We start from the raw sequence: 122,149 nt of genomic DNA, 5'->3' as shown, positions 1-122,149 counted from the left end.
TTTTCCTTAAGTAATTCCTTTATATAATAAGAAGGACAACAATAAAAATATTTTAAGAAGTTCTAGTCTAATGAGATCCTGCTGAAACAGGATTTTTTTTTTTCACAGATTTGATTTTATTAAAGCCAAATCTGGCTCTCAATTAGGAATTAAGAATTCTAGTTTCTAATGAGGGTTTCAACTCTTTACCAACTAGTATTTTTAAAATGACATTTGGGCTAAAATTACGCATTAATATTGTACAAATATTTAAAATTCTGTTGCCCTAATTTTTGAAAGCTGAATTGTTAAAAAAAAAAAGGTTGATTATACTTGTAATTGACTATGAGCTACTTATAATTACTAAAGCATCTTAAAAATTCAATATATTTTAAAATAGAATAACATTTGAAAATAATAGCTTTAATACTCATGAATTTTTTGAAGCTATTCTTGGTGTCTGATTGTCAGCCAAGAAATAAAGCTCCTTAGTTTTGTTTCATTGGAAGAGGTAAGTGTTTCTGGTTTTTGGCCAAATGGTCACAAATTTGGTAATAGTTTGGTACAGCACTAAAATAACTCATATGACTGTGGCAATTGAAATTTAGTATTGCAAATGAAATAACAAACATAATTTTTTAAATATTATAAATGGGGTTCAAAAGGCTAATAACTTATGTTAGGTAAATAGTAAAACTCTTGCAGGGTAGAAATCATTTCCTGCAACTCACTGTGTTCTTCAAGAACTATATTCTGTAAAACAATTTCTAATCAGCTTTCATTTTCCTCTTTCTCAATTTCTCTTACCTTTTCCCAGAAAAATGACAGTGTTTTGTCCCCGTGGAACTGAAAGGGTGGCTTGAAAAGAGTGCCACTACATGGGATTGGTGGTGGAGCACTGGGATGCAGGTTCGATCCCAGCCCAGCACAGTGGGTTAAGGATCTGGTGTAGCAGCAAATGATCTGATCCCAGGCCAGGGGCCAAAAAAGAGAAAAAACAAAACAAAAACAATAACCAAAACTCTGCTGAGGAGAACTGGCTGGCCCGTGGGGCCCAAGGAAGTCTGTGTTTATTTATTATAATATAATAAAAAGGAAAACAGCTCTGGTAATTTCCTTATCCTGAATCCTCTACTATCATTCTACAGCAGCAGCTGCGGGTTTCCCGCTCTAGGCTTTATCGTTTTAACTGACGTGGTGGTGTTTGGGCCAGGAGTCCGAGAAGCGCACCCTTGCTTTAGCTCCCGTAGAGGCTGTCCTGGGCCTGTGAGGGCCTCCCCTTCCTCGTCCTCTCCCTGTTTCCTGTTCTCCGTCTCATCTCGGTCCCTTCGCTTCCTTTCCTTCTTTCCTAACGTGACAGTTCTAGGCCTGCTGGGTCTGAAAACTCATCCTCACTTGGGTGGAGTGTCCCAAAAGGATGGGCTTCACAGTCGAACTTTCTTTTGTCCAAAGGGCAGGTGATGGCAACACGGACGATGCTGGAAGAGGCCGAAGTCCGGGACCTAGGGCAGCTGAGGACATTTGTGTCTGAATCCCACGCCTGAACACTGCGCTGTGCCCTTGCACCACATGGAGTGGTTTCTTTGGGCAGCACTGTTTTGTTTGTTTAGGGGTTTCGGTGATTATCCTGTCAAGATGTTGCCTTGAAATTATGTTATGGCTCAGAGACGCTGTAGAATTTCCATGTTAACTCTATCTTATCAGGTTTTTTGTTTTTGTTTTTGTTTTGGGGACGCACCTGAGGCATATGTAAGTTCCTGGGCTAGGAGTCGAATCAGAGCTGCAGCCAGCGGCCTGCACCACAGCCACAGCAACACCGAGCCACATCTGCCACCTATGCCGAAGCTCACAGCAACGCCAGATGCTTAACCCACTGAGCAAGGCCAGGGATCATACCCAAATTCTCACGGAGACTATGTTGGGTTCTGAGCCTGCTGAGCCGCAATAGGAACTCCTAATATATCAGTTTTAAATCAATAGTAAAAGGATTTTTTCTGGGGGAAAAAGACCTGTGTGGCCACGGCCAGCATCACAAGAGACGTTGTACAGCACATCACTAGCTCTGAAAAGGATCCAAATTCAAAATTGCAAGTATGGTTTCTACTGAATGTACATCACTTTTGCACCATCATAAAGTGAAGAGTCAAAGCAACGTAAGTCAGGGACCTTCTGTACCAGCAACCATGTTTATATTAAAAAGTTATAAAGAAGGCTTAAGAATATAATACACTTTATTAAAGGAAAATTATACACATAGATATGGGGTATCTTTTATCAAGTATTTTAACACCATAGCAATGCTAAATTGTGTTTAATTTCTTCATGTATAAAAGATGCATGCCTCATTAGTTTTTACTGTATTGGATATGGCTATAGGTGACATCCTTCTATATAAAAACAAACTGCACAGCATCACATGTAGAGGACAAACATCTTAAGTTCATTCACACAGTTGTTTCTCTAAATTCCTTTGCTCAGTTCTAAAATTCAACAAAATGCTTGAGTTTCTCAGGAAATAAAAATAACAAATTTGTTTCCCTAGAACTAGCCATCTATTTGTTAATGTTTATCTCTGACCCAAATTAAGTCCTTTACTAAAGAAACAACCTACATTAGGTTCAGTCTAAAAATAAAGTGTTCTAGAGGGGTTTCAAGTATTTTAAAAGATTTGCCACTTGTAAAAAAAATATTATGTAAATAGGAACATCACCTATATGTTCCTCTCAGTAGAGTAATTTCTAGAATGTGTACAATCTCAGCATTGAACAATGATGGAAATAATATGCTGTTAAAACCCTACAGATTTAAAGATGCTAAGCTAGATGCTGGTTTTCTGTAAAGATGAATTTGTGCCAAACTCCTTTATGCTCTGGGAATACATAAGCCTGGCATTAGCTGTCTGCACATTATCATGTTTTAGAGCATTAAATAAATAATGAAAAAACTGGCTCACTCAACTGGACAGAAGAACTGCTGATACTTAAACATGTGGTTTTTTACAAAAGCTGTACCGCGAAATCCATTTGACGTTGCGCTTTTCAATTTGAACGCAGTTTTTTTCTTCCATCAACACGTAGTAATGTTGAAAACCAGTGACTACATAAATGAGTTGCCATGTTCTGGTCCATCAAGCAGTGTTGAGCAGACGTAAGAACTAACCATCCTCTTTGCTCATTTTGCCCTCAGCTAAGTTTCTCTTAAAATTTTTGACCTGCCACGGTTCTCTGCGTCCACCTTGATTTCCTGTTTTACTTCCTAACCGTGTTAGGGCTATTTGTAATCCAAAGTCTTGAGTTTTCCCCCCAGAGTTAAGCCGAAAGAAGCAGCCACCCATGTGGCATGACATCAGAGGCGCTGGAAAGAACCCACATTCACCTCCTCTGCGGCCTCACTGACCTGTTCATTACGGTTACAAGTTAGATATTCCTGCCGTGTTATCCATAACATCTCATTGAAGGTTACCAACTCACTTGAGATCCATCCTCAGAAACAGGTTTTAAAGGAAAGAGAAGAAAAGAGGGCACTGGAAGCTTAAAGTGAGGGACAGGAGGGCCACCAGACAAGGGACGCGGTGCTTAACGTGGCCCAGGGTGGCGGGGGCCTGTGGCTGGCTTCTAGAAAGTAAGGAGTTAACACTGCCATTCGCAGGCCATTTCTTGAGACTCTTGAGTTTTCTGCCTTGGCTGATTACAGATTTCTATTTTTAGGGACAGCTTACATAAATCAGAATTAATTTGTAAAAGTCTTTAATCATATGAACTCCTCTATAGATATCAAAATACTTCACATAACTTCCCAAGGAAGGTCAATAAACAAAAACAAGGGTTTAGGAAATTCTCAGAATCTTCAGGGTTTTCAGTAGTTTTCTTAGCCCAGTTAAAAACAGAAGTTGTAAATACCAGAACCCAATATATGTATAAATTATAAGTGACACATGTCCTTGCCTTCAGCTATTTAAACTACACTTATTATAGATACATCCCATTTATGAGGTAGTCAGATTCCTCAGATGTAATGGGACGAGCTTTCTTAAGTTTCTGTTTCACCAGTCGTAGTCGACAAGCAACCATGAGAAGCAGCAAAGCTGTGATTGCCAAACCCAGGGCCAGGGGTAGCACTGCACCTGCGCAAAGGTCAGAAAGGGTCAGGTCAGTGATTAATAAGAGTAACAGCCATAACTCATGAGAAGCACTTTGCATGCACTATTTAATCTGAACAACTCAAGTAGGTATTTGTATTGTTCCATTTTGCAGATTAACTGAGGTGCAGAAAGATTACATAACTGGCCCAAGAGCACATGGCTTGTAAATTACAGGTCTCAAGCCCAGACTTCTTTAAAACCAAATTCTGTACCAGGATCCTATAAAATTTGATATAATATATGCCATCAGTGGGTACTAGTGTTGCAGCAGATCACCCTTACAGTCAAATGAATAACATTCTTCTGTAAATAGACAACTGTAAAGACACTGCGAAAAGAAAAAAAAAAAGATTCACTCAAATTTGGGAGTCCCCACCATGGCACAGTGGGTTAAGAATCCAACTATAGTGGCTTGGGTTACTGGGAGATGTGGGTTTGATCCCCAACCTGGCATAGTGGGTTAAAGGATCCCAGCTACAGTGTAGGTCACAGCTGCAGCTTGGATTCAATCCCAGGCCCGGGAACTTCCGCATGCTGTGGGAGCAGCCATTTAAAAACAAAAAACAAAACAAACAAAAAGCTTGTGACCATAGGAAATATTTTCATTGTAGTTGTAGCTTACATTTGTGGATTCACATATGATCATACTCTCTTAAAGTAAGTATGGATCAATCCTGATTTTTCCTTTTTCTTTTTCTTTTTTTAGGGCTGTACGTGTGGCATATGGAAGTTCCCAGGCTAGGGGTCCCATCAGAGCTACAGCTGCCGGCCTACACCACAGCCACAACAATGCAGGATCAGGACTGCATCTGCGAACTACACCACAGCTCATGGCAATGCCGGATCCTTAACCCACTGAGTGAGGCCAGGGATCGAACCTGCAACCTCATGGATACTAGTTGGGTTCGTAACCTCCTGAGCCACAACAGGAACACCCAACTCCTGCCTTCTTGTTCTAGTTAGGGCTTTAAGAAGTTTGTTTCCTAAATCCAGGGAATCTACTCTCAGCCATTTTCAACCATTGTTGAAAATTTGAGGAAACCCCTTCCGTTCTCCTTCATGGGCCTTTCCCCATGGGATTAGTCCTATACACCGAGACTGGAAGCAGCTTTCCGAGCCTTGCAGGAGTCTGGAGGGACAGAGTGTACTCTGGGTCGGTCTTTCTTATCAAGCTCAGCAGCTTCTATTCTTAGTGTGATCTATGCTGTAGGCAGGCCAGGCTTGGAGATGATATGGTGGAACTATTTTTAGCCACCGAGGTCTTGCCAACGGTTGGAAATAGAGGAACAACAATCTCCATTGCATAAGCTGATTTTATAACATTTTCTTTCATTTATTCATTCATTTTGCATAAATTAACAGCCATGAGCCTGACACTGGTAATAATATAATACAGAGTGCCAGCGCTGTTCTGAGCGCTTTATAGATTAAGAAGTTTTTTTTTTGGGCCACGCTGATGGCATGAGGAAGTTCCTGGGCCAGGGATCAAATCCATGTCTCGGCAGTGACCTGAGCCACAACAGTGGCAATGCTTGATCCTTAACCCGATGCACCATCAGAGAACTCCTAGATTAAGTAATTTAAGTCTCACAACCACCGTATCAGTTGGTATTATTATTATCCCCATTTTACAAATGAGAGAACTAAGGCGTTGAGAATTCACTGACTTGTCTAAGTTTATATGGTAGGTGGTAGAGTCAGGACACGGCCCTAAACAGTACAGTTCCAGAACCACTATGGCAAACTACTTCTCCGAAAGTTAAATGAGCTTGTTTTTTATGACTTCAAGTCGGGGTAGATAGACATTTAAATGAGAAGATGCAGTAACGTATTATAGTTACTATGACAGAATCATACATGAAGTACAGATATAAGAAGGAATGGTCTGGAGTTCCCTTGTGGCGCAGCAGGTGAAGGATCTGGCATTGTCCCCTCAGTGGCTCAGGTTGCTGCTCTGGGTGGGTTTGATCCCTGATGGCCCAGGAAATCCCACATGCTATAGGTGCAACCAACAAAAAAAAAAAGAGTGGTCCATGTATCTGGTTCATAAGATCATGATTTGGATGCATGATGGAACTTGTTTGGGGTGGGTAAGGGAGATTATTTTTTGACAGTTTCAAATTGAGATGCCTAGTGCCAACTGAGGGAATTTTCTATTGGGCTCTTGGATTATGTGGGCCTAAATATGTAAGGGCCTTTAGCATCAAGGTGGCGATCGCAGCCACAAAAGTGGGTGAGACTGCCAGAGAGAAAGGGAGAAGAAAGAGCCACAAACAAGGCCTGAGGAAACACCCCCATTGAAGAGGGCAGACGAAAGAGGAGAATCAAAAAGCACAGGAAGAGACAGGGCAGAAAAATGGTCAGGCAACCGACAGAGAGGGAAGTCTTGGAAGCAGTGGGACGAGGCTATTTCAGGAGGACAGTGGTCAGCAGAATCAAATGCCAAGAAGAGGTCAGGTGAGGCGAAGCCTGGAGAGGCCGCTGGACTGAGCAATGGGGAATTTGCTTACAGGGAGACTGAAGGCTAAGGGATGCTGCTGTTTTTAATATATTTTGAGAGATTTAATTGTCTGAATGTGTCAGAGGCAATGAACCAGCAGAGAGTATAAATATTGGGAGCTAATAAATGACGGAGAAACAGACTTGAGATAAGGAGCTGCATCAAGGTCAGGAGAGATTGACCTTGGAAAGATGGGACATCTTTTCCTTTAGCGCTGGAGGAAAGGAAGAGAGGGTGGGGATGGACAGGTGTTTACATCTGGGGGTAGGTAACCGAGGAAGTTCACTCCTTGACAGCTTTGATTCTCTGAGCTTAAGACCAGTCCCAGCTATAGATGGCCTCAGGACAAGGGCTGAGAACGTACTAGTGGCATTTTAACCTTGAGTATTTATAGAATATTAAGTAAATCTCCTGAAGAAGATTCTCAAGAACAGTCTGGAAGTGTCTGGGTTTGGGAAGATGGGATGGGGAAGTTGCATTAGTGACTCAGGTACCAAACAAAGTTTTGGGCGGAGGCCAGTATTCCCATAGAGAATTGTGAAAGATAAGATCTGGAGTTCCCGTCGTGGTGCAGTGGTTAACGAATCTGACTAGGAACCGTGAGGTTGTGGGTTCGATCCCTGGCCTTGCTCAGTGGGTTAAGGATCCGGCGTTGCCATGAGCTGAGGTGTAGGTCGCAGACACGGCCCAGATCCTGTGTTGCTGTGGCTCTGGCGTAGGCCGATGTCTACAGCTCTGATTAGACCCCTAGCCTGGGAACCTCCACATGCCGCGGGAGCGGCCCTTGAAAAAGGCAAAAAAAAAAAAAAGAAAGAAAGAAAGAAAGATAAATCTGTGATAAAACAATGGTTTAGAATTTGATCCTAGAGCTGGTGCACACATTCCAGTCTCCTAATGGCAACCCAGAGGAAAGAAGCTTTGAAAGGGCTAAGTTTGGACCTGAAGGTGTCAGTTCCCTCTGCATCTTCCTGTACTAGCTGCAAAAGATGGGTATGTTACAAAAAAATTGAAAAAAAAAAGAGATTTTGTTCAACCCCACAAAAAACCCAGGAACCCCAAACCATTTCTTACAAACTGGAGCCCAATACGAGCCCAGTTCTACCTGTTCAGGGTGAGAAAATGCTTAGGGGCTGCTCTTCCAAATGCATGTCACTTGTTTCTTCTTCTTCTTTTTTTTTTAGCCATGCCCACAGCATGTGGAAGTTCCTGGCCAGAGATCAAACCCGAGGCACAGGAGAGACCCGAGCCGCTTCTGTGTCAATGCCAGGTCCTTAACCTACTGTGCCACGGGGGAACTCCACGTAACTTGTTTAAAAGAAAAGCACCTGTGTTGAGGCTACAGGAGAAGGGAACAGTGATAATCCCAAGTCTGGGGCTCAGATTTAGCTACAGCAACGATAAAATAGCATATCATTTAGGGGACTTTTCTGTTTGCCAAAGTCAGATATGTGGGTCTGCAAATGTTTATACTCCACAATGAATTTCCAAGGCAAACATTTACCTGCTTCTGGGGCTGGGTGCTCCCCTCCTCCTCGATTGCTCTTTGACTCAAAAATATAATTTTCCTCTTTTCTGGTCTTCCCTGAGGCTCCACTCTCTGCAGGAAATAAATAAGACATATTGAAGGTACACCGGAAACTTTAGGGTAGACATGGAAATACAGCCTTATTTATTTTTTAAGGATGGACTTAAAAGACAAAAGGCTTTATTTCTTCAATAAACCAAGGCCTATGTTTGATACTAAAACACATGATAAATAATGTGACCAACTTAATAAAGAGTGTGAGGCTAGTACAAAACCACTAGACAGAGGCAGGGGAATGAGCACACTGTCCCAGAACTTCCACCCCACCCAGAGGAGGAAGGAAGGACCTGAGCTAAAAAAGCCAAGAGTAGTCTCTGGAGTCTATCCCATGGAAAGCAGAAACAGTCCAGAAAGAATTTTCTTTGGAAAATGAACAGTGAGCACACATAAGTGAGAGTACTCCGACTTGCTACTTCTCTTCCATACCTTGACGGTGCTTGGCAGGCAATGGTAGCTCCATTTTCTTCTGGTTGGGCTCAGAGAGCATCAGTGCTCACCTGGGTTCATTCTAGCAGTAAGTGGGTCCCGGGGCTGGGATTTAAACTCAGGGGTGTCTGACTGCTTGCTGGTGGAAACTAGCACTTCTGATTTAATGATAGGTTGTTAACTATTTAATGGTTGTATTCAGTTATACCATCAAGAGCCAATGCAGAGAAAGATCAAACCTTAGGATTTTTACCCCAGGCCCAGATGAGCCATGGCTGTGTCATTCTATTATCCGCCATCTAGGAATTCATAGCATTTGTGTGCTTATTATCATTGACAAATAGTAATTAATGAGTTGGTGGAGTTACCCTCAGGCTAGGGTGTAATTTCAAGTGAGATTTTGGGAAAATACAATGCTTAACAGAAATAAATTGGAAATGACCTGCCAACATGAGGAATTTTATGAAAAAACAACAAAAAAAATTGTTTAAGCTTCTTTACTCATATGGCATCAACAGAAATGTTCATAACAACTAAAATAAGACTATTCGAAAGTAGTACATAAAATTCTTTGGTATGATATATATATATTTTTTTTTTGGTCTTTCCATCTTTTCCGGGCCGCACACTCGTCATATGGAGGCTCCCATAGGGGTCTAATTGGAGCTACAGCTGCCAGCCTACACCACAGCCACAGCAATGCCTGATCCGAGCCATGTCTGTGACCTACACCACAGCTCACGGCAAGGCTGGATCCTCAACCCACTGATCGAGGCCAGGGATCGAACCCGCAACCTCATGGTTCCTAGTTGGATTCGTTAACCACTGCGCCACGACGGGAACTCCTGGTACGATAATTTTAAATACGAAATAAACATAAGTTTACTAAAGATCACAAAATCAATTGCAAAATGGAAACTTGCAGAGTTATTCCAGATACCTACTGAAGCCAGAAAAAGCAATGATTTTAAATAATCATTGCAATCACGTGTTAATGCTATTAAACAGGAGGGAATATAAATAGTTATTTCATAAAGCCATCATTTTTTAAAATACCAAGCATTAATTAATGGTTTCTCATGGAAGCGTGTAATTAATTTTTTAAAATTAGAGTTGATTTATGGTGTTGCGTCAATTTCTGCTGTACAACATAGTGACCCAATCATACACATATACACATTCTTTTTTTCATACTACTTTCCATCATGTTCTATCCCAAGAGACTAGATAGAGTTCCCTGTGCGGTACAGTAGGACCCCATTGCTTTTCCATTCTAAATGGAAGAGTTTGCATCTACCAACCCCAAACTCCCCGTCCATCCCACTCCCTCCCTGCTCCCTGCTGGCAACCGCAAGTCTGCTCTCCATGTCCACGATCCGTTTCTGTTTGGGAGATAGCATCACTTGTGCCCTTTTCAGATGCCACACGTGTGGCTGCATCAATGAAGGCATCCTTAATGCTTCTTTTCACTCAGCCCTTCATCCCACCAGTCTCCATATCACACAGACCCTCTTCTCCGTCCTCACTGACCCCTGCAGCCTCAGGTCTCTGTCACCTTTGGCTTGGGAATGGCAAGAGCCCCCTCCCTGGCCTTTCTGCTTTCAGATGTTCCTACTGGAGTGTGTCTGCAGAGGCTACTCACCCCACTCACTCAGCACATCCGTGCAGCGAGATCAGCCCACGTCTGCTTCTCTCCGCCAAGGCCACAGCAGCCTCGCTACATTCCACTGCGCTGCTGAAGACCAGGGGTGCCAATAACTACATAGAGCCAATAACTTTGGGCTTCCTTCATAAACGCTGAGCCCAAAGAGGAGAAGGATGAGTAAGGCATAAGCAATTTCTTATAGGCTAGAGCATCAGATTCATCTTTCAAATTGATTTCTGTCCTTTGTCCAGAAGTGGCAGAACCCCTGGTCCCATCCAGAACCGTGAGGGGAGGGAAAGGAGGCAGAGCAGCCGGCATGAAAATGACAACAGGGACTTTTTGCAGCAACGTGGATGGAACTAGAGAGTCATACTCAGAGAAGTCAGTCAGAAAGAGAGAGACAAATACCATATGATTTCACTTATATCTGGAATCTAATATACAGCACAAATGAACCTTTCCACAGAGAAGAAAATCATGGACTTGCAGAATAGACCTGTGGTTGCCAAGGGGGAGAGGGAGGGGGAGGGAGTGGATGGGAATTTGGAGTTAATAGATGCAAACTATTGCCTTTGGAGTGGATAAGCACTGGGATCCAGCTGTATAGCACTGGGAATTACGTCTGGTCACTCGTGATGGAGCATGATAATGTGAGAAAAAAGAATGTATACACGTAAATAAATAACTAAACCCAAATATATTTTTAAATTATATAAAAAAGAAAAAACAAAACAAAAAAGAAAGAAAACTGGGACCAGAGTTCCTATTGTGCTTCAGCCTGTTAAGAGCCTGACATAGTGTCCATGAGGATGTGGGTTCGATCCCTGGCCTCGCTCAGTGGCTTAAGGATCTCGAGTTGTCCCAAGCTGCAGTGTAGGCCACAGATGTGGCTTGGATCCGGTGTTGTGGTGACTATAGTGTAGGCCAGCAGCTGCATCTCTGATTCCACACCTAGCCTGAGAACTTCCATATGCTGCGGGTGTGGCCATGAAAAGAAAAAGGAGGAGTTCCCGTCGTGGCAGTGGTTAACGAATCCGACTGGGAAACATGTGCGGGTTCGATCCCTGGCCTCAGTGGATTGAGGATCCAGCCGTGAGCTGTGGTGTAGGTCAGATCTGGCATTGCTGTGGCTGTGGTGTAGGCCGGTGGCTATAGCTCCAATTGGACCGCTAGCCTGGGAACCTCCATATGCCGCAGGTGCAGCCCTAAAAAGACAAAAGACAAAAAAAAAAAAAAAAAAAAAAAAAAAAAAGGTAAGGCTGGTGCAGCGCTGGGGCCGTAGAACTTGGGCTCTTGTTCACGTGGCAAGGTGATTTCAACACCTGTGGATTTTGTGGACCAACAAAAATTGAAAATAAATTTTTGGGCCAATTTATTGTTGTCAATTTTTAATTTTGCCTAGCTGAGACATTAAAAGAAGTGACCATTTACTAAGACCATTACCTTCCCTTCATTATAAAGAGAACATGTCTTATACCCTAAATCATGAAGATTGAACACATTAAAAGGACAGTTATTTGCACTAAATAAATTTAGCCTTATTAAAAAAACCTCACTGCTTTGTCCTTATTTCTCTCATTTTGCCGTGAATGGATGAGAGCTTTATCATGGATGGATACTGTTACTTCTCAGCCAGCCTTGGGTACTGAAGTTGCTAAATTCTATTATTCTCTTTTTTTCCCCCTCCTCTTCTTCTTCTTTTTTTTTTTTTTTTTTTTTGTCTTTTGAGGGCCACACCCGAGGCACATGGAGGTTCCCAGGCTAGGGGTTGAATTGGAGCTGTAGCCGCTGGCCGGCCTACACCACAGCCACAGCAACTCGGGATCCGAGCCGCATCTGCGACCTACACCACAGCCCACGGCAACACGGGATCCCTAACCCACTGATTGAGGCCAGGGGATCAAACCCGCAACCCCACGGTTCCTAGTAGGATCTGTTAACCACTGAGCCACTACAGGAACTCTTCCCTCCTCTTTTTAAGAAATCTTCTTTTGGCTGTGCCAAGGTAAATGGAGTTCCCGGGCCAGGGATCAGATCCGAGCCACAGGTGTGACCTACGTCATAGCTGAGCTCACAGTGAGGCTTGCTGCACAAACCATCTTCTCACTGGGGCTGCGATTAGACTGCTGAGTTAAATCGTGTCTTCGGCACTTACTAGCTGTGTGACATTGTCTGAGGTCTTAACCTCTCTGTGCCTCGTTTTCATCTAGAAAATGTGGATAATGATTTGGACACATCTTTAGGTTGCTATAATGTCCAAAGAGTACACAGTGACAGGCACTCAGGGGGAACTCTCCCCGTAATCACTTTGGAAGTGGGAATATCACTCAGCTGGGAACTCATGTCCAATTTTTTATTTTATCGTTATTATTATTTTTGGCCTTGCTGGCAGCATGCAGAAGTTCCCCAGACAAGGATCGACCCCGTGCCGTAGTAGTGAACAGAGCCACAACAGTGACATGGCTTAATCTTTAACTGCTGGGCCATCAGAGAACCCCATGTCCAATTTTTTTTAAAAAATAATGATCCAGGAATAAAAACACCAAACTTTACCAACCTCCATTCTTTTCAGAAGATTAACTGGCTGGCCTTTCATCCAGTGGAAAAATGTAAAATACAAGCATACCTGGAATATATTAAGGGTTCAGTTCTAGACTAGTACAATAAAGTGAGTCACATGGATGTTTTGGTTTCCTGGTGCATAAACAAGTTATGCCAACACTTTACTGTAGTCTGTTAAGTGTATAATAGTACATGTCCAAAAAAGTCAAGGTACATATCTTAATAAATATATTGCTAAAAGCTAATCATCGTCTGAGCCTTCAGTGAATTGAACCCTTTCGGCAATAGTAACATCAAGCTATGGTGGTCACAGATCACCATAAATATTATAATAAGGACAAAAAAGTTTGCAATATTGCAAGAGCTACCAGATGTGACACAGAGACACGAAGTAAGCAAAAATGATGCCAAGAGACTTGCTCAGTGCGGGGTTGCCACAGACCTTCAATTTGTACAAAATGCAGTGCCTGTGAAGTGCCATAAAACGAGGTTTGCTTATGACTATCTTCACAATTTCTGCCCATCTCTTTCCAGTGAAGAAGAGAGATGGTTCATCTTAATTCTGAAGAGGAACTCACAACTGAGAGTTCTACGCTGATTCTGTTTTTATTTGAATTAACCCTCATATAGGCTTGTAGCTCTCTTACCCTGGTGTCTCAGCAAATACCACTGGACTGGAATGTTTAGCAAACATTCATATAGCGCTAACAGCTACTGAGAGACGTCAATTAAATTGACATGCAATATTTTGTGCAGTCCTTGTAGCAACCCTGTGAGAAGATATTATCCTCTTACAGGCAAGGAAATGGAGCTCAGAGACGTTGATTACCTGGTTGCTAGTAATCAGTGGTACTGGATTAGGACCCAGCACGGACCCAAAGCAGGAGCTTTTCCACCAAACCACACTGTCCTCAAAGTCTCAGCTCCAAGAACTTAGAGTTGATGCCATATTTATTTACTCATATCTTGGCAACTTAATACTCTCATCTGGGCAAAATCACAAATTTATCCTATGTTTCCTTAGGAAGGGCTAGAACAAGAGTCTGCTAAGGATGCAATAGAGAAATAGGCTAATTGTATGTGGAAAGGGGATATTGCCCTGAAATGAATGGGTTCACTGAAAAACTATACATGTTCATTCTGAATCTCCAGTTGTCAAATTTGAAGAGTGTTTTCTTTTCCTTTTTTAGGGCGGCACCTGTGGTGTATGGAAGTTCCCAGGCTAGGGACTGAATCAGAGCAGCAGCTGCCAGCCTATGCCACCACAGCAATGCCAGATCCCTCGCCCACTGAGTGAGGCGGGGGATTGAACTCACATCCTCAGGGAAACTGAGGGTTCTTAACCCTCTGAGCTCCTAAGGAGGGTTTTCTTAAACGCCCTCATTCCCTGGGGAGGGGAGGGGGGGCTCAGCTGTTAGGGAGAGAGCAGTGCACACGAGACTTCGGGAGATGTAACTGCCACGGAATCTAGAATTTCCTAGAGGATTTGCCCTAGGAAAAATTGTGAATTTCTGTTTTCTACACTTTATGAAGGAATTGACCTTAATTTCCTAGTCCACCTGACTCCCTCTTCCTAGATGTCAGCACACAGACTGCTACAGAGAAACGCCAAAACTATCCACATCCTATCTAGCTCTAGCCAGCGCAGCAAGTCAGAGCAAAACGAGACAATTACATCCTTTACTTTGGCAAAGGATTCATTTTGTAATGGTCCTTTTAGAAGAGTTAATGTCTTAGGGAATTATTTTTCCCCTCTTCTTCTTCTTCCTTTTTTTTTTTTTTTTTTTTTGTCTTTTTTTGTCTTTTTAGGGCCGCACCCTTGTCATATGGAGGTTCCCAGGCCAGGGGTCTAATCGAAGTTGTAGCTGCTGGCCTACACCATAGCCACAGCAGCACCAGATCCGAGCTGCATCTGTGACTACACCAGAGCTCACGGCAATGCCGGATCCTTAACCCACTGAGTGAGGCCAGGAATCCAAACCGCAACCTCATGGTTCCTAGTCGGATTCATTTCTGCTGCGCCACAATGGGAACTCCATTTTTCCCCTCTTCTAAAAAAAGTATTTATCACGCACAGCTATGCATTCACAGAGGGAGCTGGAAGCTGGATGGAAGTTATTTTAATTTCATTTTCATTTTCATGAACATGCAGACATATTCTGGAGAGAAGCTGGAAAACCAGCTGGGAAAGTGACTACCATATGGGCCGGCCTTCCAGAATGCTCTATAGCTTCCTGTGACCACCTGCCAACCAACACAGACAACAAAATTCTCCTTTCTCACCATTCACTGGTGTACTCACACTGCATGTCTACAAAGTAGGTAAGAGGGAGCTCTCGTTAGGAATATTGTACTAGGACAAGATCACAGCTAACTAGTGCCACTTGGTCTGCTTATTACTATTTTTTCCCCATGTTTTTCTTTTTTTTTTCTTTTTTGTCTTTTTAGGGCGGCACCCACATCATATGGAGGTTCCCAGGCTAGCGGTCCAATTGGAGCTACAGCTGCCGGCCTACACCACAGCCACAGCAACACCAGATCTGAGCCGAGTCTGCGACCTACACCACAGTTCATGGCAATGAGTGAGGACAGGGATTGAACCCGAAACCTCATGGTTCCTAGTCGGATTTGTTTCCGCTGAGCCACAATGGGAACTCCCAGGTCTGCTTATGTTTGAAATGTTATTTAGGCCTCATTATAGCCATAAAACTCACTGATTTTCTCTTTGCTTGTTTTCATATTGTTTATACCAGCTGGCCTTGAAAAAGCCGCTGCAACTTGTCAAAGTTTAGTTAAAAGGAGTTCCAAGTTCATTGGTGAAGACAGCCTAAGACAGTTATCACTGTTTACAAATGTTTGCATTTGGCTGGAGGGTAATTTTTTTCTGAATTTCATTAAAATATAATTGATTTACAATGTTGTGTTAGTTTCAGGTGTATGGCAAAGTGATTCAGTTACACATATATATTGTATATAAATACACATATATTTTTTTCTTTTATTTGCCTCCATTATAGGTTATTAAAAGATATTGAGAATAGTTCCCTGTGCTATACAGTAGGTCCTCGTTGGTATTTTATTTTTTTATGGCCACGCCTGCACCATATGGAAGTTCCCAGGTCAGGGATTGAATCTGAGCTGCCTGCAGCTGCATCAGTGCCGGATCCTTTAACTCACCATGCTGGGCTGGGGATCAAACCTGCACCTCTGGAGTTCCCATCGTGGCACAGCAGCAACAAATCCGACTAGGAACCATGAGGTTTTGGGTTCAATCCCTGGCCTCACACAGTGGGTTAAGGATCTGGCATTACTGTGAGCTGTGGTGTAGGTCACAGATGCAGCTCGGATCTGGTGCTGCTGAGGCTATGGTGTAGGCCAGCAGCTACAACTTCGATTAGACCCCTGGCCTGGGAACCTCCATATGCCGTGGGTTCGGCCCTAAAAAGACCAAAAAAAAAAAAAAAAAAAAAAAGAAAAAAGACAAACAAACAAAACACCTGCACCTCTGCAGTGACTTGAGCTGCTGCAGTTGGATTCTTAACCCACATTGGGAAATCCTTAGTTATCTATTTTACATAGGGTAGTGTGTATATTTTAATCCCAAACTCCTAGTTTATCCTCCCTCCTTTTCCCTTTGGTTATCATAAGTTTGTTTTTGATGGCTGTGAGTCTTTTTTCTTTTTCTTTTTCAGGCCACACCTGTGGCATTTGGAAGGTCCCTGGGCTAGGGACTGAATTGGAGCTACAGCTGCCAGCCTATGCCACAGCCACAGCAATGCGGGATCCAAGCTGCATCTTCGACCTATACCATAGCTTGAGGCAATGCTGGATCCTTAACCCACTGAGTGCGGCGAGGGTTTGAACCCACACCTTCATGGATGCTAGTTGGGTTCACAACCTGCTAAGCCACAATAGGAACTTCCAGTCTTTTTCTGTTTTGTAAATAAGTTAATTTGTATCATTGTTTAAGATTCCATGTATAAGTGATATCATGTGATATTTGTCTTTGTCTAGCTTACTTCACTTACTGTGATAATCTCTAGGTCCATCCAAGTTACTGCAAATGACATTATTTCATTCCTTTTTAGGGCTGAGTTATATTCTGTTGTGTGTGTGTATGTGTGTGTGTGTATCTATATATCTATATATATGTCTATATCACATTTTCTTTATCCATTCACCTGTTGATGGACAGGCTACTGTAAAAAGTGCTGCTATGAACACCAGGGTGCATGTATCTTTTTTTTTTTTTTTAAATTTAGAAATTTATTCTGTTTAATCCACAAGCTTTATATAGCTTTAGTTTAAAAAACAAAAACAAAAACAAAAAAAAAAAACAAAACAAAACATGTATCTTTTTGATTTATGTTTTCCTCCAGATATATGCCTAGAAGTGGAACTGCAGGATCATGTGGTAGCTCTATTTTCAGGTTTTTATTTCTTTAAAGAAACCTCCATATTGGTCTTCATAGTGGCTATACCAGTTTACATTCCCACCAACAGTCTAGGAGGGTTCCTTTTTCTCCACATTCACACCAGCATTTATTGTTTGTAGACTTTTTGATGATGCCCATTCTGACTGGTGGGAGGTGATACCTCATTGTAGTTTTGATTTGCATTTCTCTAATAAGTAGCAATGTTGGGCATCTTTTCATGTGCCTGCTGGCCATCTGCATGTCGTCTCTGGAGGGTAATATTTTAATCTTATATTTAACTAACTTCTAGATAAAATGAACCATGCCATCTTGTTTACAACCAAATGGCTCCTTGGGACTGACCCAAGTGGGTCATATGTCACAAAACAGAATTTACTGTATAACCCATCTATAGATCTCATATAGTAAAATTATGGAATCCCAATAACAGTGACCAAAGCTTTTAGAATGACACCTTGTAGAAGGTAGAGGGTGCCTTTTCTAAGAGCAACATCCCTCTCAGTGCTCCAGAATAATCAGGTATGCTTAAAGGCATCTGTTGATTATGGCTGATTAAATGACATTTTCCAAAGACATGAGTAGGTCAGTGAAAGAGGACCTATTCCCTTCCAAATAAATTCGTGGAAATAAGCATTTGATTGTCTTCATTTGTGATTAAATAAATTTCCATTAACTGGATCTCCTATTCATTTGAGAATCCAGTTGATTCCTGCCACCACGTTGGAGCATAACAGGCTATTCAGCTGGGCTGTTTGATAGCCTTCAACAAAGCAAACCACTTTCCCCAAAATGCTGTTGTATACTTTCAAAATGGTGTCTCAATTAGAATAAATGCAATTCAACATAATGAATACACGATAGCGTATGTGGAAAAAAAATTTAAATATCCTTTGTGAGAATGTCCTCTCTGAAAAAAACACTTTCCATAATAATGCAAAGGTTGCAGTTACTCACTAGTTACCTCCAGAGATAAGCCAGAGGAGGCTGTGGTCTATTTAGCAAGGAGATCCAGAAAAATGCAGGCAGGACCAGGGCTCCACACAGACATTGTGCATCCTCCTAAGTCGCTGCCTCAAACAGGATCCTTAAAGAATTTGGCTGACCTGCTGGGCTGAACATGAATCTTGTTTCAAAAGAAACAGACTCAGTGTGGAAGTGGATACACCACCACTTTTATAGCATTCTGCAGAGCTGGAAACCAGATTCCTTTCCTGGGGCTGGGTCAGATACGAGAGGACAGCCTTGTTAGCGGACAATCTGGACCACACAGAGAACAGGCTCTACAGCTGTAACCACTCCCACAACAAGCAGCCTTTGTGCTCCTGCAGTCCAAGCTGGCGCCAGACCCCTGCGGCCCTGCAACCCCGCTGACGGCGCTGAGAGGACCAAGTGCACATCCACTCGTGGACGGAGTATTTGCACACACACTTGATCCCGAGTAACATGCTCAGGAGAAATTCCCAAGAGCAGGACAACTGGGTCCAGGCGTGCATACAAGGCTTCAGAAACCGCCCTCTGTAAGCCTGTACTAATTTGAATTCCACCAAAAGCGCATGAGATGTGTTTCTCTGTACTCTCAGAAGCATTAATTATAAGTTTTCACCTTTGCCAATGGGATAGGTGAAAAACTGCCTCTCTTTACTTTCTGTGCTACATTATTAGTATTAATATGTATATATATATTTTGGTGGTCCCGTGGCATATGGAGTTCCCAGGCCAGGGATCCAATCTGAGCTGCAGTCGCAACTTATGCCACAGCAGCCACAACACCAGATCCTTAACCCACGGTGCGGGCCATGGATGTGAACCTCAGTCCCAACTCTCCAGAGACACTGCCCATCATATTGCACCACAGCAGGGATTCCTAGTGTTAATCTGTAGTATCTCTTTATCTTACCTTCAGTGAGTTAAATCTTATTTATCCTTGCAGTGTGGGTGAAGGAGGCAGTGGAAAATTTAACTTATCCGTATTTACTCTGCTAGCTGATGGGCCTTGTAAAACTCAGGCACAGGTCACAAACAATAATGCGCTTATTTTTAAGTCTGCTTATATTATGCTGGGTATAGCTTCAACTCACGTGAAATTGGAGGCTGGGGATTCTGGTCTGGTGATCTCACGGATAACAGAAGGAGAGGGAGGAGGGGGCTGCTGTCCAAGCAGAAAAAATGTACTATGGGGGGGCCCTTTCTAACATTTTCAAAGTTTTTTTCTTCCCATTTTCTTCTTTATCCACCCTGGACTTTCAAAATTGTGTGGTTTGTTGTTTTTGTTTTTGCTTTTTAGGGCTGCACCTGCGGCACATGGAGGTTCCCAGGTGAGGGGTCGAATCGGAGCTACAGCTGCTGGCCTATGCCACAGCCACAGCAACTCCAGATCTGAGCTGTGCCTGCCAACCTACACCACAGCTCACGGCAACGCCAGATCCTTAACCCACAGAGTGAGGCCAGGGCTCAAACCTGCAACCTCAAGGTTCCTAGTTGGATTCATTTCCGCTGCACCACAATGGGAACTCCCCCAAAATTGTGTTTTTGATGGTCATTTAATAACACATGAAATACTGATTAAGTGAGAAAAGTAAGTTTAAAAATAATATCATCCTAATTTTGTTAAGAGTGAAACAATATGTGGGTGAATGTATATAAGTAAAAGTAACCAGAAGAAAAGAAAACAAAATGTTAATGATGTTTTGCTAGATGATGTAATTTTTTTTTTTAAGTCTTACCCACAGCATGTGGAAGTTTATGGGCCAGAGATCAAACTCAAGCTACAGCAGTGACAATGCTGAATTCTTAATCACTAAGCCACCAGAGAACTCCTAAATTTTCTTCTCTACATTTTTCTGTATTTTCCAAATTTTCTACAGTAAATATGTATTACTTTAATAATTAGGAAAAAATAATACATTTTTAAACAGTAAGTGGTTATTAATTTCTCTGCATCTATAAAACTCCATTCCTTATATCTTCATAGCCCATCAAAGACTTATCAAAAAGAACAAAATTAGAGTTGCAAATATATTTCAAATTGGGTGCCAACTGCCATTAACCAGTGGTGGCCGACTGCAGCTTTATTTTCAAAAGGATTCTGAAGCTGAGTCCTCATCTCCCAGGAGAGAGCTGGGATCATGGAGCAATATTTAGCATGGAAAGGGCTGCTGGAAGCTAGAGTGAGCATCAGGCTATTTATCTTCCCTGAAGCGGACACCAGGCTAAGACACTGGGTTTGAGGTCATCTAGTTGAAACCCTTATGAATTGATGAGGAAACTGAGGTCCAGAGAGATGAAACAAATACTCAGGGCTCTAAAGGCAGAGCCAAGACTAGGACCTAAGGAAGGAGACTGGCCTTTGGTCTCCCTTCTGCTTTCAGCTTATTCATTCATGCTCACGGGCGCCTCTGGACCACAGCGACGGAGCAAGGGCTCACCCACCCTGGCCTCTGAGAATGCACTTCTTTCCGTCAACTTCATCCCTCCTGCCCCAAATGCCTGGTCTCCCCTGACTCTGTTTCTTAGGTGGCTGTCTTCTCCATACCAACCTTCCATATGGAGAGAGATTAAAACAAATCTCAAGGCTTGGGTGGAGTGACAAAGCTCTCCCATTAGGTGGCAGTATCAACAAGGAATAGACAAAAGCAGACATCTGTAGGGCACTTAACCCAAGCTGTGGAAAAGCAAAACCATCCCCAGGATATTTTGCAGACATGTTTGTATCAAGGGGCTTTAAAATCTACAAAGTAGATAAAAGACTGGAAGGAAATATACCAAATTTATTTTCAATAAGGTGGTCTTTTAAATCATTTCCTTTTTAATGATTTGCGTCTTCTGTATCTTTTATAATGAACACAAAATTTTCATAAAGAAGTTATTGAAGGAGTTCCTGAGGGTCAAAGATCTGGTGTTGCTGCAGTTGGGGCATAGGTCACAGCTGCAGCTCAGACTGGATCCCTGGCCTGGGAACGTCCATAGGCCATGGGTGTGGCCATGAACAAAGGAAGTTATTGAAATAGTGACAGATTATTTCAGTAAAATGTATGCAAAGTTTGAATACTAAAAGGACGTTTACAAAAGCATAACAGAAATGTGAAAACCTATGTTTCTTTTCTTTTTTCTTTTTTTTTTGTCTTTTTGTCTTTTTAAGCCATACCTGTGCCATCCCAGGCTAGGTGTCCAACCGGAGCTGTAGCTGCCAGCCTACACCACAGCCACAGCAACTTGGGATCCAAGCTATGACCTACACCACAGCTCAAGGCAATGCCAGATTCTTAACCCACTGAGCAAGGCCAGGGATTGAACCTGCAACCTCATGGTTCCTAGTCAGATTCATTTCCTCTGCACCACGACCAGAACTCCGAAAACCTATATTTCTGTCTCTTGTCGTATAATCATGCAAATATAAATGTGTAAAAAAAATAAAAAAAATACAATTCTGTAATGCTTCAGGAATATGTATATTTTAAAATATGATTTTAAAATTTATTATCCATGTTTCTTAAAAAACCAACGGTGATAGATTTAAATTGGAGGTACAATACTAAATCACTAGCATATGCAACCATCCCATCATGACACAGTATTTTCTTTATATTCACTTGCTTAGTGTGAAGAGGATTTACATAAATATGTAGGGCTTATGCTGCTTCACCTCAAAATAACCTAAAATTGAACTTAGGGCATTAGTTTCCTTTACATAGGTGTTAAAACTTTTAAACTCTTATTCACAAATAAATGTGTTGCTATCTCTGGAGTATATATATATGTACATATATATGAACATATTTAGTAGGGCTTACTATAAATAATCAGCAAAAATGTCCGGTGGTTTTTTTCTTTTTGGCTAAATTCTTTTGGCGGGGGGTGGGGTGGGGTGGGCTGCTGCTGTGGCATATGGAAATTCCTAGGCCAGGGAACCACTGCAGTTAAATGCCAGGTCCTTTAACTGCTAGGCCACCAGGGAATGCCTACATTCTTCATTTTAACTGTTTTTTCTTTTAAGATATTTCCTTTACCACTCTTCAAATAGAACTTTAATTTTGAGCTGAGCTATTATAGAAAATGAGGCCCTTCATGAAAACCTGCCTAAAGTCCTTACCTGGCAACCCAGGAACAATGTGACTCTCTGGTTCCCGAAAGGCAGAATGATTTCTCTTCTCCGTGGTTGATAGCACAGGTGGCTGTTGGGGGGCAGTGGCTTTCTGGGACTTTTCCAACAAGGAGCCCCCACCTGCATCTTGGCTTGGTTCTGTGGTTCTAGGCTGTGCAGTCGCCGTGTGGGTCACCATTTTGCGGTCAAGTTTCACTAAGAGTGAAAGAGCAGCTGTCATTGGTTGGGTTTCTTTTCCGAACTTTAAAACCACTAAAATTGCGGGAGTTCCTGTTGTGGCACAGTGGAAACGAATCCGACTAGGAACCATGAGGTTGCTGGTTTGATCCCTGGCCTCACTCAGTGGGTTAAGGATCTGGCATTGCCGTGAACTGTGGTGTAGGTCACAGACGAGGCTCAGATCCTGCATTGCTGTGGCTGTGGCAAAGGCCGGGAGCTGCAGCTCCCATTCGACCCCTAGCTTGGGAACCTCCATATGCCTCAGGTGCAGCCCTAAAAATAAATAAATAAATAAATAAATAAATAAAATAAAACCACTAAAATTGATGGTAATTTTTTTTTTTTTTTTGGTTGCCTTGTGGCATATGGAATTCCTGGATCTGAGCCGCAGTTGCAACCTACACCACACATGCTGCAATGCCAGATCCTTAACCCACTATGCCTGCCTGAGTTCAAACCAGTGACCCAGGGCTCCAGAGACACCAATGACCCCATTGTGCCCCCAGAGGGAACTCTGTGGGTAGATTTAAAGTCATGGATATTTGGGGAGTTTCCATTGTGGCTCAACAGGTTATGAACCCAACCAGTATCCATAAGGATGAGGGTTCCATCCCTGGCCTCACTCAGTGGGTTAAAGATCTGGTGTTGCTTTGGCTGTGGTGTAGACAGGCAGCTGCAGCTCCAATTTGACCCCTGGCCTGGGAACATCCATATGCCAACACGGGTATGGCCCTAAAAAGCAAAAAAATAAAAAAATAAAAAAAATAAAATAAGAAATAAAATCATGGATATTTGGGAATGATAACCCATCCAAGATATGCCAGAGCCCCATAAAAAAACTCTTCACTCTAGTTTTCAAATCAATAATCAGTTCTCTTCTAATTAGCTTCCTAAAAGTTTCATGTAAAGAAATGGACAAAGACACAACTTAAACCTAAGGTTCTGAGATCCTTCACCCTTCCTCCAGTACTGATACTTTAGTACCTCAGCACGCTTTCAGCAGCTCTTCCTTCTCGTGGTGCATGTTTATATACATGACATGACAGGACTGATCTACAGCTGACTTAGCCACACCCTAATATATCATAAATTTTCTAAAATGTTTATCAAAACTAAATGTTAACTTATTTGAGGTTGTTAGAAAGCATATGCTGAACAGCGTTTTTAAGATGGGGAAGAATCTTTTGGAAAATTGAAAACAATCTCAATGTAAGTAAATATAAAAAATTTGACACTTGTAATAACTTGCATTAAAGACATAGTAAATGCTCACTTAATTTAAGGCAGGGCTTGTTCACGTGAAGTATACCTGAAACCAGGCAGAAAAAAGAACACCACAGATTTCGCATTTGTTGTGAGAATACAGACATCCCCTTTTACCCCCAAATGTGATGCAGCCGACTCACGATTTTGACAGAAAACTTCGTCAGACCCGTCAGGACACTGCTCCACTCCATCGCAAGCCAGCGTGATGTCAATGCAACAGCCGTCATCACAGAAGAAGTGGTATCGTGAGCAAACTTTTGAGCATCCTGTTTGTAAACAAGTCTCACGTCACAGGGGTGCAGGAAAGTAGAGATTGGACTGTGCTAAGAGGAACAGAGACTGTGCACGTGAAGAAATGCATTTGGGTGAAAGAGAGGCAGACAATGAGGGAACACCTCACGGACTGTGCTGGAGCAACAAGTTCTGGAAAGGTGAGGGGCTGTCTTCTCGACCTTCCTAACTTAATTCTCAGGAATCACCATGGGCTCTTCATCTTAGGGCTGTCCCCAAGCCAACAGTGCCTCAGAGGTGGGGACAGAGAAGCAGCTGCTCTGGTCTTCCCCATCCAGCCTGCTCCCCTCCCTCAGGTGGCTCATTGCAGCCATTCGTCCATCGTCATCTCCTCAGCAGGCCACCTACCACCGTGTCACCCGAGGCACGGCACAGCCGACTGTGTTTCATCAGAAGCACCCCTTTTTATGTTATGTCTTGCATTCATGTTTCCTAAGTGATAATTTTTATGGAGATCAACTTTCTACTACTGAACTCTGCTTGCTGAACTCCTGACATCCTTGGGGTCGTAAAGAATAAACAGAATCTTTAGCTACTACCTGGGGCAAATTTATTTTCTGCAAATAGTGAAATTCTATCCCTTTTGGAGCTCATAGGGGTTTTAACCCACAGAGCTCCATATATTTCCTTTTCTATTACATTACTTGGCCGCCCTGTGGCATATGGAGTTCACTGAATCCTTAACCCACTGTGCCGGGCCAGGGATCGAACCTGCCTCCTCTGCTCCAGAGATGCCAACGATCTTGCTGCACCACAGCAGGAACTCCACTTACATGTCTTTTCTTGAAATGTGTTCCCAACTCTAGGTGACGCCAACCTCACTAGACTTCGCTACCTAACAACTGGCTGACTTTTGGACACTAGTTATGCAGATTAAAGGCATGAGGCTGCAAGAAGTCATAAGGAGTTCTGCGATTTTCCAGGGAAGGACGGATTGGACTGTTGTCTCAGGACATGGGAGAATGGTAAATGATCAGATTTCTGAGACAAATGGCTGAGCATAGACACATGCTCACAGATTCTACAGGAAAGCAGTTCAATGAAAACACTGGGAGAGGAGACCACCTGGGTGGAAGGCAATCTGACGATATCTGGACTCTGGAGGAAGAAGAGAGTAAAGAAAAGAAATGGTGGTGGAAACTCCTGAGAAAGAAGAGAACACAGGAGCCCGCAGTTATGACTGAGAACTTGGGTCCCCAGAGGAGAATCTGCTTCAGTCACAGGGAAGGAGTTGGGAGGAAAAGTAAAGGGAAACGCTGTGAACAGCAGCAGAATGCAGCCTCTGCTCACGTTTCTTAAATTCATGACATGAAAATCCTAAGTATCTCAAGGCTTTACTTATTCCTGGGTAGTTTTGGAGATAGATTCATATTGGTAAATTAGCCATCTATTTCTGGATTAGTGGTCTTCAAACTTATGGACTAAACATATCTTCAATCTTTAAATCATAGGCTTGGACCCCTGTATGAACATGTTATCCATGTTATGAAAGAGACTGAACATTTAAAGAAGGTTAAAAATAAAAATACAAGTTCTGGGGAGTTCCCATTGTGGCTAAGCAGGTTAAGAACCTGACTAGTGTCCATAAGGATGTGAGTTTGATCCCTGGCCTTGCTCAGTGGGTTAAGGATCCAGCGTTGCTGCAAGCTTCAGTGCATGTTGAAGATGAGACTGGATCCGGCGTTGCTGTGGCTGTAGGCCAGCAGCTATAGCTCTGATTTGACTGCCAGCTCAGGAACTTCCATATGCTGCAGGTGCAGCCTTAAAAAAAAAAAGAAAAGTTCTGGTGCCTTCTTTTCCATCCTAAAAATGTCCTGACCATCTGTGGGGGATCCTATTTGGAGACCATTTATCTGGATCATCTTAGAAGTGTTTGTTGCCTTGCTCTCTAAATGGATTATTTTTTGCAGAGCTTGAAAACACGCACTCTCTTTATCTACAACTGAACCATGTTATTGCAGAAGCAGGAGTATGTGTGTGCCTTTTACCCCAGAAGATGCCACCCTTGGTTACCATGAAAGCTCCTCATTAACTGCAAAACCCAGGTATGTAATAGAGGGGACAGAAACACCTCTTGTTTTCGGTGTCTCTGTGTTATATTAACTTTAATTCTTATGTTATTCCAATTGAACTAGTGAGTGATTCCAGACAGCAGTTAATACTACAGCATTCTTTTAATTTTCAATATAAAGCTATGTATGTAAAACCTCTACCCAAGTGGCCTTTCAATAATCAAAGATGAGTCACATCACTCTGGGGCTTCAAACACACTTTACCATCATCCTGAGAAAGGCCAGAAATGTACAAATAGCGACTTGCCTTGGGAGTCCCAGAAAACTGGCCTGAGAACAAAAGCCAGAACAATAAGTGGCTGGTGAGGTGTCAGCCCTCTGCCTCCATCAGCTAAGGCCCTTTCTCCCTCTTGGTGTCTTGGTCATACAGAGGCCACCCTTTTCTAATTTCCGTAGGGGCGACAGCTTCCCAGGAGCACATCCTCCCAGTAGCAGCACTTGACCTGGGCCCAGAGCCCGGAGCCCTGCTCCCAGGAGGACAGCTCTCTGGGCCCCGCCGACCTCTGCTGGTGACTATCCCAGTTGGAGCTGATGCTGTGTTTCCAGCAGCCTGGAGCATGGCCAACATTCCAAGGTACTTTTTGAGCAACTGTCTGGCTCTTCTGTGAAGTTGCAGTAAATCAACAGACAGGGCCTGTTGGCATGTGCGCTGGGCTGGACGGCTGGCTTGCTCACCATCACTGACTCACAGTGCCCCGGGGGGCCAGAGTCTGGGGTCACTGCTCTTTCCTTAGAGGAAGCTTACACCCTGGCTGGCCAGGGAAACGGCCAACCTCAATTTTTTTTTTTTTTTTTCCTTTTAGGGCCACACCTGCAGCATATGGAAGTTCCCAGGCTAAGGGTCCAATGTGGGATCTGAGCCTCATCTGTGACTTACACCACAGTTCACGGCAACACTGGATCCTTAACCGACTGACTGACACTAGTCAGATTTGGTTCTGCTGCACCATGATGGGAACTCCCACATTCCAAACTTTTTATCCTCATTGTCCTGACTGCTGGCTTGATTACCATCCAAATACTGAGGAACAAAGATGTAGGAGGCAGGGGCAAGGTCTGTGGAGCCCACTTCATGCACAGTTCCTGCAAACGCTGAGAAAGTATCCGCTGACGGAGGGGCAGGACCCCACACAGACATCCTCCCAGCACTTCTCCAGGGTGAGCTCAGTATCTTTAGTGCTGCCAAGTTCTATATAAGTTTTTTTTTTAACTTGATGAATTAATCTTAGAAATGTAGATGTTTGGAAAAGTAAGACACTGAGAAATGAGATAAATGAGTTTACATTGTACAGCAGAATATAAGAAAAATATATGTTGAGCTATGTTATCAACCTGTGTATCTTTGTAGAGTATCTATGAAGGTTTTTTTTTTTTTTTTTTTTTTTTATGTCTGACCTTGTGGGATGTGGAAGTTCCCAGGCCAGGGACTGAATCTGAGCTGCAGCTGCATCAACACTGGATCCTCTAACCCAGTGTGCTGGGCGGGGGATTGAACCTTTGTCTCTGCCATGACCTGAGCTGCTACAGCTGGATTCTTAGCCCATTGCACTATAGCAGGAACCCCTCCAAGAAAAATTTTAAATAGTCCTTTTAAATCGACACATGTGCTTCCTATATTTTAATGTGGCTTAAATGTACTATTTAGATGCAGTCTGTGAACAGACATATCAAAAAGATCACCCTCTTTTAAACAAGACTCTCTCCTGGAAAAGCCAGATGATTGTCTCTTACGAAATGGAGTCAAGGAGAGACGGAGCATCTGCGGGGTCCCGAGGCTCAGAATCTAGTCTCATCCCCTGGGGGCGAGGGAGGGTCCCCTATCCTGACTTGGCAGTGTCACTTCGCCCCAAATCTAATGCAGCCTATTTTTGTCATATTTTTGGTGAAGACTTTCTCATTCAACAATGGCCAAAGATAAAATGGAAGAGCCCATGGGATGCATAGTCAGAATATAAAATGCCGCTTAAACACCCATGGCCTGGTTTCTGTTGGCCATTGTGGATGTGAGGGAAGAACTGTCTTCTCACCTCCTGTGGAGAAGGCCTGGGGGAGCACTGTCACTGAGACGTTGTCGGAGCTCCTCTGGCCGGCAGTGTCCATGACCGTCAGCTGAAAGGTGTATGTCCCTTCCTGTAGGTGGGACAGCTTCAGGGTTCCTGACTGAGGCACCTGATACCCAAGGAGAGAACATCATGTTTAGTGAGGAGACCTGAGGCACAGAGTCCAACATCATCTGCCCTGGAAATCGGCGTCATTGGGCCATGACCACATCTCCCTCCTGGTCCACGGTTGCAGAAGACTGAGTCACACGCTGTCTTGGCAGGTTGGGCCTATTTTGGTCAGAAGACTTGAGCTTTGGTGGGATTGGGGCCTGACACCCTCTTTCTTCTGGAAACTTACCTTCCCACCCCCCATCCACAAGACTGCAAGGGATGGGTCAGTTATGAGCTCTCCCCATGGCCTCTGGGGTGAAGCCTGAACCAAGGGGAGCCCGTGGCCATGCATGGGCAGGTGGGAAGCAGGGATCTGCCCATGTGGAGGTACAGGGCAGGCCTCACTCTCCCCAACTCTGGCTCAGAATCAGGCAGGTCTTGCTAGGCGGGCCCTGGGCAATAGGTTACACCACTTCTTATTGCTTTTGGGACTTGGACAGGAGGCATAGACATGGGTGCAGATGAGACCACCCTGGAGCATAATGACGTGGGCCCTGCAGCCTTGAGTGAGGTGGTGTGAGAGAGGAGCTCTCTCCTCTGTCCCAGCTGGGCTTGCAGGACTGCAGACCTAAGACCCCCGAGACCAGCAGTTGCGGGGTTTGCTGTCCTGGCATGCATGAGAGGAGAGGGTAGACTGTAGGACTGAGTCAGAGTGGGGATTTAAGGTGGGAGTGACAGGGGGACACTGAGTGTGGCCATACGAGTGAGGCTGAGATGAAGTCAGTGGAGACTTTTACAGACCAGGGAAGCTACGAGGCTGGGGGCTGGGTGGGCCATCCATCCACACAGACACTGTCTACACCCAGGCCCTGGTCAGGTCTGAGATGGCGAGTGAGTCACTGGGCTTCTGGGCATCAACACTCAGCATGCTGGTGTCACACTACAACTCTGTGGGCCGGGGGTCCTCTGAGAAGCCTCTTTTCCACACTGGGGCTGGAAGGACAGAGCATCGCCCTCTAAGGGGCCAGTCCACCACCTGGGCTTTGGCTGCCTCCCTCCAACCTTCCTAGGTACCCCCTCTCTGCTGCAGCAACTCTGTATCCAGATCCAGACCATGGTCATTACCTTCAGCAACCTGTGTCTTCTGATTAAATATCTCTTCCTTGGCTTTTGTTTTGTGAGTTGATGATCTTTATATTTTTTTTTATTTTGAAATTTTTATGGAAGCATAGTTGATGTACAAGGTGGTGATAATTTCTGCTATAAAAGTGATTCAGTTATACATGTACACACATCCATTCTCTTTCAGATTTTTTTCCCACATAGATGATCACAGAATATTCGGGAGAGTTCCCTGTGCTATACAGCAGGTCCCCACTGGCCAATCATTCCATATACCTCAGTGTGCATATTCAATCCCAAGCCCCCATTCCATCTGCCACGCCCCCACACACACACCTGTCCCCTTTGGTAACTGTAAGTTTTCCAAAGTCTGTAATTCGTTTCTCTCTAAATAAAATCATTTGTATCCTTTCTTTAGATTTCACATATAAGTGATATCATATGGACAATCTTTCATCAAATGACCGCTCTGGTCCACCTTATTCACTTGGCAGAAAGAATATGCTTTCTCAGCAGCTAAATTTCCACCCAGCCTTCGGGCAAGGGCATTCTAACAAGTATACCTGAGGTGTGCAGAAGTTTGTCTCCAAAACCTTTTCAGATTAAAGAGAGTTTGAAAAAATCTGCTTACAGAGGAAGGATAGCTTTGTCAGATTGTGCAGCTCAGCTAACCCTGGCTGTCAATGATAGTCAGCTATCTCGATGAGAAAGTTTTCAGAGCTGCTGGGTTTGACAAGAGAAAAGGGAGACTAACAACTGCTGAGAGGGGAGATAGGATTAAGATGGTGGAATAGAAGGACTGGAGCTCAACTTCTCTTCTAAAAACAACAAAATTTACAACCAAATGCTGAGCAATCTTCAACCAAATGGACCAGAAACCTTCAAAAAGATATCCACTCCAGAAGACAAAGAGGAGGCCACATCAAGAGGTAGGAGGGGTGATTTCACGATATAAGCAACCCCATACCTCTTGGGTGGGAAGCCCCACAGACTGGAAACTAGCTGGTTCATAGAGACCCACCTACAGGAGTGAGAGTTCTGAGCTTCACATCAAACTCCCACGTGTGGGGATCTGGCACTGTGAGAAAGAGCCCCCAGAGCATCTGGAATTGAAGGCCAGTGGGGCTTGTGTGTAGGAGCTCCCCGGGACTAAGGGAAACAGAGACCCCATTCTTAAAAGGCACACACAGACATTCAGGTGCACTGGGTTGCATGGCAAAGCAAAGTCTCCATAGGGATCTGGGTCAAACCTGACTGCAGTTCTTAGAGCACCTCCTGGGAAAACAGTGGGTAACTGTGGCTTGTTGTGGGGGAAGGACATTGGAAGCAAAGCTCTCAGGAATATTCTGCAGTGTGCCTTTCTCTGGAGGTGGCCATTTTGGGAAAATCTGGCCCGACCCATCAGTGTTGAGAAGCCCAAGACCAAACAACAATCCAAGTGGAATCACAGCCCCGCCCATCAGTAAACGGGCTACCTAAAGACCCCCCAGGCACACAGGCCCTCTAATCCCATACAGAGACAAAGCCCCACCCACCAGAGGGATAGGAATCAGCTCCACCTACCAGTGGGCAGGCATAAGTCTCTCCCATCAGGAAGCCTACAGCAAGCCCCCATACAGACTTCAGCCACAAGGGGGGAAGACACCAGAAGTAAGAGAGGCTACAACTCTTTTATCTGTAAAAAGGTCACCACACAAAAAACCTATAAAAGTGAAAAGACAGAGAACTATAACTCAGATGAGGGAGAAAGAAAAAACCCCAGAAAATCAGCTAAGTGATGAGAAGATTCTCAGCCTCCAGGAAAAAGACTTGAGACTGTTGATGCTGAAGAAGATGCAAGACATTGGAAATAAACTGGAGGCAAAGATTGATAATTAAGAGCAAACACTGATCAAAGAAATACAAGATTTAAAACTTAAACAAGTAGAGATGCAAAACACAATAACTGAAATAAAAAATTCATTAGAAGCAACCAATAGCAGAATACAGGAGGCAGAAGAATGAATAAGTGAGGTGGAGGACAGACTAGTGGCAATCATTGATGTGGAACAGAAAAGAGAAAAAAGATTGCAAAGAAATGAAGAGAGTCTCAGAGAACTTTGGGACAACATTAAACGCACCAACATCTGTAATATAGGGGTGCCAAAAGGAGAAGAGAGAGAGAAGGGGACAGAAAACATATTCCAAGAGATAATAGCCAAAAACTTCCCTAACATGGGAAAGGAACCCCTCACTCAAATCCAGGAAGTGCAAGGAGTACCATATAAAATAAACCCAAGGAGGAATACCTCGAGACACATATTAATCAAACTGACCAAAATTAAAGACAGAGAGAAAATCTTGAAAGCAGCTAGGGAAAAGAAACAAATAAAATACAAGGCAACCCTGATTAGGTTATCGGCAGATTTTTCAGCAGAAACTCTGCAGGCGAGAAGGGAGTGGCACGTTATACTTAACATGAAGAAAGGAAAAAAACTCCAACCAAGATTACTTTACCCAGCAAGGCTCTCATTCAGATTTGAAGGAGAAATCAAAAGCTTCACAGATAAGCAAAAGCTAAGAGAATTCAGCAACACTAAACCAGCTTTACAACAAATACTAGGAGTTCCCTTCATGGCTAAGTGGTTAATGAATCTGACTAGAAACCATGAGGTTGTGGATTCAGTCCCTGGCCTTGCTCAGTGCGTTAAGGATCCGGTGTTGCCGTGAGCTGTGGTGTAGGTTGTAGATGCGGCTCAGATCCCGTGTTGCTATGGCTCTGGCATAGGCCAGTGACTACAGCTCCGATTGGACCCCTAGCCTGGGAACCTCCATAAGCCATGGGAGCAGCCCAAGAAATGGCAAAAAGACCAAAAAACAAAAACAAACAAACAAACAAAAACCTAAACTAAAAGAACTTCTCTAGGCACAAAAGAAAAGGCTGCAACAGGAAACAAAAATACCACAAATGACAAGGCTCACCAGTAAAGGTATATATACAGTAAAGATATGATGTCATCCACGAATAATTATGCCACCAAAATCAGAAATCGTGAGAAGAGGAGGGTACAAATGCAGGACACTGGAGATGCGCTTGCAATTAAGAGACCAACAACTTAAAACAATATCATTTATATATAGACTCATGTCAAAACTTCATAATAACTACAAACCAAAAATCTGCAATTGATACACAAACAAATAAGAAAAATCCACTCAAATATGACACTAAAGATAGTCATCAAACTAGAAGAGGAGAGAACAAGAGAAGAAGGGAAGAAAAAGAGCAACAAAAACAAATCTGAAACAATTAATAAAATGGCAATAAGAACATACATATCAATAATTACCTTAAATGTTAATGGACTAAACGCCCCAATCAAAAGACACAGACTGACTGAATGGATACAAAAACAAGACCCATATATATGCTGTCTTCAAGAGACCCACTTCACTTCTAGGAACACATACAAATTGAAAGTGAGAGGATGGAAGAAAATCTTCCATGCAAGTGGAAATAAAAAGAAAGCTGGAGTAGCAATACTCATATCAGACAAAATAGACTTTAAAATGAAGAATATTTTAAGGGACAAGGAAGGTCACTACATAATGATCAAAGGATAAATCCAAGAAGAAGATATAACAATTTTAAATATCTACGCACCCAACACAGGTTCACCACAATAAGGCAACTGTTAACAACCTCAAAAGGACAAATTGGCAATAACACAAAAGTAGTGGGGGACTTTTAACACCCCACTTACAGCAATGGACGGATCATCCAGACAGAAAATCAGTATGGAAACACAGGCCCTGAATGAAGTATTAGACCAGATGGACTTAATAGATATTTATAGGACATTCCATCCAAAAGCAACAGATTACACATTCTGCTCATGTGCACATGGAACATTCTCTAAGATTGATCACATCCTGGGCTACAAATCAAACCTTGGTAACTTTAAGAAAACTGAAATCATATCAAGCATCTTTTCCGACCACAGCGCTATATGACTGGAAATCAACAACAAGAAAAAAACTGCAAAAAACACCAATGCATGGAGACTAAACAACATGCTACTAAACAACCAGTGGATCACTGAAGAAATCAAAGGGGAAATTAAAAAATACCTACAAGCAAAGGACAATAAAAACACAACACTCCAAAACCTATGGGATGCAGCAAAAGCTGTTCTAAGAGGAATGTTTATAGTAATACAAGCCCACCTCAGGAAACAAGAAAAAGCTCAAATAAACAAGCTAACTTTACATCTAAAGCAGCTCGAGAGAGAACAGGCAAGACCTAAAGTTAGTAGAAGGAAAGAAATCATAAAGATCAGAGCAGAAATCAATGAAATAGAAATGAAGAAAACCATAGAAAAGATCAATGAAACGAAAAGCTGGTTCTTTGGAAAGGTCAACAAAATTGATAAACTCTTAGCCAGACTTCTCAAGAAAAAAAGAGAGAGGACTCAAATCAATAAAATTAGAAATGAAAAAGGAGAAGTAACAACGGACATCACAGAAATACAAAGGATCATAAGAGACTACTATATGCAACTATACAACAATAAAAAATGGAAAACCTAGAAGAAATGGACAAATTCTTAGAAAGGTACAATCTTCCAAGACTAAACTAAAATGAAATATAGAAAAAGATGAATGGACCAATCACAAGAACTGAAATTGAAAGTGTGATTAAAAAATTTCCAACAAACAAAAGTCCAGGACCAGATGGCTTCACAGGCAAATTCTATCAAGCATTTAGAGAAGAACTAAATAGTTTCAGATCCTTCTGAAACTATTTCAAAAAATTGCAGAGGAAGGGATACTCCCAAACTCATTCTATGAGGCCACCGTTACGCTGATACCAAAACCAGACAAAGATACCACAAAAAAAAAAAAAGAAAACTACAGGCCAATTTCACTGATGAACATTGATGCAAAAATCCTCAACAAAGTACTAGCAAATCACATCCAACAATACATTAAAAGGACTGTACGTTATGATCAAGTGGGATTTATCCCAGGGATGCAAGCGTTCTTCAATATCCACAAATCAATCAGTGTGATACACCACTCTAACAAACTGAAGAATAAAAACCATATGATCCTCTCAATAGACGCAGAAAAAGCCTTTGACAAAATCCAACACCCATTTCTGATAAAAACCCTTCAGAAAGTGGGCATAGTGGGAACCTACCTCAACATAATAAAGACCATATATGACAAACCCACAGTTAACATCATTCTCAATGGCGAAAAACTGAAAGAATTCCTGCTGAGATCAGGAACAAGACAAGGATGTCTGCTCTCACCACTACTCTTCAACATAGTTTTGGAAGTCCTAGCCACAGCAATTAGAGAAGTAAAAGAGATAAAAGGAATCCAAATTCAACAGGAAGAAGTAAAACTATCACTATTTACAGATGACATGATACTATACCTAGAGAATCCTAAAGACTCTACCAGAAAACTGTTAGAGCTCATCCATGAATTTGGCAAAGCCACAGGATACAAATTGTTAGCGTATAGAAATCGATGGCTTTTCTATGCACTAACAATGAAAGATCAGAAAGAGAAATTAGAGAAGCAATCCCATTTACCATCACATCCAAAAGAATAAAATACCTAGGAGTAAACCTACCTAAAGAGACAAAAGACCTGTACTCTGAAAACTATAAGACACTGATGAAAGAAATCAAAGAGGACACAAATAGATGGAAAGACATACCATGCTCTTGGATTGGAAAAGTCAATATTATCAAAATGACTATACTACCTAAGGCAATCTACAGATTCAATGCAATCCCTATCAAATTACCAAGGACATTTTCCACAGAACTCTAACAAAATATTTTGAAGTTTGTTTGGAAGCATGAAAGACCCAGAATAGCCAAAGACATTCTGAAAAAGAAAACTGGAACTGGAAGAATCAGGATCCCAGACTTCAGACAATTCTACAAAGCAACAATTATCAAAACGGTATAGTACTGGCACAAAGGCACACATATAGATCAGTGGAACAGGATAGAAAGTCCAGAATTAAACCCACACACCTACACCCAACTAATCTATGACAAAGGAGGCAAGAATATACAATAGAGAAAAGACAGCCTGTTCAATAAATGGTGCTGGGAAAACTGGACAGCCACATGGAAAAGAATGAAATGAGAACACTCCCTAACACCATACACAGAAATAAATTCAAAATGGATTAAAGAACTAGATATAAGACCATATACTATAAAACTTTTGGAGGAAAACATAGGCCCAACACTCTCTGACATAAATGACAGCAATATCTTCTCAGATCCACCTCTTAGAGTAATGACAGAAAAAGCAAAAATAAGCAAATGGGACTTAATTAAACTTTAAAGTTTCTGCACAGTAAAGGAATCCCTAAACAATTGAAATGACAAGCCACAGAATGGGAGAAAATCTTTGCAAATGAATCGACTGACAAGGGATTATTCTCAAAAATTTATAAACACCTTCTGCAGCTCCATACCAAAAAACAAACAACCCCATCAAAAAATGGGCAAAAGATCTAAACAGACAGTTCTCCAAAGAAGACATGCAGATGGCCAAAAAACACATGAAAAGATGTTCAACATCACTCATTATTAGAGAAATGCAACCAAAACCAATATGAGGTACCACCTTACATCAGCCAGAATGGCCATCATCCAAAAGTCTACAAACAATAAATGCTGGAGAGGGTGTAGAGAAAAAGGAACCCTAGTACACTGTGGGTGGGATTGTAAATTGGTGCCACCACTGTGGAAAACAGAATGGAGATTCCTCAGAAAACGAAAAATAGAACTACCATTTGACGCAGCAATCCCATTCCTGGGCATCTATCCAGAGAAAACCATGACTTGCAAAGACACATATACGCCAATGTTCATTGCAGCACTATTTGCAATAGCCAAGACATGGAAACCACCTAAATGTCCATTGACAGAGGAGTGGATCAAGAAGATGTGGTACAGATACACAATGGAATATTACTCAGCCATCAAAAAGAACGAAATACCAGCATTTTTAGCAACGTGGATGGACCTAGAAATCATCACGCTAAGTGAAGTCAGCCATACAATGAGACACCAACATCAAATGCTTTCACTGATATGTGGAATCTGAAAAAAGGACAGACTGAACTTCTTTGCATAACAGATGCTGAATCACAGTTGGAAAACTTATGGTTTCCAAAGGAGACAGTTTGGGGGATGGAGGCCTGAGCTGGGGTTGTGGGATGGAAATCCTATAAAATTGGATTGTGATGATCATTGTACAATTATAAATGTAATAAATTCATTGAGTAATAAAATAAATAAATGAATAAATAAATAAACCCCAAGGGTTCAAGTCCCAATCTGGGTTTAGGCTGGGTTCAAGTCCTGGCACAAGGGTTCAAGTCCCTACCTGGTTTCTGGTTAGATTCAAGTCGCAAGTACTGTCAGTTTCAGTATTACGACCAGTTTTTTAAAATTTATATGGGGAAGTTGGAACAATGAAAAGCTGTCAGTTGGTGATAGAGAAAGAATTAAAACTTTCTCATTCAGTGTTTTGTCTTTTAATGCCATACCCATCATTGCTTTTAAAAAAATTTATAATCCAATTTGGATATAATAGAATTGAAGAGCAATCATAGTATAATGTAAGTAGATTTTGCTCCAATGTAGGATGACTTACATTGTGTTCAATGTATTCTAATCCATTTGTATAAATGTTTGCATTGAGGAAGGATTAATCATGTTAAATAATGTTGTAATATTATTTTAAATATTATATTATATTATATTATAGTTAATATAGCTATACTATATTAGAGTTATTATAATAAAATAATAATAACTCTCTTTACAGTAGGGCCCTTTAAATTGTACCCATTGTCACCTCTACCTGCTTAGTGAATAATGATAACTAGTATTTGTTAATGTTCTACAGTTTGCAAAGTATTTCTACCCATGTTTTATTTGCTTTTGTGCCCACTATCAAAGAAAATTGTATTTATTACAATTAATGTTTGTATGTGTGAGAATGATTTAGGAAAGTCATTTGAATTAGACTTTAAATTGACTTTCATCTATAAAAATTTTGATATTTACTGAAAAAAAAAAAACCAAAAAAAAAAAAAAAAAAACCAGCTGCTGAGAGAGTGGATCTTGCCTGAAGGCCTCCAAAGAGGGCTTTGCATTTGGCACTGATCCACACCTGCAGGCCTTGCCTCTGTGAACAGAAACTAAGGACAGTAACTTAATGCCACCGTGTTTGATTGAGACTTATTTTGGTAACTGAAAAAGTCAATAAGATCCTATTAGTCTCCTGTGAAATTTCCTCTACAAAAGCCTCCTTTCTCCTTCTTTTGCTTTTGTTTAAAGCTTTTGCTGTTTGTGAACTCTCCCAGAGCCAGTGAGAAAAGGAAGTAAACACTTTGATTTTTGCATTTCATCAAGTTTTTGTTTTTGTTTTTTTTGTCTTTTTAGGGCCACACCCACAGCATATAGAGGTTTCCAAATGCAGGGTTGAATTGGAGCTATAGCCACCAGTCTGCACTACAGCCACAGTAACATGGGATCCCAGCCATGTCTGCAACCCACACCATAGCTCATGGCTTCAATGGATCCTTAACTCACTGAGCAAGGCCAGGGATCGAACCTGTGTCCTCATTGATACTAGTCAGATTCGTTTCTGCTGAGCCACAACAGGAACCCCCAATTTCAAGTTATTTTCGCTCTCTGTAGTTGTATTTCCCGGATGCATAAAACTCTTTTAGGTTTTCAAGTCATAAAAGATAACTCATTAGTTTGATTGGATTTTTGAAGTCTTTTCATGACACATCTTGACGTGCGCTTTTTTTTTTAAGTTGAGGTATAGGTGATTTACAATTTTATATGTTTCATGTGTACAACATAGTAATTACAATTTTTAAAGGTTATACTCAATTTACAGATATAAAATATTGGCTATATTTCCCATGCTGTATAATATATTCTTGTGGCTTATTTATATTATACATAGTAACTTGTACCTCTTAGTCCCCTGGTTGTTTTTAGTTTAGTTATTTAGCTAACAAAGGGCATCTTTCCTTTGAATGAGTTATTAATATATATAAGACTATAAGATGGGAGACTTCCCTTCAAGCACCCCAGGGCTTCTTCCTGACATCCTCTCATGTTTATATGATGCTGGAAAAGATGAAAGTATTTTACAAACATTTCCTAAATGTCAGGATAAAAAAAATATGTACACATACACACGTATATACAACATACTCAATTTGTAACTTACAAAGAGATATTACCTTTAATTAAAGAAAAAGTGTCTAATCTCGCCCTAGGGTGTCCTGTTCAGCAGTAACAGAGTCTTTAATGGTTGGGCTCTGGCTAAATCCATGCCTAACTCAGTCAGCTATTCTGACACAACTGCACTTCCCCAAAATATTCATTTAGTGGCAAAGAAGACACCCTGGGGTTTATTTTTATAACACACACACACACATGCTTACTAATATACATACTTAGTCTGAAAAATGACTATCTATTCCTCCAACCTCCACGTTGCTTCTAAAGTATACAAGGCATTGGGCATATGCCAGTTACAAGTAGTGATGAGATAAAGCACTACAAAATATTTCGGTAAGAAACTCCACTGAACCAATGGACCCAAAGCATTCTAGCTTTCTGCCTATGTCAGCTAACCAACTTGCCAAACTCGATGAGAGCTCTATTAGTGGTTTGAAGACCATTACAACCCCGTCGTAATCCAATGCCATCTCCCCACATGTACAGAGAGTGAAGGAGACACACAAGGCAGTTGTCCTGATCAGCAGCAGCCAGAACATACATTGGTACCACACTTGTCCAGATATTTCAAGGGAACAAGCTTAGGCTCTGTTTGTTCTTCAGTTATGTGTTCCCTTTTCTATTTACCTTTCATCATGGGTCAGACCCAAAGTTCCATAAAAAGAAGCAAAAGGAATTCACCTGTCTGTACTTTCTTAAGTTGTATGTGCTGAAATGTTAGAGCATAGTCACAAAGAACAGGACTCTGATGTGTCTGTCTTTCTCAGTTCTGGGGGAAGGGGATTTTGAGAGCATTTCCTCATGAGTTGGGAATTTCTCTCATCACATGCAGCGGAAGACCATTCTCAAAAGAACACAACCAAAGAAGGCAGTAGTTAAGATAATTACTTGCTTATCTTGAGGTTTCAGGAAACAAAAGGAACTATTTTTGGACTGGAGCCTTTCTCTTACTCTTCCAATCCTCTCAAAATATACCCTGTAAATAGTGGTCCACTTGTAAAACTAGCCATGACTAGAAGCCTATAGAAGTAGAGAACAGAGGGGACACAGAGCTTATTCTTCCTTCTACAACCCAACCAAGTTTTACTTTTGTGTTATTGTTTTAGAATATGTTACGACCAGCTCTCCCAACTCTGCCCTCATTTCTCTTTCATCCTTCTAACTTACCCCAATCAGAGACATGGTTTGAGTTATAAGCAAAGTACCTACCTAGGAAGAAGGGCTAGAAGCAGCAAATCAAATCAAAGGGATGGAGCAGATGTAGTGCCTGACAATGTTTTGAAATATGTATGGAAATAGAAGAAATAGAAGAAAAAAAAAGACCTTTCTATTCCATATAGACTCACTCCCTAGATCTTAGGTGAAAGCTATTCTAGCCTCTCTTACTAGGATGGTTAGAATGAGGAATCTTGCTTTATTCCTCGTCTTACCTCCAGTGTGCTAAGTTCTGAGCCTAGAAACCTAGTGAATGTTTGATGAACGAATGGACAAAAGAGTGAAGAGAATGGCAAGTAACATGAAGGAAGATGGAGGAGTGTTAGAACTTGAGCAGAGAGAGTAAGACTAGAGTTCTTATGGTTCCCAAGAGAAGGACAACATTTGCTGAGAACATGAGCCAAGGTTCTTGACACTTGGCCACATGCAGAGTTTCTATAGATCAACACTGCTTGGAGTTCCCGTCGTGGCGCAGTGGTTGACAAATCCGACTAGGAACCATGAGGTTGCGGATTGGATCCCTGCCCTTGCTCAGTGGGTTAAGGATCCAGCGTTGCCGTGAGCTGTGGTGTAGGTTGCAGACGCGGCTCGGATCCTGCATTGCTGTGGCTCTGGCGTAGGCTGGCGGCTACAGCTCCGAATAGACCCCTAGCCTGGGAATCTCCATATACCTCGGGAGCGGCCCAAGAAATAGCAAAAAGACAAAAAAACAAAACAAAACAAAACAAAACAAAACAAAAAAACAAAAACCAAAAAAAACCCCACTGCTTTCCTCTTGCTTCTTCTCCTTCTGTGTTTCTCTTCTTTCCAAACCAGGGAAGTTTGTCAAAGTATGTTACTGCACAGACCTTCAGGCAAATGAGCAACCATCCTCTGGGGAATGCCAAACCCAATTCTCAGTTTAAGCAGATACTGATGTTATGGCTCTAAGGTTACTATAATCAGAGGATATACATTGAACTTGAAAGCCCTCACACACCTCCATAACTTTTATACTACAGACTGTGGATCTTTTCAATCTGAAATTTTCACATCAATATAATTATGAGTTCTATGGTCAAAATATTAAGATTACAGAGATGTGAGAGTCCCATTGTGGTGCAGTGGGTTAAGTTTCTGGTGTGCTCACTGCAATAGGGTCTCCGTTATAGCAGGGGTTCTATCCCTGGCCTGGGAATTCCACATACCATGAACATCACCAAAAAAAAAAAAAAAAAAATGACAGAGATGTGTACCAAAGGGCCCTTATCTGCAAGGTCTTCTCTGACCTCCCTCAGCTCAATTACAATCTCTTCCTCCCTCTGAATTCCAGGAGCATTTCCCTACATTCTCTTTCGGCCTTGCCACCTTCTACTAGGTATTATTGTTATTTAGGATCACATATAATCTCCACAAGAGCACCTCGGGGGCAATATTCCCTACAAACTCTTCATAGGGCTTTACTTGCTTGCTCCTGGCCATCAGAAGGCTCTCATAGCGTTTTGTTTGCTTGTTTATATACAAGTGACCAAATGGATTCTGACTGCAGTTCAGTTAAACTATTCATCAAGGAGACCCCACAACTAGTTAATATTGCAAGTCCTTTGGAATCAGCTGTCATATGTTACCTCTCGATATCTACTCATTCTGTGCTCTGAAATATGCCAAGCACTTTAACCCTCACTGGAACCTTAGCAGGGAGTATGATTCTCTCCATAACTGAGGAAGGTGAGGCTTAAAGAATGAAGTGATTTTCCCCAGTTCACCCCACTAGGCAATTGGCGAAACTGGGTTTGAACCCAGGCCATAGGATTCCAAATTCTATGCTCATAGCCACTGTAGAATCCTGCCTCCATGTCAGTAGAGTTAGGCCTTTCAGGTCCTTATTCCAAGAATCATTTCTTGGAAAGAACTGAATCACAGCTTATGCACAAACCAGCTAGCTGTTGTGGTCTGAAAAAGCAAGATCCTTACACACACACACACACACACACACACACACACACACACAGTCCTTTCAAACCTCTAAAACTGCTTTCCCCTTGGCCACCCCCCCTCCAAGTGGAAGTGCCAGGACCTTTGAGGAGAGAGTGACAGGAAGTTGGGGAAACCCAGGTCGACTACAGATTCCAGTGATGCCAGAAGCATATCGTGCTGTAAATTTATTGTCTAGGAAGTGGAGTGTTTCTTATTTTTCCTTTCCTTTCTAGGCCCGCACCCATGGCACATGGAAGTTCCCAGGCCGTGGGTCTAATCAGAGCTGCAGCAGCTGGCCTACACCACAGCCACAGCAATTCCAGAACAGAGCTACGCCTGTGACCTACACCACAGCTCACGGCAACATGGGATCCTTAATCTACCAAGCTGGGCCAGGGATTGAACCCACATCCTCATGGGTCCTAGTTGGGTTTGTCACCGCTGAGCCACAGTGGGAACTCCTAAGAAGCTGAGTGTTTCTAAACAGGAAAAAGACTTCCAAATCGTCCGCTGCTATTGGAATAGATCTTTCACAACTCAGTTTACCCACATTTATTTTTCATGAGGTATGTACTTTTTTCCCAAGGAAATTTTTTTCAACATTTCCTTCTAAATAGTTTTCTTAAAGAAAAAAATGCAATTAAATATTCAAGGCCATGGAGTTCCTGTCATGGCTCAGCAGAAACGAATCCAACTAGAAACCATAAAGTTTCGGTTTGATCCCTGGCCTTGCTTAGTGGGTTAAGGATCCGGCATTGCTGTGAGCTGTAGTGTAGGTCGCAGACGTGGCTTGGCTCTGGCATTGTTGTGGCTGTGGCACAGGCTGGCAGCTACAGCTTCGATTCGGCCCCTAGCCCAGGAACCTCCATAAGCCGTTGGTATTACCCTAAAAAGACAACAGACCAAAAAAAAAAAAAAAAAAAAAATTCAAGGCCTTGAGCTATGTAAGCTATGTAAAAAGAATTCATGTTTAAGGGTAGTTTACATCTAGGCTCACGGTTAACTTTGAAACACAATAGGTATGAATTATTAACCTATTATGGTCTCTCGAGTCTTCCTGCTTAATTGGTACAGTAAGTCCTAGGATTTGCTGGGGTTTTGTTGTTATCACTGTTGTTGTTTAACCTTGACTCAGATAACCCTTCATTCCTGAAGCAAGACACAAAAAAATAGGTAAAGCCACAATGGAGTATTCATTCATGTGCACCAACTTGTCCCCAGATGTTCCTTGGGAAATTAGCAGCCCTGATCATCTTTGTCTCGAAAATATGCTATGAGCTGCCATAACGTTTTTGCCCTTTATTCAAAGTTTTGGGTGCATTGAGGTGCAGTGACGTAGGTGACCTTTTGCAGAGGTTCCGGTTTGTTTTGTTGCCATGGAGTGTGTGGTTTTGCTTCTCCCTCTCTCTGCCTTTGCTCTCACCCCCACGCAGGCCCTGTGGTTTTTCAGTGTCAAAAACCGCACTTTTAAAGAACATCCTCAGAGTTCTTGCTGTGGCGCAACAGGATCCGTGGTGTCGCCAGAGGGCTGGAGCACTGGGATGTGGGTTCAATCTCCAGCCTGGCACAGGAGGTTAAGGATATGGATTGCCACAGCTGCGGTGGAGGTTGCAACTGCAGCTTGGGTCTGCTCCCTGGCCTGGGATCTTCATAGGTCATGAGGAAACCAAAAAAGAAAAAAAGTAGTAAATAAAAAATAAAAACATCCCTTTTTGATTCAGACCAGAATCTGAAAGGTTTCCTCTCTAGGCACTGGAGGAGTGAGGTTTTGTGCTCTGTCAGAGGAGTTCTGGGCAATAGGAGCACCAGGAGCGAGGGTCTGGGGTTTGGGGCTCCTTGCGAGAATCCCTAAGAGAACATCACCCAGGTGCCAACACACCTGCCTGGGTGCATCCTTGCTGCACATGGGCAAGAACTGAAAGGAATAACGCAGAGTCTTGTAACATTAGCTAAATTACCGCCTTTAATGTTAACCAGGAATAACACCTTGAGAAGAGGGCTTTTTGTTATTCCCATCCTGCAAATGGTTTGAGTCCGCTGCCAAGATCATATACACAGGGAGCGGCTGTGTTAGCAGTGTTATCTGTTCCATCTCTTTCATTCATTGTTGAACTGACTCACTGAGGGAGGAGGAAATAGATGAAATGAGATAATGAAACCTCTCTCTCTCTCTCTTTTTTTTTTTTTTTTTTTTTTTTTGGTCTTTTTAGGGCAGTACCCACAGCATATGAAAGTTCCCAGGCTAGGGGTCTAATCGGAGCTGCAGCTGATGGCCTAAGGCACAACCACAGCAATGTCAGATCTGAGCCACATCTTCGACCTACACTGCAGCTCATGGCAACGCTGGATCCTTAACCCACTAAGCAGGGCTAGGGATCGGACCTGCATCCTCATGGATACTAGTTGGGTTTGTTTCAACTGAGCCACAATGAGAACTCGCATGAAGTTTTTTTTTTGGCGGGAGGAGGGTGTCTCATAGGTATGTTTATTCATGCAGGGCAGTGGCACTGCTACAAGTGTACATGACGTCCCACAATCCCACAGCACAGCCAGACTGACGTCCCCTTCAAGTGGAGCTGGTTAATGATGCCCATGAGCAGGCACAGGACTGGGAGCTTTCAAGGTTTTACTTCTTTTATCAGCACTCCTGATTTTATAAACGGTGAAGCCATCAACCCCATTCCTACCCAAATTTCATGGTGAACTCGGGTATAGCAGGGCCTCATGGGGATCCAAACATTCTTTTTTTTTTTTTTTTGCTATTTCTTGGGCCGCTCCCGCGGCATATGGAGGTTCCCAGGCTAGGGGTCGAATCAGAGCTGTAGCCATCGGCCTACGCCAGAGCCACAGCAACGCGGGATCCATACTGCATCTGCGACCTACACCACAGCTCAAGTCAAAGCCGGATCCTTAATCCACTGAGCAAGGGCGGGACCGAACCCGCAACCTCATGGTTCCTAGTCGGATTCGTTAACCACTGCGCCACGACGGGAACTCCGGGATCCAAACATTCTTAATAAGGCTTTGAAGCATCTCGGCACAAGACCAGAGGCTCAGGCAGCCCTGACCCAAAGCCAGCGACTTGATATGAAGCTGTCTCAATTACTTATATGCCGTTTTCTTTCTAAAATTTGAAGCAGGCTCCTCCCTTTCTCTTCCCCACCCCCTCCTCACAGCCTAGAATATCTAGGATAATTTTTACTGACGGGATTTTACATTTTATTTTTATGCAGACCAGATCTTTCAAATAGTCTGGAAATAATGATAGGCTATATGTGCCTAGGACCTCCCTTGATGAGATGTAAAGTAATTGTCAGACGGCACTTCATCGCCCTTCCTGACGTCTGAGGCCAGACGTGCTGAACAGTGTTGTTCTGTCCATCTTGCAAGGAAGGGTGATAAAAATCTGAGGGCTAAAATGGCACTTTTCGAAAGGTTAGTGAAATCGTCACTTAAAAGAGGAATCAATCAATTAGCAAGTATTAAAATCCTAGCCAAGTACAAAGCATAGTTTAGGCTGTAGGAGAGAAAGGGGAAAAGTATCCAGAAAGGGAAAAAGAGAGAAAGAAGAGAGAGAGGAGGGGGAGACGGCAGGGGAGACCGCCTGGAAGCTCCCAGGCAATTACATTTCCTTTTCCACTCATCACTCTGTTCTTCACTGAAAGTAATTCTTTAAAAAATTTAATTATTGTTACTTTAGTTGCGTTCGTTTCATTTATTTATTTACTTTCTTTTTAGGGCCATTCCTGTAGCATATGGAAAATCCTGGGCAAGGGGTCGAATGGGAGCTGCAGCTGCTGGCCCACATTACAGCCACAGCAACGCAGGATCCAAGCAGTGTTAGGCAACACCGGGTCCTTAACCCACCGAGCGAAGTCAGGGCTCGAACCCAAATCCCCATGGACACCATGTCAGGTTACTAACCCGCTGAGCCACAAGGGAACTCCCTGAAAATAACTCTAAAGAAATCCTTCATAATCCTTATAAATTCTGTAGTGATAGCATAGATTTTACAACCTTCTTTGATCTGTTGTCAGCAAACATAGGATATAAACAGAAGAAAGATGCAGTGAGTCTTTAATCTTTAAAGATCACCATAGGTTCTCTGGAACTTTGTATATTGGTTAAACCACCCAGGCTGCTTTGAAAAGCCTGCTTACTAAATTTTTATAAAGTCTTTTAATATGTTTTCTTTGATCATCTCCTTAACATATATGATTGTTTTCTTTTGTGGGCATTTTCAGTATTGACCCAAATTATATCCCAGGGTATCTAACTGAAGAGGTGTAAACAAAAAATGTCTCCTATATGAGGAGACAGAACGCGATCTGAAGTAACAGTTATCTTGTGTTCTCTTTCCCTATGCTCAAATAGCCCTTGGAAGTGTTGTTCTTGTTTGGAAACACTCAACTTCCTGGACTAGAAATTTATAGCACAATAGGCTTCTGGCATTACTGGAAACTGCAGTCAATCTGGATTTCCTGTCCTCTTGAGTTTAACCCGACTTCCTGTCACTCTCCCTTCAAAGGTCCTGGCACTTCTCCTTTGGGGGGAGTGGTTTTAGAGTTTTTAAAGGACCTTGTATATACATATATGAGGAAGTGTCTTGCTTTTTCAGACCACAACAGCTAGCTGGTTTGTGTATAAGCTTTGATTCATTTTTTTCTAAGAAATGATTCTTGGAATAAGGACCCGGAAGGCCTAACTCTGCTGACTCAGAGGCAGCATTCTACAGTGGCCATGAGTGTGGAATTTGGAAGCCTATGCCCTGGATTCAAACCCAGTATTCTAATTCACTAGCAGAGAATGGGAGAATGTATTTTCAAACAATGCAACTGACAAGGGATTAATCTCCAAAATATACAAACAACTGATACAATTCAAAATAGAAAGCCAAACAACCCAACTGAAAAAGGAGCCGAGGACCTAAGCAGACATTTCTCCAAAGAAGACATACACATGGCCAGTGGACATATGAGAAGACGCTCAACATCGCTAATTATTAGAGAACTGCAAATCCAAACAACACTGAAGTACCACCTCCCACTGGTCAGAATGTACATCATTAAGAAGTCTACAAATAACAAACACTGGAGAGGGTGTGGAGAAAAGGGCACCCTCCTCCAATGTTGCTGAGAATGTAAACTGGTATAACCACTATGGAAAACAGTATGGAGGTTCCTCAGAAAACTAAAAATAGAATTACCATTTGATCCAGCAATCCCACTCTTGGGCATATATTTGGACAAAACTATAATTCAAAAAAAGACATGTACCCATATGTTCATAGTAGCAATATTCACAGTAGGGAAGACAAGGAAACAACCTAAATGCCCATGGACAGATGAATGGATTAAGATGATGTGGTATGGGAGTTCCCACTGTGGCACAGTGGAAACGAATCCGACTAGGAGCCATGAGGTTGTGGGTTTGATCCCTGGCCTTGCTCAGTGGGTTAAGGATCTGGCATTGCCATGAGCTGTGGTGTAGGTCACAGATGTGGCTTGGATCTGGCGTTACTATGGCTGTGGCGTAGGCAGCTGTAGCTTTGATTAGACCCCTAGCCTGGGAACCTCCATATGCTGCAGGTGTGGCCCTAAAAAAAGAAAAAAAAAAAAAAAGATGTGATACGTATATACAATGGAATACTACTTAGTCATAAAAAAGAACAAAACAATGCCATTTGAAGCAACATGGATGCAACCAGAGATTCTCATACTAAGTGAAGTAAGAAAGACAAGAAATAGCAACAACAGCAACAACAACAACAACAGACAAAAAGACAAAAGACAAAAAAAAAAAAAAAAAGAAAGAGAAAGACAAGTACCATATGATATCACATATATGTGGAATCTACAATACTCACAAATAAACCTATCTAGGAAACAGAAACAGACTCACAGACATAGAGAACAGACTTGTGGTTGCCAAGAGGGAGGGGGAAGGGAGTAGGATGGACTGGGAGTTTGGGGTTAGTAGATGCAAACAATCATATTTAGAATGGACAAACAACAAGGTCCTACTGTATAGCACAGGAACCTATATCCAATCTCCTGGGATAGACCAATATGGAGAGGCATATAAAAAAAGAATGTATACATGTGTATGACTGAGTCACTTTACTATACAGCTGAAATCGGCACAATAGTGTAAATCAAACTATACATTAATATAAATTTTTATATGAATGGAAATCCACTACAGATTTATGAATTCCGCATCTCCCTAACCATCCTTATACTGTCTATCACATTACTGAATGTCATATTTTACATTCTGATTTCAGATTTAAATGTATTATGTAAATAATCATGAAACTCAGTGGCATCTAAAGGGCTACCTGAAAAATTTGTGTCTTCTTACATATCAGAATGTATTATAGAGAATGTATCATAAAGTAATAGTTAGATGGATTTAGAATATCCTGTTAAATGGCTGAAAATGCAGGACTTTAAAATCGAAATCTCTCAGTTCTGGCCAATCATCTCTCCTACTCATTTTCGCCGTAAATGAAGAAGCATATTTGCTATATGCTTAGTCAGTGTAAAGTGTTTAGCACAGGACTGGACACACACTGGATGCAAAAAAAGGTTAGCTATTAATTTTATCATAATTAAGCTGGCAGCATGATTGGATGAGGCCTCACTGTTTTTTGTTGTTTGGATACCACAGTGGGTTGTGAAAGGATAAGTCTGAGACCTGGTCCTAAAGCACCTCGGTCAGCCCTAAAAGCCTATAGAAATGCCTAATTTTGTAACTTTATAAATATCTTCAATAAATTAAATAATGAATCATCAGCATTATTTTTATTCAGCATTCACATATGCAGTTCATTACTGACAGAATAACGTTTTTAGTAGCAACTATAAAAAGCTAGATGATAGCAGCAGCAAACTGCAGCTGCTTGAACAAATAAATTCCATGAGTGCCAACTAATAATCAGTGGTCTGATCAATGGCTTGTCCATGTAGCTTTCAAGATCAATCTTAGTTCTCAGAGATTTCAGTAAAAATACATTAATTTTGTAGCTGACACAATGCATAGACGAACACTAAATATGATGGATGACACTCAAAAATTATTTCTGTTGTAGAAAAAAACCAAAAAAACCCTGAGACATAAAAAGGATAAATATGGGGTCCTGCACTCAGGTTGAATAAATCAATTACAATCAGGACAGCAGTGAATGCAGACAGATTAAGCAGGTTTTAGGTGATCCTGCTAATGGAAAATTCAACATGAACCTATTGTGTGACACAGCTACTAAGATGATTTATGTAAGTGAATGTTCATTAATAGAGGTGAAACATGTCTGGATCACTGGAGGTAATAGTCTGTCAGGAAGACCCATAGTTTACATATGGGTTTCAGTGAAGGGTGTCAGATTTTAAGAAAGGCATGGATGGGAGTTTCCGTCATGGCTCAGTGGTTAACAAATCTGACTAGGAACCATGAGGTTGAGGGTTCGATCCCTGGCCTGGTTCAGTGGGTTAAGGATCTGGCGTTGCCATGAGCTGTGGTGTAGGTTGCAGACATGGCTCGGATCCTGCATTGCTGTGGCTCTGGTGTAGGCTGGCGGCTACAGCTCCGATTAGACACCCCTAGCTTGGGAACCTCCGTATGCTGCGGGAGCGGCCCTAGAAAAGGCAAAAAGACCAAAAAAAAAAAAAAAAAAAAGAAGGCATGGATGAATCTGAGAAAACCCTAAAGAGGCTGGATGGTATACAGTCTAAAAATCAATTCATATGAGGAACATCTGAAAGAACTGGGAATGTTGAATTCTGAGAAGACCATCCCAAGGGGGAACATTCATTTTTTTTTTTCAAAAACTTAAATGTCTAATACACAGAATAAAAAGATGTGTTCAGTACTTTCCCTAAAAGAAGGCCCAACACTAATGCAGAGTTGTAACAAGGAGGCCCATTCTACTGGGCCAGTAATTCGACATGATTAATGATGTCAAGGTCATGATGTGAAATCGTGAGATTTCATCTCCGGAAATACCAGGCAGAGACTGGGTGACACTGGAGGGGAGGCTCTTGTATGGATAGGAGGCTGGGTGGGACCCTGATCCAGGGCCTGGTCCAAGTCTAAGACTGTAGGCTGGCTGGGTAGGTCTATGTGCTGAACTCAATCCTGAGGGACCAGCTCTAGCTGATTACTGTGCTTGTGTTTGTTCCAACTTTGTTTCTCTTCAGAAGGAGGACCCTGTGAAGACACAGGGAAGGAAGGAGAAGACAGCCAACTAAAAACCAAGGAGAGAGGCCTTAGAGGAACCCAGCCCTGCTGACACCTTGATCTAGGACTTCCAGCCTCCAGAACTGTAGAAATTTCTATTGTTTAAACCACCTCGCCTGTAGAAATTTGTTATGGCAGCCCTGGCAAACCAATACGAATTTCCCACCTCATCGCACTGAAGCTGTTTGGGTGAAGTTTATCTCCCTAAGCCAGGAAATACTCTTCTCTACAAAGGGTCCTCACAGAGTTAATAAGAAGTCACGTTCCTCATGATCCAAGACTCCCTGTGTTGATTCAGCAATTTCACTTCTGGGTATCTACCTGAAGGAAAAAAAACCACCAACTCAAAAAGATGCATGCACCCCTATATTCACTGCAGCATTATTTACAACAGCCGAGCTATGGAGAGAACCTAACTGTCCAGTGATGGGTGATGGATAAAGAAAATGTGATGGGCACAATATTCAATAGAATAACATTTCGCTGCAAAAAAATCCTGCTATTTGCAACAACACAGATGGAACTTGAGGACACTATGCTCAGTGAAATAAGCCAGAGACAGACAAATAATGTATGATCTCCAGCATATGTAGAATCTAAAAACCCAAAACTTCCCAAAAAACTGAGCTTATAAATACAGAGACAGACTGGTGGTTACCAGAGACATGGGCTATAAGGGCTGGGAAAGATGGGTGAAAGGAATCAAAGGTACTCATTTCCAGTAATAAAATAAATAAGTCATGGGATGTGATGCACAGCATGGTGACTCTAGTTAATTATACTAAATTGTATATTTGAAAGTCGCTAAGAGAGTAAATCTTAACAGTTGTTTTCACAAGAAAAAAATGTATATAACTATGTGTGGTGACAGATGTTAACTAGACTTATGTGGTGATCATTTCAAAATAAAGACATATATCAAATGATTATGTTGTGTATTTGAAATTAATATAAAGTTTTGTGTCAATTATATCTTTAAAAAAAGGCTCCTGTGTGTAGACAGCCGCCGGACAAGTGGTTCATTCCCATCCACAGCAACTCCAGGCCAGCCCAGATCTGCCTGATGAAAATCAGCGAGGAGCACCTGCACAGAGTGCTTGCTCCCACACCCCTCACTTAATTAACTCCATTATCTCAAGCAGGCCTAACGCTAGGTAAGAGGATTGCTTTCTGGATCACGTGAAGAATGAGTTCATGCTTTTATTCTTTTCCTCTTCATGCTCCTTTGCATTTTTCAAGTTTTCTACTTGGACTTTGAACTAAAAAAAGCAGATGTAACTTTTTTTTTTAAGTATTCTGAGTCATCGAAAAAAATCATGAGCCTTTCCTTGAAGCATGTCTGTGTTCTGGAAAAGTCAGCAAAAAAAGCAGCAAGAACAAGGGTGGGCCTCAAAACAAATGGTTAGTAGAAAAGTAAAGTCATATAATAGAACATTTTTGGAGTTCCCACTGTGGCACAGTGGGGTAAGACTCTGACTGCAGCAGCTCTGGTCGCTGTGGAGGTGTGGATTCAATCCCCATCCCAGCATACTGGGTTAAAGGATCTGGCGTTGCCTCATATCTGACATAGGTCGCAGCTGAGGCTTGGATCCAATCCCTGGCCTGGGAACTTCCATATACCATGAGTGCAGCCATACAATTAAAAAATTTAAAAAAAAACCCATTATTTCAACAATCACTTTAATGCTTTCTCCATTTTACACCTCTGCCAACTTCTAGACATTTGGGGAATATAAGTGGAAGGATATTACCGAAGACCTCTTCACTGAAACATTAGTCTTCGTTACAATGATGATAGGAATTACCTTCATGTCCACTGACGGGTCACCCTGCAGCAGTGTCCACTCGTACTGGACGATGGCACGGTCATCTGTGCTCTCACGGCCATCTAGAATCACCCCGTCTGTGGGCAGATGCAAAACCACATCCTGCCCAGCCTTGCTAAGTGGAGGCTCATCCTTTTCTGGGAAAAAAAAAACAAACAAACAAACAAAAAAAAAAACCATGAGAGACAATTCCCTATTTTTTCTAATTTATTAAGAGAAGTATCTTGTTTGCTAGAATAGACATGGTCCAGCAAAGAACTGCCAAGAGGATGTATAGCAACTGAAAATTATTTTCTTATTTTCTGTTGCAATGTAATAAATTAAATTTGGAAAATTAAGGCAAGTCCTTGGATCCATGCAAAGTAAAACTCACATGGAAATTCTCTGGAATCCCATTTTTCATCAAGGAAAATAGAAGAGGTTCACAGCTTCTAACTAGTTTTATGAGAAAAACCAGCACAGAGTTTCTGAGATATCCTAAACTAGCAAACAAGTGTCTTTAGCTTTTATCCTTAATGATACTAAATAATTTAAGGCTCACTACATTCACTAAATATTAATTCTTGACTGACAGCAGCTTTAGTGATGGTGGATAGAAGCTATCAGATACAGAAAACATTTCTAAGAGCAGAATTGTCAAAAATTTAATTGAATTAAGCATCTTATTGGTAAGCTTACCCAAATGCACATATATTTTAAAGGAACTTAGTAAGTTAGCTGGAAGAAAAACTCCATAGGTTTTTGTAATACTTCCTTTTTGACATTCGATGTTTCCTCCCTCCTCCAGTGCCAAAGCTTGGTCCAAATTCTGGCCCACGTTTGTTCTTCCGTAGCTTATTCTGTGCGAAGGCAGAGGTCTCTTCCTGCACAGCTGAGGTGGGCTCCCAGACAAACTTCTAAGGGCCAATCCAGAGGCCTGGTGCCTGAGGTCTGGGGCTAGTAACAATCCTATTAGCTTCTCATTAGGCTAAGAGGTAATCACTGAAGCTGGAATGACTTCTGGAATACTAATCTGATTGGGTCACTTCCTTGATTCAGGAGGTGTTCAGAGCCCTTCCAGACCTACCTGTGCAGCCCTAGCTTCTCACTTAGCATTCCTCCCAAGGCCCAGCAACAAAGGATTGATGTGGGTGACTTGAAGCTCCTAAAGCTGTGGCTTTTCTGAACAAGAACACTAGTGCCAGCCTCGAAGAGAGTTGACTTTTTTAACGAGCAAGTTTACAAGGAAAAAGCATGACTGCTATCGCCGAAGGGTGCATATGTCTATTGAGAAGATGAGTCCCATTTTTATATTTTCAAAACAGTGAGGACTAGTCACGCTGAATTAAATAAGCCACATAAGCAATCCCTGCCTTAGAAGAAATTTGACCTGCCTTTTTCCACCTGAGCAAAGATCCAATGCCTGATGTCTTTATTCCACTTCTCATACGTAAGGAGGGAGATGACAACTGCATTACAAACAGGCCCTTTTATTGTTTTTTGGAGAGGTTTCCTTTGCTTCTGGAGGTTTCCTCACTTTCTACACAATGGTTTATCACTTTATAATTCTGGAATCTTATAATCCAGCAGTAATACATTATAGTTATCAGCTATTGCATTAAAATTTATTATTCTATTCTATTCTATTCTATTCTATTCTATTCTATTCTATTCTATTCTATTCTATTCCATTCCATTCCATTCCATTCCATCCCATCCCATCCCATCCCATCCCATCCCATTCCATTCCATCCCATCCCATCCCATCCCATCCAATCCCATCCCATCCTATTCTATGTTATTGCCACACCCACAGCATACAGAAGTTCCTGGGCCAGAGATCAGATCCAAGCCGAAATTGTGACTTATGCCACAGCTGTGGCAACACTGGATTCCTAACCACTGCCCTGGGCTAGGGATTGAATCTGAGCCACCACAGAGACAACATCAGATCTTTAACCTGCTGCATCATGGTGGGAACTCTAAATTTTATTTTAAAATACCATTTTTAGGTAGATAAACTAAAATGTACCCATGTGATATAAACAACAATGATACTAATAATTTTTTTAGGCTCGCAAAAGATTTAACCAAAAAGATTTAAGATGAAAAAATCAGGTAAGCTCTGAAATAGCCCATATATTATAAAACTAATCAATCCTGGCCCTCCTGGAAGAAAAAAAATTCATTGCTTTAGTCATCTCCTTTTCTTAGGTAAGCTTGAGGACATGATTTATGAACACAGTGAAATCTTCATGTCCTCTAAATTGCTCATTGTATTTGAAATAATAGAGCTGTACCTCCTAGCTGTACTTATCTACCTAGAAGCAGGCTTCAAAAATAAATGACAATAAGAAAAGAGTGTGCTATCTTTTTTTTTTTTTTAAGTTTGACTTGCTGATAAAGAGTAAGATAAATTTAACTCTGAGTTTTCATTATAAAAATGTAATAAACCAGTTTTAGGTATTGTGGAAACACTGATTTCTTTTGAAAACTAAGCACACAGGGTAAGATCCACAGAGGTGAAATAAGACTCATACCAATTTTGATGGAGCCCATCTAGGTGGCCTTTTATACAGAGAAGGACATTTTTACTCTGATTTACCATACATGCTCTGAACAGAGCCAAAATGACAAGGAAGAGGTCTGGAATCTGGGCCTTATATGTGGGCACAAATGGTACAGTCAGGCTGAGGATAAGGAAGTGGGGCCAGACTAAGGGAAGAGGCGTGGCTATTACAGGTCAAGTTCATCTTGATTTTTCTGCTTGTTTGCTTTTGTGGCTTTTTTCTTTTTCTTTTTTTAAAAACCATGTGTATTTTTCTTTTCTTTCTTGTTTTTCTTTTTTGGTTGCCCCAGGGACATATGGAGTTCCCAGGCCAGGGATCAGATCTGACCTGCAATTCCTTTTTAGGGCCGCACCCATGGCATATGGAAGTTCCCAGGCAAGGGGTCAAATTGGAGCTGTAGCCACCAGCCTACGCCACAGCCACAGAAAGGGGGATTTGAGTCACACCTGCCATCAACACCACAGCTCACAGCAATGCCGGGGGCCTTAACCCACTGAGCGAGGTCAGGGATCGAACTTGCATCCTCATGGATGTTAGTCGGGTTCATTAACCACTAAGCCACAACGGGAACTCCCGACCTGCAATTTCGACCTACACCACAGCCATGGCAACACAGAATCCTGAACCCACTGTGCCAGGAGGGGACAAGACCTTTGCCCCCACGCTCCCAAGACCCTGCTGATCACGTTGCGGCCACAGCAGGGACTCCGTGTGTTTTTCTTAATTGCAACACTTTAGGAAAAAATTATTTACAGTCCCAATAGGATTATCATTATTTTGGGTGTATACTATTCTAGTCTTTCTCATTCTGAGCTGCTGATACTAGTAGTAGCTACCATTTACTGGGTGATTTCTTTGTACCAGGCACCATGCTAAGTGTTTTTGAGCCATAATTTCACTCAACTGTCACATGTCCCTGAGGTGGTTATCTGCATCATACTCATGAGAAAGCTAGGGTCAGAAAAGCTAACTTAATTGCCCAAGAGCACCTAAGTGATAAATCCACCAGTTCAGGTCTGTCTCCCCTGCCCACTACACTTGGGGGCACTGGATGTGTATCCAAGTTACAGTAAATACAAAGTTACATCCTGAATATAGTCTACTAATTTATTCATGTATTCTATTTATTGATATTTATTCATATATCCTAGTATTGCATGTGTCACTGTACAAACTTCACAGTTGTCATTTTAATTCCCTAACCTCTTATTGAACATTTCACTTTGTTACCAATTTTTTCACCATTATAAATATTGCCATCATAATTTTTTTTTTTTTTTTTTTTTTTTTTTTTTTTTTTTTGCTTTTTAGGGCCACACCTGAGGCATGTGGATGTTCCCAGGCTAGGGCTCAAATTGGAGCTACAGCTGCCAGCCTATACCACAGCTACAACAACTCAGGATCCAAGCCGTGTCTGTGATCTATACCATAGCTCATGGCAATGCTGGATCCCCGACCCACTAAGCAAGGCCAGGGACAGAAGCTGCATCCTCAGGGATACTAGTCAGATTTGTTTCCACTGTGCCACAACAGGAACTCCCATAATAAACTTTTTTTGCTTGTGGTTTTTTTTCTTTTTCTTTTTGGCTGTGCCTGTAGCATGTGGAAGTTCCAGGGCCAGGAAGTGAACCCATGCCACCCTAGCCACAGCAGTGACAATGCTGGATCTTTAACCAACTGCACCACCAAGGAACTCCGCTCATACTTTTTCTTTAGTATGGATCATTTTCCTAAAAAAAGACTTCAGGAGAATGACTATTTTAATGATCTCTGCTCTCTTTCCTGATTGATTTCCCAAAGAGTGGTATTAATTTACACTTACAGTGGCCCTGTAAGATTAAGTTTTCCACATACATGCCACGGTAAGAATAAATATATTGTTGCCAATTTAATAAGCACAAGCTGGCATTATTTACATTTCTTTGGTTAATTCTAAGGTTGAACATTTTCCCATGTTTATCAACCTAAGTGTGCTTCTGGGAACTGTGTTCATAACCTTTCCCACTTCTTTTTGTTTTTCCTTACTGATTCACATAAGCTTTCTATTAGTATAATAAATATTTTGATCTTATCTTTCCCCAGACTCTTGTTTGCAATTCCTTCTGTTTCCTGACATAATGATTTTTTTTTTTTTTTTTTTGCTTTTTAGGGCTGCACCCGCAGCATATGGAGGTTCCCAGCCTAGGGGTTGAATTGGAGCTACAGCTGCCGGCCTACACCACAGCCACAGCAATTCGGGATCTGAGCTGTGTCTGCAATGTACACCACAGCTCACAGCAATGCTGGATCCTTAACCCACTGAGTGAGGCCAGTGTCTGAAACCGCATCCTCATGGATCCTTGTTGGGTTTGTTAACCGCTGAGCCACAAAGGGAACTCCCTAAAATGTTTTTCTTTAAAAATGCATACAATTCATCCTTTTTCTTTGTGATCTCTTTAGTTGACTAGAAAATTATCTTCCCCCAGGATAAGTTCTGGTAAGTTTATTTTCCTAAATCTTCCTATATATGGAGTAATCTATAGCTTAATTAAAAAAAAAATCAGAGTTCCCATTGTGGCACAGTGGAAACAAATCCAACTAGAAACCATGAGATTGCAGGTTTGATCCCTGGCCTCACTCACTGGGTTAAGGATCTGGTGTTGCTGTGAGCTGTGGTCACAGACCTGGCTCAGATCCTGCATTGCTGTGGCTGTGGCATAGGCTGGCAGCTACTCCGATTTGACCCCTAGCCTGGGAACCCCCATATGCCGCAGGTGCGAACCTAAAAAGACAAAAGACAAAAGACAAAAAAAAAGATCAGTTCTTTAACCCAACTGGAATTTGTGTGTGATCAGAGCTGTAGGTCGAAATGCATTTTTCCCAATATTCCTACCAGTTATCTCAATATTACTTATTAAACATAAATGTTTGCTGGGAGTTCCTGTCGTGGCTCAGCGGTTAACGAATCCGACTAGGAACTATGAGGTTGCTGGTTCGATCCCTGACTTTGCTCAGTGGGTTAAGGATCCGGGGTTGCCGTGAGCTGTGGTGTAGATCGAAGATGCAGCTTGGATCCTGTGTTGCTGTGGCTGTGGTGTAGGCTGGCAGCTGTAGCTCCGATTAGACCCCTAGCCTGAGGACCTCCATATGCCGGGGGAGCGGCCCTAGAAAAGGCAAAAAGACAAAACAAAAATAAATCAATAAATGTTTGCCACTCTTTTGTGCTGTTTATTTACAACGCAAAAGGGAGAGGTTGAAAATGTGAGAAATGTGAGAAGGGCAGGCACTTGCGGAGGGATTAGCCTTGAACTTTCCTAGGTCAACTCTTTCCTCTGTGCCTGGGGTAGAGAGGGAGAGGCTGGGTTGGCAGCGTGTGGATTTGAGAGGGGAGGGCAGAGCACTGCCAAGTGGCTTTGATTTCCCCAGACACAGAGGCGGCCTGACCTCTCAAACTGCACAGGGCCTTCCAGGAGTTCCTGGTTTCCAAGCTGAATCTCCAGTGGAAACAGCACGGATGTTCTGGTCCTCTGAGCCCTCGGAGACTGTATTCTCAGGTTCCTCTGGGGTCCTAACCACTCCGCTCCCTCCCTCCTGCTGCTCTTCACCTTTATCAGAGAGGCCAGGCCCCCAACCCTTCAGAGAGCAACACAACCCAACCAGCATCCTAGAAGGACATCAAATACACGTGTGCCGCCTTCCTAACTCACAAGGCACGTCCACCCTTGATCCTCACACAGCCCAGCTGGAACGCAAGGCCAGCACTCAAATCCTAAGAGGATTAGCAGGGACCCTCACGTGGAAGAGCAGGCTCTCAAATCCAGGTCTCAGGACCTCAAGCCTCTTCCAGGACTGTGGGCAGATCCTGTCAACACACCTCTCTCCAGCATCCTCCACCCCTGCCCACACTCTCCCACCATCCCTACAGCCACCCAGTTAGTCCCACCTGGAAACCCAACCGCATCTCTGCTTCCAGGTGGCCAGGTGCTGCAGCAGAAAGCATTCGAGCTGCTGCAGAACACAGCTCCCAACTCACAACGGTGCTATGAGACCCTCTGGAGAATTACCTTCTCTCACCGAGTACACTGGGACCTATAAGAGAATTTTGATGTTGTGAGGACGGAGTTCACGGTCTAAGAAGCTTATAACAGTGTCCTCGCACGAAACTCAATAACCTTTGACAACACGGCTGAAGGACTTACATAAATTTTTCATATCTCATCTCACCTGGCCCATCACCATTTCCTCATGATATTCTTATTTACCTCAAATGAACCCCTAACAAATTCTCTGCAAGAGCTTTTCTAAGCCATTTTTATGCTACTTTAGTCTTAAACTCCACATGCTCACAAGATTCAGAAAAAGGAAAAAAAAAAAAAAAACCCTTGAAAACCAGAAAACACTCTAGAAGGCAAAATTTAGCTTCAGAAGCACAAAGAACTTCCGGGGGTTAAGGATCTAGGCAGGGAAAACACAGAGGATTTGGCTGGAACTTCTTCCCTCCCTGCAGACAGAATGAGCTCCAGGCCTGAGCTGCCCCTTTTCATTTGTTCATACACTGGGGAGCTGAAGAAATGTGAGCAGAGCGTGTTTTCCTAGAATAAGGACCAAGCCCAGTGGTCACCTATGTGTATTCTTGAACATCTACAGAACTGAATTTCTTTTCTTTTCTTTTTTTTTTTTTTTTTTTTTTTTTTTTTTTTTTTTTTTTTGGTCTTTTTGTCTTTTTAGGGCCAAACCCATGGCATATGGAGGATATGGAGGTTTCCAGGCTAGGGGTCTAATGGGAGCTACAGCTGGTGGCCTACGCCACAGCCACAGCAACGCCAGATCCAAGCCACATCTGTGAACTACACCACAGCTCACGGCAACGTCAGATCCTTAACCCACTGAGCAAGGCCAGGGATGGAATCCACAACCTCATGGCTCCTAGTCCGGTTCATTTTCACTGCACCACAACAAGAACTCCCAGAACTGAATTTCTAAACAAACTATCCCCAGGGAAGGGAAAAGCAAAATGAAATCAGAAGAAAAAACAACTCAGAAACTTCTACTAGTAAACAGAATTCACCCCCCCCCCGCCGCCCCCTGCATATTCTTTCCTTGTTTATTTTCCTTTTGGTTTCCCCTGACTTGCAGGAAAGTTCCCTTTGGAAATGTTGGTTTTTGGCGGATGTACAGTGAGAAATGGGGAGGGGATTTTGTTCCTTTGCTACCAGGAGTTTTGAATCCCTGCTGGGGCAAAGGAAGCATGTGTGTGTAACAGCTATGGGCGGGCTGAAGGATGCTAGTGGGGGTCCAAGTGAAAGTGCTTCCTGCCTCTACCTCAGGGATAAAACTTAGGGGTCCTTCTCTGTCTTAGGGGTCCTTCTCAGTGTCTGCCTCAAGGCTGAGCAGTCTTGGGGTGACCTTAGATGTTTATTCCCCTGGAGGTGGGTAGGGAGGCGGGCCATTGTGGGGAGAGATTTCCAGACCTCTCTCTTTGGACCTGAAGGTCACAGAGACTCCAGATTTCCAGAGTGGCTGAGGTTTCACCCTTCTAACCTGCTATGGTTTCAGTCTTGTGTTATCATAAAGCAAACAGCAACAGAGTGCAATCAGACACACTAAGCTGACCACAAGCAGGCTCAATCAAGGTTTTATTCCCTCAGTGACATTTATCTCCTACTGCTACGCTTTTTTTTTTTTTTTTTTTTGGCTCTTGGGTCTCTTCATTCTCATTCTGACCATCCCCAGAAAGTAAAACCATTGAAGGAAAAGCATCATTTTTTAGCTTCTTTTCAAAAGAGAGATGCCTTTATTTTCAACCAATCAAGTCTCTTCTTTTCCCTCTGTACAAAGGAGAACCCTCGTTCAAGGGAATCAGTTGGACTTACTTCAGAATAACCTGACACACTTCCCTTCCCATTTCTGCCTGATGAAAGCAACTCTAGGTGGATTCAGGAATCCTGAGAGCCAAGCTAAGAAATAAGGGTGTACTATGCATAATCTGGCTTCTAATTAGATTTTGTTCTTGCACTTGCTTGAAACAAACCATGACTTATAAGAACCCGAGACTAAAATACCCCCCCCGCCCCCGCCTTCAATTCCTTTAAATCCAGTTTCTGTGAATCCTCTCAGATTAGCTTTCCTCCTTAAGCTTAGAAGAATTCCTCAAGCAGCCCACCGTGCCTACTTCTGCTCAATTTACTGGGATTTCTCAAAAACCACCCCGAGGACTGAGAAATCAAAGCCACTCTTCTGGATACCCGCAATTAAGTGTGTTTATTTGGATGGAGGGTGTTGCATTTCTGACTCGGTTGAGGAGGGTCCGGCGGTCCTGCCTGGGCGGGTCTCCCAAGTGCAGCCACCAACAGGTGCAAGAACGCGACAGCAGGACCCAAGTGACCCCAGCCTCCGGTGGCGTGCTTACCCAGCCGAGCGGAAGCCCGGGCGGTGGCCGGGGCGCCAGCTTCCAGGCCTTCCTGCTCATCTTCTGAGCCGCGGCTGAGGCTGTAACTGCTGTAGCCGCGGTGCAGCGCGAACTTGCAGACGTTTCGGCCGCGCGCCGTGCAGTTGAAGAGGTAGCAGCCGAGCGCGGCGGCCGGGGACGCGGGCCGCCGGGACAGCTCCACCACCGCCACGGAACAGCGCGGCTCGAGGCAGCAGGCGGCCAGGCACTGCCGCCAGTCCCGCACGGCCGCCGGCGCCCTCAGAAAGCTGGCGCCGGCGGCGATGGAGTCCTTGGTGCGGATGATGGCGTCGGGCATGGCACTGTAGCCGCCGCCGCCCGGGCCCGGGCAGCCTTCCTGGGGGCCGCCGCCCGCGCGCAGCTCCAGCTCCAGCTCCTCCTGCGGTCGTTCTTGCTGCAGCTGCCGGCGGAACTCCTCCAGCAGCTGCTCCACTCCCGAGAGCTGCGCATGCAGCTCGGAGAGCGGCGCGGAGGGCGATGCTGCCGCGCGGCCGCTGGGCAGCCACAAGCACAGCAGCAGCAGTCCGTGCAGTGCCGGGCGCCGCGGAGGCCGCTTGCGCCCCGAACCCGTGCTCTCCCGGGTGGCAGAGGCCATGGCGGCCGGTGGCGGAGGAAGCGAGCCGAGGAGGGGCCGCAGAGCGCGAGGGAGCCGGGCGAGCTCGGGGCTGCGGCCTTCCTGCGAGGTCGCGGCGGGCGCTAGGCCCCGGCGCCTCAGAGCGCAGCCTCCCCGGGGCCCCGCTGCGCCCCCGAGGTTGCGGGAGCGCGGTCGCCCGCGGGCACGGCAGCAGCGAGAGGCATAGCCGGCTCGGCCCTATACCGCTCTGCGTCCTTTCCGGGGGTTTCTGGGGCGCCGGCGCCTCTCCGCCGCCGGTCAGGGCGCCCTCGGTGAAGATCAGCACCGGGGAGGTGAACAGTGGCCGTGGGGGCGGGGCGTGCCAAGCCCCGCCCAGGCCCGCCCCTCCCGCCCCCTTCCTTTGCTCGCGTGGACTCCGCCCACACCCGGAGGTTTCCCTGGGTTTAAGCGAAAGTAACTCCGCAGCAGAGCGCCCCCGGAAAGGGACTTTGTGCCTGTGGCCCTCTGAATCTGGGCGGGGTTCATGTCTAAGAACCCTGGGCTTTATTAACTAGCCAGAGATGCTCAGTTGCCGGCTCAGAGGGGTACGGGCACTTGGGGTGAAAGGAAGGGGGGTGTCCACACATCCTTGTGACCTCAGAGCCCGCTCCAGCGACTGGGGAACCATCAGGCACTCTCTTCGGTCCTTCACTCTGATTGTCTCCTCCACCTTATGTCCCCAGGCCTAATTGTGGAACAGATGGCGGGCGGTGCTGTGGAAAAATACGCAAATAGCCGTCACATTCCCTGTGGAAATCTGAACACAGTCAATTAGAGGACATGATGACGTCACTCACTGCGTGTGCAGAGGCCTTCAGCTGAGGTCTTGTAAGATCTAGAGAAATGGTGTTTTCTGTGACTTAATAAAACGTATGAAAAGACGTCTGAAAACCTCCCACCCAGGGAAGGCTTACACCTGGGAGTTCTAGCTGCCTGTGATCTTTATTTCTGAGTCCATTTCTTTTTTCTTTTTCTCTTTAGGGCCGCACCTGTTAGCATATGGAAGTTCCAGGGCTAGGGGTTGAATTGGAGCTGCAGCTTCCAGCCTATGCCCCAGCCCCAGCCCCAGCCACACCACCACCAGATCCCAGCCGATTTGTGACCTACTTGGCAGCATTCAGCATCCATGGATCCTTAACACACTGAGGGAGACCCCTGATCCACCTGGCAATCCTCGTGCATACTAGCTGGGTTCTTAACCCTCTGAGTTCCTTTCTATTGACTCATTTTTCTCTTGATAATGAATCACATTTTCTTTTTAGCACACCCAGAAATTTTTTATTAGAAACTTGAACGTTGTGAATGGTACATCATTAAATGTATTTTCTAGGAAGCTAAAAATAAATAGCTGGGTAGGAAAACAGCAGTCTCTGCCATAATTTTTATTTTCACAGCTGACATTTAGGAGCCCATTGCTTTCAGTCCAGAACAGAGTAGGAGGCGAAATTAGATAAAGTGAAAGTAAAAATAGAAAAAAAGAAAAGAGAAAAAAATAAACCTAGTAGTTCTTGTGAGGGAGAAATTAAAAATTTTTTTTGTGTATGTGCGGGGGTGTATTTGAGTGCTTTTGAGGCTGAAAAAAAAAAAAAAAAAAAAAAAAAGGATCTCTTAGCCCTGAAGGCTATGTCTGGGGAGCAGCACTTGGGCTTCAGTTTCTTGCATCTCTGAGGTGTTTACCCCACTTGAATTCAGTAACTTTCAGATGTCCTGGAAGTCATGTAAATTCCTTTTCTTTTCCTTTTTTTTTTTTTTTTTTTTTTTTTGATCTTTTTGCCATTTCTTGGGCCACTCCTGCGGCATGTGGAGGTTCCCAGGCTAGGGGTCCATTCGCCGCCGGCCTACGCCACAGCCACAGCAACGCGGGATCCGAGCCGCGTCTGCGACCTACACCACAGCTCACGGCAACGCCGGATCCGTAACCCACTGAGCAAGGGCACGGATTGAACCTGCAACCTCATGGTTCCTAGTCGGATTCGTTAACCACTGCGCCACGACGGGAACTCCCCTTTTCTTGTTTGGCCACACTTGCCACATATGGAAGTTCCCCAGCTGGAAAGGAATTCTGAGCCACCACTGCGACCTACACCACAGCTGTGGCAATGATGGAGCCCTAAGCCACTGCGTCACAGCAGGAACTCCTTCATTTTTGCTTAGACCTCAAAGCATGAGTAAGCTTGGCTTGGTATGAGGAGAAACTTTCACAAGTGATAAAAATGGCCCTTGCTGATATCATCTTCTAACCTTCTAAAGGCTAGTTATTATTATAATGATTAGTATTAAAATAAACATGTATAGGAGTTCCTGTTGTGGCTCAGCAAGTTACAAACCAGACTAGCATCCTTGAGGATACGGGTTTGATCCTTGGCCTGGCTCAGTGGGTTAAAGATCTGGTGTTGCCACCAGGTGCAGTGTAGGTCCCATATGTGCCCTGGCTCTGGCATGGCTGTGGCTGTGGTGTAGGCTGGCAGCTGCAGCTCCGATTCAGCCCCTAGCTTGGGAACTTCCATATGCTGCAGGTGCAGTCCTAAAGAGAAAAAAAAAAAGTGTATAATATGATAATATGATATAATATTAAGTAACAATTATGTGATTTCCTAGTTTGCAAACACTTGCATGTATATGGTCTCAATGGTAGATGAACCTGTGACCTCACTCTCGTCTTAGGGGCAGGAAAGGAGGGTCAGACCGAGACCCAGCTCATCTACTCCACAGGGTGGGGGCGGGGTGACGAGGGAGAGGGGGAGGGACGGCGTTGCTCAGGGCATCACGTCCAGGCCCTTCCAGCACCAACCAAATTTCCCCGGTTTGCTTACTTCACAGTTTTTTTAAGAAAGATGAAATGACTTAATGATTTCTTTTTCTTTTACTGTTAGCAGAGGTTATTTCCGGGGTATGAGATGGGAACAGTGAAGCAGAGTGTTTACTTTCTTACTTCATGAGTCTTTATATCAGTTGAATTTTTTATAATGATTTACGATTAAGGAAATAAATCACTTATCTCCAAATGCTAATTCTTTCTCCTTTCAGTTTTTTTTGGGTATAAAATATCTTTGATTTGAAAGCCTAAATGTCAAAACCTTGTGAACGGACAGAATTTTACTATGAGGATGCAAATGTCAGGACTGCGATCTTAATAGATGGAGATGTGTCTCTGTTTTAGCTCATTCAGGGTAAACGTCCAGCAAATTGAGATTTGCACACTGAGGTCAATTTATTGAAGGTTGGAATGAGACTGTCATCCAAGAAATGGATTTATTCTTTTTTTTTTTGCCTTTTCTAGGGCCACTCCCATGGCACATAGAGGTTCCCAGGCTAGGGGTCCAATCGGGGCTGTAGCCACCGGCCTACACCACAGCCACAGTGACGCCAGATCCGAACCGCGTCTGTGACCTACACCACAGCTCATGGCAACGCCGGATTGTTAACCCACTGAGCGAGGCCAGGAATCGAACCCACAATCTAATGGTTCCTAGTCGGATTCGTTAACTACTGCGCCACAACGGGAACTCCCAAGAAATGGATTTAAATGCTTTACAGGCAATAAATAAGTTAAAATAATGCATGTGAAATCCTTAAAAGGGCATCTGACACATGGAAGATGCTCAATAAATGATAGTAATATCATATCTAGCCCCACCTTTTAATTTTACAGATATCAAAAACAAGGTGCCACAAAAATGAGGCAGCTTCACAAGATCAGAAGGTCAGATGACTAGTAGGTGTACAATCAGCTGAGGCCTGAATCCTCCTACACCTGCCAGCCCGGTGGTCATTACATAAGATTCCTCCCAGCCTCACTGCTGTCACAGCATCTGCTCTGCCCACATCCCTGCCGGGGGCCACCCCACCTCCCAGGTGCCCAACCCCCACTCCATGTCCACTGCTGATGGAACAGTAAAGAGTACCTGGCCTGAGCCCAGCCATTGGACACCGTCTCCCAGGATCACAGATCATAGAATCCAGGGACAGTGGAACCAGTGAGGGACTTGAAGCTGGGAGGCCAGGTGAGGGCACATGTCACATGGGGGGCAGTTACCAGTTAAGAGATTGGACAGTGTTTCTTTTCTGTAGGCTGTCTTCTTACTTTCTTGATGATGGTGTCCTTTGAAGCACACTTTTTTTTTTTTTTTTTTTTTTGGCTTTTTAGGGCCACACTTAAGGCATATGGAAGTTCACAGGCTTCCATTGGTTTGAATTGGAGCTGTAGCTGTGGGCCATACCACAGCCACCGAAATGCTGGGTCCCAGACCCACTGATCAAGGCCAGAGATTGATTGAACCTGCATCCTCATGGATACTAGTCAGATTCATTTCCACTGCATGACAATGCAAACTCCCACAAATGTTTTAAATTTTGAGAAAGTTGAATTTGTCTATTTGTTGTTGTTACGGTGTATTTAAGATTTGCCAAATAAGCTCACAAAGATTACCCTTGGGTATTCTAAAACTTTTGTAATTTAACTCTTGCATATATACATATGATCAATTTTGAATTAATTTTTGTGTGTGGTGTGAAGGTTTCAGAATATACCATTCCACATTTGCTGCTTTGAATATGATTATTTTGACCATGTGCCCTTGAAAAACAGGAAAAGTAGGAAGAGGCTTTCTCTGAAGTCCCTTTATCTGGATAATGAGGGCTCCTCTCAAAAAACTCAACTGTAAACTGTTTCAGTGAATTTCACTAGCCCCAAAAACTCTAGTTCATCACAGGAGAGGAGATTAGAAGTCAACACCACACCAAGGCAGCCAGTCACAGGCCACCATCCCTCTCACCTGGTGCTCCCGGGCCCACTGATCTTCTTAAAAATCATCTCCTCTCCCCTGAGAGCTGAGGTCACCCCTCCCTTCTTTATAAAGATGCTATTTAGTCCTGACTTCAAGGCACCTTGGAGAGCTGGGTTGGGGCTCTTCCTTTAGTATCTCCGGGAGCACATGAGGAATTAGAGTTAGTAAACTTCTATTTGCTTTTCCCTTGTTAGTCTCTCTTTAATTACAGCGCCATCAGCCAAGAAGTCAGAAGGTAGTGAGAAAATTATTTTCCTCCCTTAGTGAGAGTGATAGGGGTGGAGTAGGCACAGGTAGTTGTAGAAGTCCCAATAAGGGACCACAGATAAACAGAGAAACTTAGGGGATTTTGGGAGATCACTGTAAGTTAATAAATTGTTCAAAAAAACCATCAGAACAAGGCAAGTTTGCTTGACTAGTGGAGGTGTGAGAATTGCCTCAGGTCATTGGGTGGGGGGTGGAATGAGGCCTGCATTCAGATTCAGACCAACTGAGGGCAGGAGTTTGAGCACTGCCCTTTGCTGATTTGAATACACTCCTTACTGGATACCAAGGAGGAGCTACTACTCACAGAAAGGAAGAGGCGGTCTTTTCCAACCCCCACTCCCCTTGGATGATAAAACTGCAGTCCCTCCGATCCTTGGGGCAGAGCCTCCTGCCTTGCCTGCTTGCATCTCTCAGAAACATCTTATCCTAATAGATCTATCTCTTGCCTATCACTTTGTCTCTCATGAATGCCTTCTGCTGGGAAACATGAAGAACCTGAACCTCAGTGAGTCCAGACATGGGGTGAGTGACTTTAATTTAAAACTGTGGGTTTAAGTCCCAATTGGGTTTAGGCTGGGTTCGAGTCCTGGCATGTGTTCAAGTCCCAATCTGTGTTCTGGCTAGGTTCAGGCTGTTAGTGCTGTCAGTTTCAAAAGTATGGGGTTCACACCTTCATTCTTTTACCTGACACGGTCTTTTGCATGTGCTCTTGTTTATTTCTGAGTCAATTTGTATTGATTCATTTTTTCTCCTGATTATAACTCCATATTCTGACCACATAGTAGGGCACAAAAATAACCTCAACAAATTTAAGAGTATAGAAATTATTTCAAGTAGCTTCTCTGAACACAGTGGTATGAAACTAGAAATCAACCACAGGAAAAAAAATGAGAAAAAACTGACTACATGGAGACTAAACAACATGCTACTAAAAAACCAAGAGATCAATAAGGAAATCAAAAGGGAAATTTAAAAATACCTCGAGACAAAGATACTGAAAACACAGCAATTCAAAATCTATGGGATGCCGTAAAAGCAATGCTTAGAGGGAAGTTCATAGTGATACAGGCCTTCCTCAGAAAAGAAGAAAAATCTCAAATCAACACTGAATCTACCACCTAGAAGAATTAGAAAAAGAAGAACAAACAAAACACCATAGTCAGCAGAAGGAAGGATATCATAAAGCGTGTAGGTTGCAGACGCGGCTCGGATCCCGCGTTGCTGTGGCTCTGGCTAGGCTGGTGGCTACAGCTCCGATTCAACCCCTAACCTGGGAACCTCCATATGCCGCGGGAGCGGCCCAAGAAATAGCAACAACAACAACAAAAGACAAAAGACAAAAAAAAAAAAAAAAAAAAAAAAAGATCAGAGAGGAGGGAGTGCCTGTTGTGGCTCAGTGGAAACAAATCTGACTAGGATCCATGAGGATGCAGGTTTGATCCCTGGCCTCGCTCATGGGTTAAGGATCTGGCATTGCTGTGAGCTGTGGCGTAGGTCACAGATGCGGCTCTGATCCTGCATTGCTGTGGCTGTGGCTGGCAGCTACAGCTCCTATTCGATCCCTATTCTGGGAACCTCTATATGCTGCTAGTGTGGCCCTTAAAAAAAAAAATCAGAGAGGAAATCAATAAAATAGAGATTCAGAAAACAATAGAAAAAAAATCAATAAAATCAAGAGCTGGTTCTTTGCAAGGGTAAACAAAATTGACAAACCTCTGTCCAGACTCACCAAGAAGAGGAGAGAAAGAACTCAAATAAACAAAATTAGAAATGAAAAAGGAGAAACCTCAAAGGATACTGCAGAAATACAAAAAAAAATAAGAGAATACTATGAACTATTATACGCCAACAAATTTGACAACCTAGAAAAAATGGACAACTTTCTAGAGACATACAGCCCACCAAAACTGAATCAAGAAGACACTGATAAACAGAAATGAAACTGAATATGTAATAAAAACACTCCCTACTTACAAAAGTCCAGGACCAGATGGCTTCAAGGGCGAATTCTACCAAACATAAAAGAAGAAATTATACCCACCCTTCTCAAATTTTTCCAAAAGGTTGAAGAAGAAGGAAGACTCCTAAAGACATTCTGTGATGCCACCATCATCCTGATACCAAAACCAGACAAAGATACCACCAAAAAGAAAATTATAGGCCACTATCTTTGATGAATATAGATGCAAAAATTCTCAACAGAATTTTAGCCAACTGAATCCAATATATAAAAAAGATCATAAACCACGACCAGGTGGGATTCATCCCAGGTGCACAAGGATGGTTCAACATATGCAAATCAATCAACGTCATTTACCACATTAACAAAAGAAAAGTAAAAAAACCACATGATCATCTCAATAGATGCAGAAAAAGCATTTGATAAAGTCCAAGATCCATTCATGATAAAAAAAAACTCTTATTACCAAAGTGGGTATAGAGGGAACATACCTTAACATAATAAAAGCCATTTATGACAAGCCCACAGCAAATATAAATACTCAATAGAGAAAAGCTAAAAGCCTTTCCGCTAAAATCTGAAACAAGACAAGGATGCCCACTCTCACCACTTTTATTCAACATAGTATTGGAAGTCCTAGATATAGAAATCAAACAAAAGAAACAAAAGGTATCCAAATTGGAAAAGAAGAGGTAAAATTGTCACTGTATACGGATGACATTATTATATAGAAAACCCCAAGGACTCTACACAAAAACTACTCAAACTGATCAACGGATTCAGCAAAGTAGCAGGGTGAAAAATTAACATTCAGAAATCAGTACACTTCTGTATACTAACAATGAAATATTAGAGAAGGAATATAAAAATACCTTTTAAAATCACACCTCAAAAATTAAATACCTAGGAATAAACCTGACCAAGGAGGTGAAAGACTTATATGCTGAGAACTGTAAAACATTAATCAAGGAAATTAGAGAGGATTCAAAGAAGTGGAAAGATATTCCATGCTCCTGAGTTGGAAGACTTAATATCATAAAAATGGCCACACTACTCTGAGCAATCTACAGATTCAATGCAATCCCTATCAAATTACTCATGACATTTTTCACAGAACTAGAACAAACAATCCAAAAATTTATATGGAACCATAAAAGACCCAGAATTGCCAAAGCAATCCTGAGGAACAAAAACCAACTCTCCCAGGCTTCATACAATATTACAAAGCTACAGACATCAAGACAGCGTGGTACTGATACCAAAACAGACATAGAGACCAATGGAACAGAATAGAGAACACAGAAATAAACCCAGACACCTATGGTCAATTATTGAAAAAGAAGGCAGAATATAAAATGGGAAAAAGTCTTTTCAGCAAGTGGTGCTGGGAAACTGGACAGCCACATGTGAATCAATGAAACTGGAACACACCCTCACACAATGCACAAAAATAAACTCAAAATGGCTTTAAGACTTAAACATAACACAAGACACCATCAAACCCCTAGAAGAGAACATAAGCAAAACATTCTCTGATATCAACCGTACAAATATTTTCTTAGGTCTCCCAAGGCAACTGAAATAAAAGCAAATAAAAGCAAAAATAAACCAATGAGACCTAATCAAACTGACAAGCTTTTGCACTACAAAGGAAAGCAACCAACCAACCAACCAAACAAAAAGACAACTTACAGAATGGGAGAAAATAGGTTCAAACGATGCAACCGACATGGGCTTAATCTCCAAAATAAGATAGGACTCAGGTTTGGCTGAGACCAGAGCTTGATGTGTACAGGTGATCTGTGTAGGGAGAGACTCCTGAGCACCGGGCTGGTAGACAGGAAACTGCATTGAATCCCTGGGAGGAGGCAACCTGGAAGCAACTGGCAGACTCTATGTACAGGGCTGGGTTCAGTAGGAAGGGACTGGAAGAATAGGAGGAAGCTAGAAGGCTGCCATCAGAGACAGGCCAGCACAGCCTGGTGGGGGGACCATGGGCCTTCATGTGCCCGGGCTCACCCCATGCATGTCCCTGGCCACTGGCCTCACAAGAGACTCCAGATGGGGTTAGAACTAGCACCTGAAGCAATTTCATGCATGTGGACTCTAGATCATACTTCCCTGGCCAAAAATCGAATCCAAACTATACGAATAGGTTAAACAGACAAAAGCCAAAAAGAAGAACAATAACCACCAAAAAGCCTAGAAAAGGAAGGAACCAGGTTAATGTTGAGAGGGCTTCCTTCATTCCTGACCAGACTTGGAGGCAATATTGACTCTGTCCAGACTGGGACGCCATTCTGCTTGGATGCATATGTCCTTAATATTAACTTCTGTCTGTCCTGCCACCTTGATTCAGGTGCAGCAGGCAGAATTAGTTATCACACAAACTCCACCTTGTTTGACCAAAAGGTAATCCAGGGCTAGACGGCTGTCAAGAACTACACTGGCCAAAGAATCCAGAAATGTCTTAAGTCGTGTGAGGGCTTGTCCTGTCTGTTCCATCATATAACCCAGCTGTCTGGTGAGATTACTCAGTGCTGCTTTGTGATAGGAGAAGCCTCCTCATGGAGCTGCTAGTCCTAGGGCCAGTCCTGCCCCTGCCAAGATCATTCCTAGTGCTCTTTGGGTGCCATGCTGAGCGGGAGCGGGAGTGGTCCCATTAAGAGACGAAAATCTCTCTCCTATGCTGCAGATGTTATCGGTGCATTTACAGGCCAGAGCCTGGTTGGAAAATGACAGGTCCTGGCTACAATTTTGTAACATATGATGGCTTGGATGTCTGCAGAGGAAAACAAACCCTTGAGGTGTGCAGACCTGAATGTCTGTCTCATGGCTGTTAAGAGTGGACTTAAAAAAATAAACAAAAAAAAATTTTTACAAAAGGCGTTCCTGTTTGGGCTCGGTGGGTTAAGAACATGACTAGTACCCATGATGATGAGGGTTTGAAGCCTGGCTGTTCTCAGTGGGTTAAGGATCCAGCATACCAATGAGCTGTGGAGTAGGTCACAGACACGGGATCAGATCCCATGTTGCTGTGGCTGTGGTGTAGGCAGGCAGCTGTAGCTCAGATTCGACCTTGAGCCTAGGAACTTCCATGTGCTGTGGGTGCGGTTCCAAAAAAAAAAAAAAAAAAAATTGCTGGTGAAATTTCTATTTGTCCTTCATCAAGCTCGCTCATCTCAAGCCCTGTCAAAAATCAAACAAGCAAAAGCTGGATAAAAAAGTTTTCAATTTTTCGAGTGTGTTAATGAGTACTTGGGATTGACACACAATAAAAGTGGCCACTGAAATACACACCTTTCCACATGTCAACAAAAGGGGCAAAGAAAACGCTCATCACCCACACCTATAGCACAAGGAAGACACTGAAAACACTTAAGTCCATAAGAATATTTAGTGCTCAAGGACAGTAGTGGTGATTCAGGATGGAGTCTGAGGGTTAGGTGGTAGTGATGCCTCAAGCTGAAATCTGTTTGGGTCACTGTACCGTAGTTTCATAGGAGAATATACTGCTTATATTAGGGAAGTGGGAACCCCTGGAGGCCACAGGGGAGGTTAGGTCGCCATTCTGGCAGGTGGCCTCCTCACAAGGTCTGGGTGGGAGGGGGCCAGGAGGGAGGTGGAGAGGAGGGTTGAGGGGAGGGGGTTATAGGAGCTCAGGAGGGAGAGGGTTGGGGGGGACCTAGGGGGTTGAGCCTTAAGAAGCCTCCACATGGAGCTATAGCACTTTTGGCTCCTGGTTCCTCCTGCAACTTGGAAATAGAAATCTTGGCCCCAGTCTCGCAAGTTTTTTTCCAATGAGCAGTCACTTTGGTTCACAAAAGGTCTTGGGCTTCACTGGCACACAAACTATTAGAAAACATATCCTTGTGGACACTGCAGGTATCAGCAAACTTCAGCCCCTTTCACTAGGCAGCAGAGTTCGGGCAAAAAAAATCTTGATTTTTTTTAAGGAAAAGCAGGAATGGAGTTCCCCGATGGTACAGTGGGTTAAGGACCCAGCATTGTCACCGCTGTGGCTCGGGTTCAATCCCTGGCCCTGGAACTTCCTTATGCCTCCCCCCCTCCCCCGCCAAAAAAAAGAATATTAGTCTTATGAATCATTGGTTTAAAAAAAAATAAAGAAAAGCAGGAATGACTGAAAACGGGACTGGAGACGGAAAGCCCGGGGGGTGGGGGGGTGCAGAAAAGAAAGGCAGAGGAGCAGGAGGCGAGAGCTTGGGGATGAACACGAGGGCCGCTGTGGGCCGGGCCTGGCTCTCAGACCCAGAAGCCTTTCTGTCTGCAAAGTTGGGGCTCCCCCAGGATCCAGGACCTGCGGGCGAGGGGCAACTCTGCCATGCGAGACCGGGCACCAATGCTGCAGGGGGGCGACTCTGCCTGGGCACCGGCGGCAGCGGCGTGCGGTGACGCCCCTCGGGGGACGCTCGGCCAGAGAATCCCTCTGCAGATCCGGACGCCTCCCTCTCTACCAAGTTGGGGCTCTCCCAGGATCCAGGATCCGGGGGTGGGGGCACCTCTGACGCCCGGGCGGGGGCAACTCTGCCGGGACCCGGAAACATTGCTGCGGAGTCCCAACTCTGCAGCGGCGGCGGCGGCGGCGGGAGATGACGCCCCTGTGGCTACTGTCGGGGCAGAAGATCCCTTCTTCAGACCCCCAGTCTTCAGAGCCGGAGGCCTCGCTCTCTGCAAAGGTGGGTCTCCCTGGGATCCAGGATGCAGGTGATGATGGCGAGAACTCTTGGCTTCCTGGATCTGCTTGGTCCTCTGGTTCTGCGTGGCCCCTGGCGCCGAGTCCTGGGATGCACCTGCAGTGGATGCAGCACGGGTGGCGGCTCAGCGGCACCACTGGCCCGGGGGCGAGGCACCACCGGCGCTGCGAGGCACCACTGCCTTGGCCCCATGGAGGCGGCGGAGGCATAGCCTTTGGACCAGAAGGGAGACGGGGTGTCAGCCCGGGTTAGCAAAGCTTCGCGCCGGGTGGGGTCGCCGCCCCCTCCACTTGAACCTCTCCGGGCTCCCTTTCTCCTCCGTGGCTTCTCTCCAGATCGGAAAAGAGGCGACCTGAGTGAAAAAGTCACGTGAGGAGGGTGGGAAGTGAGGAGGTGACAGGTGAGAGAGAGGACGAGCCAGGCAGGAAATGCAGCGCAGCAAACCCTCAGCCCGCTCCTTGGGAAGTGGGAGCCCCAGGAGCCAAGCCAGGGAGGACAAGTCACCTTGTATACCCCATGCCACCAGGATGGGACCCTGAGAGGCTGGGTGGGAGAGAGGGGAGAGGCTCTGGAGAGGGAGGCACTGGGGACAGGAGATTGGTAATTAGGGGATGGGGGAGGGATAGATGGAGGGGGGTGGGATGGAGGGGAAGGGTGGGTCTGGGTGGTCCCATAGGGTCCTGCCTGTGGTTACAACGCTGTTTATTACCCATCTGCCGGGGCCTCAGGAAGCCCAGGACCTCCCACACCTTCCCACCTATGAAGGGGCCCTATTCCCTCCTCCCACCAACTGGCCCCTTATCCCCTGGCCTGAGGACATAGTCCAGCAACAGCCTGGGAATCTGACCCACGACTACTTCAAGCAGGAGGGACTGGAAGCAGTTTCCCAAAGTGTGAGGCAGGGAATGAGGGTGAGGCGCCCCCCCCCCCCACCTTCATAGCCTCTAACAGGTATTCATTAGGACAGGAGTTTGCAGGTTTTTTCTCCCAAAGGCAGAAGGGAAATCTGTTGCCTTTACAGCCATGTGGGGTCTGGGTCTGTGCACAAGCCCCCCTGCCCCTTGGTGACCCAACAGCAGCCAGAGACAAGATGCAAAGCAGTGGGGAAGCAGGCTTGGCCAGGGCCCTAGTCTCTGACCCCAGTCCTGGGGGACACGCCTCCCAGGGAATCGTCCCAGGGGAGCCCCAGCTGCTGGGTGCTGAAGAGCCAGAAACATGCCCTGTGCGGCCTTGTAGCTTCTGGGTGCTGTGAATGGGTCAGGAGCGTGGGGGCGGCAGCTTCAGGCTAAGGCTCCCTCCTTTGCTGTGGGGTGGCTTCCTTGGTCCAAGGAGCACAAAGGGACACTGCCTGAACCATAAGCGTGAGCAAGGATAGTGGTGGTACAACAGTTCTGGTGTCAGATCTGTGCCACCTGCTGGTGCATCTCATTGGTTGCCTGTGGCTCGGCTTATGTCAAACCAGAAAGTCCGTCTATCTTATGACAGCTGACCTGTCTGACCTGCTGATGAGGGGCTGGATGAGCCCAGCTCATGGTGGGCAGCTCTGACATTCCTTGGCCAAAGGCTCCATCTCTACCAGGGCCCAGAACCAGACCAGGAGCTACACCTAAAAAGTGTGGATTTCCCCACCGCAAGTGGTGTGGCCTTGCTTCAGAACAGGAGGGGTCTGTGCTGCGAGCATCCAAATAGAAATGCCATATACTGTATGTAGCACCTTCGCAACCACACATGCCGCTGAGGTCCTAGCTTCTGCTGGGGATCTGCCTATAACAGGTTCAGCCTTATGCATTTAGTCAAGTATTGTCAGGGGCCAGGTGCCTTCCAAAGATGGGAAGGCCAGAAGGACTTTTGGACTTGCTATGGTAATAAAAGGGCCTTCCTTGCTGGAACCCAAGGAACTCTCTCCCTCCCTCTTTCTCTCTGGCTCTCTCTCTCTGTCACTGCAACCCACCATCCCTCTCTCTCTTGTCAAGGCTTCTGGGTTCTGAGAACCAGCTCAGTCTGGAACCTGGGCAGAGGATTCAGACATTGTGTTGGGATGGCTGCTTTCAGCCTCCTGATCCTCCAGCCTTGTGGTCTGTCTCTGTATTTCTCTCCATCAGGCGGGCTGGCTGCCCCTCTGTGGCCTCTGGGAGCACCTCTCTGGACTCGGGCCCTGGCTGGCCTTCCCACCTCTCTGATCACTGTGACCAGTGCACCTGCTGTGCTCCTGGCATCGAGCCCCTCCCGTGGCATTGACTCCTGCCAAGTTTTCCATCCCTGCCGCTGCTGGAAGCCCCTGGGGAACGCCCTCTCATGTCCCCGTTCCTGCCCTGCAGCAAAGTCAGGCCTGACCTGCTGTGTGGACACACTTCCCATCTGAGCTCTCCTCGTAGCTCCATGGAGTCCTCAGGCTTTCCCGGGGAGCAGGGCTGACCGCGCACGCTCCTGCCCTTCCGCGGCATGTCTGCCCTGGCACATTCGCGTCTCTGGGCCTTTCCATCCCCTCCTCTACCAGCTGCCTCGGAAGCTCTGGACTTCCTGTTTCAGGCAGCGTGGACCAGGCCTCCTTCCCAAGACCCAGACTAGTGGCCGAGGAGTGGCCTCTCCCTGGGCCTGGCTGAATTCTGGGACCCGTGACTGCAAAGTGTGCCTTGTCCAGCTCCGGGCTCTCTGGTCATCCGCCCCCACTGGGACCTCCCTTCCTCAGGAGCAGCCCCTACACGCTCTCCATCTCCCTGCATCTTCCTCCTCCTCCTCCTCCAGCAAGGGAAGGGCACTAGTTTAACTGGTGATGGGGAGGGGAGGGCCGGGCACGGCGGTCCTTGCTCTGCCAGCCCAGCCCTTCAGAGATGCCCCGGCTCTCACAGAGACTGGGAGGCGGTGCCTGTGGGTCTTTTTCTCCTAACCCCAACCCTTACCTGCATTTGAAAAAATTTTATTGGGGAGTTCCCTTGTGGCTCAGCAGGTTAGGAATCTGACCAGTATCCATGAGGATGCGGGTTCAATGCCTGGCCTCCCTCACTCAGTGGGTAAAAGGATGTGTCGTTGCTACAAGTTGTGCTGTGGATCCAGATGTGGCTCGGATCTGGCGTTGTGGTGGCTGTGGCATAGGCTGGCAGCTACAGCTCAGATTCAACCCCTGGCCTGGGAAGTTCCATATCCTGTGGGTGTGAGTAAATTCCCCTGCGCCGTGCAGCAGGTCCTTGTGACATGTCTGTTTTATATGCAATACTGCATATATATCAATCCCAACCCCCTAAGTGCCACCTGGCACGTTTCCCCTTTGGTAAACCTATGTGGTTTGGAAATCATTGAGTCTGTGTCTGTTTTGAAACTTCTATACTATCATTACTGTTAGATTCTACATATTAGTCATCTCACATGAGATTCATCTTTCTCTGACTTTCCTCACTGAGTAGGATTATTTCTAGGTCCACCCACGTTGCTGCGAATGGCATTACTTTGTGACTTGTTCGGCCGAGTAACATTCTACTGTGTATGTACCACATCTTCTTTAGCCAGTCCTCTGCTGATGGACATTTATTGCACCTGCATTTGTCCTTCACAGACTCTCACCCTCTTTGCTCTGACGTCATTGTCAACCCTAAATCCAGAACAGGACCACCATGGGGTGAGGTCCAAGCTCAGGTCAAGGGAAAGACCTTTCTTTGCTGTCGCTGTGTTAGTGAGAAGCTCAAAGTCTTTGGGCCTCTGAGCCGTGAAGGTGAAAGGCCTGAGACGCAGAGGAAACCACTTCCGTTACACTGGAAATTGTCCCAAGCAGCGGTAAGTATGAAAGGGCAAACCTAGAGGAGTCGTCGGAGGGGTCGGGAGCTGTGTGTTGATGAAAGACCTGGAAGCTGGTCCCAGCTGAGAGGCTCGGCAGCCAAGGTGGGACGGAGAAGACAGAGCAGGACGAGGAGATTGGAGGAGAAGCTGAGGAGTGATGGGGGCACTGGGAAGGGTTGTCCAGACCACAGGCTGACCTCCACCCCCGGGGGCAGGTCCTCCCGCCCTGTGGGCAGGGTGATGTGTCCCTGCAAAGCCAAGGGACCCTCTAGCGGATTCTGGCACTTTGGCTTCCAAGGACAGAAAGCCTCGTTTTTTTGTTCGTTTGTTTGTTTGTTGCCGTATCTGTGCAATGGGGGGTTCCCAGGCTAGGGGCTGAATCAGAGCTGCAGCTGCCAACCTCCACCACAGCCACAGCAACACCGAATCAGAGCTGCATCTGTGACCTATTCTGCGTGAGACCAGACCAGGTGTGTAAGACTGTGTTAGTCAAGGTTCTCTTGAGAAACAGAATCATTAGGAGACAGACAACTGCAGTTAAGCATCCAGGGGCAACGCTGGATACTTAACCCACTGAGTGAGGCCAGGGATGGAACCCACATCCTCATGGCTACTAGTCTGGTTCTTAACCTGCTGAACCACAACGGGAACTCCAAAACCGTCTTCTTTTGACTCAGAGACCAGAAACTGGACAGAGGTTCATGCTGGAGGCACAGAGGAAAATGAAAGGCCTGTGACCAAAGTCGCAAATAGCCGAGAAAGGTAATCAGAAAGACAGTGAGACACCCTCACAGGCCCATAAAAGTAGTAACTTTTAAAATATACTGAGAAGTGCCACAGGGGAGCAAAGGAAATAGCAGGAATTCTCTTATATTTGTGGCATGAGTATTCATTGAATCAACCTTGAAATACAGCTGAACGCTATCTAGTAGAGCAGCAGATATGTTTTCGCTCCTACAGTGGCCTTCGTGTTCGCTCCAGGCTTGCATGTACGGAGGGCAGGGAGACACTCGCTGCTTTATCCTTGTGGGGCTTGTTGCAGCAAAGGACGCAACCACCTGAACTCCCAGGAAAAAAGGAGCATATATTAACCATGCTGGTGAAAGATTTCTTCTATTTGTCCTTCATCAGACTTGCTTATCCGAAGCCCTGTCAAAAATCCAACAAGCAAAGGGCTGGATGAAAAAATGTCTCTTTCAAGTGTATTGATGAGTACTTGGGATTGACACATGATAAAAGTGGCCACTTAAACACACCTCCCCACGTGTCCATAAATACACAGAGATCACCAAAAGGGGCAAAGAAAACGCTTCTCACCCACACCTTCAGCACCAGGAAGCCACTGAAATCCCCTGAGTCCATAAGAATCTCACCGATTAGGGACAGTATCGGTAACCCTGGATGGGGTCTCGGGGTTGGGTGGGAGGGATGCCTCAAGGTGAAATCGCTTTTGGGGACTGTTCTGTGGTTTTGCAGGAGAATATCCCGCTCGTGTGACAGTTCCAGAGAGAGACCCGGTTTGTAAGAAACACGCACTCACATCTCTTGGCAGGGATGGGGCCTCAGGGTGAGAGCTTGCCCTGAATTTGCGCTGAAAGAGAGTTTTCTGCACTGTGCTCACAACTATTGTCTAAGGTTTTACTTCCTTCAAAAAAACATGTTTTTAAGTTATAAAAATGAGACTTTATGATAAAAGTCATTTTGTGAACTTGCTCTGGGAAGCGAGATAGCTAAAGAAAGGCAGTGGCGGTGAGAAACTGGGCCTCCCCATCTTCACCTCAGATCCTGCTCCTTGTCTGAAGGCCGCTCACCCCACTGCCTTCTCCCTCTCTGTGCTCCTGCCTCTGGCAGCGTCACCTCCTCTACCTGCTCAGCACGGCCTGTCCAGGCCCTGGCAGCGTCCAGAGGCGCCCAGGCGGCACCAGGAGGTTTGCACCCTCATGGCTCCAGAGGCTGCCACTCACTGGGATGCAGGAGCTGGCAGGTGACCACCAGAGGACACAACTCAGCTGCCCTCCTGAGATCAGATCAAGCCTCTAAGCCAGGCTGTGTGTGTATGTGTGTGTGTGTGTGTGTGTGTGTGTGTGTGTGTGTGTGTGTGTGTGCGCCTCATGCATGTTCTGCTTGGAATTCCTGATGGCCAGAGGAATTTGTCACTCGTCAGCCCTGTCCCACCCACCTCAACCTCCTGACTTGGTCTTTTCTCCACCAGCCTAGATGCTGGAGCCATGTGGCCGCCGTGCTGGCCCTCCAGCAGGCTGGCTTTCTGTTCTGGCACATTCCTCTGGCAGAGCTTCCCTTTCCCAGTCCCAAGAGCCAGTCCCCCTTCAAGCCTGGGCACTGACACCACCACCCATTACGTTTCCCTGACCCTCCTTGGGCTCAGTGACTTCTCTGCCTCTGTGGGTCCATGTGTCTGAATACCGGAGCCCACAGCAAGCCAGTCGCACTGGGTGGGAGCTGCTGGGCACCTGTGTGCTCCAAACTCTGGGTGTCACTGCCCGCAGAACTCGTCCTTTATCACCTGGGTAACAGAGCAGCTCATGCGCACTGCTGCTCAGTCATCTGTGAGAAGGTGAGTGACCTCGGGGACCCATAGCTGGGGGGAGGGTCCACGGAAGTCTGGGGCCCACTTCCCTAGACGCACAGGTTGAGGCCAAACAAGCTGGATTCCATGGGCGCACCCCCAACCCCCCTCAGGTGAGCCATAACATCACTCCTGCACCAGCTTCTTGTGTTGATGAGGCACATGGGAGGCCCAGCGTCCCTTAGCCTGTTGTGAGCGCTGGGGACGGCCCATGAGTCCCGCTTGTCCTCATCCACTGAACCTCTTCCTAAGTGACAAAGACAGACAGAGACCTTCCACTCTGCACCCTCCTTGGCTGACAGGCATGGCGTCTCTTCCCAGTTCACTCCCACTGTCCCCAGGCTGTGGGCAAGTGCCAGAGGCCTGGCCCAGGACCCGGGGCCTGTCTCTGCTCTTATTACCAAGGACAAGAGAGAGAGACCACCCCCTCCCTGCCCCCATCACCGATGTGCTGGAGTCTCTTTGGGAGGGGCCCGTGTGGTGATCTGGAGACAAGAGACACATGGGGGCTGGGAGGAGGACAGGACTCAGGCTTGGGTGGGGGCGCCAGCTTGGTGGGTTCAGGTGATCTGTGTGTCAGGAAAAGAGTTGCAGGCACGGGCCTGGGGGCTAGGAGCCTGGGTTGAATCCACGGGAAGAGACCACCCCAGGGACCTGGAAGCCTCCATGGAGGAGGCTGGATAAGAGGCAAGTGACTGGGAGGACGGGAGAGAGGCGGAAGGATGGCCTTAGAGACCTGGCCAGGACCGGGAAGAGGGGCCCCTGCGAACACCTGGACAGTCCCCCCAGGGCCTGCTCCTGGAACCTGGACTCGTTTCAAAGCCCCCGTGAGAGCAGACTCCCCAGGGAGGTGATCTCAATGGGTCTGAGCAACAGAGCATAACTTCACAAACAGTAGTCAGGAGAAAATTCTAGCTGATTGCTTGGTGTTTCTTTTTCTTTGTTTTTTTTTTTTTGTTTGTTTGTTTTTTTGTTTTTTTGTCTTTTTAGGGCCAGACCGGCAGCATATGGAGGTTCTCAGGCTAGGGGTCAAATCGGAGCTTCAGCTGCTGGCCTACACCACAGCCACAGAAACTCAGAATCCCAGCTGCATCTGATCCTTAACCCACTGAGCGAGGCCAGGGATCAAACCCGAGTCTTCATGGATAAGAGTCAGGCTCTTTAACCACTGAGCCACGATGGGAACTCCTGGTGTTTCTTAAGCTTGGCACTCATCCCCACCCACATCTTTCAATAGGAAACCCAGGCTCAGGAAGGAAAAGAGATGGAATGGGGCCCCTGGCCAGCAAAGGACTCAGCATAGGCCTCCCAGTTCTGGTCTCAGCCCTGCCACCCTTGAAGTGGGCAAAGGCCAGGACCACCTGGGAGAGCAGAGCCATGGATCTCTGTGTCACAGTCTTGCCAGAGACTTTGAACGTCACTGGCTGTCTCTCTGGATGGAGGTAAGGACCTGAGACAAGGACTCACTTACCAAGAATTAGGAATCATTTCCAGGCTCGACCACTGATGCCTCCCTCTGCATCAGCAGACAGCCTAGGTGTGAATTCTGGGCTGTAAAAGCACTAGTTGGAGGCCACCTGAAGACTAAGTGAGTGGGACAAAAGAGGGAAGAATTGCCCCCTCTAACCTTCTCCCCCTCTCTCCTAAGCCCCTATACCCTCCTCGCCCACCACCCTCTTCCCACCCCCACCACGCCCGCCCACAAACCCTCCCCCTCTACCCCAATCCCCATCGGGCTCTGAAGCCTCCATCCAGGGGGCTCTGAAGCCTCCAGGGGGCGCTGTGGCATATTTGTTCCGGAAAAGTTTCATCATTGCCTCCGGGCTCCCCCGTGAAACTTGAAGATAAAATTGCCTCTGGTCCTCTGGATTTTTTTTAAAAAAACATTTCTTCTGGTTCACAAAAACTCCTGGGCTCCACTGGCATAGAAACTACTAGAAAACACATCGTCGATGACACTACAGGTCCCGGCAGGTCTTCAGTCCCTTCGCTAGGCTGGCAGAGTTCTCCGCAAAGAAAAGCCGGAGTCTTTGAAGCAAAGCAGGATTGACTGAAATCGGGACTTGGGGAACGGGAGACGGGACAGCCGAAGGACCAGAAGAAAAGGTAGGCCGAGGAGCAGGAGGACAGAGCGTGGGCATGAACAGGAAGTGGCACCGGGCAGGGCTCCGGGGGCGTGGAAACAGCCTGCCATCACCTTTCAGCCACCGGGCGCTGGGGAATCTGCATTCCAGACCCGGGCGCGCGCTCTGCAAAGTCGCGGCTCCCGCAGGATCCGTGACGATGGCGCAGACCGCTGGCTCCACGGCGGGTCTGGGCTTCCTGAGTCTGCTTTTTTCTCTCCGGTTATGCCCGGCGGCCTGCGGTGAGTTCGGGGATGAACCTGGCGGGGTCGGGGCGCCGCGCCTAAAGAGAGGGAGATGGAGCGTCCGCTTGGGTTTGCGAAACTTCTCCTTGGGTGGGGCCGGCGCCCCTACGAAACTCTTTTGCCTTTGCGGCTCCTCTGTGACTTCCCTCTGGGTCCCAAATGGCGAATTGAGTGAAAAAGTAACGCCAGGAGGCTGGGGGGGACGGAGAGGACACCAGGAAATGGGGCACCGCAAGCCTCCAGGCCCGAGTCCTCCCCTGGGGAAGTGGAGCCCCTGCAGCCGGGCGGCGGAGGACAGGCAGCCAGCTCCATAGGCTGCCATAGGAACAGGTGGCCATACTGCCTGAGACAACCAGACGGGGTGGGCGAGGGGGATAGGGGGTGGGGTGTAGGGGCGGCAGGGTGGGGGTGGGGGGGTAGAGTGGGCGGAGGGGGCGGGGGGATGGGGAGTGGGGTAGAGTGGGCGGGCTTGTCGGCGGGCGTGGTGGGGGTGGGGTGGGGGTGGGAAGAGGGTGGTGGGCGAGGAGGGTATGGGGGCTTAGGAGGGAGGGGGAGGAGGTTAGAGGGGGCGTCTAAGGGGTTGGGAGACAGAGGGACAGGGTGGGGGGGAGGGGGGCCTGGGTGGTGCCTGTCCCCAGATCGCCCCATAGGGTCCTGCTTGTGGTTACAATACTCTTTATTACCCATCTCCCTGGGGCCCCTAGAGGCCCAGGACCTCCCACACCCTCCCACCTATGAAGGGGCCCTATTTCCTTCCCCCTCCAACTGGCCCCTTATCCCTGGCTTGAGGACATAGTCCAGCAACAGCCTGGGAATCTGACCCACGACTGCTTCAAGCAGGAGGGACTGGAAGCAGTTTCCCAAAGTGTGAGGCAGGGAATGAGGGTGAGGCGGGGGCCCCCCACCTTCATATTGGTACCCCCTGGGGAGCCCCCAGCCTTTAACAGGTATTCATTAGGACAGGGGTTTGCAGGCTTTTTCTCGCAAAGGCAGAAGGGAAATCTGTTGCCTTTACAGCCCCCACTGTGGTGGCGCAACAGCAGCCATGGACAATATGCAAAGCAGTGGGGAAGTAGGTTTGGCCACTGCCCTAGTCTCTGATCTCAGTTCTGGGGAACCCGCCTCCCAGGGAATGGTCCTAGGGGAGCCCCAGCTGCTGGGTGCTGAAGAGCCAGAAACATGCCCTGTGCGGCCTTGTAGCTTCTGGGTGCTGTGAATGAGACAGCAAGGTGGGGGTGGCAGCTTCATGCTAATGCATCATTTCCTTACTAAGGGTGCACCCAACTCTTTTTGGTCCCTTGTGTTTACGTTGAGTTCTAATACTTTGGGGAGGTTTTTATCCAGGAGCAAGAACTGCAGCCAAGGCTTTTCAGTCTGAGGTTTCAGTTCCCAGGCTGTCTCACTTGAGCTGTTGGACTCGCTTCCCATCCGAGCTCTCCTCGTAGCTCCATGGAGTCCTCAGGCTTTCCCAGGGAGCAGGGCTGACCGCGCACGCTCCTGCCCTTCCATGGCACGTCTGCCCTGGCACATTCCATCCCCTCCTCTACCAGCTGCCTCGGAAGCTCTGGACTTCCTGTTTTTTAGGCAGTGGGGGCCGGGCCTCCTTCCACTTCCAAGACCCAGCCTAGTAGCCGAGGAGTGGCCTCTCCCCGGGCCTGGCTGAATCCTGAGACCCGTGACTGCAAAGTGTGCCTTGTCCAGCTCCGGGCTCTCTGCTTATCTGCCCCCACTGGGACCCCCCTTCCTCAGGAGCAGCCCCTACACGCTCTCCATCCCCCCCAGGACCCGGACTGGATTCTGCCCATCCTCTGGCTCCAGGCCTTTTCCCAATAGCTGCTGGGAGGAAAAGCTTATGTGCTGACTGATGCCGGGTACTGACCTGGTGGACAAGGGGACATATCCAGGCTGTGTGATTTCTTGCTAGGCAGGGACCCCTTTTTCTCCTCAAGGAGGGGAGCAGCACAGATCTGTCCCTGGTGTGGCAGGGGGTGGGGGCGGGGTGGGGGAAACAGTCCTAGTTCTGCCAGCCCAGCCCCCCACATTTTTGCTGTCACATGAAGCGGGAAGTGGGTCTATGCATCCTTGTCTCCAAACCCCAACCCTCACCTGCGTTTTGCCTTCACAGATACTCACTCTCTTTGCTATAACTTCATCATCATTCCAAAGCCCAGCCCTGGACACCCCTGGTGTGTGGTTCAAGCCCAGGTGGACGCAGAGGATTTTTTTTCCTGTGACTGTGGTGCTGCTCAGATCCAATCCGTGAGTTCCCTGGGAGAGAAGGTGAAAGGTACAAAGAACTGGGAGATACAGATCGAAACACTCAAAGACGTTGGGGACTTCCTCAAGGAGCAACTGCCTGACATCATGCCTGAGAACTACACGGCCATGGGTGAGTCAGGAAATCCAAGTGCGGGAGGAGCAGTGTGGGCTTAGCCGCTCTCGTTGTATTTGGCTAAAGAAATAAAATCAGATTGGGTGCTGGTCCTCGCAGGATGCCCAGGGCAAAGAGCAGGCCCTGGAGGGAAGAACAGGGTCACGGGAGATGGCGCAGGGAGGGGGTGAAAAATCTGTCCAGACCAGACACGTGCTCCTTCCCACGGTGGGGGGCAGACCCTCCCACGCTGCAGGTCAAGGTGACGTGCCAGTCTCAAGATGATGGACACACGAGTGGATCCTGGAAATTTGCCTTCAATGGACAGATCTGCCTCCACATCGATTCAGACAATATGACCTTGACCGTAGTTCATTCTGGAGGCAGACGGATGAAAGAGAAGTGGGAGAGTGACCGGATTGTGACCAGCTTCCTCAGGAATATATCCCTGGGTGACTGCAAATCCTGGCTCACCCATTTCTTGGTGCACTGGGAGAAAATGTTGAAGACAGCGGGTAAGTGGGAAGACGAGGAGGAAGTGGTGGTCTTTTCAAGGCGGTGCCCTCTACACTCCCGTGTGCGCGTGCCTGTGCGTGTGCATGTGTGTGTGTCTGGGAAGTGGGCTCTTCTTGGGGGAGCAGGGGCCCCGGGGGTGGTCTGCCTCGCTCCCTGTCTCTCCCACCTCCTGGCATCCCTTCCTTGCTGCCCAGGCCTTCGCACCACTCACCATGCTGACCCTAAACACGAGGGCATCATTCAGATGCCAGAGATTTATTTCTTACTCTTCTCTCCTTCTAGAAACTTCAAAACAAAAAACAACAACAACAAAAAAAACCCCAACTCTTCTATTTCTGGAAACCTCAAATGTCAGCTCCCGAGGGACTTCTCTGTCCCCATTGTCACGCGTCAGCTCTTCTCTTGTCACAGTAGACCCTCTGCTTCTCGCATTAGCAGTCTGAGCCCGTGGGGACAGGGCTCATCCCTCCCCCATCTTCCTCAGGCTGCCACGTGGGGGGCTACGCTGTCTGCATAGTAGGGCTGCCTAGGCCAGGGGAGCTGAGGAGGCCTGTCCCCGGTTTTGGGGTCCAGAAAAAGGCTTTCACTCTCCTTTCCTTGCAGCATCACCAACTACAGCGCCCCCCATAGCCCATTCGAAGGGTGCAGCCATCAAGCCCAGCGCCTGGTTCCCACTCCTGGTCCTGGTCCTCGCAGGGCTCGTGCCAACTGTCCTCCTGGGCTGAGTCCTTTACAGGTGCAGGTACGGAGGGCAGACCTTAGAGGGAAGGCAGGGCGGGGGTCTGGGGGGAGGATGGGGAAGGGTGGTCCCAGCCCGGCCCTGCCCCGCACTGAACCTCCCCGTCCTGCAGGTGAAGCTGGGTGAGGGAGACCTCACACCAATTGGCAGCGATAACTTGGAGCAGCTCAGCCCTGAGATCTGCTAACCTCTCACTGCCAGGCCAAGTGGGAAAGGGAGGGGGCACACAAGGCTGAGGGCCTGGTGACGCTCGAGGACTTTAGCGGGTCCGCCTGGCTCGCCACAGATGTCTGCTTGGCAGGCAGAGCCCAGTGGCCGGTGGCATGGGGACCAGAGGCACCCGGGATGCGGGCAGAATTCACATTTGGGTGGTGAATGTGTGGGGGAGGGGAGGCATCCGGGGGGCTGAGAGCAGGGGCCTGGGTCTGATCCAACTCCAAAGGCTGGTGTTCCGTGCTGGTTCCCCCAGGAAGCAGCGCGGGTCGGGCAGGCAAGGCAGAAGGCGGACAGGAGAGACTTCAGGATGGGGTCGGGAGGAGGCCAGGGCTCTGTGGAGCCGTGGGAGCTCTGGCTCAGCCTGTGACACCACGTGGCACCAGCCTCCTGCAGACCCCAGAGCCTAGGTCCCTGAGTGGCAGAGGTGACTTGGGAGATGGCTGGGACTGAGCTGGGCGGATGCTTCCAGCTGAGCTGGACCAGGAGGAGATGGGGCAGGGCAGGGCCTTCACGCTGAGAGCTGCGCGTGCTGCTGGCTAAGAGCCGGGAGAGCAGGGGAAAGAAGGACGTTGCCTGCGGCCTCCCCAAGGCTGTCAGGGTGCAAGGCCCCTCCTCCGTGACAGCAGCTACTGGCTCCCTTAGGCCTCTGCCAGGGGAGCATCAGGACCCGTGTAAAGGGAGCTGAGTGGCCCCTTCCTGGCTTGAGTGCTGAGCCTGAGCGGGTGTAGCAGAGCCTGGCGCTGACAGTGAGATGCAGCAAAGGAAGGAAGAGCCATGCACCAGCTGCTGGACCCGGGCGGGGGTGGGGGGTCGGGGACACACACAGGCCCCTCACTCGGCTCCAGTGGGGCTCCAGTGGGAAGGAGGGGGAGCCCCAGGGAAGTGACAGGATGTTCTCAGCCACCTGGACCAACGCCTGTTTCTTTTCTGAAGGTGAAAGGTGCTGCCACGACGCCCCAACAGGGTGGTCGGCCTCAGAGACTCGCCTTTGCCTCAGCTGCTTTGAGCTCCTGCTGTTCACCCTAGAGTCCAGGAGTTCCGACACTATGAACCTGAGCCTGCGGTTTGATCCGCGTGATACTCAGATACACTTTGTTGTGTCCCTGCTTGCACTCTGTGACCAGTTTACTTGGCACTTTTTTTTTTTTTTTTTTGTAAAACCTATGTTACCTCTTTCTCTTGGCACTAAGGAATGAAATCTCTGGCCTGAGATGTTCAGCTGCTTGAACAAGAAATCTCAGCAAAAAGGACATTTTCCATCTCTGGCTTGTGGAAGATCCGACTCTTCTCTGCGTCATGACCTCATCCTTGCAAATGACGGCCACTGCCAGAGAAATACCATGTGCCATCACAGAACCTCAGGGATTCTTTTTAAATAAGTATAGTATATTTAAATATGATGTAAATTATCTTTAAGACTCTTTCCGTTAGTAACTTATAACTCTAAACTTATATTTAAGTAAATGTTTCTATATTCCAAAAAACTTAATTACTTCGGATCTCTGAGTTATAATCCAGGGGAGAAGTCATGACTTTTCAGCATTCCTGTGCATTGGGGTGCGAGATATGACCGGTGCTTCTGCTGCCTTTCTGTGGACACAGAATCGAAGGCCGGCTCTAAAGTAACACGCACTCCAGCTGTGTCCCAGACATTGTCCTGACGCCCTGGATGCGACATCCACCCAGGAACGGAAGCAGGGACATCTGCTCCGATTTCTCCCAGATCTGCACCCTCTCCTGTGATCCCTCCGTCTTGCCCTCCCCTCTCCAGGGAGAAGCCTGTCTTCACGTCCCAAAAGACAACCCTGGAAACCCTGTGTTCACATTCAGATAATTGACAACTTTTTTTTTTTTTTAATGGGTTTTCTTTTTTCCATTATCGTTGGTTTACAGTGTTCTGTCCATTTCCCCCTGTACAACAAAGTGACTCAGTCACATACACATATATACGTTCTTTTTTCTCACATTATCATGCTCCATCATGAGTGACTACATAGAGTTCCCAGATAGCATTTTATTTTATTTATTTATTTTTTTGGTCTTTTTGCCATTTCTTGGGCCGCTCCCGCGGCATATGGGAGGTTCCCAGGCTAGGGGTCGAATCGGAGCTGTAGCTGCCAGCCTACATCAGAGCCACAGCAACACTGGATCCGAGCCGCATCTGCGACCTGCACCACAGCTCATGGCAACGCCGGATCATTAACCCACTGAGCAAGGGCAGGGATCGAACCCGCAACCTCATGGTTCCTAGTCAGATTCAATTACTACTGAGCCATGATGGGAACACCATGTGTCACTTCTTGACATAGAAGTTTCACTGTATCTCACCAGTGGCTCGTGTGTTCATCCTACTGCACAGAAATCTGAGATCCAGGCTGGAAAACATGGACCACAGAGCTTGTAGATAACAGGTGGATTCTAGGTTGTGACAAGGTGAACAGTAAAGGGGGTCACATCAATTTTTTTGCTTTCCCACTGACTGAAAAGGCGGGTCACACTTCCCTGTAGTCTGTTAAGTGTGAAATCACGTTGTCTAAATTCGCGCTATTTCTCTCTTAATAAAATATACTTTATTGCCAATAATGCTATCACCTGTGTCTTCTGTGAGCCATAATCATTTTGCTGGTGGAGGGTCTTGTCTGAGTGTCAGTGGCTGCAGACTGACCAGGGTGGTGGCTTGTGGAAGGCTGGAGTGCCTGTGGCAATTTCTTAATGTAAGACGACAAGGACCTTTGCTCATCTATTGATTCTTCCTCTCAGGAACAATTTCTCAGTGCTCTTTGACAGCATCTGACCCAGAGTGGAACTTCTTTCAAACTTGGAGTCACTCCTCTCAAACCCTGCTGCTGCTTTTGCAATTAGGTGTACGACATGGTCTAAATCCTTTGTGGTTATTTCAACGATCTTTGTAGCATCTTCACCAGGAGTCCTTTCTGTCTCAAGAAACCACTCTGCTCATCCACAACATGCAGCTCCTCACCCAGTAAGGTCTTATGATGAGAACTCGGCAGTGCAGTCACCTTTCCGGCTCCGTGTCTGATTTCCGGCTCCGTGTCTGATTCGGGCTCTCTCGCTCTTTCCAACTCATCTGCAGTTACTTCCTCCACTGAAGTCTTGAACCCCTCAAAGTCAGCCATGTAGGTTGGAATCAGTTTCTTCCAAACTCCTTGTAATGTTGATATTTTAATCTGTTCCCATGGATCACAAGTATTTCCAATGGAATCTATAATTGTGAATTGACTCCAGAAGTTTTTCAATTGACTTTGCCCATAGCCAGCAGAGGGATCCCTGGCTTTAGCAACTATAGCCTTCCAGAATGTACCCCCTAATTACTAAGACCTGCAAGGCCATAGGCTGAAGAAGGGATGTTGTGTTAACCAGCTTAAAAACAACGTGAGGGGGGTTCCCATCGCGGCTCAGTGGTTAACGAACCCAACTGGCATCCATGAGGGCCCAGGTTCCATCCCTGGCCTCACTCAGTAGGTTAAGGATCTGGCATTGCCGTGAGTTATGGTGCAGATTGCAGACGTGGCTTGGAGCCCGCATTGCTGTGGCTGTGATATAGGCTGGAGGCTACAGCTCCAATTCGATCCCTAGCCTGAGAACCTCCGTATGCTGTGGGTGAAGCCCTAAAAAGACAAAAGGCCAAAAGAAAACAAAATGAGTTCCCGTCATGGTTCAGCGGAAGTGAATCTGACTAGTATCCATGAGGTGCAGTTTCTAACCCTGGCCTCGCTCACTGGATTAAGCATCCAGCACTGCCGGGAGCTGTGATGTAAGGTTCCAGATGCAGCTCTGATCCGGTGTTGCTGTGGCTGTGGTGTGGGCCAGTGGCTACAGCTCCAGCTTGACTCCTAGCCTGGGAAACTCCATATGCCACAGATGCCACCCTAAAAAAGACAAAAAAAAAAAAAAAAAAAAGAACCTTATACATCTCCATCAGAGCTCTCACATGACCAAAGTACACAGTCAATGAGTGGTGATATTTTGAATCATTTTTTCTGAGCATCAAGTCTCAACAGTGGACCTGAAATATTTGGTAATCAATGCTGTAGACAGATATGCTGTCATCCAGGCTTTGTTATTCCATTTAGGGTCCACGGGCAGAGTAGATTTAGCACACTTCTCGAGGGCCCTAGGATTTTCCAAATGGTAAATGAGCCTGGGCTTCCACTTCAACGCACTCTTAGCCTCTAACAAGAGACTCAGCCTGTCCTTTGAAGCTCTGAAGGCAGGCATTGCCTGCTCCTCTCTAACCATGAATGTCCTGGAGGCATCTTCTGCTCTTAGAAAGCTGCTTTGTCTACATTGAAAATCTGCTGTCTGGCAGAGCCGCTTGCACCAGTTACCGCAGCCAGATCTGGATCGCCTGCTGATGCCTTTCCATCCGCCCTTGCTGCTTCACCTTGCATTTTGATGTTAGGAAGATGGCTTCTTTCCTTAAACCTCATGAGCCAACCTCTGCTCACTTCGACTGTTTCTTCTACAGCTTCCTCCCCTCTCTCAGCTGCCACAGACTCCAAGAGAGTTAGGGCCTTGCTCTGGATTAGTCTTTGGCTTAAGAGAATCTTGTGGATGGTTTGATCTCCTACCCAGACTGCTAAAATTTTGTCCCTTTCAGCAGTAAGACTGTTTGGCATTGTTATCATTTGTGTGTTCACAGGAGTAGCAGTTGATATTTCTTTAAGAATTTTTCCTTTGCGATCACAACTTGCTAACTCTTTGGCACAAAAGGCCTGACTTTTGGCCCCGTCTTGGTTTTTGACACGCTTTTCTCAAAAGGCTAAGCCGTTCTAGCTTTGGATTTAGCGTGCCAGAGGCATGAGTCTCCCTTTCACTTGGACACTTAGCGTCTACTGTAGAGCTGTTATTGGCCTAATTTCAACACGGGACTCAGGGGGCCTGAGGAGAGGAAGAGAGATGAGGGAAGAGCCAGTCAGTGGAGCAGTCAGACCGCACACACCGCTTATGGATTCAGCTTGCCATCTGATGTGGACATGGTTCCTGGCCCAGGCAGGGGAGCCAGTGCATCCAAGGCACACCTCACACATGCCCCCACGTGTGCCCCCCTTGTGTGCCCCGGCCCCTGGGTTACACCAGAGCCCCGGTGGAGGGAGAATCAGCAACTGAGGCGATTTCATGGATGTGGGCTCTAGATCTCACTTCCAGAAATAGGACAGGTGTCTGGCTGATGGGCCTGTGCTGGTTTCTTCATTTTCCCAGGCATCAATTTCCACATCTGTAAACGGGAAACGCCAAGTCAGGGAATGAGTGGAGATTAAATGAGGAGATCCCCCAGGTCACCCTGAGCTCGCATATGCTGAGGACTCAGCACGCCCTCTATCAGGAGTTAGTACTGCTTTGGGGAGGTCATGGGCCAGGGTCACTCGGGGCGAGAGAGGTGAGCCAAGTGCCGTGGTCCTCCGTACTTCCTCTGTCACTTAACATGTCTTGGAACATGTAGCAATAGAACCAAAGAAAAGCACCCACTGAACAGGAGCTTTCTCAGACTTGACAAATGGTGTCACTCTTCATCCCCAGATAAGCCTGACATCACGGAAATGCTGGCTGGACACTTGGTAAATGAGTTCATGAATGAGGCAACTATAAGAACCAGGACTTCCCGTTGTGGCTCGGTGGTAATGAACCCAACTAGAATCCATGAGGATGCGGGTTCGGTCCCTGGCCTTGCTAAACGGGGTGAAGGATCCAGCGTTACTGTGAGCTGTGGTGTAGGTAGATGCTGCTGCGATCTGGTGTTGCTCTGGCTTTGGCGTAGGCTGGCAGCTGCAGCTCAGATTCAACCCCTAGCCTGGGAACTTCCATACACTGCAGGTGACTCGGCCCTAAAAAAATAGACAAGAAATAAAATAGAATAAAGTAGAGTAACCATTTTATTGGAATATGGTTAACATACAAAGTTGTGTTCCTTTTGGCATACAGCAAAGTGAATCAGTTATACATGTACATATATTCATTCCTTTTCAGATTCTTCTCCCATATAGAGTATTACCCAGTATTGAGTAAATGTCCCTGTGCCATACAGTAGGTCCATGTTACCCATCTGTGTTACATGCAACAGTGTGTATTCATCAATCCCAACTCCCTAATTGCCACCTGCCACATTTCCCCTTTGGAAAACCTAAGTGTGGATTGGAAATCATTGAGTCTGTTTCTGTTTTGTAACGTCTATACCATCACTGCTGTTAGACTCTCCATATTAGTGATCTCACGTGAGATTCGTCTTTCTCTGTCTGACTTACTTCACTGAGTAGGATCACTTCTAGGTCCATCCACACTGCTGCAGGTGGCTGAGCAAGAGTCCACTGAGTCTATGGCCTGTGTCTTCTTTAGCCAATCCTCGGCTGATGGACATTTATTGCACCTGCATTTGTCCTTCACAGATTCTCACCCTCTTTGCTCTGATGTCATTGTCAACCCTAAATCCAGAACAGGACCACCATGGGCTGAGGTCCAAGCTCAGGTCAAGGAAAAGACCTTTCTTTACTGTCGCTGTGTTAGTGAGAAGCTCAAAGTCTTTGGGCCTCTGAGCCGTGAAGGTGAAAGGCCTGAGACGCAGAGGAAACCACTTCCGTTACACTGGAAATTATCCCAAGCAGCGGTAAGTATGAAAGGGCAAACCTAGAGGAGTCGTCGGAGGGGTCGGGAGCTGTGTGTTGATGAAAGAACTGGAAGCTGGTCCCAGCTGAGAGGCTCGGCAGCCAAGGCGGGACGGAGAAGACAGAGCAGGACGAGGAGATTCGAGGAGAAGCTGAGGCGTGATGGGGGCATTGGGAAGGGTTGTCCAGACCACAGGCTGACCTCCACCCCCGGGGGCAGGTCCTCCCGCCCTGTGGGCAGGGTGATGTGTCCCTGCAAAGCCAAGGGACCCTCTAGCGGATTCTGGCACTTTGGCTTCCAAGGACAGAAAGCCTCTGCTTGTTTTCTTTTTGTCACTGCACCTCTCGGATAGGGTAGATCCCAGGCTAGGGGCTGAATCAGAGCTGCAGCTGCCGGCCTGCTCCACAGCCGTAGCAACACCAGGTCAGAGCTGCATCGGCGACCTATTCTGCAGCTTGGATGCTTAACCCACTGAGTGAGGCCAGGGATGCAACCCACATCCTCGTGAATACTAGTCCCATTCTTAACCCCTTGAACCACAACGGGAACCACCAAACCGTCTTCTTTTGACTCAGAGACCAGAAACTGGACAGTGGTTCATGCTAGAGGCACCGTGGAAAACGACAGGCCTGTGACCGAAGTCACAAATGGAGAGGGTAAGAGCTGCCTGAGCAGGCGGTGGGCCCTGGAATAAAAGGCTGACGTAACAGGTCACAGCCAGTGGGGCTGGAGGGGCAGTTCTCTTGAAATGAGTAGACTTCCCCCAATCTGTGTGTGTGAGTGTGTGTGTGAGAGGGAAGGGACTTCCCCTAATCTGTGTGTGTGTGTGTGTGTGTGTGAGAGAGAGAGAGAGAGAGAGAGAGAGAGGGAGAGAAAGTGACTCCTCTGCCAGGAGCTGTTCCTGGGAGGCCCAGGCCCTGGGCACGTTCTCCACCCCCTTTCTCCTCTCACCCCCGGACGTCTCTTGCTCGAAGCACAGGCCTCGGGACCATTCACCACGCACTCCTGCCCAAACATCAGCCAGTGTCCTGATCCCAGAGATTTACCTTGTACTGTTCCCTCTTCCACAATCATTCGTTTTCCCTTTTTTTTTTTTTTTTTTTTGTCTTTTCTAGGGCCGAACCCATGGCATATGGAGGTTCCCAGGCTAGGGGTCCAACTGGAGCTGTAGCTACCGGTCTACACCAGAGCCACAGCAACTCGAGATCCGAGCTGCATCTGTGACCTACACTACAGCTTACGCCACGCTGGATCCTTAACCTACTGAGCGAAACCAGGGATGGAACCTGCAACCTCATGGTTCCTAGTCAGATTCGTTAACCCTGAGCTACGATGGGAACTCCAGAATCATTTGTTTTTCAACTCACCTGTTCTCTTTCTGGAAATGCTTCAATACCCTCTCAAACTCCCTACCACCCTCCTCGCCAGCCACCTCCTCTTCTGTCACAGCAGCAGGGACTAGGTGTTTATAACCCTGGCCTCCCCCATTAGCTGTAGGAGCTGTCTCGGCCCAACCCCTAGATACCAGTTGAGTCCAAAGTTGACAGGCAGCAGCAATCTGCACCCTTAGGTTCCCTGGAGCAGGAGGAGCCGAGGAGACACCGCCTCGGAATTGGAGTCTCCACAAGGACTTTCATTTGTGTGATTCCATTTCCAGGCCAGCAACCATGGCCCCAGGCACAGCCCTACCCAGAACCACAGCCATCAGGCCCACGGCCTGGATCAGCTCCGTGACGCTCACCTGCTCAGTCCGAGCTGGCATCCAAGGCAGATGACTTTACACTAACAAGCACTGGGAACAGAACTGAGAGTGACGCAAGGGGAAGACGGGCTGGGGTGGGGACAGGAACAGGGGAGCTTCCAGCCAATTCCCACCCCATGGCCTGAAACGTCTCATCCTCGAAAGGAGACCAGACCAGGCGAGTAAGACTGTGTTAGCCAAGGTTCCCTGAGACACAGAATCATTAGGAGACAGACAGACAGACAGACAGATGATAGACAGACAGATAGGTCGGTATTAAGCCTGTCTGCCTGAGGACAGGGCATCGGTGGTGTGAGTAACCAGCTGGTCAGAAATCTGACTCAAACCAGATTTTCCCCTTGGGAGGGGCCTCTGCAGCGGGTGCTGTGGAGACAGCGGGGATACAAGGAATGGACAAATGCAACTCTGGGTGAAAGCAGAACCATGGACCACAGCCTGGACACGAGCAACCTACGTGTCCACTGATGGATGAAAGGGGAGCAAAGTGTGAGATATATGTGTATATCCATGTGCGGATGTGCCTGAATATTCTCCCTCCAAGAAAGAGAAGGAGATCTGGTCACTTGTGAGAAGACAGAAGGAGCCTGAGGGCGTTAGGCCCAGTGAAGTTAGTCAGACAGAGAAAGACAAATATCACATTATCTTGCGTATGTGGAAACTAAAAATAATTTTTTCAGACCCTCATGGATAGAAAGAACAGAGTGCTGGTGGTTGTCTGAGGTGGGGGTTAGGCAGGGGGGAGGAAGGGGTGAAGACAGTACAAGGTACAAACTTCCAGCCATAAAATAAATAAGTCCTGGGGACATGATGGAGAGCATGGCGGCTGCAGTGAAGAACACGGTGCAGCCACCCTTGCGCAGCCCATAGGTCTGACCTGGGTGGGTCCACCTTCATGCAGATTTTTGGTAACCACTGTCCCACGCCATTGGCCATGGCATGCATCTGAAGGAGTCGAATCCTTCTGTGGGTCCTCGGATGCGGGGGGCTGACGATGGGCCCCGAGCATCCCAGGTGGGTCCTGGAGCCAATCCCCGGGGGGAAACCAAGAGACCGCTCTATTCTATCTTCCAACACAGCGAAGAGAGTACATCGCAAGAGGCAACAACCTGAACTACATGTGTGGTGCTTGGCAATGAGACGGTTCTGGTTTTCCTTTCACGATATATACAAGTACCACATCATTGTCCTCTACACCAGACACTAAGGGCGTGGATGTCAACTGCATCTCAATAAAATACCATTGCAGAATTTTGCTCCATAACCCAGGAGAGATGCAACGGTCTTCACTCTGCCTCCAGGTTACAGAGTGAATAAAACCACGCAGTCTGCCAGATTTCTTGTGGAAACAGACAATTTAAAGATCACTTGAAGTTTTACTACCACGTGGTCCATCTGCCAGTCTCAGATAGTATCCTGACACCGTGCATTCAAACAAATGTTTTGGAATTTAAGCAATGAGGACCTTTCTGATTTTGCCCCAGGCCCTCCCTCCTGGCAGGGACCTCCCTGTGCCCCCTCCAAGGTCACTCACCTCCTTCGGTGGGCAGCGCACATCCTCGTGGCACAAGCATCTCCACTTGGAAATGTTGCTTGAATCCCCCCACTCACAAAGCATCAGTATCCAGAATATAGAAAGCGCTCCTGCAAATAAATTGGAACAAATGTGATTCTCAGAGACACAGGACAAATGATAGCAGGACTCAACACTCAGCCAATCAGCCTATGAAGAGACTGAACCTGGCACATCTCACAAATAGTCCAGAAAACTAATCAAAAGGACACTGAATTACCCTCACAGGCCCAAGAAGGCAGAAAATTTTAAAAATATACTGAGAAGTACCATTGGAGTGAGGGGTCAAAAGGGAGAGGGTAGGAAATCCTCCTCAGAAGCGACGTCATTTGGGGGAGAAGCCTCAGGTCGCCTCCAGGTGGCGCTCTGACAGCTTCGGCTCCTGCCTCCCCGCTCCACACGAGTGAAACTTCCTGCCTGTTTCCAGGGTTTTTTTTCCCCCTAAGAAACAGTTGTTCTGGTTCACAAAAGATCTCGGCCTCCACTGGCACAGAAATTACTAGAAAAGATATCGCTGATGACATTACAGATGCCGGCCGGCTTCAGTCCCTTTCGTTAGGCGGCAAAGGTCCCCGGAACGAAAATCTTGAGTCTCTTAGGAAAAGCAGGAATGACTGAATTGAGGACTGGAGTCGGGAAAGGTGAGGGGCGGGGAGAAGCGGGTCCAGAAAAGAAAAGCAGCGGAGCAGGAGCAGAGCCCTTGAAAATCAAAGGGAGGAGTTCCCGTCGTGGCTCAGTGGGTTAACGAATCCGACTAGGAACCATGAGATTGAGGGTTCGATCCCTGGCCTTGCTCAGTGGGTTAAGGATCCGGCATTGCTATGAGCTGTGGTGTAGGTTGCAGACGTGGCTCGGATTCCCGCGTTGCTGTGGCTCTAGTGTAGGCCGGCAGCTGCAGCGCTGATTCGACTCCTAGCCTGAGAACTTCCACTGGATGCAGGTGAACCCCTAATAAAACCTAAATAAGTAAGTAAATAATGCCTGAGGCAGAAAGAGAGCAGATTTTGTAGGAGTAGGGACTTTTGAGTTATGATAATATTGGCAGTTGGCCCCACACACAAGCCCAGTCTGATCTCGGCTTTCCCAGGCCAAACAAGTCCTTTTGCTGCTTCAAAAGCACTAAGGACACTACAGGTGTGTGGGGTTGGATCCACTGTGGGCAGAAGAACCAGCGCCCCGCAATGGCACACTCCACACACCTGCCCCAGGGTCAGGAAGCAGCCGCCTTCCTTCCCTACCTCCAGGCCACTCAGAGATCCCGCCCCCATCACTCTGCAGTTCCTCGCATGCAAGGAAGTAAGATTGGCCCCGTTATTTCCCCTAGGTTTCTTTTCTGAGATGTTTCACCTCTGGTGTCTGTCACTCTGCTGTGGACCTGAACTAAACAGGGCCCTCCATCTCAGCTCTGGAGGGCGGCAAAGCACTGCCAGAGATGCTGGTTGTCCTCCCATTATCTGATGGCCACTCTTTCTTGATAATACAACTCAGGTGTGGGGGCAGGACACTGGACTTGGCATTATTGCAATGCCCCCACCCCAGCCATTTTCCCTGCAGATCAGTATAGCTGTTGAACGAGGGTCTCATCAAAGGCCTGACAAAGGAATCACTGGGAGGAAGCTTCTTAAAGGACATCTGGTGTAAGCCCTTTCCCCCTTCCTTACTCTCCTTCCAGGTTCTGAAATAAAGACCTGATGGCAGAGTTCCCCCTGTGGCACAGTGGGTTAAGGGTCCAGCTGTGGTATAGGTTGCAGAGGCAGCTCAGATTCAATCCCTGGGCTGGGAATGTTCATACACCAAGGGTGCAGCCAAAAAAGAAAAAAGAAAAAGAGAAAATGTCTTGAGCTCACAAAACCACCAAACTCTTCCAGAAGTTCTATGGGTTAAGAACCAGACACAGTGTCCATGAGTGTGCAGGTTCAATCCCTGCCCTGATCAGTTGTTTAGGGGTCTGGCGTTGCCACGAGCTGTGGGGTGGATTACAGATGTGGCTTGGACCTGGCTTTGCTGTGGCTGTGGTGTAGGCTAGCAGCTGCAGCTCCAATTTGACCCCTAGCCCAGGAATTTTCACATGCTGCAGGTGCAGCCTGAAAAAAAAATTAAAAAATGAAAAAGAAAGTTAAAAAAAAATTCTGGAGTTCCCGTCATGGCGCAGTGGTTAACGAATCCGACTAGGAACCATGAAGTTGCGGGTTTGCTCCCTGCCCTTGCTCAGTGGGTTAATGATCCAGCGTTGCTGTGGCTCTGGCGTAGGCCGGCAGCTACAGCTCCAATTCGACCCCTAGCCTGGGAACCTCCATATGCCGCGGGAGCAGCCCAAGAAGTGGAAAAAAGACAAAAAAAAGACAAAAAAAAAAAAAAAAAAAATTCTTCCAGGAGTTCCCATCACAGCACAGTGGAAGCGAATCCAACTAGGAGCCATGAGGTTGCGGGTTCCAGCCCGGCCTTGCTCAGTGGGTTAAGGATACGGTGTTGCCATGAGCTGTGGTGTAGGTTGCAGATGTGGCTCAGATACCTTGTTGCTGTCACTGTGGGGTAGGCTGGCGGCTACAGGTCCGATTTGATCCCTAGCCTGGGAACCACCATATGCTGCAGGTACAGCCCACAAAGACAAAAGAAGAAAACAATATTTTTATTTAAAGAGTATTCCCAACTCATCCCTCTTAACTGGATTCCTATATTCATTCTTCTAACGGGATCCTGTAGCCATTCCAATTCCATCTGACACGAGGGTCCCGAGGAGAAGAAAATTGAGGGTGTGATGGGGTTCAGAACATGCTACCCCGTAATACCACACCTCAATGTCTTGAATATTTTGATATGAAGGATTTTGAGAAAACAGCAGAAGCAGGAAAGTTGCTCTCAACATTCTCCACCTCCTCCCCTGAAAGAGATCCAAAAAACCCTCCTGGGAGAGGTGCCCCCCCCCAGATCCACCCTTGTCTCAGGGGGACTCTGAGAAGAAGCAGTTCCCCGCAGTTCACCACACTGACCCATAGTCTGTGACCATCATATTTCTACGACTGTTCACGCTTCATCAAGCATAGCACAGAAATACTCGCGTGTAACTGAGTTTTCATTTCCTGATGCAGTCTTCATGCCACATCAAACGTACATTGAATACTTTTGCACACTTTTCCCCCACTAATCTGTCTTTATCAGTTTAATTTCCAGACCCAGCCGGGAACCCCAGCAGGGCTGAGGAAACATTTCCTCCCCTCACCTCCAGAAGCACCCCCAAGCATTCATGGCCAATTGATTTTTTGTGTGTGTTGGGGGGGGGGTGCCCGGACAAGTCATAGGCAAAGAACCGTGTTTTCAACAGATGATGCTGGAACAACTAGAGAATCACTAGAAAAAGAATGAGGTTGGCCCCTGCCTGACACCGTGGACATGAACTCAGAATGGATCAAAGTCGTACATCTAAGACACAAGACTATGCAAGTCTTACAAGGAAACACTGAAGTATATCTTTGTCTTTGGGTTTGGTAAAATCTTCTTAAATACACCACTCACCACAAATGACAAGGCAAAAAATAGACTAATTTTACTTCCACAAAATTAAAAAAAAAAAATTAACGCTTCAAAGTGTTCCTTGAACACCATCAAGAAAGTGAAAAGAGGGGAGTTCCCGTCGTGGCGCAGTGGTTAACGAATCCGACTAGGAACCATGAGGTTGAGCTGCCCTTGCTCAGTGGGTTAACGATCCGGCGTTGCCGTGAGCTGTGGTGTAGGTTGCAGACGCGGCTCGGATCCTGCGTTGCTGTGCCTCTGGCGTAGGCCGGTGGCTACAGTTCCGATTCAACCCCTAGCCTGGGAACCTCCATATGCTGTGAGAGCGGCCCAAGAAATAGCAACAACAACAACAAAAGACAAAAAAAAAAAAAAAAAAAAAAAAAAAAAAAAAAAAAAAAGAAAGTGAAAAGAGGGAGAGATGGAGTGGGGATTTGGGATTGGCACACGCACACGAAGGTATATGGAATGACGGTGCAACAGGGACCTGCTATATGTCGGAAATCACAGTAACTCTGGCTCGGGTCGTCAGTGTCAGAAAGTGAGACACGGGGACAAGGAGAAATCTCGACAAGGCGCTTTACTTCTGCAGAAGGGCGCGGGCCCTCCCAAAAGTGTGCGCGCCAAACGAAGGACCCTCCCCTCTTTATCCCCAACGCAGGTGATGCACCTGCCCCCTTCCCAGGGGTCAGGTCGGGGCGCACCCTCTTCCCGGTTGGCTAATTTGAAACACATTGTTACTGGGAGGAGGGGGAAAGGGGAGGGGTGGGGGTCGCAGGAAGGCGAAACCGGAGCAAAATGGAGTCACCAAGATTTCCTTTGATAGAAAAGACGTTGTGTTACTTTCCACATGTAGCGCACAGAGCATTCTACTTAGTATTTGGTGATAATCTATGTGGGAAAAGAATCTGAAAGCGAATGAATGTCTGAATCACTTTTTGTACAGCAGAAATTATCACAACCTTGAAAATCAACAATACCTCAATAGGGAGTTCCCGTCCTGGCGCAGTGGTTAACGAATCCGACTAGGAACCATGAGGTTGCAGGTTCGATCCCTGGCCTTGCTCAGTGCGTTAAGGATCCCGTTGCCCCTGGTTGGGAAAGTGCGAGTAGCAACTGTGACGTGCGCCGGACTCCTCCCGCCGAAGGGGAGTGAGAAGGGGAGTTGTGCCCTGGGGACAAGTTCTAATTGAGCGGCTGGAGAGGAATCCTCCAGTAATAGCTCGCCTTCCCCTCCGTTCAGTCCCCGCCCGAAGTCCTGCCCAAGTGGGAAGGAGGAAGGAACCGGCGCGCTTGCATCATGAGCACCTCGAACTCAGAGACGCCGACACCGGATCCCTGAGCGCTGACCCCGAGCGCAGAGACCTTGGCCAAGGGGCCGCTTTGCAGCCACGGCTGGTGACGCCAGAAATCGAGAGGAGTTTCGAGAGACAACGGAGGGGTGGAAACCGAAACCCAGAGGAGGGAGTTCTCAGAACTTTTCTGCTGGTTGCAAACACCTACGATCTCCCAACCCGTGAGGGCAGCACTGGGCGGACACACCCCGACGGGGATGCTCATAGCCTCCGGGAGGCTCTAGGCGGGCCCCAGGCCTCCCGGGCGGAGGACCGCGCCCCACCGACCGCAGGCCTCAGAGCCCAGAGACGGGTGAGCAGGGAAGGAGCGGGCATCGGTGTGTGTTAGACCTCAGGGCAGATCGCCTCCGGAGGGTCCTGTCTTATCCCGTCCTCCCAAAGCCCGGCTGCGAGACTGGGGTGTTCGGCCCACCTGAGCGGCGGATGGCGGGGGTGAGGGGCAGAAGGTGGGGGTGGGGAGAAGTGCGAAGGCTGGGGTACCTCTGGGGAGGAGGTGGTAGGGGCAGCAGGTTGAAATTTATGCAGCTTGGCTTTGGCCGAGCTTCTCCCAGGGGCTTGGAGTGTGCGTATCAGCTCTGGCGACAGCCCTGTGGGTGTAGCGTATCAACTCCAGCAGCTCTGTGGCCGCAGTGTCTCAGCTTTTACCTGGTGTGAGCATGGAGAGTTGGAGAACTCAGGTTTATGACACAGCCGGGCTCAGTGGAGATCGCTCTCCGGAGCCTGAGCCCCGAAGAGGGGTTTCACAAGGCTTTTATGGGCTACCCCTTGCCGGTCCGTGCTTGGCTGGTGGGACCGGAGTGAGGTCAGGCAAGGTAGTAGATGCAGAAACAAGTTTACAGAAGCAGGTGTGTGGAGGAGGGGTGGTGGGGGCAGTTGGCTGGACTTGGCTTAGTCCTCATGGCCGGGGTCTCTCCGTTCTACCTTTTCATGGGGCCATTTTCTCCTACGGGAGGAGTTTGCAAAGTTCAGGCGAACTGACGCTGGTAATAACCAGAACCTCGGCTTTTGTTCAGTCTTGGCTCCAACAGGCTGGTTGGACCTACTGTACACTCACCTTTGAGGGCAGGCCAGGTTCGCTGTGTCTGCAATGAGTCGGATTAACATTGGGCTGTGCTTGGTGAGAGTGAATCTTAATTATTAGAGAGAAAGTTGGAGAGGTTAGGAGTGGGAGACTGGAGGTGGGAGAAAATCTGGGCACACAGACCAGGAGATGGGAGCCCTGGCCACTGGAGGAGGCCAAGGAAGCGGTGGGAGGAGCAGCAGGAGAGGACGTCAGCGGGAAGGTTTGGAAGAGGAAGTTGCGGGGCGTGCGGGCTGGGGGGCGGAAATCAGGGAGGGGGAGCTCACAGAACCTCCACAGTGTAGCTCACACTGCAAAGGGGGGTGGGGTGGGGGAGGGGCGGAGGAAAGTTAAGTGAATTTTGTTTTTAAGGTCTTTTTTTTTTTTTTTTAATGAGGAATTACATTTTGCAAACTTGCAAACTTGCAAAACGTCCCTGGTCTAATTGTTTTTTTACATTGTTTTACAATAATAGGGCTTCCTCAGGCTTGGACAAAAGACTTTGGAAGGTACTCCGTGGTGGAAGTGTAGACACAGCCCAGGCTCCTTTTTTCTGGCTAGTCTCCTGAGACTGCTGGGGGAATGTCACTGACTCACACTACAGGTCTACTTTTGCTGACACTGCTGCTGCTGCTAAAACCCAGGAAGACTCTGCGCTGTGAGTGTCCTGGGATCTGGAGACCTGGCAGGCGGGTGGGGGGGTTCCTGGCAGGTGGTTGCCTGTCTACCTCTTCTTAGGAGGACAGTGATGTCACTTACAGCCATTATGCAGGGACCCAGGCTAAAGCACTGTCCCTGGTCCTATGTTCATGCGACAGCTCTCCCTGTCCTGACAAGTGCCACCTTCTACCCCCGGAAGCCTTTCCTGAGTACCTAGACCCATTATGAATGTAGTATATGTGGCATGGTGTTTTTTTCCCTTTTTTGAAACTTCTGTCTCTTCATACAAATTTTAAGTCCCTGGAGGATAATTATATTTTTGGAACCTCAGAAGTTGTTACACAACACCAAAAACATCTGTCAGATGAAAACATCTGGCAACCCTGTATGTACCTGAAGGATCACGGTGGCCTCCCGGCATCTCCCTAAACCTGAGACCGTTAAAGGGGGGCAGGACAGAGCCACAGCAGCCACAGTGGGACCTCGCATGGACACCCCACCTCTGCAGCCAGGCCCTTCAGGGGGGTCTCTGGGGACACACTGTGCTTTTGTCTCACAGATGCTCACTCGCTCTGCCTCAACCTCGCTGTTACATCTCAGTCCAGACCCAGACAGCCTGGTGTGAAGTCCAGGGCTCAATGGACACAAAGCCTCTCCTCCAGTATGACAGTGACAGCAACCAGGTCACAGCTTCGGGCCCCCTGGGGAGAGGTAAATGGCACCAAAGCATGGAGCGACTTGACTGGAACCCTGGGAGGAGTGGGCGAGAGCTCAGGATGGTCCTGCATGTCATCACTGGGGACAGAGAAGACCACGGGTGAGTATGGGGAGGGGGTGGGGACTGGGGACAGTGAGCAAGGGAGGGGAGCACAGAGCCCATGTGGGGAAGGGGTGTGGTGGGAAAGAACGGGACACGGGTCCCACCTCAGAGCCCCGGGGACCTGCTGGGCAGGACAGGGCAGGTCACAGGCCCCGAGACTGCAGACACATGAGCCCTGGGGGAGGAGGGACCCTGGGGTCGGGATGACTCTGTGTGTGGGGTCGCAGGTGCTCCCCGGCTGCAGGCCAAGCTGTGCTGTCAGCTTGAAGCAGAGCGAGTCACCGCTGCCTCCTGGCACTTCAGCCTCGATGGGCAGACGGCCCTCCTCCTTGACGCCATGGACATGAACTGGACAGTCGTGAATCCTGGAGCCACAGGGATCAAGGAGCAGTGGCAGAAAACCAGGACCTGGCTGAGTATTTCAGGAAGCTCACAGTGGGAGACTGTGGTCACTGGCTGAGGGAATTCCTAGGACACTGGGAGAATGTTCTGGAGCAGGAGCCCACAGGTAACGGAGCAGGTGTGAGGAGGTGGTAGGTCTCTTCCAAGGTCTAGTGCCTGCCCTCGTGGGTGTGAGCACGTTTGTGGGTATAACTGAAAATATGGTGGATGGATGGATGCAGTTCCCATCGTGGCACAGCGGAAACGAATCCAACTAGGAACCGTGAAGTTTCAGGTTTGACCCCTGGCCTCGCTCACTTGGTTAAGGATGGGGCGTTGCCATGAGCGGTGGTGTAGGTCACAGACATGGGTCAGATCTGGCGTTGCTGTGGCTGTGGTGTAGGCCGGCAGCTGTAACTCCAATTGGACCCTTCCCTGGGAACCACATATGCCACAGGTGCAGCCCTAAAAAGCAGAGAGAAAATAGGATGGACGGATGGATGGATGGACAGAGTGACTGATTTCTTGGGGGTCTTCCTGTCTGGAGTCAGTGAATTCATAGCACAGGATTTCCCAGCATCCTCCTTTCCAGCCCACCTCCCTCGGCACAGGAGCCCCCTTCTCCATTAAGCAGAGATCCTGGCCCCCTGCACTGCTACATGGTCCCCAAATCTACATGTGTCCTTGTGCTTCCCCGCCTTCTCTCCTTCCTCTTGCTCTGATCCTTTAACCAGCTCACATGTCACTGACCGAAGCCCTCACCCCCTTCAGACACAATTGAGCACCCCCAGTTCTGTCCTCCTCAAACGTCTCCCCACAGTGAACATGTCCACAAGTGTGATAATCAGACGGACGTCTGCTGTCCCCTCCGTGGACATATGAGCTCCGTGAGCACAGGGCACAAGCCCTGCTCATCCTTCTACTCAGTGTCTGCACAGAATGAGTCAGTACCTGTGGGGGGACATGCGCTGCGTGGGGACAGTAGGTGCTGAGGACAGTGTCTTCTCAGGTTTGACAAGGATTTTGCTTTTCTCTTTGTTTTAGAACCACCGCTGGAGCCCTCAGATAACCAGCAGTTACCAGCATGGATCATCCCCCGCTCAGGCCTAACTGTCATTGTCGTCCTTGTCCTCGTCGTCATTGTCCTCATCATTGTCATCGTCATCAGGAGATGTGATGGGAGATCAGGTACCACAGCAGGTGAGAAGCAGGCTGGCCTCCGGCTCCTGGGCAGCGCGTGTTCTGGGAAGGGCTTAGGAGACCTGAGCCCGGCTCTCACCCAAGCCCTGTGCACGGATCCTCTCTACACGAGATGCTGGCTTCTGTGTCTTGAGCCCCACTCTGCACAGAGGGGCTGGGGGTTACTGGGCTCTTGGGGCAGAAGGGGCTGTGGAGGGGGGACAAGCCATGTATCTATTACCTGGGGGGCGGGGACAGGCAGGGTGTAAGATGTCAAAAGGCTGGGGTGGGTGTGACTGTGCCCAGGATTCCGCCAATCCTTTGATGAAAAAACGTTTTATTCTCTGATGAGAGCGTGATTTAGCTCCACAACTTTCCCAGTGTTCTAACAGCTGTTCCATCATCTGGTGTTTCTTCTCTGGACCAACCCGTGGTGGCAGAGACTGAGCTTTGAGGACAGGCTGGCTGCTGCATTATTTTCTACTCAGAGGTGGGTTTCCCATGAAGCTAAAGCACCACTCACTTTCCATGACTGTAGATGGGCTCTGACAAGGTCCTGGCTCACAATGTATTAACGTGGTCATTTTGAAGAATTTGCAAAGGTAATGTAAGTTAAAGAGAAAAAAAGTTCAGTCAAGTGCATTAAGTAAGTTAAGACAGCCAGTTCCACTCTGACGCTCTTTCCATTGGACTTCCTCCATGTGAGGTGGAACTGGAGTGCCTGGAGGTTGTTTTTTGTGATGCCATTCAAAGCAAATGAGTTAGGAATGTACTTACGTTATGAGGCATATTTTATGTGTTCTCACTTTTATGCTCTTAGGGCTTGTGAGAATTAACAGACGTCTTTTCTAGCAGAGGACGTCTTGGTTACTGCATTTTGTTTCTGCTTCGTCTGAGACATCCTCCCCCTCCCTTTCCCTCTTCTCCCAGTACCAGTTTGTTTCTGGGAATGTGTTCCCTGACCTGATCCATGGGAAGGAGACAGGTATACCACCTGCACGAGGGATAAATAGGGAGGAGGGTCTTCTTTGTGAGCACTTTTGAAGGACCCGCACCCTTCTGCAGAAGTAAAGAGCCTTGTCAATGTCTCCCTGTGTTCATGTGTCTCACTTCCCGACACTGATGATCTGAGCTAGTCATTTTAATTTTCCATCAGATTTGGGGACTCATCCAGATTCGGGGTCCACTGGAGCATGGAGTCTTAAGGAGGGGAGATGCATCCCACGGCCCTGTTGCGGTGGCCCTGAATTGAGACGTCCGTGCCTGTGAAGTTCAAACCCATGGAGGGTTCTCGACAACGCAGGCAACCGTGGCGGCCAGGCAACTCCGTGCATGGACCAAGGTAGGAAAGATCACTGGTGCAATCGAGTATCCCCTTGGTGGTCTATATGCCTCAAAAGGTCTCGGGTGAGGCCAGTGATTTGGGTGAAATTGTAAAATCAGGGCACAATCTCAAAAGGTCTTGGGTGAGACTGGTGATTTCGGGTGAAATCGGAGGATCAGAACATGATCCTGGGGAAATGGGAAGTAAGTCTTCCCAATACCGGAGGATTGAGTGGGGAGTGGGAACCAAATTCCTCCAGACAGTCCTCTGGGATTGATATTAAAGTATTGGGGCGACAATCCATGGATAGAGGACAAAAAGAAGGGACGAATGATTAATATTGTTGTTTTATCTGGACACAGACACCTATTCTCACCCCATCCGTCTTCTGGCCAAAGTTCGGATCGGGTGAGGATTGGGTCTGTCAGCTGCTCATTCAGTTTGTCCAGGACAAGTCACCAGGGTCTCAGGAGGAAATTTATTATGCTCTCTGTTGGCAGCAGGGACCAGTGGTCTTATTTCCCCTCAGAGCACGGGACCAAAAGGGAAATGAGGAAACGCAAGAACATTCTGGGACCTCCTCCCCTCCATGGGACCCCCTTGGCTTGCTGCTGCCACCTGACAATCCCCAAGATGGCACTGGCCCCCCTCCAGCCACAGCCGTCCCTGCCAGGGGAGCTCAGGAAGGGGAGGGACACAGAGCCCACTGCGCAGGCGCAAGCGCAGCCGCTGCTCTGCTCGCAGAGTCAGAACAGGAGGGGGAGGCCGAGCCTGTGGGATCAAAGCCCACCGCCTCAACAAAACCAACGGATACGGCAAGACCTTATTCCAGACTTAGGCGAGAGTTAAAACAATGACAGGAGGATATCCAAAATGTTCCTTTTCCCGCCACTATCCCTAGGGACAGACAAGAAGAGCAGCAAATGCTCTTCCCACTAGGGGAGGTTCCCTTAGGTCGGGGAGGAATAGGATATGTAAATGCCCCTTTAACCAGCACTGAGGTCCAAAATTTTAAGAGGGAATTAGAGCCATTGCTGGAGGACCCATACAGGGTATCGGATCAAGTGGATCAGTTCCTTGGACACGTCTGTACATGGTCCAAGTTAACATCTATTGTGAACATTCTATTTTCTGGGGAGAAAGAGGGATGACTCGAAGGGCAGCCATGGCCTCTTGGGAGCAAACCCACCCTCCCCAGCTGGGGGAAGTTGGGGTGGAAACCAAATTTACCAACAAGGACGCCAGGTGGGACAATAACAGTGCCTTCCACTGGGGGCATATGATGGACTTGAGAAATCTCATAATTCAGGCAATTAGAGATGCCGTACCTAGGAATCAAATATATCTAAGGCATTTGAAGTACAACAAGGTAAAGGGGAGGGACCAACTAAGTTTTTGGAAAGACTCAGAGCTTGGATGAAAAGATATGGTGGAATAGATGCCACCGACCCTTCAGGAAAGGGCATGCTCAGACTTCATTTTGTAACTAATAGTTGGCCAAATATTAAAAAAAAAAAAATAGAGGATTGGAAAGATAAACCATTAGAGAGCTTACTAAAAGAGGCACAAGAAGTTTATGTGAGAAGGAATGGGGAATGGAATTCTATTTTATCAAGGGGAAAGAAGACTAGGTCTGTCTTCTAGCTTGTTTTAAATGGAAAGTAGCGGACAAACTAATGGATATAGAAAGTGCTGGAAAGTTTGTGGGAAGTAGACATTGAGAGAAGGGTTATACATTGTCAGAACTAAGTTTAAAATAGGTTTAATTATGTTAATTTTAAAATAAGCTGGTGCAAAACTTGAACTTGGCTCTTTAAGAAAACAAAGTTTCCTTGGAATGCTACTTTGATAACAGATTATTTAATGTTCTTTGAAGTGATCTGCTGTATTTGCTTTTGAGATCTCTTGTAAGAAAAAAAGTATTATCCACAGTGGCCTATGATTCTATCTGACCAAATTAAACAAAAAATGATTTATTTATAAATACTATCAAATTCTAATTAAAGTGCTTTTAACTCAACTAACTTTAGAATGCTTTACAGGACCCTTGAGTGAGACATTCAAAAGAAAAAAGTTAAATTTACTAAAATTATTTGGAATGTTAAAATACTTAGAGAACATTATCAAATAAGTGATAAATCTCAGATTACATAGAAAAATAGATGTTTTTAATATAGATATTCTAAAACTTTTACAGTATCTGAAATTGGATATGTACTGGTACTATGTTATAATTCTTTTTTTTTCTAGTTATTTCAAAATGTTATGTCACAACAGTAACCAAGTTTTATTGTCAATTTGCATTACAATCAGATTTAAAATGTACCTTAAGTCTTTTGTCACTGTTATATTAATGACTTTACTCCGATACCTTTGCAAAAATATTTCCTCTTCAAGAGGATCTATAAAAAGAACTTTTTAAAGAAATACAAGTTTCTGACTTTCAGACCTTAATGATGAACTGGGTAAGAAATTAAAAAATTCTAAAAGGAAATGTGATAATTTCATAAACAGTTAAACAAAAAGGATTAGTTACATTGGACTGTGTGAACTGGTAAGTATGGTTATAATTTTATGGTTTCTATTTAAAATAATACTGGCTTTTAATCTGTGTTTTCTAGGGATAAAGAAATTCTCCCTAACAAGCAATTTGGTAAATTATACCTTTGTAAGCAGAATTGAAATATTTCTCTCCTCTCTACCTGATTTCTTCAGAGAATGGAAACTCTCAGGTTCCCAGAAGTTCTGTCAGATAAATTAGGAAGGCCATGTTGTATGTAGCCTGTAGAAACCTCAAGGTATTTGGGTTTTTAAAAGGGAAGGAATTCACCTAGATCTCTAAATAAAAATCTTAAGACAAGCCCTTGGCATGACTTTCTTAGCCCTGAAATGCCTTTTAAAAGCTTAGTCTAAGATTCCTTATAAAGTTCTAACAAAGCAAATTTTTAGAAAACCCTATATGATCAATTTTACTCATGTAAATCATCAGGCCAAGGTTGTTGACACCAGACTTAATTGGCAAATAAATTAGTCTTGGTTTGGCTAATATTTGATAAAAATGAGAGTAATTTTAGAGAAGAAGAAATGTTTCAATGAACACCTGCTAAATCTGTTAATCTCATTCTCTTAATTGTGGTCAGTATACTAAGACTTACTTCCTAGAGAGTTCTTTGCTATTATGTATACTGCAGCAAAGTTTAACTGAGCTTCTGAAAGAACATTCTAAGCTTGTTTCTAAAGTTGATCTTAGTGATCTATTTTGGAAAAAGATCAGATGCCCCCGAACCTGCAACAAGGGACTATGTATATACTAAAAAGGACATAATATAAAAGGACAATTTCCAAGCTTGTAGAGGAAGGACCCGATCCTTTACTATGGAGCCAGCAGGAGGTACAGCAATTTTGGGATTTAAGAGAGGTGCTGACAGGTGCCCCTCTTCTGGCTCTACACCCTTTGAAGAACCTTTTCATTTATTTCTAAGTATGGGCCAGGGAACTTGGGGGATGCCACTAGCTGGCAGCCTTCCTTTGCTGCCTCCTGGACTCTGTCACCAGAGGATGGCCTGAGTGCATACAGCAGTAGCTGCCACTGCCCTATTAACTGAAGGAAACAGAAAACTCAGCTTTGGAGGAGGGCTCTGAGTATAAAAACAGGATACTGGTTGAAATGGTTAAAATATTCTGTGGACACACTACACAAAGGCAGCTGTTATACTTGCACCACAGGGAGATGGGAGGCCCAAGTGGTTCCCTTTCCTCTGGGATGGTCATCAGACCCACAGGGGCTTGAAGGTATGATGGCCTTCTTCCAGGACAAAATGGCTTGAAATAAAGAATCCAGTTGGACTTTGTCACTGCTATTCCCTGAGGTCAAAAGGTCTGTGGGTCAGCCCCTGAGAACTGTTCAGCAGCCAAATGAAACATCAACTTCTTGTGTCTAAAACGACAAGAGGCAAAGGTGACTTTCTTAGGCAACCTGACCAGGTGCAATGAAAGCTGGTCCTACATCACCCCCGACAATAAATCCAAGTTCCAAATGCCTTGGTCAGATGTCTGGTGATATTGTGGGAGTCCACTAATGGGCACTCTTCTGGAAAATTAAAGTGACACCTGTACTTTGGTGCAATTGGCCATCCCTTTCACCCTGGCATTTAGGCCCCAATCTCAAACTCAGCCAATCCTGAGGGAATGAGACATCACCCCAAGGGCAGGGGTGTCCTTTGACCCCCCCCCCAGGTCTATATTGACTCAATGGGTGTTCCACAGGGTGTTCCAAACATTTTTTTTTTTTTGTCTTTTTTGCTATTTCTTGGGCTGCTCCCGCGGCATATGGAGGTTCCCAGGCTAGGGGTCGAATCGGAGCTGTAGCCACTGGCCTACGCCAGACCCACAGCAACGAGGGATCCGAGCCGTGTCTGAGACCTACACCACAGCTCACGGCAACGCCGGACCCTTAACCCACTGAGCAAGGGCAGGGACCGAACCTGCAACCTCATGGTTCCTAGTTGGATTCGTTAACCACTGCGCCACGACGGGAACTCCTTTTTTTTTTTTTTTTTTTGTCTTTTCCAAACAAATTTAAGGCAAGAAATTAGGTAGCTGCCATGTTTGAATCTGTTCTTTTTTGGTGTTCAACCATAAACAAAAACATTGATTGGATAAACTACATCTATTACAATCAACGAAGATTCATTAATTACACTAGAAATGCCATTAAAGAAATGGCCAAACAGCTAGGTTCAACTAGTTGGATGACATGGGAAAACAGACTTGCTTTAGACATGATGCTGACAGAAAAGGGTGGGGTCCATGCAATGACTGATATCCAGCGCTGTACATTCATTTCCAATAACACTGCCCCAGATGGCACCATCACCAAGGCCCTACGTGGACTAATGATCTTGGCAGATAAACTTTCAGAAAATTCTGGTATTAATGACCTCTTCACAGACCTTTTAGAAAATTGGTTTGGAAGATGAAAGGGACTAATAGCTTCAATCCTTACCCCTCTAATTGTGTAGTTAGTGTCCTTGTCCTAGTTGCATGTTGTGTAATTCCTTGTGCCAGGGGACTTATTCAAAGATTAATAAAGCTGCCTGACAAAACAACTGGGACCCCCTCCCCACCAAGCCAATATGCTTCTGATGGGCACAATAGAACATAAAAGTCAAACTATGCTCAAAGAGTTTGAAGAAAATAATATTTGATAAAGAAATAAAAGGGGGAAATTGTGAAAATTAACATACGTCTTTTCTATCAAAGGATGTCTTGATTACTCCATTTTGTTCCCTCTTCATCTGAGACACCCTCCTCCATCGCCCTATTTTCCTGGTAAAAATTTGTTTCAAATTAGCTGACTGAGAAGAATGTGAGCCCTGACCTGACCAATGGGAAGGGGACAGGTATACCATCTGCATTAGGGAGCAATAGGGAGGGTCTTTTCTTCTTTGAGCACACTTTTTGAGTACGTGTGCCCTTCTTCAGAAGTAAAGAGCCTTGTCGAGAGATCTCCCCGTGTTCATGTGTCTCACCTTCTGACACTGACAATCCAAGCCAGAGTCATTTTAATTCTCCAGCAGGCCAGAATTGTGTTCCTCTGAATTTCTGTGTTAAAACTCTAATCCCCAGGGCCTCAGAATATGACTGGACTTGAAGACAAGGCCTTTAAAGAGATAATAAGTTTAAAATGAAGCCGTTAGGAGACAGGATTAAGATGGCATAATAGAAGGATTGGAGCTCACCTTCTCTCATAAAAACAACAAAATTACAACCAAATGCTGAACAACCTTCAACCAAATGGACTGGAAACTTTTCAAAAAGATATCCTGCTCCAGAAGACAAAGAGGAGGCCACATCACAAGGTAGGAGAGGCATTATGGGATATAAGCAACCCCATACTTCCTGGGTGGGAAGACCACAGACTGGAAAGTAACTGTATCACAGAGACTCACTCACAGGAGTGAGAGTTCTGAGCCCCATATCAAGTCCTCAGGCCTTGGGATCTAGCACTGGGAGAAAGAGCCCTCGGAGCATCTGGCATTGAAGGCCAGTGGGGCTTGTGTGCAGGAGCTCCAAGGGAAAGGAGAAATGGAGACCCCATTCTTGAAAGGTGCACACAGACTTTCATGTGCACTGGGTCCCAGGACAAAGCAGCAGCTCCACAGGAATCTGGGTCAGACCTGACTGCAGTTCTTGGAGGATCACCCACTGGGAAAACAGTGGATGACTGTGGCTTGTTGTGGGGGAAGGACATTGGAGGCAGACCTCTTGGGAATATACATTCTCATGTGTTTCTCTGGAGGTGGCCATTTTGGGAAAATCTGGCCCCCTCATCAGTGCTGAGAAGCCCCAGGCCAAACAATAATCCAGGTGGGATCACAGCCCCATCCATTAGTAAACAGACTGCTTAAAGACCCACCAGGTACACAGCCACCTCTAATCTCATCTAGAGACAAAGCCCCACCCACTAGAGGGATAGGAATCAGCCCCACCTACCACTGGGCAGTCTCTCCCATCAGGAAGCTGACAGCAAGCCCATACCAACTTTAGCCACAAGAGCAGCAGACATTACAAGTAAGAGAGGCTACACCTCTATTGTCTGCAAAAAGGAGATGACACCAAAAACCTGTAAAAATGAAAAGGCAGAGAACCAAAACTCAGATAAAAGAGAAAGAAACAGCCACAGAAAAACAGCTAAGTGATCTGGAGATTATCAGCCTCCAGGAAAAAGACTTTAGACTGTTGATGCTGAAGATGATGCAAGACATTGGAAATAAACTGGAGGCAAAGACAGATTATTTACAGGAAACACTGAGCAAAGAAATACAAGGTTTAAAACTAAGCAAGCAGAGATGCAAAACACAATAACTGAAATAAAAAATTCATTAGAAGCAACAAATAGCAGAATACAGGAGGCAGAAGAGTGTATAAGTGAGGTGGAGGACAGACTAGTGGCAATTACTGATGTGGAACAGAAAAGAGAAAAAAGATTGCAAAGAAATGAAGAGAGTCTCAGAGAACTCTGGGACAACATTAAACGCACCGACATCTGTATTATAGAGGTGTTAGAAGGAGAAGAGAGAGAGAAAGGGACAGAATATTCCAAGAGATAATAGCTGAAAACTTCCTTAACATGGGAAAGGAACCCTTCACTCAAATCCAGGAAGCACAAAGAGTACCATATAAAATAAACCCAAGGAGGAACACCCCAAGACACATATTAATCAAACTGACCAAAGTTAAAGACAAAGAGAAAATCTTGAAAGCAGCTAGGGAAAAGAAACAAATAACATACAAGGCGACCCCAATCAGGTTATCCGATCAGGTTATTGGCAGATTTTTCAGTAGAAACTCTGCAGGCGAGAAGGGAATGGCATGTTATACTTAATGTGATGAAAGGAAAAACCCTCCAACCAAGATTACTTTACCCACAAGGCTCTCATTCAGATTTGAAGGAGCCATCTAAAGCTTTAGAGATAAGCAAAAGCTAAGAGAATTCAGCAACACTAGACCAGCTTTACAACAAATACTAAAGGGACTTCTCCAGGCACAAAAGAAAAGGCCACAACTAAAACAAAAATACCACCATGACAAGGCTCATCAGTAAAGGCATATATACAGTAAAAGTAGGAAATCATTCATGCACAAATATGCTACCAAAATCAGAAATCATGAGAAGAGGAGGGTACAAATGCAGGACACTAGAGATGCACTTGCAATTAACAGACCAACAACTTAAAACAATCTTGTATATATATAGACTCCTGTATCAAAACTTCAGGGTAACTGCAAACCAAAAATCTACAATTGATATGCACACAAATAAGAAAAATCAACTCAAATACAACACTAAAGATAGTCATCAAACCACAAGAGGAGAGAACAAGAGGAGAGGGAAGAAAAAAAGAACAATGAAAACAAATCCAAAGCAATTAATAAAATGGCAATAAGAACATACACATCAATAATTACTTTAAATGTAAATGGACTAAATGCCCCAACCAAAAGACATAGACTGGCTGAATGGATACAAGAACAAGATCCACATATACGTTGTCTTCAAGAGACCCACTTCACTTCTAGGAACACATACAAATTGAAAGTGAGAGGATGGAAGAAAATATTCCATGCAAATGGGTATTGCCCTAATCCAATCTGATTGGTGTCCTTATAAGGAGATTAAGCAGGAGTTTCCAGCCATGATGCAGGTTCTATTCTTGAGCTGGCACAGGGGTTAAAGGGTCCAGCATTTTTGCAGCTCTGGTGCAGATCACAACTGTGCCTCAGATCTTATCTCTGGCCCAGGAACTCCATATGCTGCTGGGAGGCCCAAAATGAAAAACAAAACAAAACAAACAAAAAAAAAAAATGAAAAAAACAAAAACAGAAGAAGATGAGGCAGAGGCAAGTATGTTACATGGAAGGCCATGTGAAGATACTGAGAGATGTCCATCCTCAAACCAAGGAGAGCCTTCAGAAGAAACCCAGCCTGCCAACACCTTGATTTTGGACCTGAATCCTCCAGAACAATGATATTTTGTTATGGAGCCAGTGATGTATATATTATACTAACAATGAAAGATCAGAGAGTAAAATTAAGGAAACAATCCCATTTACCATTGCATCCAAAAGAATAAAATACTTAGGAATAAACCTACCTAAAGTGACAAAAGATTTGTACTCTGAAAATTATGACGCTGATGAAAGAAATCAAAATGACACAAATGGATGGAAAAACATACCATGCTCTTGGATTGGAATAATCACTATTGTCAAAATGACTATACTACCCAAGGCAATCTACAGATTCAGTGCAATCCCTATCAAATTACAAAGGACATTTTTCACAGAACTCGAACAGAATATTTTAAAGTTTGTTTGTAAGCACAGAAGACCCAGAATAGCCAAAGGCATCCTGAGAAAGAAAAAATGGAGCTGGAGGAATCAGGCTCCCTGACTTCAGACTATGCTACAAAGCTACAGTCATCAAAACTGTATGGTACTGGCACAAAGATAGAAATACAGATCAGTGGAACAGGACAGAAAGTCCAGAATTAAACCCATGTACCTACAGCAACTAATCTATTATGAAGGAGGCAAGAATATATAATGGAGAAAAGGCAGCTCCTTCAACAAGTGGTGTTGGGGAAACTGGACAGCCACATGTAAAAGAATGAAATTACAACACTTTCTAACACCACACACAAAAATAAACTCAGAATGGATAAAAACCTAAATATAAGACCATAGACTATAAAACTCTTAGAGGAACGCTTTCTGACATCAACCATAGCAGTATCTTTTCACATCCACCTCTAGAATAATGACAATAAAAATGAAAATAAAGAAATGGGACTTAATAAAACTTAAAAGTTTCTGCACAGCAAAGGAAACCACAAATAAAACAAAAAGATAACCCACAGAATGGGAGAAAATCTTTGCAAATGAAGCAACTGACAAGGGATTATTCTCAAAAATTTATAACACCTTCTGCAGCTCAATACCAAAAATATGAACAATCCCATCAAAAAATGGGCAGAAGATCTAAATAGTTCAGTTCTCCAAAGAAGACATACAGAGGGTCAAAAAACACATGAAGATATGTTCAATATCACTAATTATTACAGAAATGCAAATCAAAACTACTATGAGGTACCACCTTACACCAGCCAGAATGGCCATCATCAAAAAGTCTACAAACAATAAGTGCTGGAGAGGGTGTGGAGAAAAGGGAACCCTATAACACTGTTGGTGGGAATGTACATTGGTGCAACCATTGTGGAAAATAGTACAGAGATTCCTGAGAAAACTAAAAAAAGAATTACCATTTGATCCAGCCTCCCACTCCTGAGCATTATCCAGAGAAAACCATGACTTGAAAAGCTGCATGTACTCTAGTGTTCATTGCAGCACTATTTGCAATAGCCAAGACATGGAAACAACCTAAATGCCCATCAACAGAGGAGTGGATCAAGGAGATGTGGTACATATTCACAATGGAATATTTCAGCCATTAAAAGGAAAGAAATAAAGGCATTTTTAGCAACATGGATGGACCTAGAAATTATCATTCTAAGTGAAGTTAGTCAGACAAGGAGACACCAACATCAAATGCTATCACTTACATGTGGAATCTTAAAAAAGGACACAATGAACTTTGCAGAACAGATACTGACTAGCAGACTTTGAAAACTTATGGTTTCCAAAGGAGATAGGTTGGGGGTTAGGGGGATGCACTGAGGGTTTGGGATGGAAATGCTGTAAAATTTGGTTGTGATGAACATTGCCCATCTATAAATATAACAAAATTCACTTAGTGAATAAAAAAATAAAACATAAAATGAACCATTAGGGTATTGCCCTAATCCAATCTGATTGGTGTCCTTATAATAAAATAAAGCAGGAGTTTCCACTGTGGAGAAGCTGGGATGCAGGTCTTACCTTCGAGCTGGCATGGGGGTTAAAGGGTCCAGTGTCGTTGCAGCTCTGGCATAGATCACAACTGTGCCTCAGATCTTATCTGGCCCAGGAACTCCATATGCTGCTGGGAGGCCCAAAATGAAAACAAAAACAAAAAACAAAAACAGAAGAAGAAGAGGCAGAGGCAGGTATGTTGCATGGAAGGCCAAGTGAGGACACTGAGAGATGTCCATCCTCAAACCCAGGAGAGCTTCAGAAGAAACCCACCCTACCAACATCTTGATTTTGAACCTGAATCCTCCCAAACTGTGCAACAAAATGTCTTTTGTTGAAGCCTCCCAGTCTGTGATATTTTGTTATGTCGCCTGTGATGTATATATGTATATGATATAATAGGAAGTATATATTTGATCTTAGTCCTCCTCCCTGGCACACAGTTTCTAAAACCCACATATTTTGTGTCAGGAGTGTTGTGAGTACTGAAAAATAATTTTTGTTTACCGACCGAGCTGACTCATACATACATTCAGACAGAAACCAGTCAACTGTGCTAGCAGGCTGGCTATCACAACACAAAGATATGGACTACAGGTTGAATTAAAGTGTGAACATGGTATTAGCACATTCGCATGTTGTATCAACATGTTAATGCATAAACATGCACCCAATACAGAAGGATAGGATGATATATTCACAAATGGAATATTACAAAGCAATAAATAAAGAATAAACTACTTTTGCAAAAACATGAATGGCTCAAAAAAAGGATGTTGAATCCAGCATTTGTCTCTGTGGCAGTGTGAATTCAACCCCTGCCTGACCTGTCTCAGTGGGTCAAGGATCCATGTTGCCATAGCTGTGGCGTAAGTCTAAGCAGTGGTTCAGATTCAGTCTGGACCTGGGAACTTCCATATGCCAAAAAAAAAAAAAAGATGTTGAGACACAAATTCCAGGCACAAAGGAATACATACACAATGATTCCATTTATATACATATCAACACAGGCAAAACTTGGTAATAGAATTCATGATTGGGTAACGATCTATAAGTTAATCTCACAGGTGATTGTGCAGGTGAATTTCACCACTATATATAAGAGAGATAACTAATAAGTACCTACTTATAGCCTGGGGAAATTCAGCCAATATTCTGTAATTATCTACATGGGAAAGACTCTGAAAATGAGTGAATATATGTAAACTTATAACTCATTTTGTTGTACACATGATCCTAACACAACATTGGAAGTTAACTCTACTCAAAGAAAGCAAAAAATAAGAAGTAACAAAATAAATTAAGCTTACCATATAAGATTTGTGCACTTTAAAAAAATAGAAAAAAAATCAGTAAAACCAAGAGCTGGTTCTTTGAAGGATTAAACAATACTGACAAACCTCTGACCAGGCTCCCCAAGAAGAAAAATGAGATAACCCAAATAAATGAAATTGAAAAGGAGAAATCTCAGCTGATACTGCCTAAATACAAAACCATAAGAGAAAACCATGAACAAGTATACGGCAACAAATTTGACAACCTAGAAGAAATGGGCAACTTTCTAGACACAGTCAACCCACTGAAACTGAATCAAGAAGAAATAGATAAAATGAACAGACTGATCACTAGAAGTGAAATTGAATATGTAATAATAATTAAAAAAACCAAACAAACTCCCTACAAACAGATGTCGAGAATCAGATGGCTTCACAGGTGAATTCTACCAAACAGACAAAGAATAATTTAAACTGATCCTTAAACTCTTCCAAAATATTGAAGAGGGGGAAATACTCTCAGGGACATTCTGTGAAGCCACCATCACCCTACCAAAACCAAAGACACCATCAAAAAAGAAAACGATAAGTCAATATCTTTGATGAATACAGATGTACACATTCTCAACAAAATTTTAGCATACTGCATCTAACACGTAAAAAAGATCATACCCACCACCAAGTGGGATTCATCCCAAGTTCATAAGGATAGTTCAGTATACACAAATAAATCAATGTAATACACCACATTAATGAAAGAAAATTCATAAAAACACATGATCACCTCAATAGATGCAGAAAAAGGATTTGGCAAAATTCAACATGCATTCATGATAAAAACTCTTACCAAAGTGGGTATAGAGGGACCATATCTCAACATAATAAAAGCCACTTGGGACAAACCCACAGCCAATATACTACTTCATGGAGAAAAGCTGAAAGTCTTCCCACTAAAATCTGAAACAAGACAAAGGTGCTCTCCTTCCACTTTTATTTGATATAGTATTGGTAGTTCTGGCCTCAGCAGTCAGAGAAGAGAAAGAAAGAACATGTATCCAAATTGGGAAGGATGAGGTAAAATTCTCATTATATGCAGATGTCATAATACTATATATAGAAAACCCTAAGTTCTCCACACAAAAACTACTAGATCTGAGCAATGATTTCAGCAAAGTAGAAGGATCCAAGATCGACATTCAGAAATAGGTTGCATTTGTGTATTCTAACAAAGAAATATCAGAAAAGAAATGTAAAATGAAACCCAATACTTTTCAAAATTGCACCAAAAATGTAAATACCTAGGAATAAACCTGACCAAAGAGGTGAAAGACACTGAGAACTCTAAAACAGTAAAAAAGGAAATTAAACAGGATACAAAGAAATGGAAAGACAGCCCATGCTCTTGGATTGGAAAAATTAATATAGTTAAAATGGTCATACTATGCAAAGCAATCTCCAAAAAATAGATCTCATTTCTTTTTAGAATAACCCTGAAACTGAATTTGGACATGGCACTTCGCAGAGACTTGTAGCCATGTAATCAGTTGTCTAATTTTATCTAAGTATGTTTTAACCTTTAAATGTTATATTAACATATGAACAACAGGAGCTACTGGTCATATATAGGTCTCCTCTGTTTTAATTAATGTATGACCTAAATTTCATTGTCTAAAAATGCAGTAGTTACAAGGGGAGACCTAAAAATGTAAGGCTGCATCTACCAGCTGCCAGTTGATGCTGCTTTGAGAAGGGTTGGTAGCATCAAGTTTGACACAGTGCATAAACCTTAAGATCTTAGCAGTATAAGGACATGTCTGAAATTATTCCCATATTACTTGGTATTACCTTGGATGTCTGAACCACAGTTATTCCACTGTGACTTTTAATAGTACTTTTTCCTCAATACTGGCCAAGGCAGGTGTTAATGATTTTAGTGCTTGTCTAGGTATGAGAAGACGCAAGCATTTGGGTTCATAAGATCCTTACCTGAAAATATCTGAAGGCCTGTTTTACAGCTTTTTCCTATCAAACAGAGTGCCTTATTTCTGAGTTCCACCCTGAACTCCTTTTGAGGAGTGTTGAAGTTCAGCAACTTCAGTACCTCATGATTTAATCCTTGTAGAGGCAGGTGACAAGTGCCAATTTTCAGTTGGCATGGCCTCCTCATGGTTATACATTGGACTATGGTTTGGGAGGCATTTTGTGCCCATTTTGTCCCACAGTGCTAGGCATGCTCATTCCCAGGTTTGGCAAAGATCTCATTGTCAGGCCACTCAATGTTTTATTAACGATCTAGGCCTTATTCACAGTAGCCAGAGTCTCTGGACCACCTGTCTTACTAGTCTCTTATGGTCCAGGAACATATTTCCTCTTGTTGTTTCTTCTCATAGAGTTACACTGTTACGATTATTAATATCCTATGGGATGGGACTATATATCATTTCATCAAAGACTCAGTTACACATTTGGCAATGCAAGAAACAATTTTGTAAACAGTTAATAAAAAGTAATACAGCTTGCAGTACCAATAAAGTCACAAGTAAGAATTCAGCTTAGGAACTTTTTTGGGTGTAGCCCAGTATATCTCCAGGTTGTCTGGATTAGTCTGTTTTATGCCAGTCCTTATCTTTATGGGAAATTATATATTGGCATTGTCCATAAGTCATTCAGCCCAATTATTTAGTGTTATTAGGCTGGTTACCCCTAGTGTGGTTTAATTGTTCCTAACATAAGGAAGCCTTTAACTTAAATGAGCATAGCCTAGTGTTAACCACATAAATCTACACCATAATTGTAGGGAGTTATATTCCTTGGCTGAAGTCTTGCTTGTTGCTCTGATCGAGCCGGAGTAACCCTTGGAAGAAAATTGATATATATGGCTAGGGTTAGAGCAGGTATTATTTACCTTTCAGGAGACAGCCTTTTTATTTACCTAATAAGGTTGCTCAGAACCCAAAGGTCTCCAATTTCTGGAGTGACCAGGCAGAGAGAAAAGAAAAATGCTTAAATTTTACCCACAATTGCAAAATACCAAATTGTTGTAATTCATTAAGTAGCTTGAAGGGAAGATCTTTTCTATATTTGAAAAATAAAGATTAAAAGCCAGTACTACGTCAAAAAGTCATAAAACTTATAATCATATTTAGCAGTTTTTTTAACCCCATGTGATTAATTTTTATTCTGTTCAAGTCCAGTTTTTTTTTTTTTTCCATTAGTTCTGTTGACCTTGCCTGATGATTGAGGATGATGATAACTGATAATTTCAAGACGTTTGAGAAACTTTTTGTTAAGGCTTAATGGTTTGTCCAGTGAAGTGGGTGCCTTGATCACTGGTGATTATAGGAAGTATACCCCAAGTGGAAAACACATTTTAGAATCGCTTTCTTTTCATTGTGAGTGCTTCAGCCCTACAGCCAGGGAAAGCTTTAACCCATCAAATAAAAATGAGGTTTCCCAGGGAGTCAGGAAGAGCCAAGTGGCCATCTTGGATTTCCCACAACCACAACTGTTTAATTCACAGCTACTGGTTACCCATTTTAAATGCCCCCATTGAAGAGGAGACTGTTGCCATGTTACAAGGACACCAGATGGCAAAAGTCTGACAATGAGAGGTTAATTTTTCATAGAAATGGAATGTATTTTATCTACATGTGCTGTAATCTTTTATGTGACAATGTCCCTCTTATAATTTAATCTGTAAAGTAATCCCAGTTAGTTTAATATTTTTCTGGGATGCCTCAGGGGGGCCTCTGAAGCACCTCAAGTTAGCTAGAGAGTCAAAAGAACTTTAGAATTTGACACTTGGAAAATTTGTTAAAAACATCGAAAGGTTTGAAAATACTTGGTCAAACAGAATCATAGACTATTGTGAAATAACACTTATTCACTCAACCAAAGTGACAAAAGATCTTAAAAGCAAACACAAATCACTTAAAGGCAAAGAAATTCACACAGTCTGTTCCCAAAGGCAGCATGCTAAGAAAACCAATCCAAGTCTTGCTTCCACCCACTCCCAACAAAATCCATGTAGCCAACCAAACTTCCCTTTCCGCAAAACTTCTACAACTTTCCTAGTCCCTATTAGACATCCCTTATTTTTCCATCCAAAACAACCAGCTGTAAGACAGACTCACTTTCTTTTTCTCTTAAAATGAAATTCCATTCCTCATACCTGCCTTACCGAAAACATACATCCTCCCTTCCTTAAGCAACTAAGAACTGTCTTTTGTATCAGGACTCTGCAGATTAGTAAACATAAATACCATTAATTTCTTAAAAATATGTGCTTTTTATATGGAATGTCTCAGGGTG

The 122,149-nt window shown here is 45.5% G+C and overlaps 3 protein-coding genes across 3 annotated transcripts; 2 read left to right on the top strand and 1 right to left on the bottom strand.

Annotated features, from left to right (window-relative positions):
- On the bottom strand, nt 2,193-61,940 carry LRP11 (LDL receptor related protein 11). The gene is made up of 7 exons (XM_001928988.5): nt 60,961-61,940; nt 52,003-52,160; nt 28,251-28,392; nt 24,001-24,126; nt 22,364-22,570; nt 8,122-8,217; nt 2,193-4,102 (listed from the first exon to the last, which is right to left on the bottom strand). Exons 1-7 carry the CDS (start codon nt 61,592-61,594, stop codon nt 3,948-3,950), a joined length of 1,518 nt encoding a protein of 505 aa, XP_001929023.1. The 5' UTR covers nt 61,595-61,940; the 3' UTR covers nt 2,193-3,947.
- Nucleotides 81,894-87,393, top strand: ULBP1 (UL16 binding protein 1). Its single transcript, NM_001004035.1, is given in 5 exon segments — nt 81,894-82,064; nt 84,193-84,456; nt 84,678-84,953; nt 85,558-85,696; nt 86,843-87,393. Coding segments are annotated over 4 exon segments (744 nt in total). The 5' UTR covers nt 81,894-81,982; the 3' UTR covers nt 85,680-85,696; nt 86,843-87,393.
- LOC106508817 (NKG2D ligand 4-like) lies at nt 100,383-110,410 on the top strand. Its single transcript, XM_021086853.1, is given in 8 exon segments — nt 100,383-101,019; nt 102,263-102,445; nt 103,007-103,264; nt 103,495-103,671; nt 103,674-103,775; nt 104,693-104,848; nt 105,220-105,317; nt 105,984-110,410. Coding segments are annotated over 6 exon segments (831 nt in total). The 5' UTR covers nt 100,383-101,019; nt 102,263-102,369; the 3' UTR covers nt 105,282-105,317; nt 105,984-110,410.

This window comes from Sus scrofa, chromosome 1 (genome assembly GCF_000003025.6).
Source record: "Sus scrofa isolate TJ Tabasco breed Duroc chromosome 1, Sscrofa11.1, whole genome shotgun sequence".
In the NCBI taxonomy this organism is placed as follows: domain Eukaryota; kingdom Metazoa; phylum Chordata; class Mammalia; order Artiodactyla; family Suidae; genus Sus; species Sus scrofa.
This window is presented reverse-complemented; position numbering and strand designations above follow the sequence as displayed.

Excerpts from the sequence above, each read along its gene's own strand:
- LRP11 (XM_001928988.5), bottom strand. The coding sequence starts at position 61,594 with ATGGCCTCTGCCACCCGGGAGAGCACGGGTTCGGGGCGCAAGCGGCCT. Across the intron at positions 28,393-52,002 it reads ACCCGTCAGTGGACATGAAG|GTGCCTCAGTCAGGAACCCT; the intron begins GTAATTCCTATC and ends CTTGGGTATCAG. Across the intron at positions 4,103-8,121 it reads GCACCCAGCCCCAGAAGCAG|GTGCAGTGCTACCCCTGGCC; the intron begins GTAAATGTTTGC and ends ACCTTTGCGCAG.